Source organism: Scatophagus argus, chromosome 11 (assembly GCF_020382885.2).
Source record: "Scatophagus argus isolate fScaArg1 chromosome 11, fScaArg1.pri, whole genome shotgun sequence".
NCBI lineage: Eukaryota > Metazoa > Chordata > Actinopteri > Scatophagidae > Scatophagus > Scatophagus argus.
The window spans coordinates 344,103-463,439 of record NC_058503.1 but is presented as its reverse complement, the minus strand read 5'-3'; the positions used below and the strand labels follow the sequence as shown (position 1 = coordinate 463,439).

The following is a 119,337-nucleotide window of genomic DNA, read 5'->3' as shown; positions in this document are numbered from 1 at the left end:
ATTGATGGAGTTTTGAATATTATGGTAGTGCCTGCCTTTGGGGTCTGTATCCCATTTCTTCTGCCACAGTTTTTTTTTTTTTACCGATTTCCTTATCATTGATTTTGTGTCTCCTTTTACAAAAGGGATTTGCAGGATATAGGTATTATTTGGTCTCAGTGCTCTTTTAGATGTCTCATCTGCTTTGCTCTGCAAGTCTCTGTATCCTCATCAGTAGCATTAATATCTCCATCTTCAAATCCTCTCTGTTCATTACTTTTGAATTTAAACTTAAAACAACTGAGCAAATAACTGCTCGCTCTGGTCTCACCTCTTCTATCCACTGTAAGCCAAGAATTATGGCAGTGAGCTCTGCCGTGAACACAGACAGTTTATTATTCAATCTTTTGCATATTGATATGTCAAATTCTGGTATGAACCCTGCCGCTCCTACATGCTCACTTTCTGGCTCTTTAGATCCATCAGTATAGATCGGAATATAGTCATAAAAATTATTCCTTAGATATTCTTCTACCAACTGTCCAATGTTCTCCATCCCTTTTTCCAGTCATTCACACTTTCTGTTGAATTTCATATCTACTGCTGGTTCTGGAAGGATCCATGGAGGAACATTACCCCAGACAACATCTGGGCCACATTTTAAGCTGTCTGACCCGTGTTCTTTTGCCTCTGCATTAATATGCCATTCAAATCCTTTCCCTTTGTGTTGTTTTGAATATTCCCAACATTCATGTAGCACAGATGTTGCTGGTTGTCTCTCCCCGGAACCTTTCAACTTCACCCAGTAAGTCAGGGATAGTTGTATTTGTCTGAGACTCAGCGGCAGTTCGTTAGCTTCTATCAATAAGACAATCAATCAATCAATAAGAGTTGTTTTAACTGCACCTATACTCAGTCTCACCACTCTGAACTGGACTCTGTCCAATTTCTCCAGGTTATTTTTAGCAGCCACACCATAAGTAATACATCCATAATCTATACATGAGCAGATTAAAGCTCTATATATATCTAAAAGTGATTGTTTGTCTGCTCCCCACTGATCTCATGAGGTTTAGTACTTTTTTACATTTAGTCTCTGTCTGTTTAATATGGTTCCTCCATGTGTATTTTTCATTAAACCACAGTCACAGATATTTAAATTTCCTGTTGTAGCTGTACATTATTTATCTTTTTCCTCTTGGTGAAGACCATCTAGCAGGATTTTGATACAGGCATTTTAAAGCAACACTTACTCATATGTGCAATATTTTTTCTATATAGTTAATCTTTGAACAATTATTTTCTCCATCCATTTGCAAGGATGTGAAGTTAACCCTATAAGTCTGTAATTTCCTGCATTTGCTTGGTCTTTATCTGGTTTAGCGAAAGGAAGCACCTTTCCTCCAGCTACTAGGCATTTTACCATCTCTCCGAATCTTGTTGAACAGGCTTAGTATTATTACCAATACTTCATCAGGTAGTTGTCTAAACATAGTATAGCATAATCTATCTTGGCCTGGTGCTGTGTGCCCGCTTCCCTCCAAAGCATTTTTTAACTCCTTGAGAGTTATCTCCATTGCTATAGGTGATTCATTATTATCTTTTCTTGTAACACTAACATTTTCCTTTAAAATTTCTTCTTTGCATTTCTTGTGGTTTTCATCTAAATGATTTCCACTATGTACGCTTGCAAATGTTTTGCCCAGTAGATCAGCTTTTGATGTTAATTGCTAGGTATTCCCCATCGACCAGGACTGGAATTTTAACAGATATCCTTTTCCCACTCATCTTCTTAACCACTGACCATACTTCATGTAAGTTGAAGTATGTCATATATGTGTGTCACTTTATTTCTCTAGCCATGGAGGAGCAGGACTGTCTCCAAGCTGTCTTTTTGGATAACTTTATTGTTTTCAGAATCAGAATCAGCTTTATTGGCCAAGTTTGCGTATACGAACAAGGAATTTGACTCCGGTGAGCAATAGCTCTCTTTCTTTGATAGTCCATCAGATTGTCTTCACTATAATGTTTTCTTAATACTCTCAATGCAGAACCTCTTTCCTTGATTGCAGTACTACAGTTATTGTTCCACCGTGGTACAATTTTCTTTTTGCCGCTAACTGTGCTCTTAGGAATGCTTGTTGTTGCAGCGTTCAGGATTAATGAATTTACATTTGCTTCACAACTATCAATATCTTCCATCCATCTATCCATCCATTTTCTATACCACTTATCTGTCAGGGTCATGGGAGCAAGCAAACAGGCAAAGCACCATCTTACAAGAGCCACTGCATTCTGCCTGGTACTGTTGCATGTTTAAGATGAATTTCATTATGGGTTCTTTCTTGTTCTTCTTTTATTATGTCTCAGCACTAGCCATAGTGGTGCACCACTGGTGTAATCTAGTTTATTGTACTGGGATACCTGTCCCAGGACAACACCCCTAGGCACCACCACACCCACTAACACGAACAGCACATTCATCACCTGTGCAAAGAACACTAACCATAATTTGGAAACCTTCCTCAAAAGGTTGCAATTCTGCTCCACAAGCACGGGGCTGTGATGAGCATGTGCTACCTGCTCATGGCCACATGACAGGACACTAGGAAGCAGGGGGAAAACACTGACATCCCAACACAGAGCAATTTTCCTGTATTGCCCAAGATAACAAAGCAAAATACACTAGTCTATGTAGTTTAGTAACATTAGCCTTGTTATGATGCTTTGTCTGATGAGCATGAGTTAGGAGGAATTATTGCTATACATATCTAAATGGTCTTACATTTTTCTGTTGCAGATAGTGTTTTCAAATTCACCTTCTTTTTTACTGTCAGACACCACCTCCACTTTTAAGACTAAACTTAAAACCTTTCTGTTTAGTAAAGCATATAGTTAGCACCAAATAAAGTGTGTAGGGCTGGTAGGCATAGTTACACTCACCTCATGATATATAGCCACAGGTAGAATAGGTCTGACTGTTAATCTTTAAATCTCTATCATAGCTAAGCTGCTATAGGCCTATGCTGCCGGGGGACACAAACATGATCCACCAAGCAGTTTCCCCTCCTCCTTCTCCTCTTCTATCCTCTCCCCTCGTCAGATTAACATGCAGTTCATTATTTTATGTCACTAACTGTGTGTCCAGTTCTCCTCGTAGTCTTGTGTCTCTCCCTCCCTTTCCCTCTCTCTCTCTCTCTCTCTGTATCTTTCTGCAGGTATCTCTCCATCCAGATCTTCAAGTTGAACTGTAGGCTCTATGACCAACCCAATGTGTATTGTTGACATCTGCCTGTCATTCCTCTGTGTACCGACTATCGGCGGGGTGGTTCTCCCTACGGGCCGAAATCGAACTGATAGGATAGTGATTCTCAACATCACATAAAAAAAGAATACATGAATGTTACAGCAGTTCATTATAATTTTCATTACTATGTCATTTCTCATGTTGTAAATTGCTTTCCTGCCTGTACAACATCCATTGCACGTCTGCCCGTCCTGGGTGAGGGATCCCTCCTCTGTTGCTCACCCTGAGGTTTCTTCCATTTTTTCCTGTTAAAGGTTTTTCTGGGAGTTTTTCCTTAGTCAATGTGAGGGTCGAAGGGCAGAGGATGTTGCTGATGTTATGTTAAGCCCTTTGAGACAAACTGCTTGTAAAAATGGGCTATACAAATAAAGTTGACTTGACTTGACTTGACTTTTAAGAAGGGGGACCGGAGAGTGTGCTCCAATTACAGAGGGATCACACTCCTCAGCCTCCCCAGGAAAGTCTATGCCAGGGTACTGGAGAGGAGAATCCGGCCGATAGTCGAACCTCGGATCCAAGAGGAACAATGCGGTTTTCGTCCTGGTCGTGGAACACTGGACCAGCTCTATACCCTCCGCAGGGTGCTTGAGGGTTCATGGGAGTTTGTCCAACCGGTCCACATGTGTTTTGTGGACTTGGAGAAGGCATTCGACCGTGTTCCCCATGGCATCCTGTGGGAGGTGCTCTGGGAGTATGGGGTCCGGGGTCCTTTGCTAAGGGCTGTGCGGTCTCTGTACTCTCGGAGCAGGAGTTTGGTCCGCATTGCCGGCAGTAAATCGGACCTGTTCCCAGTGCATGTTGGCCTCTGGCAGGGCTGGCCTTTGTCACTGGTCCTGTTCATTATTTTTATGGACAGGATTTGAGATTGACAGACGGATTGGTGCAGCAACAGCAGTAATGCGGTCATTGTATCGGTCCGTCGTGGTAAAGAGAGAGCTGAGCCGTAAGGTGAAAATCAACGTCAATCTATGTTCCTACCCTTACCTATGGTCATGAACTTTGGGTCATGACCGAAAGAACGAGATCTCAGATACAAGCGGCTGAAATTAGCTTTCTTCGCAGGGTGGCAGGGCGCTCCCTTAGGGATAGGGTGAGGAGCTCTGTCACCCGGGAGGAGCTTGGAGTAGAGCTGCTGCTCCTCCACATCGACAGGAGCCAGTTGAGGTGGCTCGGGCATTTGTTTCGGATGCCCCCTGGACGCCTTCCTGGGGAGGTGTTCCGGGCATGCCCCACCGGGAGGAGGCCCCGAGGAAGACCCAGGGCACGCTGGAGGGACTATGTCACTCGGCTGGCCTGGAAACGCCTTGGGGTCTGCCCGGAAGAGCTGGAAAATGTGTCTGGGGAGAGGGAAGTCTGGGCATCCCTGCTCAAGCTGCTGCCCCCGTGACCTGGTCCCAGATGAAGCGGAAGAAGATGGATGTATGGATGGATGAATTTATATTACCTGATTACATGCCACTAGGAAAAAAATTCGTACAGTAAATATCCAATAGTGCTGTGGCAAAATTTAAGGAGGTACCATTAGAATTTATTTAGATAGATAGATAGATATACTTTATTGATCCCAGGCTGCGAAATTGCATTTCAGTATCATATCTCAATATAACCAAACACTCCAATGTTAAGGAAGAGTCTCATGCCAACTAAAGTCGCTCTCAAATGGAAAAAGGAAATGGCGTTCCAACAAGTTAGAATAATCTGGCCTGGCACAAGAGCATTCAAATCATACAGAAAGGGCCTACGGAAGGCCAGAGCAGCCTGTTACTCAGCATCAATTGAAAAAATAAGAACAACCTCAGGTTCTTCTTCAGCCTTGTCTTTTGGTTTTTGAGTCCATGTGCCATGTTTCATGTTTGTCTTATCATGTGTATTTGTTTCCGTGTGTTATGTTCAAGGTTTTTGTCATTTCAATTCAATTCAATTTAATTTTATTTAAAGTGCCAATTCATAACAGAGTTATCTCAAGACACTTTACAGGTGTGTAAACAACAACAACAACCAAAAAGAACAGAATCAGAGAAAAACAGGTTCCAGGGCAAAACCCCACACTGAGTAAGCATATGGCGACAGTAGTGAGGAAAAACTTCCTTTTAACAGGCAGAAACTTCGAGCAGAACCAGACTCAGTGTAGATGGCCTTCTGCTGTGACCGCCTGGGAGGGAGAGGGGGGAGAGGAGAGATAGGGAGATGAAGGGAGACAGGAGAGGGGGAGATAGAGAGAAAAAGGGGAGATAGAGAGAGACAGGGAGGATAGAGAGAACAGTGCAGAGCAGGAGCAGCAGGATCCGGGCAGGGCCATGGAGAGGGTTCTGGATCCAGCACCACTATCAGTGCAGTAGGAAGGGCCACAGAGGGCTCAGGATCCAGCAGCGGTACCAGGCCTCAGGAGGGCGGGGTAGGAGATTCTGGATCCAGCAACATGCTCCGGAAGTGCTAAGGAAAGATGGAGCACACCCACTCTGAATGGGGGGAGAGGGCGAGTTAGTACTGTACCGGTGATGGGACATGATGAGTGAGTCACCCTGCTCTGAAAGCTTGGTGTCTAAGGATCTCCCCCAGCAATCTAAACCTATAGCAGCATAACTAGGGGTTGGTCTAACTATAGGCTTTGTCAAAAAGGAGGGTTGGCTCCATATTTACATTTGGAGATTTGTGGTATTTACCAGTAAGTCTGAATCTAAGGAACGCAGCACACTAGAGGGCTGATATAGATAGATAGATAGATAGATATACTTTATTGATCCCAGGCTGGGAAATTGCAGTGAAATTGCATATGGTTCAATGAGATCAGTGATATATGATGGTGCCAGACCATGTACGGCTTTGTAGGTTAGGAGGAGGATCTTAAATTCTACTCTAAATTTTACTGGAAGCCAATGTAGAGAGGCCAGCACAGGAGAAATGTGGTCACGCCTCTTAGTTTTAGTCAGGACACGAGCTGCAGAGTTCAGAATGAGCTGCAGAGTCCTGAGGGACTTTTTAGGGCATCCTGACGAAAGAGAGTTACAGTAATCCAGCCTAGAGGTAACAAAAGCATGGATGAGCTTCTCAGCAGCATCTAAGGAAAGGACATGCCTGATTTTTGCAATGTTACGAAGGAGGAAGTATGCAGTCCTCGAGATTTGCTTTATGTGAATGTTGTCCTGATCAAAGCTAACACCCAGGTTCTTTACAATAGTGCTAGAGGCAGGAGCTAGTCCGTTATGAAAGGCTATATCATTAGCTAAAGATTGTCTAAGATGTTTTGGACCAACAAGTAGAACCTCAGTTTTGTCTGAGTTCAACAGAAGAAAGTTGTGGGTCATCCAGGTCTTAATATCTGCAGCACAGGATTGCAGTTGTGTTAGCTGATTGCTTTCATCTGGCTTCATTGATAAATACAGTTGGGTGTCATCAGCATAACAGTGAAAATTTATAGAGTGCTTTCTGATCATATTGCCTAGTGGGAGCATATAGATTGTGAATAGGATCGGCCCAAGCACAGAACCTTGTAGAACACCATGGCTAACCTTAGTGTGCATGGACAAATATCTTGTTTTATTTTGAAAGCGTCACTTGCCCTGTGTGTCTGTTTCATGTAACTTTGCCTTGGTGATCCTGATTGCTTTGTCCTCCCTAATGTGTTTCACCTGTGTCTTGTTATGTTGTCTATTTAGTCCTCATCTTCCCTGTTGTCAGTGTATTGTATTGTCTTCATGTCTGGAATTGCTTTTGCCATGCTGTTTTCATGCTAGGATTTTCCTTGTCTTGTCTTGCCATGATTTTTGCCACAGTTTTGTTTGTTGATCCTTGTGCCACAGTTTTTGGGATGAGCCTTTTTGAATTTTCATTTCATTAAAGATATTATTATTTCGATCTCCTGCCTGCCTGCCTCCTCTGTGAGTCTCTGTGTCGGGGTTCAGCTTTCTCTGCATCAGCGATGCCGTACTTCCTGATACTAAAGTAACTGTAATCAAATCTCTCCTTAAAAAGCCTACTCTTGATCCAGAGGTTTGGGGCAACTATAGAATGATATCTAACCTTACCTTTCTCTCTAGGATCCTTGAGAAAGCAGTTGCTAATTAGCTGTGTGACTTTGTACATAATAGTTTATTTGAGGATTTTAGAGCTCATCACAAACCAGCACTTTTAGTTATCAAGCTCCTTTCTGATGGAATCATCTTCTGGTTTCAGTCCAGGAGGCAGACACCCACTCTACGTTCAAGAGCAGACTTCCTTTTTGATAAAGCTCATCGTTAGGGCTGGCCTAGACTGACCCCTAGTTATGCTGCTATAGGTATAGACTGCTGGTATCTCCTATGATGCACTGAGCTTCACTCTCCTCCGCTACTTCTCCTTCCATATACATTCATGTCCAATATTTAATCCATAAATATATTTTAATCATGTTAATGAATCATGTCAAGTAAATAAAAATCACGTTCCAAGGTCTAGTTAGAATTTTGATACATTTGTCATCTTAGAGCTGTGCTGTAGGAAGCCATGGCTAGACAGAAAGTACATCCTATTGTCTCATTTTTCAAGGAAGGAAATAGTTTATATGGTCTTAACACTAAAAACAAAGGTAGAAAATACCAGAATTTAGGAACTGGGGATTTCAGAGTAGTGTGAAATCAGAACCAAAGTTTCTATATTGCATTTTATTACATATCAGAGTAACTGAACATTATTATTAGATCAGTGGTTCTTAACCTTGTGGAGGTACCGAACCCCACCAGTTTCATATGCGCATTCACCGAACCCTTCTTTAGTGAAAAATAAAATCTGATTTTTTTCAAATTCAAGACATAGGCATATGTTTTTTTTCTACTGAGCGCGCTAAATTCCCCGCAGCACTGATTGGCCAAGCAATGTAACGTGATCATCTGCAGCCAGTGATGGCCAAGCGGGGCGTGTCATCACGAATTGACACAATGAGTCGGGTGTGTCTTGACCTCCGCGGCGGACGCTCCGCCGAACAGCTGAGACCGACTCATCGAACCCCTAGGGTTCGATAGAACCCAGGTTAAGAACCACTGTATTAGATACTTAAGAACTTTAAATTCTTGTTGTCCTGAACAAATTCAAATAGCATATGTTTTAGTGTGTCTGATGGAGCCGACACAATTGAGTTATGAGGCGAATGATGCTTATTTTTAGAAATGGTGTTTTATAAAACAAAAAACTGTTCCTTTATATGGTTTGATAACTGATACAAATATATCGACTTCAAATTAATGTAAAATACATTTTTAAATAAATTTGAGTTCTATATCTATCTATCTATCTATCTATCTATCTATCTCTATCTTAGCACCATGGTGTGTGGCCAACTCTGTGACACTGTTCTCTTGAACACACTCGTGGTTGCATCAAACTTCCTGTCATCTTGGTGAAGTCTCTCCACCCAGCCAGCGTTCAGCACAAACTGTAAACCACAGAGCAGAACGAGATCTTCCTGTTACTGGTAAGTTTGCTCTTCACTTTTTATTTTTGATACATGAACAGCTGGTAATGTGTCTCAAACAAATAGAATGAAAGACACAATAAACTATGTTTTATGTCAAATACTAAGTGTAGAACCATATAGTGTCTTAAAACGAAAACTCTATAAAAGTAATATGAAAAGCGTCTGTGACAATGTGGGGATTCATATGACACCAAATAAGGTAGACAAGTTTCTTGCTCTTTGAGAGGAAGTTTAAGGCAGCTGAATTATCAATTGATTTATCTACTGACACATTCTCATAAAAAGAGAACAAGATTTGTGTTTAAATTTGATCTCTGAATCCCAGAACTGTTCATTTTTAAATACATTAGGGTATACATAAATAATTATGTATACTGTAATTTAATATACTTTAAAAATAATGTTATACATAATTATTTAAATTGTCTAACATATCATCACTTTAACTAAGTGAATTTAAGCTCAACAGTTAACAGTTGGTTTTAATGAACCTCACACATCATCTCTTTCAAATTCAGATAGTGAGTGATGAAACATAGAAGTACCTGAATATATTTGTATTTTTACTAACCCTGCTACTGCTTCTTCATTTAATAAGGCTGCATGTTGTTTTATTGAGTGGTTTTTCATTTTTATTAAAAAAGTATCCTGTTAACTGAACTGATGAATCATCATGAAGTTGGTTTTATCCGTGTGCAGCATTGCAGCTAAAAGGAGCTTTATTGTGTCATCTTATGACTAAAGTAAGGCTAGATTACCAACCAGGCAAAGCGGGTATCTGGCCATACTCCGATTGTCTGAACTGGTTTGTGAAAATGTCATTGAATATTTGTTTTGAAAATCACAATATCAACTGACTTGATCAGTTGAAGGCATTGAGGATTCTGATCTATAATTGAGATGGGTCCTGTTTTGTAAACTAATCTTCAGGTCTTAATACATTAGTTGGTTGGAATAGAATTAACAAAGAAACAAAATAAAAAAGAGAGATGTCTGTATGTTCTGCTTTCTCATGAGTCACAAAGAGGAAATGTATTGATGACACAACATTTCAACGTTCCCTTTTGCCTTTTATGGTGCTAACAGCCTCTGTGTCCCGGAAATTATATTATATTTATATTCAGTGTTACATTTAACGGTTTCACACATATCATACTCACATGCAATTCTCTGACTGTATGATGTTCCCAGGACATAGGTAAAAAATAAAAATAGAAAAATAAACAATAAAACAGAGAAATATAGAATAAATAATAAATATAAGAAATATGCACAAACATACAAAAGTATATACACAGTTCAACATAAGGAGGACAGACAAGACAATGCAATACAACAAGACATTCAAGTGTGGTTGTTAATACAGGTGTTTTGGGTTTTGGGTTTGTGTTTGTCTTGAGTGTAAGTGTATGTTTTTGCATGTGTATGTGTATAACTGACTGTGTCAGCCCTTTCATTGGGAGTTTAGTCTGATGGCTTGAGGAAAGAAGCTATTTCAGAGTCTGGTAGTGTTGGGCCAAATGCTCCAGTACCCGACAGCAGGAGTGTGAAGAGTGTGTGTGAGGGATGAGTGGTGTCATCTGCAATGCTGATTGCTTTGTGGATGCACCATGTGGAATTGTTTTCAATTGAATATGTGAAAGAGCTTTCGTAAATTATAAAGTTGTGTTTTATCTATGTTGGCACAGTGGTGCAGTGGTCAGGACTGTCACCTCACAGCAAGAAGTTTGCCATGCCAGAAAACGTGCAAGTTCGGATAATTGATGACTCTTGCCCATAGGTGTGATTGTGGTCATATGTCGGCCCTGTGATGACCTTTCAAGGGTGTAACCTGCCTCAGCAGGAACAGGCTCCAGGAACCCCACACCCACCCAGTCCCCTCAACTGTGGAAAGGATAAACAGTGATAGAAAATAGATGGATGTTTTATTTATGCTTTACAAACTGTCCCAACTTTCTGAAATTATGGTTGTAACTAATGATCACGCTGTTGGTCTTTAGATTGGCCAAGCCTTTCATTTGGTATTTCTGACATAACATTGTGTAACAATTGTTTTGCCTTATGTAACATTACAAAGGCTAAAAGGGTAATAAAGTTGATCTAAAGAATATTATTTGTCCAATTAAAGGCACAGGTACACCCCAGATTGTTGTAGTGTCCATGTGGATCACCAGTTCTAGGCACTGTTAGTAAGTGGGAAGCCAGTGAATTATGATGTCCTGGTGATTGCAGTTAAATCAGTTCAGGGAAGGGGTATAGGCAGAGCTAAATTCTGGACCTAAATTAATGGCATCAAATTCTAAATACATAGTCAGCTTTCCAGCTATAACAGTGTCCACGCTTGCTTTAAGAAGAAGAAGAAGAAGAAGAATCAGCTTTATTGACAGTGTATATATTTTTACATACAGACACTGAATTCGTCCTCTGCATTTGACCCATCCTTAGATGAACACACACATGCAACACCCAGCAAATTACATGCAGTGAAACACACACAGGAGCAGTGGGCAGCATCAAGTGCCCGGGGAGCATATTGGGGGGTTAAGTGCCTTGCTCAAGGGCACATCAGCTTGCTAATGGTGGAGGGGGGCATTTTTCGCATTAATCACTCCACCACACCCAAATTTTTCCTGCCTGTCCGGTGGGGGAATCGAACCGGTGACCCTCCGACCACAAGCCACTTCTCCAACCTCTAGTGTTTCCTAGAGCAATACTGCAGTCAGGCACTGATGTTGGATGAAAAAGCCCGTCTCACAATCTCTGTTCCAGTTCATCCTAAAGATGGTCGATGGGATTGAGGTCCAGCCTCTGTGAGGGCCAGTCGAGTTCTTCCACACCAACTCATCCAATCATGTCTTTATGGACCTTGCTTTGTGTACTGGGGCACAGTCATGATGGACCAGAAAAGGGCCTTCCCCAAACTGTTGACAGTTTTGGATGAACTGCAACAGAGGTTGTGAGCAACAGTAATCTTTGAGATGCTTGGCTACAAGGTTAACACCCTAAGAAAGAAACAGCACTATCTTCCATGGAACCTGGAGGTTCCTCCAGGTATATATATATGTATATATATGTATAAGCTCCAGTGTCTGCACTGTCACAGGTATCCACAGTATCCTTTATACTCATTTCAACAAGGATTTGGATTAACCATTTGCAGACTATGGAACTATTTGCTTTTAATAAGAAATTGTACTGTGACTGTAGGGACTGTAGAATTTTTTTGATTCTCATATCTGGTTAGAATTATTTTGTATATATTGTTAATATATGCTTTCAGACAGTTTTGCATTGTACTTGTACTGGGAATATTTGATATATTTAATACTGGACTAAGAGAAAAATTGGAATGTTGTGTTTTTTGTCATCAGGACATGGATCTGTGTTTACTGTTCTTTCTGCTCTTGCTGATGGGTAGAAATGGTAAGTTTTAAAAAGTTACCACTAAATTAATTTTTACAAATCTTAAAGCCAGGGAGGTCACTTGTAGTTAAAAACACACAAAATATAGACAGTTGTAATAGTTATGCTAGTAAAGGGAAGAATTAACAACATGTGCTTTCTGACCTCCACCTTACCCACAAGCACTTTGATTTCTGTCCAGAAAAATTTGCTTTCTTCATCTTTGGCTTGGTTGTTACCATGAATTACCATTAAGAACAGTTCTTCATTAGGCTCATTTCTATGCATCAACATTCAAGCAGTGCTTTGCTTTGCCCATTTATGGTTAAATGTGGGCATGTAGAGGACCAGATAAGGGGCTGAGCCACTTCCAGGTAAACAGTGATTTGAAAATGGAACACTGTCACCAAGTTTGCCTATATAGAGTTTTATATGTTTTTTGCACGTTATTTTCACTTTTTGCACACATACACTTTTAGTGTGGATTGTATCCACTGTTTTTTAAATGAGACCCCTGATGGGGAACCTAGTTGCATTAATTTTTTTTAAACCACCATGTTTAACTAGATAAAATCTTTTAATCATCTATAATCTATCTGCTTGAAGAACATTTTCTTTAATGAAAAAGTGAAATTGCTTGGCAAAATATAACAAGCTAACAATTCCACAAAATTTGTTTTCAGTCCGTTACCAATAGTACCAGAGTAGGCTAAATCAGTACTAATAGCTTTTATTACTAAAAGTATGTGGGGGACAGCCATCTGTCTTGATTTATGAGGTTAATTAAAAGCCAAAAGAAAACAGTCTCAGTCATAATCTGTGAAGATATAGGATAGAATGATGAATACAAATTGTTTGTGTCTATTACTATTTTTAATTGTATATTTTGTGCTGATTTAACCATTTTTTATAAGACTGTATTGCATAGAGTTTGTGTTTTTCTTTACAGGATTTTGTCAACAAGAAGAAGTTTGTTCCAAGTCTGTGATCAACTCCTGCAGTGACTGTATCAGATCTGGGCCATACTGTGTGTGGTGCAAACAGCTGGTGAGAAAGAAAGAAAGGTTCTCAATTAAGTTAATGCAGCTAATGTCCTGCTGCAGTGCAACACACTGTTCAGTATGACCACACCTCATCATAGTTGTTTAAAATGAACTTTAACTAATTCAGTGTCGGCCATCTGTGAGCTACTGTAAGTTACCAGAGTAACTTCATGAATAGTGTGTTTACATTTTCTTCTACTGTCAAATGTCAGAAGTTAGCTTTCAAAAAACTGAACTCATTATTTATAACTTGATCACGCCAAAGTTTACATTTTTAAAACTTTGCAGTGAATTGTGTGATGTTCATGTTTTATGCTGAAATGTAATGAATTCTGGTGTGAAACAAGCTACCTCAGCAGTCATTATTACTGCATTTACATGCAAGCAAGGAATGAGAATATGAGATCCTGACAATACTGTTAGAAGGTCTGACATCAACTGTAGGGTCTCAGAAAATTATGTCATTAATTCATTTATCATGAACGCCACTGCGTCCTAGTAAATGAACCTCAACAAGTCTCAAGTCAAGCTCTAAGTCTTTTGGGTGTAGGTCTAAATGTTTTATCAACTGCTGACAGGTTGCAACATATGGTGAATTGACAGATCTGAATCCTGGTGGGCTTGACCTACTATCAGCAGTTGCTCCACTTTTCCCCAGCAGTATTGCTCACTTCCCTGGATAGTTGGTGGCTGGATCTGGTGTTGTTTTTGTGGTCACACCATGTGTTCATTGTTGATTTTAGTTCATTTAGGTCAGCAAATAGATGCACACAGGAATGAAGGTTATCAGCTGGTAAGGGAGCTCTCCAGGCTCTGGATAAATGAAACATCAATCTAAACATCAATCTGTTTTTCAGACAAGAAACCACATTTCCTGTCATGATACCAGATCAATCAGTCATCTCAGTGAAGTGGTCTTGACCCAAGCAAATTCAGGAGGCGAGACAGTTGATGTCCTGCCCTTGACATTTTATCTACCCTGCATAGATTGTGGATGGATAGTACATGTTGGTCAGATGTGTAAATAAATAAAACGAAGAATTTCTTCATTACTTTTACAACAAAATTGTACCAATTCATCTGCATATTAACAGAGAATTCAGACAGCTTGATGTTTACTCTTGCTCACTTCAACATCAGCTCACTTCACCAAAATTTCTTTGTCAACCCTGGAATTGTTGCACTTACTAAATCATCTACCTGTCCCTCAGACAGGAGGCACTTTGCCAGGTTTGGCAATGTGGAGCTTTATATCTAAGACATTCTCTCTAAGACCAGTTACTTCTGGTTGTGTTTTCTCAAACATTTCCACAGAATTTCCATTAACACCGTGGAGTCGACAGACGCGCGTCCTTATCACAAGACCACTTTAAGATGACGTAGCTACAAGACGCAGCCTAGCTGAATCTCAGTTTTTGTGTCGAAAGTGGGCACTTCAAACTATATACAAGTTTTTAAATTTTGTTAATATGTCAAGTAAAACCTGAGTTATGATAAAAAAATATACGCACTGTTTTTTTCCTGGACATTGCCATCACGTTTGGTGCGCGTTTGGTGCGCGTTTGGGGCGAGTTTTATGCAAGAAGACGCAGTAAACACCAGCGCATTGAGCGCACTTCATTCAGCGCACTTCAGCGCATTTTCCCCAGTCGGATTTTAGAGTTTTTGTGTGATTTTAGGTCCAGTGTGTTAATACAGTATGTCAAAATGAAAAAAATAACAGTAAATCACACTTGTGAGGTTGTGCTGAACAAAAATGATACCAAAATGGCAAGATAAAAAAAATTCTAAGTTGAAATATAAAATTAGAATCAAAAATAGTCAACAACTGACAATTATACAAGACTCCATAGGGTTAAAGTAGATGAACATGTTGTAATAGAACATGTTGCACCTGCTTAAAATCAAAATGTGGCTTGTTATTAGCTGATGCACAATACGTGACCTGGGCTCTAATGATACACAAAGAACACACCACTCTCAGCAATGTGTATTTACAGTGAGCTACAGTCAGCTTTCAGTTCAGTTGAGAAAGACCAATAAGTGATAATTCCCTGAAACTATCCCTCAGTCCCACACAGAGTTAATATGCTAATCTAAAGCTAAAGCAAATAATAATAATGGCTGCTGTAACAATGGCTTTTGTGAATACAGCTGCAGTACAAGCTCCATCCTGCTTCGTTTCTCCGATATGTTTCTGTGCAGCTCATACAGAAAAACCTGCAGCTTTGTACGACAGAGAGCAGAGGAGAGAGGCGGTGGAGAAACAGAGACAACTATAACCTGGTGCCTCCATTTTCATACCTTGCACTTTTATTGGCTGGGGACCACAGAGCTGCACAAAGGCTAACACCTAGAAATGTCCCAACACAGCAAAGTACTAAGTTTAACTGTGGTTGCTCCACTCATTTGACTAGTTAGTGCATGGCTTGCATCAGAACTTTGCACTGAGCCTGGAATTTAACAAACAAACAGATGGAGACAGAAACTAATCCAAAATACTAATGAGTTCCAGAGTTCTTGTCTGAGTTTTCAGACTTCTTATCTAGTTTAGTGCTCAGTACAGATAAAGTCATTATAGTAGGTGACTTTCATATGGATTTCGAATCTGACAGTCCTAAGTCAGCCTTTAACTCACTCTTAGATTCAGTAGGTTTCTTTCAGATAGTAAATTAACCAATGACACTGTCATAATCACACCCTCAATCTGGTTCTCACCTATGGCCTAGAAAGTAAGAACATGTTAGTTGCCCCTCAAAACCCTCTCCTTTCAGACCACTGACTTATAACTTTTGAACTAACTTCAACAGACTCAACAAAAAGGTTTACTATAGCAGATGCCTCTCTGAGAATACTGTAGACAGATTTAGGGATGCAATCCCATCACAGCTCCCTTCAGCACCATGTGCCAGTACAACAGACCACACTGATTTAAATATTACTCCTGCAGAAATTGACTGCTTTGTAAACAACACTGCAGTCACTTTACACACAGTTTTAGATATGGTTGCCCCACTAAATGTCACGCTGTATTAGTTTAAGTTATGTTTTGTCTTTTGGTTTTTCAGTCCTGTTTCATTTTTGTTTTGTCATGTGTATTATTTTCCAGGTTTTTTCTGTTTTCCAGAGTCACTTCCCCTCTGTGTCCCTGTTTCATGTATCTTCATTTTAGTTTAACTCGATTGCTTGCTCCTCCCTAATGTGTTTCACCTTTGTCTCATTGTATTGTCTATTTAGTCCTTGTTCCCCCGATCACTCTTCGTGAGTTCGTTGTTTGTCTGCATGCCATGTTTGTCTCTGTGTCAAGTATTGATCATTACCATGCCAGGAACTTTTTTCACCATAAATTTCACCATAGATCCCAACTAAGCTCCTTAAGGACGTCTTTCCTCTGATTTCATTGTTATGCTGATGATACCCAGCTGTACTTATCCATAAAGCCTGAAGAAATAGAGCCATTAGTCAGAAGTCAGGCATGTCTTGAGGTCATAAAGGACTGGGTGACCTCCAATTTTTTACTATTAAACTCAGACAAAACTGAGGTCATTGTTTTTGGCCCCAGACATCTCAGAACTAGAATAGCTGATCATATTCTCTCTCTGGATGGCATTACTTTGGCCTCCAATACGACTGTGAAGAACCTCGGCTTTGTTCAATTAAATTCAATTCAATTCAATTTTATTTGAAGTGCCAATTCATAACAGAGTTATCTCAAGACACTTTACAGGTGAGTAAACACCACAAATCCATAAAAAGAACAGAATCAGATAGAAACAGGTCCCTGTGCAAAACCCCACACTGAGTAAGCATTTGACGACAGTGGCCAGGAAAAACTTCCTTTTAACAGACAGAAAACTCGAGCAGAACCAGACTCAGTTTAGACAGGCTTCTGCTGCAAGGGAGGGAGAGATGGGAGAGGACAGACAGGGAGATGGAGAGAGAAAGGATAGGGGGACATAGAGAGAAAAGGGAGGGGGAGAGAGGAGAGACAGGGAGGATAGAGAGAACAGTGCAGAGCAGGAGCAGGGTAGGAGATTCTGGATCCAGCAACATGATCCAGAAGTGCTGAGAAAAGATGGAGCACAAGAGCTCGGGAGAGAGGGCGAGTTAGTGCTGTACTGGTGATGGGACATGATGAGTGAGTCCCCTTGCTCTGAAAGCTCAGTGTCTAATGATCTCCCCCAGCAATCTAAACCTATAGCAGCATAACCAGGGGTTGGTCCAGGCAGAATCTGAACAGTCCTAACTATAGGCTTTGTCCAAAAGGAGGGTTTTAAGTCTACTCTTGAACATAGAGAGGGTGTCTGCAGCCCAAACTGAGGCCGATAATTGGTTCCACAGAAGAGTAGCTTGAAGGCCTTGGCTCTATATCTACATTTGGTGATTTGTGGTATTACCAGTATGTCTGAATCTAAGGAACGCAGCATCCTAGAGGGCTGATACGGTTCAATGAGATCAGTGATATATGATGGTGCCAGACCATGCACATCTTTGTAGGTTAGGAGGAGGATCTTAAATTCTACCCTAAATTTTACTGGAAGCCAATGTAGAGAGGCCAGCACAGGAGAAATGTGGTCACGCCTCTTAGTCTTAGTCAGAACATGAGCTGCAGAGTTCTGAGGGACTTTTTAGGGCATCCTGACGAAAGAGAGTTACAGTAATCCAGTCTAGAGGTAACAAAAGCATGGATGAGCTTCTCAGTGGCATCTAAGGAAAGGACATGCCTGATTTTTGCAATGTTACGAAGGTGGACGTATGCAGTCCTCAAGATTTGTTTTATGTATGTGTTGAAAAACAAGTCCTGATCAAAGCTAACACCCAGGTTCTTTACAATAGTGCTAGAGGCAGGAGCTAGTCCGTTATGAAAGGCTATATCATTAGCTAAAGATTGTCTAAGATGTTTTGGACCAACTAGTAGAACCTCAGTTTTGTCTGAGTTCGACAGAAGAAAGTTGTGGGTCATCCAGGACTTAATATCTGCAACAAGGCATTGCAGTTGTGTTAGCTGATTGCTTTCATCTGGCTTTATTGATGAATACAATTGGGTGTCGTCAGCATAACAGTGAAAATTTATGGTGTGCTTTCTGATCATATTGCCTAGTGGGAGCATATAGATTGTGAATAGGATCGGGCCAAGCACAGAACCTTGTGGAGCACCATGGCTAACCTTAGTGTGCATGGACAAGTTGTGATTTACATGTACAAAGAGATGTCTGTCTGATAGATAGGACTTGAACCAGCTTAAAGCAGTTCCATTTATACCAATTTGATTTTCTAGCCTCTGTAAAGGAATCTGGTGGTCAGCAGTATCAAATGCAGCACCGAGATCCAGAAGGACAAGTACTGAAACACAGCCCTGGTCAGAGGGCATAAGCAGGTCGTTGGTGACTTTTACCAGTGCGGTCTCTGTGCTGTGATGTTCCCTAAAACCTGACTGAAAGACTTTAAATAGGCTGTTATTATGGAGATACTTGCACAGCTGACTGGCAACGACTTTCTCCAAAATTTTCGAAATGAAGACCAGGTTCGAGATAGGCCTATGGTTTGCTCAAACTCCTGGATCAAGAGGGGGCTTTTTTAGCAGGGGTTTGATTACAGCAACTTTAAAAGTCTGTGGGACATAGCCTGATGTCAGGGACAAATTAATGTCTAGTAAGGAGGTGCCAAGTAAAAGGAACACTTCCTTAAGTAACCTAGTAGGAATCTAAGAGACAGGTTGTGGATTTAGAGGAGGAAATGATAGAAGCCAATTGTTGAGGGCTGATAGGAAGAAATGAGTCTAGGTACGTATCTGGCTTAGTGGTTATCTCCAATGCGGCTGCATTGAAGGACAAATTTGTGATAGGTGATGCTAGGAGTCTTGAATGTTATCTCTAATAGTTACATTTTTTTCATTAAAGAAGTTCATGAAATCACTACTACTGAGATGTGGAGGAATGGATTGCTCGATAGAGTGATGAGTAATAACTGGCTCTGGCTGTACGGAGTACTGCCCTGTATGTTTTTAGACTATCTTGCCTGGCCTGATAGAATTCATCCTTTTTTTTGTTGAATGCCATTTCTTCTCCATGTGTCGTGATCTTTGCTTTAACTCACGTGTTTTCTGGGTGTACCATGGAGCAGAGCTTCTTTTAGTTATATTCTTTTTAGATAGAGGTGCAATTAGGTTAAGTGTGCTGTGCAATGAGCATGCAGTGCTATCAACTAAATTATCAATGTCATGGCAACTAGGGGTGGTGCATGAGTCCCCTGACACACTGAGACAGACATGATTGTCAATAGGAGAAAAGCAGTCAAGATGATTATCTGTTTCTACTGTTGTTTCTAAGGTTCCAGTGTTTGGATGTTGATCGGTACCAGCTGAGGTCAGTAGGTGTTGAATTTTGTCTCTAATGTTTAAAATCTTGTCATTAAAAAAGATTATAAAGTCATTGCTGCTGAGGGTCAGAGCGATACAAGGCTCGATAGCACTATGGCTCTCTGTCAGCCTGGCTACAGTGCTGAAGATAAACTTGGGATTATGCTTGTTATCCTCAATTAATTTCGTAATAGTAATAAGCTGCTCTGGCAGTCCGTAGGGCCTTCTGTTATATTCTAAGATTGTCTTGCCAGATTGAGTGAGATTCAGTAAGTTTGGAGGAAGGCCATTTCCTTTCAAGTTTTTGCGCATTTTACTTTAATTTGCAAACCTGTGTATTATACCAGGGTGCAAGTCTCTTTTGCTTTATGCGTTTCATTTTTAGTGGGGCAACAGTCCACAAAATGGTCAGTTTGAGAGGGATTATTGTATTGTTCACTAGTATCGGGACATGATACTAAAGTAAATCACAATAGAACTGCTTCTTCAAATTTAGCCACAGCATTATCAGACAGGTATCTAGTGTAGGATTTTATTCTTGGTGGTATGAAATCAAATAGTACAAACTCAAAAGTTATTAAACAATGGTCAGATAGAAGAGGATTTTGTTCAAAGACTATTAAATGTTCTACTTCAATGCCATATGTCAGAACTAGGTCAAGAGTGTGACTGATGCAGTGAGTGGGTTTATGTACACACTGATAGAAGCTGATTGAATCTAATAGAGAGATTTATCTCTCTATTTTTGCTGCGCAAAGGTTATCATTACCATCGTCCACGTGGATGTTGAAATCGCCCATAATAATTACTTTATTAGTTTTAAGGACGAGACTCAATAGGAACTCTGAAAATTCCAGTAGAAATTCAGAGCATGGGCCAGGAGCGCGGTACACTACAGCAATAAAAATTGGTTGTACTGTTTTCCAGGTATGGTGTGAGAGACTAAGAATAAGGCAAATGAGTGGTAGTTGACTTTGGGTTTTGGATTGAATGATAGGTTTTGGTCAAAAATGACTGCAACTCCTCGACTGGTGTCCCGAGGAATGTGAGTGTTAATATGATTGATGTGATATGATATGATTGTGGGGAGTGGATTCATTTAAGCTGACATTTTCTTCTGGCCGAAGCCAGGTTTCAGTTAAACAAAATAAACCTATATTACAGTCCAATATTAACTCATTTACTAGTACAGCTTTAGATGAGAGATCTAACGTTTAACAGTTTTAACAGTTCAACACAGCTCCAGATTTGGTGTGGGCTTATACAGCCTCAAGGCAGACACAGTTTCTATGGGGCGTGAAGAGGGTGGTCGGGGGTGACAGTAGAAAGGAGCTTGCAGAGGGGTGTGTAAGACAGCAGCTCTGCCTCCTGGTCTGGACTCTGGGTGGCTGTCATGGTTTTGGGTGGCGTACAGAATTTACTATGTTCATAGACAAGAGAGCTGCCCCATCCAAATTAGAATGGATGCCATCTCTCCGAACCAGACCAGGTTTTCCCTAGAAAGTTTTCCAGTTGTATATATCGGCCACGTTGTTTTCTGAACACCACCTTGACATCCAGCTTAAATGTCGCCCGCTCTGGCCCCAGGGAGGCACCTAACTATGTTCGCAGGAGTCTCTAACTTCATGTTCCGAAGAACAGAGTCACCAATGATTTACTATCTATGGTGCGGAGCACTAAGCACTAAGCTTTGCCTCCAGGGCTGCAAAAAGCTGCACTTATTACAAGTACCATTATCAGTAAACGAGGCAGAGGAGTAGTTAACAATCAGGCATATGGAGCAAGAAAGAGGTGAGGAAGTGGAGGGAGAGAGAAGTTTTGTGTCTCTCCCTTCCTCTCTCTCTGTATCTTTCTGCAGGTCTCTCTTCATCCAAATTTACATGCCGACCTGCGTCTGGCCCTCTGACAAACCCTGCTCAAGGTTTCTTCCTGTTAAAAGAGAGTTTTTCCTTGCCAGTCCTCGCTCTGGGTTTCTGTAAAGCACCTAGAGACAATTTTGATTGTAAAAGGTGCTATATTGAATATATACTGAATTGAATTGAATTGAAATGAATTGAATTGAATTGAATTGAAGGGATCATTCAGTGTTCATCACAGTCATAGTCACATCAAAAGTTGTTCTTGCATTTGTATTTAATATCTGTGAATGTGACAACAAACAAATTCTGAAAAAAAAGTTTGAGTGGCAAAGACTGGAAATGTCTAATAACAGTATTTGTTTTGAAAAAAATATTTTCAGCAGAGTGGTGTGCTGTACCCTGTGTGAGCCATTATAATACTGACAGTTGTCATTCTAACATTATGTTAATACTGGTTTAACAACACTAAATGCCGACAGATAAGTAAACTTACGTGCTTATTGTAAAAGGCAATTCCTGTGTGTTTTTTCTGTTTTTGCCTCCATTTTGTTCAGAACTTTACCAAACCAGGTGAGCAGGAAGCAGCACGATGTGACACCCAAGCTAATTTAAGAGAGAGAGGCTGCAAGTTGGATCAAATTATCTCTCCTCAGAACCATCAAAGCAATATCAAAGAAGATCCTTTGTCGGTGTCATTCAACCAGCAGGAGCCTGTGCAGCTAAGTCCACAGAAAATTAGTCTGAGACTGCGACCTGGTGAGTAGAATAGGTTCATACTCACCTTTAATAACAGAAAAATGAAGTTTTTCCAGGGCAGAGTAAAACCAGGGCAGTTATCTGTGTGCCCCAAGGTCATTATCTAGAGTTTGGCTGAAAATCGTACAATGTTTGAATGTTTTTCAAGTTTTTTTTATCATCACATTAGACTTCAAACTTTTAGACTTTATTTTGAAAATGATCGTGGCAGTATTTCTGTATTTCATTTGTTTCCCTTTTGTGTTTACAGGGCTTTCTATCACATTTCCTGTCTATTTTAAAAGAGTTCAGGGTTATCCAGTTGATCTCTATTACCTGATGGACCTGTCTTACTCCATGAAAGATGATTTGGAAAATGTCAAAGATCTGGGACAAGATCTTTTCGCAGAACTGAATAAAATCACTGAACACGCTAGAATAGGTAATAAAATTTCATTTCCAACCAATAATCTTTTAACATACCAATATTTATTATTTGTTTAGATTTTAGAATACAGCCACCATTAACTAACCATGAAAGAAGAGGTTTATTTATAAGAGGGACTTCAAATAAGACAAACTGAATCTTTTTTATGATAATGACTGGTAGGAGTTGTATCTGCTGCCAGGAGAAGCATTTTGCACATTTTGTTATGTTACAGTCTCATTCCATGGATGAGATTAAATGGATTAAATTAATTTTTCCCCTCAAAATTCTACACAAAATAACCCATAAAAACCAAGTTTGCTAGAATTTTTTTGCAAATTTATTAAATAAATAAATAATATATATAACATGTACATAAGTATTCACACCTTGTGATCAATACTTTGCTGAAGCCCCTTTGGTAGCAATTACAGCCTCAAATCTTTTTGAGTATGATCCTATATGCTTGGCACACTTATTTCTGGGCAGTTTCTTCCACTCTTCAGTGCAGAACTTCTCAAGCCCCATCAGGTTGGATGGGGAGCATCGGTGCATAGCCATTTTCAGATCTCTCCAGAGATGCTCAATAGGGTTCAAGTCTGGGTTCTGGCTGGGCCACTCAAAGACATTCACAGGGTTGTCCCGAAGACACTCTTTTGTGATGGTGGCTGTATGCTTAGGGTCCTGTTGGAAGATAAACCTTCACTCTTGTCTGAGGTCCAGTGCACTCTGGAGCAGGTTGTCAGCAAGGATGTCTCTGTATATTGCTGCAGTCATCTTTCCCTCAACCCTTACTAGTCTCACAGTTCCTGCTGCCACAAAACATCCCCACAGCATGATGCTACCACCAACATGCATGCCTGAGCTCAATTTTGAGTGTCATGGCAAGGGTGTGAATACTTATGTACATGTTACATTTTTTGTTTTTCATTTTTAATGAATTTGTAAAAAAAAAAAAAATCATGCAAACTTGTTTCTCTTTGTCATTATGAGGTATTTTGTGTAGAATTTTGAGGAAGAAATTTAATTTAATCCATTTTGGAATCAGACTGTAACATAACAAAATGTGGAAAAAGCGAAGCGGTCTTAATATTTTCTGGATGTACAGTATATATATCTATATATATATATATCTATATATATATAAAACAATAAAGTAAAGATAGATAGATAAATAAATAATGACTTTTCCTATATAACTATAGGGTTTGGTGCCTTTGTTGACAAGACAGTCCTTCCATATACTAATACCAATGAGAAGAAACTGCAGAAGCCATGTGATGAGAACGACCAGCAGTGTCAGGCTGCTTTTGGCTACAGACACGTGCTTAATATGACACCAAGTAAGGATGATTTCAAAAGAAAAGTGACAGAGCAGCTCATTTCTGGGAACTTGGATTCTCCTGAAGGGAGTCTTGATGCCATGATGCAGGCTGCTGTATGTGGGGTAAGAACTCCCTTCACCAAAGAATAAACAATATACTGTGAGTAACATTTGAAAATTATGTATAGGTGTTTTGATTATTAGAAAATGATAAACCTAGAAAAAACCTTTGTTTAGCCCATTCATCAACAATACCATCAACAATATCATCAACCCTTCAACTCCTGACTTGTATGTTGTGAAATCCGTTTTTTGGACGTTGTAACCCTGGCCTTCCACAGTAAATAAATGAGGGAGAGAATCAGGATGTCCATTATACTTATAATGTCCCTCCACTCAAACGTCCATCCTTTCATCATTTTCTATACCACTTATCTGTCTGGGTTCACTTCAATGTAAAGTCTACAATGTCTTTCTCTGCTTGTGAATGAAAATATTCCCCTTTTCTGCTTACAGTGTTTAATATGTGTATAAAACACAACTTATTTGCATTGCCAAAATTATTTTGTAAAATATTGTAATTCTGCTTACATTATGTTCTACCTACAAACCTATGGAGGAAATATTTATTTCACATATCTGCAAAATATTCTTTTGGCAGCTGAAGTATTTTTATGGTTCTGTTTGCATAATTCAGGGCGTGGATAAGATTAGGGGTAGGTGGTGGTCATGGTTAAATATCAAAAGAGTCAATGCTGACTTGAAATGCAAAAAGAGGGCCTTTTTTTTTTCAAACCAAAAAACACAATCGAGCCTTAAGCAAGTTTCCTAGTTGTTTAAACCTAACAGGACATAAACACTGATCTCTGCGTTTTATACTGTTAACTTGTAAACATTTTTCATTACAGAAAAATATGAACACAGTGTTTTTTAAACAACAAGTTCCTTTTAACTTGGTCTTTGAAGTTTTCTTGCTCAAATGGCCCTGAGCATATATTATTGTTTAGGACAAAATAGGTTGGAGGAACAGCAGCACTCGGCTCATTGTGCTGACCACTGATGCTGGATTCCACATGGCTGGGGATGGAAAATTGGCTGGCATACTGGAACCCAATGATGAACTTTGCCACTTGGAAAACAGCCTTTACACCGAGAGCACTGCAATGGTATGTGTGGAATCACATAAGGCTACCAATAAATAAAAGTTTAAGTTCTGTGCTATATTATCATAAATTAAAGAGTATGGTCGTAACCTGTATTTGTGTCATGAGAAAACTTTTGTTGTGAACTGGGGCTACATAAATAAAGTTGAACTGAATTACAAATGATGCAAAAAAATTATAAAAAATAAAGCCCAGGTTGTAATGGAATGGAAGCATTGATCCTGAATTATTATTGCTGCTTTGATTCAGAAATAGCTTTTCTTGAAAACCTGCCGAGTTTTTGTTCACCTCAAAGGCACCTCAATGGAACTACCACAAGGGCATGAAGTTTTACTAATTTCACTGACTGCTGTATGCAGGACTACCCATCTGTTGGACAGCTAGCTATGCAGTTGGAAAAAAACAACATTCAGCCAATCTTTGCAGTGACAAAAAATGTAGAGACTGTGTACAAGGTAAATGATCTCTATTTCTTATTATTTATTTATTTATTTATAGAGGTCACGTTATATTCTTGCTCTGACTGGCTTTTCATTTTATCTTGTTTTAGCAACTCTCTAAAATGATTCCAAAATCAGAGGTGGAAGTTCTGTCATCAGATTCTAAAAATGTCGTTGAACTGATTAAAAGGGCCTATGATGTAAGTTGTCAATTCACTACTGACAAATTTAGCTATTTTTCTCCTATTCTGTGTGCACATGTATTTGTAAAACTGTGACCACAACATTTTTTCTCATTAGTTTGTGCTGTTTTTGTATATTTCTCATGCCAGAAATTGTCTTCAAAAGTAACTGTGACCCATGACAGCCTCCCTGACAATGTAAGGGTTGTCTACACCCCGAAATGTGCTCATGCAGGACCACCAGGGGGCAGTGAAGGGGTTTGTGATGAAGTACGAACGGGAGAGAAGGTCGGTTCTTTTTCAAACTTTTAATCACACAGTTCTTGTTACATCAATTTCAGGTTTTAACATTGGGTGTTCCATATGTTTGTGTTGTGATTCCCAGTAAAAAGTCATCAATCAATCATCAGTTTGCTTATCCTATGCTTATCCTTTTTCTGGCTGCACCAGTCTAAGTAAGGCTGTCCCCATAGTTTCCTGCCATTTTTTTCAGTATTTTATTTAGTTATTAAGTTTGTTAGTTGTTTGTAAATTGCTTTGCCATTATTGTGTTATAACTCATTTTGTGTCTTGTGCTCCTTTCTTTTCCAGTTATTTTAGGGGTGTTTTTTTGGGACCCCCTTGAAAATGAGAACATGCATCTTGAGGGGTTTATTTGTAATTTATGACATACCTAAAGTGCCTGCAAAAGGAGATGGCTTGAAAGCATACTAAATGCTAATCAATTAAATTCCTTGAACTACCTTTTGTCAATGCTACGGATTTGCCACCTCATCCCTTAGTCATTATTCAAAGGTCATGATCATGAGAGAGGGCTGGAATGTAGATTTACTGGTAAATCAAGGCTTAACAACCTCCACAACAGTCTGGTACAATTCAGGTGTTAATGCTAACTCATCAGCACAGCACAGATTCATCCAAGCCATTCAACTCAAAACCCTGCCAGTTCATGGTTCATGTTAGAGATTGTGGCCTGATGAAGCTAATAGAACCCCATCATCATCTCCAACAAGAAGAGAGTGCACTTTCCTTACTTTGATTGTGCCTTGAGTTTTTGTCAAAGGCAGAAAAAGTGATAAGGCACAACCTTGGCAGATCCCAGTACCAACTGAGGATGCTCTTTCCTTCCTGCTAATGCACAGGGAGCTCCCATACTCCCCCAATACACTGCAGAAGATACATGGATACATGATCGTTTTAAGACTTCTACATTGTCAAGAAGCAAGAGATTGAGATACTAAAATCAAGAACACAAACCTCTTCTTTGTTTCATGGTGATCAAGGACAATGCCTATACAAACTGGGCTGGTGGTTCTATTTTTATTTTTATTTGTTTATTTATTTTAAAGATGACTAGAGCAGTGACATGCAGTCAGGGTAGGTAGGCCTCACCATCATGAAGAAAAATATAATAAAATAGAATAAGTATTAATATTTTTCCACTGCCCTGCGCTATAATGCAATTTCGATGCGGTTCCGACAAGATTTGATCATTGTTACAGCCAGAATTGCAGAACTCCTGTATTTCCTGTTCAAATACAACGGAGTCAGGCAGCGCGGAGCCGTGCCCCCCTGGGCACGTCTTAATTGCCATAGTGTTCAGTGATGTATAGTGGTGCAGTGGTTAGCACTGTCGCCTCACAGCAAGAGGGTTCCAGGTTCAAATCCCGGTCTGGGCCTTCTATGTGGAGTTTGCATGTTCTCGCTGTGCCTGTGTGGGTTTTCTCCGGGTACTCCGGCTTCCTCCCACAATACCAAAAACATGCACATTAGGTTAACTGGCTACTCTAAATTGCCCCTAGGTGTGAGTGTGTGGTTGTTTGTCTTTGTGTGTTGGCCCTGCAATTGACTGGCGACCAGTCCAGGGTGTACCCTGCCTCTCGCCCGTAGTCAGCTGGGATAGGCTCCAGTTCCCCCGTGACCCTGACGGATAAGCGGTACAGTGAACCCTCGTTTATCGCGGGGGTTATGTTCCAAAAAGAACCCGCGATAGGCGAAATCCGTGAAGTAGTCAGCTTTATTTTTTCCAATTATTATACAATACAATACTGTACTATAGAATGAAACCAAAGATCAAAACCTGTTTTCAGGCCCAAGCATTTGTTTAAGACACAAAAATATAAATGTTTTCTTACAAATAACTACGATAGTTTTTAGAAATACTGTAAAATAATAATTTTAATAATCAATACGAGGTTGGACACATTGTGACTCACACGTATTTCACAGTCCCTCTGACTGTGCCTCTTCGTCCTGACTCCGCTATAGCGTCTTTTTCTACTGAAGGCTGTGGTGCAGGTGTCTTTTTCCGAGAGAAGAACATAGTTATGGGTAGTTGTTGGCGCTCTTTTTTCTTCTGGGCAAGAAGATTCTTATAAACAGACATGCCACCTTCGATTATATTATCAAAGAGTCCCATTCTTGTGCCGCTCGCTGAAGTTCAGTGGCGATTTTCACCGCTGCACGCGGTTGCCCACTGCCCCGGGTTTGCTGTGTGTGTGTGCATGTCACTTGGGTGGGTTAAACGCAGAGAACAAATTTTGTTGGAGTGAGTTCCCTCCAATGACAAAATATGTCACTTTAATCTTTCTGAAAACGAGGATTCATTAGGATTATATTCAGTCTGTAAAGAACGGAATACTGAATGTTAATACAAGAGAAATTAATGAATCAGGGTATTTAGTTTATATGTTTAAATCACTGTAAATGTCTTACACTTCTGTCTGACCACCCAACACTAACTGTCCACTCTAGATTGCCTTTGATGTCACTGTGACGGCGGACTCATGTATGAAGAACACGTCTTTCACTATCAGACCACTTGGCATTAAAGATACACTGACTGTGTCTTTATCTACAAACTGTGAGTGTGAATGTGATGACCCACAGGACAGTAGCCATCCACACTGCAAGGACAAGGGGAGAGTTAGCTGTGGTATTTGCAGGTAAGCCTTAAACCTTCCACATAATGAATGTGAGGCTTGAGCTTCTGTTGAGTTACAGTATCTTTTGGGTTCAAGGATTCAAGGAGCTTTATTGTCATTTCACACATGTAGAAACATGAGTTGGAACGAAATTAGTTTCCCTGGTCCCGGTATAAGCCCAATTACCTAACAAATGCAAATAAATATAAACAACGCTATATAAATATAAAAAGCAATCAGAATAAAAGATATAAACATCAGAATAAAGCTATCTAAACAGTACTGCGGTATTGTGCAAATGACAGAGTAGTGCAAATGACCGACAGAGTAGTGCAAATGACAGTAGTGCAATGAGATGAGTAGTTCAGAGTTCTGTGCAAATGTTCATGGGTGGTTGTCGGGAGGTGTGTGTGTGTGTGTGGCGGGGGTGTTGAGGTATGAGGTTGGCAGCAGGGGCTACAGATGTCCTCCAGAGTTCAACAGTCTCACAGCTTCTGGGAAGAAGCTGTTCCTCAGTCTGGTGATCCTGCTCTTAATGCTCCGCAGCTTCCTGCCTGAGGGGAGAGGGGCAAACAGTTTGTGTGAGGGGTGGGTGGGGTCCTTCATGATGCAGGAGGCCCTTTTCCTGCACCTGGAGGTGTAAATGTCTGTGGTGGTGGATAGACTGCGTCCCACAGTCTTCTGTGCAGCTTCTTCTCTGCTGCAGAGCAGCTGCCGTGCCACACGGTGATGCAGGAGCGCTGTCCCTCTGATGTACAGGGGAGGAAGGGGGAGATGTCTGCCCCTTCTGAAGTCCACGATCATCTCTTTGGTCTTTTTCACGTTGATGCAGAGGTTGTTCTCTCTGCACCAACCCTCCAGGCGTTCCACCTCCTGCCTGTAGTCGGCCTCGTCGCTGTTGGCGATGCGTCCAACCAAAGCTGTATCATCCGCAAACTTCACGATCAGGCAGCTCGGATGTTGTGCTGAGCAGTCGTGTGTTAGCAGGGTGAACAGGAGGGAGCTCAGCACACAGCCCTGGAGAGAGTCGGTGCTGAGGGTGATGGGGGAGGAGGAGATATCATGGATCTTCACTGTTTGCGGAAGTCCAGGACCCAATTGCAGAGGGTGGAGCTCAGACCGAGTGCACTGAGCTTGTGGATCAGTGTCTGTGGAATGATCGTATTGAAGGCAGATGTAAAATCCACGAAGAGAAGGCGGACATAGGAGTCTTGTGGGGATGATTGTAGCGGTCTTCAGACAGGTGGGGACCGCCGCCTGTTGGAGAGAGGTGTTGAAGATGTCCGTCAGTACCTCTGTGAGCTGATGTGCACAGCCCTTCAGCGCCCGCCCCAGGATATTATCAGGACCTGCAGCTTTGTGTGGGTTTATCCTCTGGAGGGTCCTCCTCACTTCTGCTGAGGTCACGCTGAGGGGCTCTTCATCAGGTGAGGGGGTGAGTCTGGTGCTGAGGGGGGTGTCCGGGTCCTCAAAGCGGGCGAAGAAGTTGTTGAGAGCTTCAGGCAGAGAGGGGTCCCTGGGGCATTGTGCATCTTTGGTGTTATAGTCTGTGATGCACTTAATGCCCCTCCACATGCTCCGTGGATCGTTGGATGCAAAGTGTCCCTGGATCTTCTGGGCATATGCGGTCTTGGCCCTCTTCACTCCTGCTGTCAGCTCTCGCCGCCCTGAGTGCCATTCTGTCACCTGACCTAAACGGTTTATTCAGTGTATTCAGTAATATATGTTTGGTATCCTTATGTGTATGTCTAAAATAAACAATGTTATTTATAGCTGCAGGTAGGAGGTTTCCGGCATAATTTGTTCAATTGTATAAAATGTTTATGTTTTCCTGACAAGCAAACTCAACTATATAGCACTTCAACAGATGGGGAAAGGCCATTTATAGCGGTTAGTGTTTGCCCTACACAATGTAACTGTAATGAGCTTCTGGGATGTGACTAAGTACCAGAGGTGTGTGTGTAAATTTTGTGCTTATTGTTAAACACAACCAGAAATGCTGGCCCATGAGAGACAAGAGAGGCGGCGCATGTAAACAAGGTGTTAGATAAGATAGATAGATAGATAGATACTTTATTGATCCCGAGGGAAATTCAAGAACAAGCTACAGTGCACAATCCATGTCTTAACAACATGTAGTGTTGGTTTCTTTGAAACATGGTTTTGAGCTTTTAATCATCATAACTAAGTCGCTTCAGTCACCCACACTTAATAATAATATATTGTAATACTATGTAAAAACAGTATTATAATAATAATAATATAAAAATGGGATGTTGTAAAAAAAATTATTGAAATACATTTTTGAGTATATTATACTGTTGCCTAACAGTAAGAGGCTCCCAGGTTTGAATCCTGGTCTGGAGATCCTTCTGTGCGGAGTTTGCATATTCTCCCTGTGCCTGTGTGGGCCTTTTCTGGGTACTAAGGCTACTGTAGCCTAGTCAGCTGGAATAGGAATAATTACAGCATGACTGTACAATGAGAGAGAACAAGATCTTAAACCTCCTCTATACAAAGGTGAAGGAGGCCTACAGATCTTCATACCTGCCGCCCACTTGGAGAGTAAGACTACAGCCTGATTCACCTTGTAGCCACCTACAAGCCACTGGTGATACAAATGTGTCTTGCACAAGGCCTGTGAAGGTTTGGTCTAAGGACACAGAGGAGATTCTCCAGCACTTTAAACACCACAGGCGGGGAGTCATTCCAGGAGGAGTATGGGGAGGACATTGAAGGACTCTTTTGTTGACTCCCCGCTCTTTTCTTTGTGGTGGTGTGCTGGGGTGGTGGCACAAAAGCTGGATAGGGCAACAGGCAAAACAAGTTAGTGAAGAAAACAAGCTCAGTGGTTGGTCTAGAGCTGGAGTCAGTGGCAGAGAGGAGGATCAGAGATAAGATCAGAGTCATTCTGGATCACCAACCTCACCCTGTGCATGACAAGCTGTGGTGGCTGGGTAGCTCCTTCAGCTACAGATTAATACCACCCCAGAGCAGGATAGAGCATTATATATACTAATTTGTGCCCACTGTAAGCAGACTGTTTAACAGCGGTGGATACCCCCCCACACTTATTTTGTCCTGAGATGCGATTGCAGGGGATTGCAAATTTCAAAAGAACTCAAAAGAGTGATTAAGATGTCTTACAGAAATTACTCAAGTCCAGTAAAAGTCTACAGCAACAACAAAGCGTCTATCATGCTATTTTTTTCTCTTTTTCACTTTTTCAGCTGCAAAGAAGGCTTTGTTGGTCAGTTCTGTGAGTGTTCCACTGGTGATAGAGATGAACGTGCCCTGAGAGCATCCTGTCAGAGAGAGAATGGTACAGAGTGTGAGGGTCGAGGAGACTGTGTGTGTGGCAGGTGCCAGTGCCACACCACTGAGAGTGGAAACAGCTACCATGGTGACTTCTGTGAATGTGATGATGAACACTGTGAGAAGTTTCAGAATAAACTATGTGGAGGTAAAGTTTCAGTCATTTTCAAAATGTTAAAGTGTTTTAGCAAAAGAAATAACTTTATCCATTACGGTTAGTACTTCCCACCAAAATACACTGTAAGACCTAACTAACTAACTGTATTTCTTCATAAAATATTTGCAAAGCCTTTCCTTAAATTTAAGTTCTATTCAAGTCAGTTTAATTCTTATACTGCCAAAAGACTCCAGGGTAATGGCAAGTTAGTAACATGCAATTAATGGGACATTAATGTGTACAGAAGTAAAGGGAGAGGAGAAATGAAATAAACCATCCGTGGGGCAGCCGTGGCCTAGAACGAAAAATTTGAGTGTGGTGGAGTGATAATGTCCCCACCTCCCATTAGCTGATGTGTCCTTGAGTAAAGCACTTAACCCCCAATATATGCTCCCCGGGCGCTCCTGTGTGTTTCACTGCATGTTGCATGTGTGTGTGTGTTCCAATCAGTGATGGGTTAAATGCAGAGAAGTAATTTTCCAGCTTGGGATTAAGAAAGTAACTTAAATTTAAATAATTATACAGTATATATATATGAAACAATGGAACATTCTTAAAAAGAAGGAATTAACTGGAAAGGTCAGCAGCACCAAAAGGTCTGAAAGACAACTAAAGTGAATGACTTTCAGAAGAATTCTGACATTGGTGAACAAAAACTCTTTCACAATGTCTAGCCAAGTCAAGAACACTCTTGAGGAGGTATGCCACTGTCAAAGTCTACAGCCAAGAGGCAGCTTCATGAATGTAAGCAGAGAGGCTTCACAACAAGGTGCAAACCACTGGTAACGCTCAAGAACAGAAAGGCCAGAAAACACCTAAAATAGTCTGCCCAGTTCTGGAATAAGATTCTTTGGACAGATGAAACCAGATTAAGCTGTACCAGAATGATGGGAAGAGAAAAGTATGGAGAATGAAAGAAACAGCTCATGATTCGTCAGACATGGTGGAGGCAGTGTTGTGGCATGGTATGGCTGGAACTAGGTTACTGGCTTATTGATGACCTGGCTGCTGATAAAAGTAGTAGGATAAATTCTTCAGGGCTATACTCTCTGTATACTCTCTGCTCAGATTCTGTCAAATGCTGAAGACTGATAGGACGTCGCTTCATATTGCAGATAGATAATGACCCAAAACATGCAGCAATAGCAACCCAAGACTTTCTCAAGGCAAAGTGGAAATGGACATACATAGGTGTATAGTATAGGTCCAATCACAGAACCTTGTGGAACTCCAACACTGACTTTGGCGTGTATGCAGGATTCATTGTTAACATGTACAAACTGAGATTGATCTGATAAATATGACCCTTTATGCAGTTCTGTTAATGCTAAGTAAATGTTCTGGTACTTGTAATAGAATATGATGGTAAATGGTATCAAATGCAGCACTGAGATCTAGGTCAAATAGGAATAAAGTTCATTGGGTTAGGTATTGGGTTGGGTTAGGGCACCTCAGCCTCTACTAATGGTAGGACAGAGTGTTGATTATCACTCCAACCCCCTCCCAAGTTTTTTCCTGCAGGTCAGGGAACAAACTGGCAACCCTCCGGTCACAAGCCACTTCTCCAACTTCTAGGCCATGGCTGCCCCCAAGACGTCAGCTAGCCCCTTTAACTATAAATCAGTCTTATTAGCTTAGCTCTGTTGGCTCTCTGCCATTCAGGCATTAATTCAAGAAGTTGCAAACCATCAGCTCAGAAGGAATGCAGGCTATGTAATGGTAGCCTGTACACTCATATGTGTAATTAAAAGCAAATATATGAGTACTCTAATTCTCTCCTTTCTCACCACTTGTAGGAAATGGCAAGTGCAACTGTGGCAGATGTGAATGCAATAATGGCTACGAGGGTTCAGCCTGTCAGTGCAAGGTGTCCGAGGAGGGCTGTCGTACACTTAACAACACTGTGTGCTATGGCAGGGGTACCTGCAAGTGTAACCGTTGTGACTGTAAGGAAGGATACCAACGTCCACGTTGCCAATTATGTGTGGGATGCCCTGACCCTTGTCAGACCAAACTGTAAGGAACCCCAATTTTTTCCTTCAAATTATTATTAAAGGTTTGCTTCACTAAAATACAAAAAGCATAATTTCCAGCATAAACTAATAAAGTATCTCCATTAATGAGTTTTAACTGTTTTCAGAAACTGCATTGAATGCCTTGGCTTTGAGTCAGGTCCCTTTAAAAAAAACTGTAGCGTGGCTTGTGGGAGCATTAATCACGCAATGGTAGATCAGTTCACCATATCAAGCAAGCAGTGCCAGCAGAAGGACACGGAGGGGTGCTGGATAAAATTCAAGCTGGACCAGTTAGTTGGAGAGGATAACTACAAGGCTGAAATTCTGCAAGCGAGAGGTAAGCTGCTGATGAAATACTGAAAGTTCTTCAGGGGTGGCAAACTTTTAAATCTGACAACAGCTTGATTGTTTCAGTGCAGTTTATAGTGATTAAGGTATTAGGAAACATTAAACAAGATGTTTTGAGGTTGTACAGAACAACAGTACTTTTAGCGAAATGCTAACATCAGTATGTTAACATGCTGACATTGACAATGCCAACATGCTAATGTTAAGCTAATGTTAAATTAGTGAACACTTCACAAAACGTGAAGCTCAATCTGATAGGAATGTTTTCAGTTTTGTGTGTATTTGAATGCTGGAGTGTTGGTGAGAAAGTTCGTGTTTGGAAAGTGTGCATCCTGGAGGAGTGATAATGCTGCTGTGTAAGCTGAACATTAGTACGTTGTAGTTTGGGGTTTAAAATGCAATGTAGGATTCACCCACTAGCACTACCACAACACGAGAAAGCTGTATCATCCATGATCAATTTATAAGGTGCTTTAATGATGTTGTAATGTTTACTTGACGATTCCTTATGAAAACCCCTTCTATATGAAAACAAGCTCCATTAAATTAGGAGTTTTGTAGAAATGTGCGGTTTCTTTGCATATAGTCTGATGTTTAGCTATACAACATAGCTGAACATCAGACTTATTATTGATGTTTAGAGGTTATGGTAGAGAAAGTGAGTTGATAGTGTAGGTGTTTATATGGCTGGTTGTTTATGGTTGGGTATCCATTTCTTGGGATTACTCCTGGAACAAGGCAGATGTGGTAGAGCAAGTGAACACACACACACACACACTAACTCATACACTGTGACACAGAGATACACATGCGCACAGATGAGTGTGATTTTCCTATCCACAACCGTGTAGATGCGCACACAGACGCACACTCGCACACATCTGCCAGACAGGAGTGTGCACATTCAGAATAATGCTTTTTCTGTTTAAAAGGTGTGTGTCAGTGTGTTCAGACAAATTCCTCCCAGTATTAAATTTCTGCTCAGGTGTTTTTAAGCTGTTGTCTGTGTGGCATTCCAGAATCTTATGAAAAAACTCTGGAATAAAAGGTTTATTAGGACAAAAAGTGCTAAAAACACGCAAAAACATAGCTTTTATTTACAGTTGATGCTCTGGGCAGCCATCTTGGTTTGTGAACTTGATGTCCTCTGACAACTGAGTTTACAAGTTGGAATTCCAAATCTGGGGGCTTTGTATTTGTCACTTCCTGCTTCGGAAGTCAGAAAACAACTCGGAAAACCACTTACTAGTACAAATCTAATGCTGTAAAAGTAATGCAAAACTTTTGATCGAAAAGGCCTTAAAAGTCTCAGCTTAAAACACATTCCATTATGTAGATTTATTACATGATCAATTAAAAAGTTGTGATAATATAAAAATTAAATCTAATGGGATTGTGCAGGAAACCCTAAACAGGTATTTAAGAATTTATTTGTTTTTGTGGCAAAAACATACTGAAAATGAATTTGAAGTCAAGGGATGTTGTAAGAATATCCAATCTAAGAGGAGTGTTAAAAAATATCAGAATCAGAATCAGAAAAGACTTTATTGCCCTGTAAGTGAAGAGGTTTCACATTACTAGGAATTTGTCTTGGTGATTGGTGCATACATAGAACATAACAGTAACATATAATTGAAGAATAAAATAAAATAAAAAATAAAAATAAAAATAAAATAGAGTAAGGTAACACAAAATAAAATAAGTGAAATAAAGTAGTTCAAAAGTAAGGTGCAGGGTGGAGTATAGTGCAAGTGGGTGAGGCAGATAGTGCAAATGAACAGCAGGTGAACAGTGAATGAGCAAAAAAAAAATATATATATATATGTATATATGGTTATGTTTACACGGATGAGCTGTTTGTCACTTCAGAATGCATTCCGCTTCTGTCTCCTGTGTACAAATTAAAAGATTATAATGTAGCTTTCATGAGGACCAGTAACAAAAAGCGACAATCAGCAAAAATAAACACTATCAGGTGGAAGAGGTCCTGGAGGAGCGCATTAGATGCAGTAAAAAGTATGTCCTGGTGCACTAGACAAATTGGCCTGAGAATTGACCTGGGTAGAGGCCGGTCAGCTGACAGACGTATGAGGCTCAGCGCAGCAGCTTTGTTCACACTGTCACAAAGCATCATGGATTCACCATCTGAGAATGGGTTTTATGTGACTCTGCCTTCCAACGCCTGTCCCATAAACCTCCACCTACATTCGCGATATAAAAGCAGGATTTTGTCACTTGTTCTGTTACACCAAGACGAGCAGACCAGAAGCTACTGCTAGCTTGTCTGGTTCTCCCCCAGTGGAAGAGGAGCAAGAACCACTAATAGCTAACACAGAGGATGCACTTAACCCGGCTTTTTGTCAAACTATTAAGGAAATAACGGCAAACATAACCAGGATACTTGATGAAAAGCTGGGACCATTATCCCAAACGCTACAGATTCATGCTCAGCAGCTGAAAAAATTTGAGGAGAACCAGGCAAGGGAACTGGGTGTTGTGATAACTGAGGAGATGTGGGAGGACATCTAGGATAATGCAAGGAAATAACAGTTTGTAACCGGACAAGAGCGATGCAACTTAAGACATAGTCTTAAGTTGACAAACTATGACAAACATAGTCAAATGTATCCTACAAAGAGTGAGTGGCACCAGCAATCAGGCTTTGGACCCAAATGCTCAGGAAGGAAACAGGCTTATGCTTCTCGCTCAAAGACCCAGTAAGAGACCACCGGAGTTCTGTGTAAGGGACCATAAAAAGCACAAACCCTCCGGAGACATATTCTCTTGATTTTTATTTTTAAACATGGCTCTTTTACATCATCATCATAATTCTCCAGAGTGCAGCATGACCGAGATAGACTTGTTTTTTAGCTCCAGCCATGCAGCTGTCTATTGAACAAAACCAGTATACAGAGGTTATGCCCTTATCAGCCCTCACTGACACAGGCCCCATTGGCCCATAGGCCCTTTTGTTGTCCCTGTTCCAATTTGTTTGAAAAACATTGCTGGCATCAAATTCAAAATAAGCATACTTGTGAATGATGTGGCAAAAGTACAAATGTCAAGGTGGTGTGGATGTAGGACGAATCTGAGAATCACTAACGTTACTAGGCTTCATTCTCGTACAATGATGTCAAATATGTCAAATTCCATGGTAATGTGTTGAGACTTTGCAGGCAGGACTAAATTGGTCAACTAATCATGAAGAAATCAAATCAAACTTGGGCCGCTGGGTGTCTACTGCTCTGCTGTTTTTGTTGTTGTTTTGTTGTTGTTGTTTTAAATTTGTCCCTCTTCCTCCAGAGTGTCCTGAACCACCCAATGTCAAAGCTATCATCGGAGGTTCCGTTGTAGCTGTTGCTCTCATTGGCATTGTGCTGCTGATGCTCATCAAGTTGTTGATCTACATGAAGGACCTGAAAGAGTTCAGGAAATTTGAAAATGAAAAGAAGAAATCCAAGTGGGCAGATGTGAGATGATTTAATTACATTTTTCATTGTCGTTGCTTACAAAAACAAATATAATTAGAAATAATCACAATCAACATTTTAAGAACTAAAGCTTTTGAGTTATTTTTCTTAGGTTCTATGTTCTTTGTTGCTAAATGCTGTGCAGAGAGGTGTGCAAATATAAAAATATAAAATATAAAATGTAATGTTTTTGTACTGTTTAGTTTCCCAGCTTAGTATAAGCAGCTTCCCAACATTGTTGTAATTACAACTGTAGGTGGAAGACTGATGTTCAGGGCTATTACAGGCTTCTAGCATGCGGTTTATGTGACATGATGAGATAACTGAGGCTGTGGAGGACAGGGTGGTGCACGGAATCAATTTCACCACAATGCTTAGGCAATGCAATCATATCAATTTAATACACACACAAAACCCTACACCGATTAAAATTAATGAATCACATAACTACAAACATAACTGTGTTTTTCTGCCACTTGAGGCAGGAGTGCTCCTCCAACCTGGAGGGGGCAGACCACCTTTTTCCGGTTGAGAACCATGGCCTCAGATTTGGAGGTGCTGATTCTCATCCCAGCCACTTCACACTTGGCTGCAAACCTCCCCAGCGCATGCTGAAGGTTATGGCTCAAGGAAGCCAACAGGACAACATTGTCCGCAAAAAGCAGAGATGGAATCCTGTGGTTCCCAAACCGGACACCCTCCGTCCCCTGGCAGCGCCTAGAAATCCTGTCCATGAACAGGACCGGTGACAAAGGGCAGCCCTGCCGGAGGCCAACATGCACTGGGAACAGGTCTGACTTACTGCTGGTGATGTGAACCAGACTCCTGCTCCAAGAGTACAGTGACCGCATGGCCCTTAGCAAAGAGACCCAGACCCCATACTCCCTGAGCACCTCCCACAGGACCCCACAGGGAACACGGTCGAATGTCTCCTCCAAGTCCACAAAAACACATGTGGACCAGTTAGACAAACTCCCATGAACCCTCAGGCACCCTGCGGAGGTTATAGAGCTGGTCCAGTGTTCCATGACCAGGGCCCAAACCATATTGTTCCTCCTGGATCCGAGGTTCGACTTTCGGACGAATTCTCCTCTTCAGTACCCTGGAATAAATTACAAATCCCCACTGCATTAATTAATTCAACCACTGGCCTAAGTCAATCCCACAAACAGTTTAGCTAAAATATACAATCATTAATTGCCTGGCTGGGCATAATATTTTATGTTATATTTTTATTGAAAACAATTTTAAAAAAGTTATTTTATATATCTTTGAACTTTGAGAATTTATTTGTAATGACAGTATGTCTGTTAAAAAGAAAAGTGTATAGTCGGCACTCATAACACAGGTATTTCACTTCCCAGCCTTGATTAGAGACCGGTCTTTGTTTGTGCCAGTCATCAAATGCAATTATGTGAGACTAACTAATCATGAGGCTTTCTCTGTTGCCAGGCTGACAACCCACTGTTCCAAAATGCCACCACCACTGTGACCAACCCGACCTTCACTGGAGAGTGAGAACTATTACGGCAGCACAGCATGTTCAGTAAATCAGTGTTGTATCACTTCTACATGTTAGAAGTTGTAATGCTTATGTAAAATGTGCGCAAGTCCATATCACAGATATATTTCTCAGCTCTAATTTTGTCATACTTTCTTTGTTACCATAGCTGCATTGTAATTGTTCACTTATTATTGCAATATATATCTATATATATCTATATATATAGATATATATATATAATATGGGACTTATAGAGGTGCAGCACGTATAGAATGTGCAGAATATAATTACTGGATGTTTGTACTGTTTTTAGTTATTACTATTTTCTGTTGATGTGGCACATACTCCTCCATTTGATTGCTAAAATGATTCCTTCTGGCCACTTTTAGAATTAATAGATTTACTTTATCATCTTTAAAGCACTTCTTTAGTTCAGTATCCAGTTACACTGCTGAATTGCTGTTCACATATGAAATAGGACACAGCATCTGATCCTCAGCCAGGGCTCTGCTGGCTGTCCCAGAGTTCTGGCTCAAGACCAAAGGTGACTAAGCTTTTGTAGTCATTTAATTACATCTCTGACACTCCCCGCCCTACAAGCTGAGGGCTGCAGAATCAGTCACATCTCCTAAAATACCTGTCTTTTCCCAAAAGCCTCTTATTAAAGTTAGCTATCATCATATTGCCAACATTTCTTTTATGTTAGTAGTACCTTTATTCCTGAGTTTTTGTTTATTGTTTATTTTTTCTATTTTAGTTGGTTGTTATTTGATGAAGCCCATATGTTTTAATACTTTTCAATCTTGTGAAGTACTTTATAGCTTTTCTGTATGACAGTTATTTTCTTCTCATCTTTGAAGTAGGCTAAAATTTCAAAGGACAAAAAATTACTGGCTTGAGGAAGGGGGCTATGCAAGGTTTTTTCAAGAATTTCCCTCCAGGGATTAATAAAGGAATTCTGATTCTGATTCTGATTCTGATTCTGATTCAGCAGGATCCTAATGGACAGCCTTCTAAACCTTTAGCAGGATTGCTAGGATTGTTTTGATTTGTATTTATGAGACCAGAGAAACTCCATATACACTCAGCTTCAACAGTTTCTTTTAGATTCTTTAACAGTTTACATGGTTTAAGTTTTTCTGTTTTAGTGGTACGAGGTCACAACAAGAGGTCTGGAATTTTGTATTTTTCCAGGGACTCAACAGATGACAGCGGAGAGATGTTCATGATATATTCACAATATGCTCATATGCATAATAAAATTTTCAGCCACTTCAGATATTAAGTTTTTTTCTTTAGTGAGTTCAGCATAAAACTGGGGTATGTGCTGAAGCCTGTCCCAGCTGACTACAGACGAGACCCTGGACTGCTTGCTAGTCAGTTGCAGGGCAGACAACCACACACACACCTAAGGACAATGTAGCTATGTGGGCATGCTTTTGGGATTGTGGGAGGAAGCCAGAGTACCCAGGGAAAACCCAGGCAGAGGAAGAACATGCAAACTCCACACAGAAGAGCCCAGACAGGGATTTGAACCTGTAACCCTCTTGCAATGAGACGACAGTGCTAACCACTGCACCAACGTGGTGCTGGATCACAATGATTCTGACTAGAATGTCCATTGGTGTGAGAGGTTTAGGACAAATAGAAACAGAAAGATGATTCTGATCAGATATAAATGACAGGGGGAAACAGTGTGGTATGGTCATGATTTAGAGGAAGAGGAAAGACGGAGGTCTGGTGTGTGTCTATGTGTGTGTGACACATAAACAGCCGTAGGGGTACTCAGAGATTCCTTCCTTGATACTACCTTAAAGTTCTGTGTGATGAAGCTAATTCCAAAGCTGTATGTCGTTATTCTGGATTCTGATATGATATTTATTATACATATTAGTAACCCAGAAGTATTACCCTCTAGCCCACCCTCCTACCCTCAACACAATCATGTGTCATATAGTTCATGGTCACCCTCAAATATTATGCTGAATATTTTTATTTAATATTTCCCTCACACTGAACTCAGGCCTGACTGACATAATGTTGTCAGCACAATATGTACAAATGCAATTGAATTCAAGAAATCTGGAAATTATTTTTGATCAAGATATGTCCTTAAACTCACACATAGCTCAAATCTCAAGGACTGCCTTTTTTCATCTTCGCAACATTGCAAAAATTAGGCACATTCTGTCTCAAAAAGATGCACAAAAACTAGTCCACGCATTTATTACCTCCAGGCTGGACTATTGCAACTCCCTGTTATCAGGCTGCCCCAGTGAGTCTTTAGGGACTCACTGGGGCAGAATCCAGAATCCTTCTGCACGTATACTGACAAAAACTCATATAAGACAGCATATTTCTTCTGTATTGGCTTCTCTACACTGGCTGCCTGTAAAATTCAGAATAGACTTTAAAATTCTCCTCCTCACATACAAAGCCCTACATGGTCAAGCGCCATCTTTGTGTAAAGAGCTCATAGAGCCTTATCCAACTAGTATTCTATGCTCCCAGGATGCAGGGTTACTTGTGGTTGCTTGAGTCAGCAAAAGTAGAACGGGAAGCAGATCATTTAGTTATCAAGCTCCCTTCCTATGGAATCATCTTCCAGCTTCGGTCCAGTAGGAAGACAAACTCTCTACGTTCAAGAGAAGACTTAAAACTTTCCTTTTTGTTAAAGCTTATAGTTAAGGCTGGCCCCTAGTTATGCTTCCATAGGTCTAGACTGCATGTCTCCCATGATGCACTGAGCTTCTTTCTCCTCCTCTAGCTCTCCTTCCACACATATTCATGTAAATAACTTGACTTCTTCCCCAGAGTCTTTGTGCTTTCTCATCTCTCAGGTCTGACCTCCTGCTGTGGTCTCTTGACTCTGGCGACTGTTATTACCATAGGTTATATTTCTGCATTATTATTACTACTATCAAAATCATTACTGTTAATACTGTCATTGTGTCAGGGACCGGAGCAGTCTCCTGTAATAAAGGGATCTAGGTGAGTTCGGATTCAGGCGAGAAAGGTTTAAAACAGGAGGCAGTGAAGTTTCAGGCTTTTATTTTCCAAAAACACCAATACTCTAAACACATTGTCTGAGGGTAGACAAAATGCAAGAATAAATGGCAATAACATAACTTCACAACAGGTCAGTACTTCTGACCTGTTGTAACTGTACAAAAACCCCATAACCAACACAATATTAAAATACAAAGTGAGCGCAGTGGGACGCGCCCCCTTGCCCCGTGCTCGATAAAGTCCGCCCCTGCAGAGGCGCGCGCTTTCGCATAGGAGCCGGACCGGGAGTGCAGGTGAGTGTACGCGAGTCTGTGAAGAATCAGCGTCTTTACAAACGAACAGATGAAGAGTGTACCCCACTACACGTCTGGATGCTAGAACGGAGTGAAAACTGTCACGGGTGAGTTGTGGTTGTGGTGAGTGAGAGACGCGGCGGACCGCGTTTCCGACGCCGGAGCGTCCATGGCGCACGCCACGCCAAACATGTCACAAAGCACTAAAATATATACACGCTGTTCAAAAGTCCGTCTTTCAGTATATGTATATGTTTGCTCACCCGTGTGTATATGTGCAGAGTCCAAATAGTCTTTTCTCCAACGACGCTACCACGTCATCAAGAAGTGGAAGTGTCCCTCGCGGGAGACCGTGGGGGGGGGTGCTCACACATTGTCATTGGATTCCAATACTCTGTTATGCATCTTTGTCTATGCCCCTCCCCCAGACACACTCGTCAAGTGCTTGCACATGGGGGTTTTGTAGGGTCCTCCCTAAAAATCAAATTTAAGAGTTTGGTCTAGACCTGCTCTAATTGGAAAGTGTCATGAGACAACTTACTGTTGTGATTTGGTAATATATAAAGTGAACTGAAGCGAAAATGAATTCAAGTATAAGTAACCATTGGATACTTGAGCGAGTTGAATTGACAACACTGAATTAGTTATTTCTTCAAAGCTGTTATAATGTTGATCTGTCACAGCAATAAGTTCTGTCTGTGGCCCAAACCTCCACAAGTTCAACTTGTTGATATTTATAGGTGGATCATGACCAAAACTGGGGGTTATTATAAATAAAAGAAATACAGAGTGGGATTTAAAAGTTTGATACAGTATAAGGATTAAATGGAGTTTCTGGCTTAACATATGAATGAATGAATGAATATGATGTAAACTGGAACAACACTCTTTAATAAATAGCATAATAATAGTAACTCCTATCCAATCTCCAAAACTGGCCCTTCTGAAAATAATGTGTGAATTTAGTGTGTGTGTTGTCAAAAAATGTGAGAGCAGTAGTTAAGAAAGCTAAGTAAGAGTCAACACAGCAGTTTGTTTTTCTTCAGGTGCTGAGAGATTCTTGGGGCCTGAAATATCAGTCAGTTTACTTCCCTAGTAACATGCTTGCATTAAATTCAGTATAATTTTAGACAAACTATTTAATGCAGTGAAAATTGTGGGAGCAAGAGCCAAAGTTTTAGACTATTTTACAGTTCATCTGCACTCTGTCACCCAATCTAGCTTTGAACCTTCCATCCAATACAGACTAATGTAAAAATCTGAGAATGGTTGAAAATTATGATGCTTAAACTGCAATTGCAATTGATGGCCATTGAATATTTTAAAAGGTTTTAACAGAATTTGAAAACTAAGTAATACAAAAAAGATGAGGAAAACATGAAAGTCTGGGCTTTCTTTATTAATGATAGAATTATTTGGGTAAAACAGATCTGCTTTATCAGTGATTTTCACAAGGTTGGCAACAAATAAAAATGAGGTGGTATGGGACTAACATGATCAGCTGATCATGGGTTCCATTCTCTGATCAGGTTACCTTTATTTTAGTTCTTGTTAACACCCAACCAAAACAACTCAAAGGTTTTTTGAAAGTAAGAAGAAAAAAACCCAAAACAGGCTGCTTTCATTGTTAGATGAGGAGCACAACAGTGCTCATTCACTGTCAACTAGAAGAAACACATTTAAGGTGTGAGTTTGGTTTAACTTCCCCAAAAATCAGTGACTGACAACATCAATGTAAATCCAGGCTCAGATCAGCTGTTTAATGTCCCAGACATAGTCCGATCCATTGGGGTCATTTGAGAATAAACAACAAACAAAGGAAAGGGTGCTAAAGTAGCCTTTCACAGTCTAAGATCTTCAACCTGCTGAACCTAGGTTAGGAGACAAGTCATAATTGACAAGAGCAAAATAATCTTAAGCCAAAAGGAAGTTTTGTTTATTGATACTGATCTATTCAAGATGCAGGAATCTGGAACACAGTAAGAGAAAGAGAAAGGAAAAAAAAGATCAGCCTTGAGGGCAGCAACAGCCTTACAACCAGTCAGACTAACTAACACCAGGAGAGTCAGAGGAAGGGAGAGCTGCTGTCACTGCACTACATCTGCTGGGTAGAGTTCCCATTCCAGGTGTTGTTGTCCTCTTCGCTGTCCTCCTGAGTCCGGAGCCGGCAGATTTTACCATCTTTCTTGAAGTCCTTGGGTCGCTTCTCCTGAGTGTGCTTGGAGAGAGTTTCTCTGTGTGGACACATAGAAAAAAAGACAAGATATGCAATGAATTAGTAGTAGCAATAAATCCGTAATAAAATCTCCTTTTCTCCATTACAGAGCATTGATTGTGCTCATGTAACTCAGCCCTAATCTAATAAATTAGAAGCATGATAAATTGTAGAGTAACAGTAGTCCAAATCCAGAATAGTAAAAATCAGCAAAGTGACTCAATAATAAACTGTCACCCAACAATATCTACCTTGCTTTTAGCCACCACAAGATACTTTTCTTACTAGGCCAAGTGAGAAAACAGCCTCTGAATGAATTCAGTTGAACCGTGGTGTGCCATCAGTTCTTTCAGAAGTTACATATATACAGTCCTTGAAGAATGTTTCAAAGTCTTGTCATACACACACACAATAAAGAATGAAAATGTTGTGCATAGAAATCAACAAAAAGGGTTCTGTTTGCTTTGCTTTCTTTGCCTGAGAGCCAAGATGGTGATGTGGCAGCATGGAGCATGCAAAAAAAAAAAGTTTCTGTCTTGCGACAACTTCCTCGACCGCTTTACTGTTATGCTTAGTCCAGCATACATCTTCCAGAGCAGTGCCATTATTCCTACATGCTTCAAAACCACTACCATCATCCCCACTGTCAACCCAAGAAGTCTTCCATATCTTGCTTCATTGACTACCATCCCTTCACATTCACACCCATCATCATGAAGTGCTTTGAGAGGCTCATCTGATCCACCAAGCAGTTTCCCCTCCTCCTTTTCCTCTTCTATCCTCTCCCCTCGTCAGATTAACATGCAGTTCATTATTTTATGTCACTAACTGTGTCCAGTTCTCCTCGTAGTCTTGTGTCTCTCCCTCCCTTTCTCTCTCTCTCTCTCTCTGTATCTTTCTGCAGGTATCTCTCCATCCAGATCTTCAAGTTGAACTGTAGCCGGCTCTATGACCAACCCAATGTGTATTGTTGACATCTGCCTGTCATTCCTCTATGTACCGACTATGGGCGGGGTGGTTCTCCCTACGGGCCGAAATCGAACTGATAGGATAGTGTTTCTCAACATCACATAAAAAAAAGAATACATGAATGTTACAGCAGTTCATTATAATTTTCATTACTATAATTTTCTTATAACTTGTGAAATGTTAAAATCATATTGAGGTGGTAGCAAAAAGTGAAACTAAACAGTTGAGATTTTGTTTTACTTATCTTTTTAGTAATGTCATTTCTCATGTTGTTAATTGCTTTCCTGCCTGTACAACATCCATTGCACGTCTGCCCGTCCTGGGTGAGGGATCCCTCCTCTGTTGCTCACCCTGAGGGTTCTTCCATTTTTTCCTGTTAAAGGTTTTTCTGGGAGTTTTTCCTTAGCCGATGTGAGGGTTGCTGATGTTATGTTAAGCCCTTTGAGACAAACTGCTTGTAAAAATGGGCTATACAAATAAAGTTGACTTGACTTGACTTGACTCATCTTCAGGCACATTAAGACCCTGCTGCTGCCCTCACTGGATCCCCTGTGGTTCGCATATCGTCCAAACTGCTCCACAGAAGATGCCATTGACATCATCCTCCATCTGGCCCTTACCCACCTGGACAATAAACAGTACTATGCAAAAGTTTGAGGCAGGTGTGAAAAAATGCTGCAAACTAAGAATGCTTTCAAAAATGGAAGTGAAGTGAAGTTTATTTTCATCAATTAACAAAATGCAGTGAATGAACAGAAGAGAAATCTAAAATCAAATCAATATTTGGTGTGACCACCAAATACTATGTGCCTTCAAAATAGCATCAATTTTTCTAGGTACACTTGCACACAGTTTTTGAAGGAACTCAGCTGGTAGGTTGTTACAAAGATCTTGGAGAACTAACCACAGATCTTTCGTGGATGTAGGCTTCCTCAAATCCTTGTCTCTCTTCATCTAATCCCAGAAACACTCGATGCTGAGATCAGGGCTCTGTGGGGGCCATACCATCACTTCCAGGACTTCTTGTTCTTCTTTACACTGAAGATATTTCTTAATAACATTGGCTGTATGTTTGGGGTCGTTGTCCTGCTGCAGAATAAATTTGGTGGTAATCATAAGCCTTCCTGATGGCATTGCGTGATGGATAAGTATCAGCCTGTATTTCTCAGCATTGAGGACACCATGAATCCTGACCAAATCCCCAACTCCATTTGCAGAAATGCAGCCCCAAACTTGCAAGGAACCTCCACCATGTTTCACTGTTGCCTGCAGACATTCATTATTGTACTGCTCTCCAACCTTTCGGTGAGCAAAACTGCCTTCTGCTACAGCCAAATATTTCAAATTTTGACTCATCAGTCCACAGCACCTGCCAGTATTTTTTCTGCACCCCAGTTCCCGTTTTCATGCATAGTTGAGTCGCTTGGCCTTGTTTATATGCCAGAGGTATGCTTTTTGGCTGCAACTCTTCCATGAAGACCACTTCTAGCCAAACTTCTCTAGACAGTTGATGGGTGTACCTGGATCCCACCAGTTTCTGTCAGTTCTGAGCTGATGGCACTGCTGGACCTCTTCTGATTTTAAAGGGAAGTAAACTTGGTGTGTTTTTCATCTGCTGCATGAAGTTTTCTTGGCCAACCACTGTGTCTATGATCCTCAATGTTGCCAGTTTCTTTGTGCTTCTTCAAAAGAGCTTGAACAGCACATCTTGAAACCTCAGTCTGCTTTGAAATCTTTGTCTTGGAGAGACCTTAATGATGCAGTATAACAACCTTGTGTCTTGTTGCTGTGCTAAGTCTTGCCATGGTGTATGGTAGCAGAGTTTGGCAGTTCCTCACCCAGTTTTATGCCTCCTACACAGCTGTTAATGACTGTGCTTCATCCTCCATGTGAATTTTGTTTGGTGTAAATGGTTGATCATACACCTGACTATAATCCAACAAAATTCTTGACTTTGTGCAATTGTACCTATAAAACCTGATGCTGGTTGGAAGGCAAGGGGTAAAGGGTAAAATATTGATTTGATTTAGATTTTTCTTTTGTTCACTCTGCATTTTGTAAATTGATAAAAAAATAAAAAGAATTATTTTTATTTTTGATACAATTCTTAGTTTATATAATAAAGGAGTTCTGATTCTGATTCTTCACAGCATTTTTTCACACCTGCCTAAAACTTTTGCACAGTACTGTTTGTGCGAATGCTATTCACAGACTTCAGTTCAGAATTCAACACAATCACTCCTTAACACCTTATTGGAAAGCTGAGCTGGCTGGGCTTGACCACATCCTTCTGCAACTGGATCCTGGATCCCTGACTGGAGACCTCAGGCAGTCTGGATCAGGAACTGCATCTCCAGCACCACCACACTGAGCAATGGGACCCCACAGGGCTGTATGCTCAGTCCACTACTGTTCACGCTGCTAAACTTGAGCTTGAACATCATCATTATGTCTGCTGATGACACAACCGTGGTGCATCTCATCAGCAATAAAGATGAGTCTTACAGCTTACAGACAAGAGGTGAAACTGCTAAGAGCCTGGTGCAGAGCCAACAACCTGCCTCTGAACATAGACTAAACTAAAGAAATGGTTGTTGATTTCAGAAGAGAATGGGAGACCATGGTCCAATGACCATCGACAGATTTTTCGTGAAGATAGTTAAGAGCACCATGTTCATGTTGGTGTTCACCTGACGAAGAACCTCACTTTGTCCTTCAATACCAGCTCCATCTCCAGGAAAGCCCTACAGCATCTCTACTTTCCCATCTTCCACTCCCATAATGACCACCTTTAAAAGAGGGACTACTGAGAGTGTCCTCAACTCCCTGCAGCAGATAGTGAGGACAGCTGAGAAGATCATTGGAGTCTCTCTCCTCTCCATGATGGACATTTACACCACAATGAAATGGAGCAAGGATTTCACTCACCTCTTTGTTTTGTCCGAAGGGGAGTTTGTGAAAGACTTGGACTGGTTGGTAGGACCTCTGGATGCTTCTCCATGAGAAGGGGGGGCTGCAAACAGGATCGAGCTAAGGAATCTCCATACAGCCAGCAAAGGGTAAAGGAGTGTACCCAGGACTGCCCAGATACCACCCCGAGAAGACTGGACCACTGTATTACCTGGCCTGCCTGACTGCTGAGAGAAAGAACATAACGTTGATACAAGAGGCACATTTAAAGGATGGTTCAGGATTTTGGGACATACATGTACATATTTGTTGAGAGCCAGTCTGCCTATCCCACCAACCTCCAACTAAGCTAAGCTAACCGTAACCAAACTTGAACGTTGTACTTAACAAACGAGACTGATATTCATCTGGGTGTAAATTAAATTCCCAAAATGTTCAACTGTGTAGCCAGTGTGAATGAAAATTGACAGTATTAGAGAATGTCACAGCAACACCCTAAAAGATCAGGTAACTCTATTGAGCAACACAGCAAACAAAGCATACTAGTCTATTTGTATTATTTAGGGATGGCTTAGTTTAGGTGGTTGATGTGACACATAGAAGGTAGACTCTGGTAAACTCACTGGCAGAAGCACAATGGAAGCACTTGGAGCCAGTTCGAGCTCCAGAAGAGTTTTGTTCAGGTCTTCACTAGTGAACTCCCGCCGAGGGAACATTGTGGCAAGGGAGAAGTTACCATAGCGATTTCCCACTTCCTGAGAAAAGACAAAAAGCACAATACATTTCAAAGGTGACCCTGTATGAAGAGACTACTATGACAATATTTATAGATGTGAGTGTCTGACATGGAGCCACTTGGAAGACTCTGCCACAAAGTAAGATTAGTGGGTTATCCAGGTGTGACATTGATGATGGTGCCAACTTTAAAATGGGTACCCACTGATGCAGGCTTCACTCCTCCCGGTCTCATCATGTCTTGTTGTTTTGAACCTGACTGTGTCGTGCTGATTAGTGATAGCTGGTTTTGAGATAGTTTTCTGTTTTGCATACTGTAAAATCTAAAACAACAGCCCAAGTAGCTGCAGAGGTGAGGAGCAATTTTGTTGATTTTATTTTCTTCCTTTTATTTTCTTTTTCAACCATATGTTACTGAGTAAGGTAAACTGGCAGTATTCCTTTGTTGAAGTTTAATTAAGTTTCTTTGAAATGTCAAACTTTCTTAATTGAATAAACTATTAACATTTATAATGCATCTGTCCATCATCCCTCCTCTGTGGTTTCTTTTATTTTTTCGTTTTAAAGGGTTCATGTGATAGCTTTTCCTCTTTGTCTCAGGACAAAGGGTGCCATATATTGTGCTGATTGTTAAGTCTATTCAGGCATTCTGATTTTTAATTTTAGGCTACATAAATGAAGAAGATTTGAATATCTCAATTCTGCTTGGACTACACTTGCTGTGGCACTGCTCATCCTATGGGGAAAGACGGGAGTAATTTTTATGCTATGCTCAGGTTTCCCCTTGACTGGGCATAACATATGCAATAACCCACACATGTATAGCCATATAACTTATACTTAAATATTTGAATATTGGTGATATTGATATATTGTTATTGGTGACTCATGCTCTTGCTTTAACCGAAGTTTCCCACAGATATGATTTCATATTAAGTACTTCATTCAAGGTTCTGATGATGCTCCTTGTAATTAACAACTCTGCCTTTTTCACATGAACACTCTTGTTCCTGAATTAACCAACTCAGAACTAAGTAAGACTAACTTAATGTTATCAGTTAGCAGGATCGCCACTGTTAGGGTCAGTGAAGAAGTGCAGCTTAGTGACTCTGTCATGTTTGTTTCTTTCTTGAGATGATTGCTAGTTAAATATTTTTGTTCTACTTTGAGTGGAATCAGTAAAAAACTTGATTGATTTTTTTAAAACCTGATTTTTTACAAAATTCTTGCTGAGGTTTGAGCAAGCTGTAATCTGAAGTAAACAAAACAAGTTACCACATTTTTGAATCTGTTTGAATCTGTTAAATACCTGAATGAAGGTCAATGTAGGAACTTTATGCACAATTCTGAAAATATGAGTTCAGATAGCAACACACTGAAATAACTGTCATGGCACAAAACTACAAAACCCAACAGAGAGAAAACTGGCCCAACTTTTCAGCATTGGCATTTGACATTTGTTTCAGTTATTTTTCATGCTTAGGTTCACATCTATGGCAAAGTATTTTGCAGTTGATTAAATCAACTCAGCAGTTGATTAAACATAAGTAATCTTTTATTTTTTTACATTGAAATACTCATCTTAGGGGCTAGATGATATTGCAAAAACTATGATCAGAAGAATGTTTTTCCATATTGATCAACACTGCCAGTTTTAAGAATATCCTGATAATGAAGCCTGAAGCAACTGCCGTACTCCCCAGGTAAACTTTAGATTATAGTGCAACTGAGACATCTCACTGATGTGTCTAAATTGCACCTCAAAGTATGCGTTTAAAAAAAAAAGGCAAAGTCTGCAAAAACCAGCATGGCCTGAAGATCCACCAGGCCAAAATGAAATGCCTGATGAGCAAGCAAGTGATGCAACGTATAGGTCCAGTACCTGGCGAGACGTAGAAGGAACCAGGCCTGGAGCCACCCCACAGTGCCCAGACCTTGAAACTCCACTGCTCCACTGGTTTCACCCAAGTCAGACATTCAGAACAACACGTGATAAGTGGCCTGCAGACATCAGGAAACCAACCCTGAAAGAGGCTGAGGAAATGGCCAGAGCCGCTTGAATCAGCTCAGCATCCAGCCCCAGTAGTGTGCCATCTGTTGTCTACAAGAAATGCCCCAGACTCTTGCAGTGACTAGATCATCAAGGTCATTTCGAGGAGGGGGAAGATGGCCCAACAGTGGTGATATGCAGAAGGGATTTAGATTCCAAGGGAGGAGAGCTCAAGCAAAATCGAGTATCAGTATATCAGTATAATCAGTATTGTTGTCTGATGCATGTCGGAGTTCCTACTGAGGAATGTATATATTGACACCGCTGTGCAAAAGGGTAGAGTACCTAAAGTGGCAAGTTGCATCAAACACACAGGGGCAGTCACCCAGCTGATGGCAAAGGAGATCTGGCAGTGGCTTAATCTTGCCAATGCCTATGGATCTATCCCATACAAACTGGTGGAAACCTCACTCAATTTGTCCCATGTTCCAGGTAAGATCAGGGACTTTATTCTGGGTTATTACAGAGACTTCACATTGACAGTTACCTCTGGAGCAGTAAGATCTGCATTTCAATATCTGAAGAAGGGCATTATCACCGGATGTACCATTTCTTTGATCAGGTTCGCGGAGTGTGGGACAGAGGGTGATGGATACTGTTGGGCTGGAGGTGTACCGTGGAAGCTAATACAGGCATGCCTAGACATGCATGGGTTTAGAAAAAGTCAATTTCTCCAAGAGATGAGGACTTTCTATCAAGAGTGAGATTAGGATAGGAAGGGACACACAGCCATTTTGTCTTCAGTTTGGCTTCAAATCCAGCTTGGGAAGGGAGAGTTGCACATAAGAGCAAGTGTTGGAGAGGGGGTTTTGGCCTCGACCTGGATATCTCATCTCCGACTCCAGCAGTGAACTGGATACCTGGCTGACATCTGTGGACAAGTTAGGACTGTCTGTTAAGGTCAAAGCATTTTTCTACCAGCACAGCATTCTGCTATGGCTTCTCTGGTCATTGCTAGCCTACAATCATCATCGAGGGCTTAATCAAGAGGAAGGTCAGCCACTTCCTGCACAGATGGGTGGGGCTACCACAAAGCCTCAGCAGCAGTGCTTTATATGGTAAGTAAGAAGAAACCGCAACCTCCCTTTCAGTAGTCTGCCAGGCAAAAGAGGTATTGTTGTGTGAAAGTGGGTGAGAACCCGTCTTAGTTACTTCACACATTACACCAGTGCTTCTCAAATAGTGGGGCGCGCCCCCCTGGGGGGGCGCGGTGCGATGCCAGGGGGGGCGCGTGTGACCCTGGGGAACATGCTTTTTTTGTCGTACTAGAATAAAGTGTAATTGCACATCCACTACAGTAGTTGGCAGTGGCGCTCTCATTGTCAGAGTGTGCGCAGGGAGTATTAGCTCTATGGTGTAGCGGCTTTTTTGCACCGAGCAGGCGATATGAAGTGCAGTAAGCGAACCCTTAAGAGACAACATGAAGAAATTTTTAACAGGGATGAAAAGAAATGCGGAGAGAGACGAAGATAATGAGACAAAAGTAACTCACCCGAAAGCTAAGACGAGGAAATATGACGAAGCATATGTAGCGCTTGGCTTCACTGTGACTACAGTGGGAGACGAAAGACCGGTGTGTTTACTGTCTAAAAATGTTGGCAGCGGACAGCATGAAGCCAAATAAATTAAGGCCCCACTTGAAGACATTACATCCCAATCATGCTGATAAGCCGCTGGAGATTTTTCAGCCAAAACGTGCCGAATATTGCCAACAATCATCCCGCTTTCTGAAAGCTACTTCAGTAAACCAGCGAGAATTGTTAGCATCCTATTATTACATATTATTAAATATTATTACATATTATTATTACTATTATTTATAGTCGCGGCAGAGAGTGGGGGGGGGGGGGGGGGGGCGCGAATTGTTTTCTACTTGCTGGGGGGGGGCGCAACAGAAAATAATTGAGAAGCACTGCATTACACTATGTTTTTCAGTTTATTTAATTTTCCATTGCTTAAGTAACCTTCATTTACTATCTCGGGTTTGTTTGTGTTTTTGTCCTTTTTTGCAGACCTACCATGCTGGAGAAGTGGTTTGCAAAGAGAGCATTGCATTTCCTGGTTTCATAAAATAAAATATGGTACTGGATGAGGCAATATAGGTGTGCATTGTCACTCTATATAAGCAGGGGAGCTGTTGCTGCTTGAAGAATAAAGGTGAGGCCATGCTGCCATTATCACGTGCCTTAATTTCCTGTAAATATTAGTTAATTTTTCTGAGAGTATTTTAATTTGTATATATAAATATATATATGAATTATGCCCGAGTAACACGGGTTATGGAGAGCACCATGAATAACACTCGTGCCAGGCTATCCCACATGATGTACAGACGATCCAACAATATCAAAGTCTCAGGTATAGAGGAGAGAACTCACAGGAAGTGTGGGGAATATGAGGCAGTTGCCTAGATTGAGTCTCGGCTGCAGCACAATGAGCGAGTGGGAGCATCAGGACAGGCAGGACACGGTAGGAACCCAAAGACACCAGCTGGTCTGAGCAGGTGTGGAAGAGGAGTGGAAAATGCGGCAGAAGAGGGTGTGGACACAGTCGGAGCAGTGGACCAAAAGATCTCGTGGTCAGAGCTCTGGAAGGCTGAGCCACAGAGGATTAAATTCCTCATTCACTTGGTCTGTGATATCCTCCCCAGCCCATCTAACCTCTTTTGCTGGTGCCTGGCAGAAAATCCAATTTTCCATCTGCGCAAGAGCAGCAGATTGCTACAGTACATCTTGAGCAAGGAGGATGATCGCAGGCTCATTCAGCAGGCAACAGCAAATGGCAAGACGCTCTATCACCTTTGTCAGGGCGTGAAGCCACAATAATATCCAGGTCAGACAGGAGGGCTTCTGGCGACAGCTCAGGACTGGCAGCTGCAGGTTGATCTAGGGAGAAAGCTCAAGTTCATCCATTCGACCAGACATTATTCTGGTTTCGGAAACAACAAGGCAAGTTATCCTTCTGGAGTTGACTGCCCTCTGGAAAGAACATATGGAAGAGGTATTTAAAAGGAAGAGGGCTAAGTATGAAGAGATGGCAGATGAATCCTGAAGAAGGGGATGGAGGACCTGGTGCAACCCCACTTAGGTTAGCGGTACAGGATTTGCAGGACAGGTACTCATCAGGACAGTCAAGACGCTGGGAATCAAGGGTCTACACAGCGGGAGAGTCCTGAAGAAGATCACAGATGCAATAAAGAAGGCATCCAGATGGCTGTGGATCAAACCATCCTATCCAAAAGTCTATTCCCCAAGTTTCATTCTTTCCTCTGTGCAATTGGATCTAAGCTGCTGCCCACCGTCTGCTATGCAAGGCAGGAAGCATGCAGTTTTAAAGAGATTTATGTCTGCTGTGACAGGCTTTCAGAATCAAAGAAAAATGTCTAAAACTTATCTACAGTACATATTTATCAAATACTCTACTGCGATAGTGTGATTGTTCAGCCTTACTTATTTACAACACATTTTCCAAAAATGTAACATAAATAAAGAAACAATAAAAACAAATCAAACAGAATGTGATAATTTGCTTATCTTTTTTGACACATATTCAACTGAAAACAGTACAATGACAATACATTTTATGTTTTACCTCAGGAATCTAATTGATTTTTGTAAATATATGCTCATTCTGAATTTGATGACAGCAACACATTTCAAACAAGTTGGGGTAGGGGCAACAAAAGACTAAAAACTTGTGGAACATTCCACAGGTAAACAGGTTCATAGTATCATGACTGAGTATGAAAGTGTCCTCGCAGGCTTAGTCATTCACAAGCAAGAACAGAGCAAGTTTTACTATTTTGTGGATACATGACTTTTTCCAGAATATTGCAACATGGGCTCTGGAACACTTAGTCAATCCAATGTCAGTGAACACAGTTCATTTGTAATTGACTGCATTCTGTTTTTATTCATTTTTTTACAGTGTTACAACTTTTTTGCAGTACAGATTGTAAGTAAAAGCATGCAATGCAAGGAGATGATGCACTTGCTTTCTGAGTCACAAGTATTGGGGCACCTGACCATTGCCAGTTGGGACTTTAATGACATTGCATTCTAAATATTTAGACAGCTTTGTAGCTATAACAGCTTCCACTCTTCTGGGAAGGCTTTCCACAAGATGTTGGAGTGTTTCTGTAGTAATTCTTGCCCATTCATGTAGTAGAGCAATAGTGAGGTCAGGCACTAATGTTGGACAAGAAGATCTTTATTCCAGTTTCATCCCAAAAGCTGAGGACAGGGCTCTGAGGGGCTTTGCCTGAAAAACAGCCCCATAACAGCTGTGTCTGGTTACTTTATATCCTATATAGTGTTGCATTATTGTTTATTCAGTTAAGTGTGGCATAACTGATGATATGAACAACTGACATGCTGCGTTAGTCAAGAAAAAAAAAGGATATGGCTTACATGTCCAGTCTCATGAGAGCTGATAAGCTCTGATTGATTCAGAAATTCAAGCTCAAGAAGGGCCTGATCAAAGGTGAGAATATGTTTAAAGAAGCAGCAGCCAATAATTATTCCCAGGGAAGAAAAAAAAACATCCCAAAAAGAGCAAGAGCAGTGACTGTATGAAAACACAACGGTTAGACAGACCTGAACAACAAAGTGTCGAGCCTCCTGCAGTCTGCTCTGTGAGGGGAACTGGTTGGTGAAGGATGAGCCATCTGGGAGGCGGAACTGTATCCTTGCTATGGTACTGAACACATTCAAACACACAAACAAACAGGTAAATATTCAACAGAAACCTCTGTGGAGAGATTAATTTTAGTTACACTTGAGCCCTTTCTTCATGTGGCCTCATATTGTTCAAACTAAGCAACTATTCTGTACTTGTTACACTTGTCATAATAGTTACCACAATAATATAAAGGCTTCCTAAACAGCATTCAGATACAAAATCGTTGAGGAAAATATATTTTTACAGCAGACTTTTGCATTGCTTACCAATGCAAGAAAAGTTCTGTTCGATTGTACCATTAAGCTAGTCAGGTGAGTCAGTATTTATGATAGCAACACCATGGATCTGGACCAATGTTGTAACAATTTTAAGGTCAATTTCTAAAATTTCATTTATATGCAAAGATTTAGGAAAAGCATTTTCAATCCAACTCTTAGCTTTTATGTGACATTACATCGTTGACATCGTTCTGTCTAGTCCACATGAGCAATGCCCCATTCTCTCTCTTAACCAGGGAGTACAGTAGGTTTAAACACTAAATTACTCTTCCAAACCTTCAGATATATGTCATAATAAGAGATTTAACCCAATTACACATCTTATGGGACAAATTGCCCACAACTGTCAACTTCATTTAGAATGCCTCAACTTATCTGTGCAAGTCAGCATCTAAAGGAATCTAATAATTGATCAATACATATGGCGATATAGAGAGCAAAAATAAATCTACCAATACTTGTACACAACTTTAAAAAAAAATCCTCAATAAGTTATCAGAGTTTGTCAAGCACTTTGAACATCAGCACCTTTTAAAACAATTGAGGTTATCGTCATTTCTTGAGTGCTATTAGCTCAAGAAAATCATTTATCTGCCGTTTTATGCTTGTTTACAATCATACTGTTTCAAGAAGTTAAATCAACATTTTTATGTGCCCGAATTATATGCTGGTGTATCCAAATACACTATACTGCGAAAAGTATTTGCTCATCTGCCTTTACACGCATATGAACTTAAGTGACATCCCATTCTTAATCCATAGGGTTTAATATGATGTCGGCCCACTCCCTTTGCAGCTATAACAGTTTCAACTCTTCTGGGAAGGCTTTTAACAAGGTTTAGGAATGTATTTATGTGAATTTATGACCATTCTTCCAGAAGCGCATTTGTGAAGTCAGACACTGAGACACACAAGACAGCCTGGCTCGCAGTCTTTGCTCTAATTCCTTGCCTTGTGCACTGGTGCACAGTCATGTTGGAATAGGAAGGGGCCATCCCCAAACTGTTCCCCCGAAGTTTGGAGCATGGAATTATCCAAAATCTCTTGGTATGCTGAAGCATTCAGAGTTCCTTTCACTGGAACTCAGGGGCCAAGCCCAGCTCCCGAAGAACAACCCCACAACACAAGCCCTCCTCTACCAAACTTCACACTTGGCACAATGCGGTCAGACAGGTAACGTTCTCCTGGCATCCCGCCAAACCCAGACTCGTCCATCAGATTGCTAGATGGAGAAGCATGATTCATCATTCCAGAGAACGCGTCTCCATGGCTCTAGAGTCCAGTGGTGATGTGCTTTACATGCATCCAGCGCTTTGCATTGCACCCTTTCCATGAAAAAGCTCTATGCACGGTTTTTGAGCTAATCTGAAGACCACATGAAGTTTGGGGGTCTGTAGCGATTGACTCTGCAGAAAGTAGGCCACCTCTGTGCACCATGTGCCTCAGCATCCACTGACAATGCTCTGTGATTTTACGTGGCCTACCACTTTGTGGCTGAGTTTATGTCGTTCCCAATTGCTTAAAGTTTGTTATAATACCACTGACAGTTGACTGTGGAATATTTAGTAGTGAGGAAATTTCACGACTGGACTTGTTGCACCGGTGGCATCCTATCACAGTACCACGCTGAAATTCACTGAGCTCCTCAGAGCAGCCAATTCTTTCACAAATGTTTGTAGAAGCAGTCTGCATACCTAGGTGCTTTAGGTGCTTGATTTTATACACCTGTGGCCATGGAAGTAATTGTAACACCTGAATTCAATTATTTGGATGGGTGAGTGAATACTTATAAGTTATTTTGAAGCCCTGTCTTGTTTTCTCCTACTTAAATTGTCTCAGTATTTCATCTGTTTGAAATGTTTCATCTCCAAAATGTGAGCAGGGGGCATATGAATTTTCTTGGGCAAACTGAACCTTTTCTGATTACAATTTTTTGTGACATATTGACGCGATTTTGATAATGCAACATAACAAATGATTGTACATTTTCTTCTGCACTGCTGGCAGATGGAACATGTACGGTTTATATCACTCCTTGGTCTACATGAACTCTTTACCTCGTTCCCCTGACTACTGCTCTCTTCCTGACCTCCTGCTCTGCCAGACTGGAGTGCAGTAGCGCCTGCTTGGCAACCTTTTCCTCGTCCTCCATTTTGGCATAGCGTGCTGCTCTGTCAGCTCGGTCCTGCAGGAAAGAGGGGACAAAGTTATAAAAAGGCCACATGTCTTCACTGTTTCTCACAGGTACAACAGTTCAAGTTAATTCTGTGCAACTGGGTAGGGCGATTGTGGTCAACCTTGAAAGTATCCACAATCTACTTTTCAGGTGAATCATGATATTTAATATCCTCTTAGTTCTGTATCCAAACTTCACATAACCTCATTGACTCGCAGATCTGCACTACATGAACAAACCAACAGGGTGATGCAACCACACACATTTGGGTCCACTCCACCAATGCAGTTACAAAAGAAGAAAATGACAAGTCAGGTCAGTAGCTAACCTAGCTAAACCCAATGTGCTACATACCAGCTTGGGTGAAAGAATAGTTGACTTCTCAATTCCCACTGCCTCTCAGTTAACAGTACTAGCTTATTGTTGCTCAAATTAGCAAAGATACAGCCTTCTCCAACTTTTCTGCACATGCACATTGCATTGAATTGCATGTTCAATATCCTGGCAACTTTCTCTGATATATTTGTGCGCTCATCTTGCCATGATCTGCTTCTCACGTCACCATTACAGTTTGGCTGCAATGATAACAATGAATGTAGTACTATGAAAGTCACATTTAACAATGGGCCACACACAGACAATATGATGTTGAATATTAGACAGAAAAGTGTCTTCACTGAATATTATGACATTGCAGTGAAGTTGATCACTGACCTTTTAGATTTAAAATGTCATCACCATTTGCCATTTGTTGTCATTAGTGCATTAATTCCTGAGCCATGGCTAAAAATGTATTTTGTGAGGTCACAGTGACCTTTGGCCACCAAATTCTATTCACTTTATCCTTAAGTACAATTGGACTGCTATGCCAAATTTGAATTAAGTGTTTCTGAGATTCTGAGTTCATGAGAATGGGACGGATGAAGGGCTGGATGGACAAACAACCTGCAAATATAATGCTCTGCTCACAGCCACTACCTGCACAGGGACTTGAAACAATGAGAGGAGAGAGAAAGATAAGCTTACCAAGGCGATCTGCTGTTTGACCCGCTCTCTAGCAGCCCTCTCCTCTGCCTTCTCTCGACTCCTTTCCTCTAAGAGTCTCTTGGTCTTCTCCTCTTCTTGTTTCCTTTTAAAGTCCTGCAAGTTCTTCCCCACCTTCCTACGCTCGATTTCCTTCTGGATCTCATTCTGAATCACAGCCAATACACAGATAGGTCAAGGGTGGAGCGGGACACATTAATTATGTATTAAAATCAATGTACAAGGAGATGCTTGTGTCAACAAAACAAAGCATCTTTTGTATTTCAGAATTAAGTTGAAACTATATGTGTTCATAGCTGCAATAGCTGCTGCAATAGCAGCTTCTGCTGCAATAAGTGGTAATTGCAGGGTGCTGGTGCATTAAGTTTAGTGCCTTACTGGTGAAGTGTACATGTAAAAGCTACATATTGTCACTTTAACCACAAGCTATACATAACATCGTACATACACTGGAGATCAGAATTAAAGATCAACCTACAATTTCCTAAACGTCAAAGTCAGTTTTGGGTTTATCCTATTTGGGTTTAGTAATTAGAGAACCCTTTCAGATACCTCCCAGCTATTGGTGTTAATCTGACACCTGGTGCTAATTTCCTTAATTATCTGACAAACCCTATTTAACTGTCAGTCTAATTGTCCAGTTTTCACTGACTTTGCAAGGTGGTGAGACATTCCAAAGTGACAAGATACAAGATAGGTTTATTTGTCACACACACAATCATACACGGTACAATGTGCAGTGAAATTCTTTATGTCCCTGCTACCAATAAATAGATAAGTAAAATATTGCAAAATAGATATAAAAATAGAATATTACAACATCACAAATTCATTCATGTCCCCCACGAAGGCTGGTCGTCCACAAAAGGCAAATGCAAGAGAGGACAGGATAATGTGGAGAATCTCAATGGACAATCGGTTCAACACTGCAGCTGGAATTGCTCATCAGTTCAGTGCTGAACAGGGTAAGGATCTGTCTCGTCATACAGTATCTCAATGTTCAAGAGCATTTGGACTGAAAGCCCACTCTGCAGTGACCAAACCTCTCATTAGAAGAAAGAACCAAATGGCTAGACTAACCTTTGCTGAGGAGCATGTGTGGACAGAGGAGAACTGGTCCAAAGTTCACTTTAGTGATGAAAGCAAGTTTAATTTATTTGGGTCCGATCGGAAACACTATGTTCGGCGTAAAACTGGGGAAAGACTGAACCCACCTGGAAGTAGAGTAGACCAAAATCACACGGGAGCAGTGTGAGAGACTACTGATGTGGCCACAGATGTACTGAAGTACACTTCCTACTAATTCTTCAGATAATTTAGTTGTAATCCTTCTCCGTGCTGTCATCGCTGTTCTCTAATTTTAATCATGTGTTTTCTGCAAAATACAGGGTTTCTGTTGAAGTGCCTTGGTTATTTAGTAAAACACTGTTGTAGTAGCATGGTATAGCCACAACAAAAAATCCTTCAAATGTTGAGCAATAAAGATTAAGATAAGATAATCCTTTATTAGTCCCATAACTGGGTAACTACAATGTTACAGCAGCAAATAGGATATAGAGGGTGCAAAGCACGCAAGGATAACTACACAGGAAGTAAGGAAGTACCTGCAGCTGTACACAGTACAGAAGAGAAAAATACTATTTACACTAGAGTCCCTCAAGTTATGATTAGTGGATGGATTAATTATTGCACAGGTTTGTTTCAGGGACTAAGTATGTAGGTACTGATCCTTGTAGTAGTGTTACATGAATAAGGATTATTGCACAATTATTACTATACATGTATTACTGCACAGGTCTGGCGTGACCATTTTGTCCCATTATTGCATGTTTTATTGTCCAGTTAACACATTCATCAGTTTAAATGTCCAGTCCATCAGCTGTGAATGTTGTGGAGTCTGACACCAGTGGGCAGGAAGGAGCGGCGGAGGTGTAGCAGTCTGTCACTGAAGGAGCTGTCCAGTGCTGTCAGAGTGTCCTGCATGGGGTGGGAGGGGGTCTCCAGCATGGACGACAGCTTGGCTATCGTCCTCCTGTCACCCACCTCATCCACTGAGTCCATGGAGCAACCCAGGACTGAGGTGGCTCTCCTCACCAGTCTGTCCAGCCTCTTTTTGTCCCGGGTATAGATGCTGCCTGCCCAACAGACCACACCATAAAAAAATGGGTGATGCCACCACAGAGTCATAAAAACTCCTGAGGAGTGTTTATGACTCTGTGGTGGCATCACCCATCAGTGTTGTCAGTCCAGTCCAGTTTATTGTTGAGGTGAACGCCCAGGTACTTGTGGGAAGTGACTCTCTCAATGTCTGTTCCCTGGATGTTCACCAGTGTGGGTGGGGTGTGCTGGCACCTACTGAAGTCCACCATCAGCTCCTTGGTTTTACCAGTGTTGATTTGGAGTTGGTTCTCTGGCACCAGTCCACGAATCCTTGAATGAGTTCTCAGTACTCTCTGTCGTCTCCGTCTATGATGAGGCTGACGATCGCAGAGTCGTCTGAAAACTTCTGTAGGCGGCAGATTGGAGTGTTGCACAAAAAAATCAGAGGTGTACAGAGTGAACAGAAAGGGAGCCAGAACTGTTCCCTGTGATGCACCTGTGTTACAGAGAAGCATGTCAGACTCACAGCTCACAGACTCATGTGTCCTCACATAATGTGGCCTGGCCGTCAAGTAGCCCACGGTCCCGCACACTCCAGTTTGTCTCCCAGCAGGGTGGGCTGGATGGTGTTGAAGGATCTCAGGAGCCTGGGACTGATGCCATCTGGACCTGCTGCCTTCCTTGCCTTCAGCTTCCTCAGCTGGTTCCTCACCTGCATCACTGTGACAGACATATTTGAGCAGAGAGGAGAGGTGCTGGGGACTGAGGAGGGGGAGCCCATGTCTGCTGATGGGGTGTGAAGTGGCTGAGGGCTGAATGTTGTGGGGGGTGGGGGTGAAGGGGTGGGGGGGGAGCAATTCACAACAGAAGTGGGGGGCAGCAGCAGGGACTGAGCGGGGAAAGGTGCAGGTGTCTCATCAAACCTGTTGAAAAACAGGTTCAGCTCGTTTGCTCAGGCCTGGTCCCCCCCAGTCTGAGTCTTGGGTTCTTTGTGGCCTGAGATGGTCTTCAGGCCCTGCCAGACATTGCTGATGTTCTTGTTCTGCAGCTGCATCTTCTTCCTGTAGCACCTTTTCCCCTCTGTGATCCTCGTCCTCAGCTGGCGCTGCACAGACTTCAGCTCTTCTCTATTCCCTGACACGAAGGCCCTCTTCTTCTCCTTCAGGAGAACCTTGATGTCAGGGGTAATCCAGGGTTTGTTGTTGGAGAAGCACCATATGGTCCTGGTGGGTACAGTGTTCTCCACTCAGAAGTTAATGTCGTCTGTAATTGTGTGAGACAGGCTGTCGATGTCCTCCTCGTGGGCATCCCTGAAGACTTCCCACACAGTGGAGCTAAAACAGCATCCTCAGCTTCATCAGACCATTTCTTCATTGTGTGGGTCACAGCTGCCTGTGTACCAGGGGTTTGTACACAGGCTGGAGGAGCACCAGGTTGTGGTCAGCTCTGCCCGGGGGGTGGGGGGTGTAGTGATGTATATGCCTCCTCGGTGTTGGCATAGAAAAGGTCCAGTATTTTATTGTCTCTGGTGTGGCAGGTAACATACTGGGTGAATGAAATTAAAGAGGATGAAGGAGCGGCATGATTGAAGTCTCCAGAGATGAGGAGCAGGGCGTTGGGGTGCTGTGTCTGCAGCCTGCTCACAGCTAAGAGCTGGAGAGGGAGAGATCTTACAATCCCCATTATGACGGAAGGGAGGACAGGCCGATATTGTCTCCTCCTGACAAGCCACGCGGCCCCTGCACAGCACCTCCGTCTCATCCGCCACGTCTCTCCATACAGTAGCCAGGTGTTAGCCCAGATTGCTAATAGCTGATCTCTAGTGTAAACAGTGGAGCCATGGCTCCACGAAGAATCCCCGTACGCGGTTGTAAGTGCAACAGCAAAAAGGAAAATGAGTGCAAACTGCACAGACGTAGCGTTCTTGTTTACACAGTAAAAACAAAGAAGAGCAAACAAAAAGAAGATGTAATTACAAAAAAAAAAAAACACAAGAAAAGCTCAACAGTGTGCCAGAGCTGCTGCAAAAGGCTGCCACTCACGCAGCGCCGGAACTGGTTATATAATTTTGGAAAAAATCAAGTGTTCATAAATCGTTCTTTAATTTTGATCTCCAATGTAGACCAATAAGGACCATGTACCAGACACAACGTGCTCCTGGAGCACCCACGTGTCAGAACTGTGACCTACAAGGGTGTGTATGTCCTAAAAAAACACAACACAGTGATAACCTGGTTGGTTAACAGTTAACAGTTAAATTAACTACAATTTTTAAAGGACAAGTGGCTGAGGATAACTCGTCCCCCAGACTGTCATATGGTGTCGCCATTTTAGTCCAAGCACACTTTCTCCACAAACATTCAAACATTACGAGCTTCAGATGACAGCAAGCAGCCAAGAAAAAGATAATGAGGGAATTTACTGCACTCTCTGAAATAAACATTTCAGCAGTATACTGGGTATATCTTTTCAGTTACTTTTTGTAAAAACACTGCTCAAAGGTGCAGTAAAACAAGAAAATAATACAAGTGGTATAAAAGAACTTGGAAATGAGAGATAATAATTAACTATCTTTCTCCCAGAAAATGACCTGCATACTTGTGATTTACGCTCCTTGTGATTATAAACCTGTGTGCAGCCCCACAGAACTGAAGTAGCAATTAATATCATAAAAAAGTTCATCTCTCTACCTCTTCTTCTCCTAGCTTTCTCTGCTCACGTCTCTCCTCCAGTGTCCTGGTCAACCTGATAGGACAAAATAATTGTAAAACATCAAATTTACTTTGATAAGGATAAGTATAATATGCAAGGTATATGTAAGTTTTATTTCCTTCCTCATACTGGCTCATTTTTCTTTTCTTACTCATTTGTCGTAACTGGCTGAAGTTCATGTTAGATATGATTGGCTCATGGAGCTAAACAATTCTGACAAATTACTGAGAATTGAAATATGAGCAAATTTAGGTCAGTATTAGAGTTGGAATGTTATAATAATAAATTGTAATTTATTATTACTAGTTGTAATGGAATTCAGTCACCAGGCAAGTCTGCAAATCTCATTTTTGTAGAAATAATCAATTACATGTTTATGGTGTCAATTTTTTTTTTTTGCTTTTTATGAAAAGACTTTTACTTTGCTACAAGTACACTAAGGTAGGGCTGTTGAAAAACTGATGTTTATGAAGCTTGTAAAAGTTAAGTCTGATTGTGGAAAAATCATACACTATATAGACAAGAGTATTCAGAAACACCCCTTTATTACTGAATTCAGGTGTGGCATGGGGCTGTTTTTCAGGGATTGGGCAAGGCCCCTTACTTCCGCTGAAGGGCAATCTTTATGCTTCAGCATACCAAGACATTTTAGACAATGCTATGCTTCCAACTTCATGGCAACAGTTTGGGGAAGGCCCTTTTCTATTCCAGCAAGACTGTACGTCAGTGCACACAGCGAGATGAAAGATGATGAAGAAAGATGAAAGTGACATATTTTGTCATTGGAGGGAACTCACTCCAACGAAATTTGTGCTCTGCATTTAACCCACCCAAGTGACGTGCAGACACACAGCAAACCCGGGGCAGTGGGCGACCGCGTGCAGCGCCCGGGGAGCAGTGGGGGTTAGGTACCTTGCTCAAGGGTACCTCAGCCATGGACACCGGTACGGGGAATCGAACCAGCAATCCACCGGTTACGGGTCCGACACCCTAACCGCTGATCCACGACTGCCCCAATAGATCAATAAAGACATTGCTGGATGAGTTTGGTGCAGGAGAATTTGACTGGCCTGTACAGCCCTGACGTCAACCCCATCGAACACCTTTGGGATGAACTGGAACAGAGACTGTGAACTAGGCCTTTTTATCAGTGCCTTTCCTCACTATTGCTCTACTGCATGAAGCTGTTATAGCTGCAAAGGGAGGCCACCTCCATATTAATGTCAGTGTATTTAGAATACAATGTCATTACAGTCCCTGTTGATGTAAGGGTCAGGTGTCCTAATACTTGTCTATATAGTGTATCTAAGGTGAATAAAACTCTGATCTTGAGTGTATTTTAGATGGATTGTTATTGGATACCATTGTAGAAACAGGTATAAGGCTAATCTGTGGGGTGCCCCAACTGTCTCGCACCCCCACCGTGCTCAACTAACCTTGAACAAAGGAATCTTCCGAGGGACTGGATGGAGCCTGAATGTATTGAATGGCCCATTAGGTAAACTGAGTCAAGTCTGAACCCCCATGGTTGGGCCTGGCCACATGGTCACTTATCACCCTGTGAGGGACCTTTAACACCTCCTGCTTGGCCAGGCCCACTGAAGGGATAGGTCTTCATTCAATGTTGGATTTGAAATTTATCTTGTATATTATGAGAGAAATGCATCATTTTAATGGTCTCAGTGCGAGAAGTACAAAGTTCTAAGTGAAGAAATGCTAGAGACAATTTATATGTGATATTTCTGAACTTTGGGAGAAATGTCCCTGCTCTGGAGAGACACTCCCCTTCCTGCTGCTATTGTCTTTAGATATGCACCGTGGTGACCAAAAGGTATCCAAGCAGAAAGAGTGCCATTTTCCATTTAATATGCTTTGTTCTGGTTGGATATTTAAGGGAAGCACAAAGACATGGTCTTTGAGTTGTTCTGCTATCTTCAGACCTCCCATGCTCTGCATGTAGCCATATCTATTTCAGGTATGCTATGTGGTACTCTTGCCTATTATCTTGTTTGACTGATCTACTGACAGTTGTGGTTACAATAACTGTTAACTGTTAACCTGTAGCATTGCCTTGCTGAGGTACCTTATCTAATAGGCCTAAATGTCTATAGAGATCTGGAGTTTTGAGATTCTTTGAGTTTCTAGACTTTATAGTTTATAGTGAGCATCAATGGGTGCTATACCACGCTCTGAACCACTGAGGAAAATAGAAAAGATTGAGTGTTATGTTCTGTAACTGCTAGCATAGGCTCAGTTCTGGATCGCTGAACATCTCAATCCAGGGCCCGGGCTATTTCCCATGTTTCGTAGCTTGTCGGATAGCTTTATGCCTAAATCTCTTACCCCTGAAATATTTAACCAGACTTAGTTCTGCTGGATAGAACCTGTTTCTTAGGAGGTGTGGTACTGATAGTCCACCTAATAGAAATTTTATGAATCACAGTCAGAATGGTTAAAATTATTATCTCACCTATGTCTCATTCAAGCACTGGAAAGACAGAACTCATATTGGGGGAACATGGTACAAGTACTAGTTTCTCCCCTTTCACAGGCATTTCTAATGTTTAGTACTTGATGAGAAATATCGTTACATGCATTTCTTGTAATGATTATTTACTGTTGTTTCCCTTCAGCTGTCATTTGACTTATACAGTGATGACAAACACCTCAATACAAAGAGCATTGTCTATCTAGCATACACAGAGCCTAACGTGTGTGTGTGTGTGTGTGTGTCCATACCTTTCAACCTTAGCATCCAGGTTTTCTTCATCCTGAGAACACTGAGCTGCATTATCAAAAGATGCACTCTCTGCAAGAGTCTCTGTGGCTGAAATGCTACTATCATCTCCTGTGCTTGAGAGGGATACTATGCAAAACAAAAACATACAAACAAGAAGCAATTGGTAACTTGTTTATTGACACCTTGTCAGCACAAAGCAAACAAAGTCTATCCATCCTCTGAGCTTTACATCCCTACTCAGTTTCTGTGTGCAATCCTGTTTCATCCATTGTAGTCATGCCATGACTGTATAACATCTTTAAACCCATTTAAGACTGTCTGCTCTTACTTTCCAAAATGAAAATTGCAAGGTAAAAAGGGTTAAGAACACTGGCAGCAGGAATTGTTCAATTTGTGCATAACCACAAAAAAACCCTACTTGCAGAGAAAATCTTCAGAAAGTATCATTAAGACCTCTGCAACCGGATAGTTTCTCAATGACTTGCAACTCCATCATTTTAGAGAACACAGAATGCCATTTGAACATGGATGCATTTTACATGGAGCACTGTCTAACATCACCGTGGCCTATAATACAATTGCCAGTGCTGAATGATTAGACTATTGAAAGTGAATATTAACGACACCATCTGTCAGGACTATATGTCAGACTATGGAAGATGTTTGAATTCATTACTTTTTTCACCCATACATTTCAGAATTTGAAAGACAGAAGAAGATAAGAACAAAACATAAAAATACATTTTCATACATCTTCAGCAACCCAATAACTGGAGTCAGACTCTTTATAATTAAAGGTCTAAATTTAGCAAGTTGGAAGAGAGTTAAAGTATTTGCAAATTCTCAAATTTGAACATGCACTGTAAAAATGATAACTTGATTGATGCTGAATTAATAAATTTTGTATTGTTGGATCAACTTTTATTTATAACTGAATTAGTTGAGACAACACATTACATTGAGCTCTTAAATTCTTGGAAAATACAAAGTGAATAAACATAGATTCAAGTTGAGCAAACTACCTACAGGAAGGCGTGTTTGCCTTTATATGTAAACAAACAAGAAGAACATATAGCAATATGAATGATGTTCTTAATTACAACATAAATTTTCACTATTTTTGAATAGTAGTTACTGCCAAAATATGAAGTTGTGGCAGACTGAAGAAAAAAAACTATAACTTAATGTGCAGAAATTTGATAACAATTTATTAACAGCAACAGTTATTTCAGCACAGAACCGTGTTTTTAACACTGCAGCATAATTCTTTAATTGTTCAATATTTTTTCCACTACTGTTGACCTTTACACTGCGCAGCAGCACCGCATTGCCCTCCTCTCATGGAGCGGATTCAAGTAAACTGCAGTGCAACGACTTAAGACAAACAGTGTAGTACTAAATGGCAATGTGAAATATTAGACTTAGCCAGAATTTGTTTTAAAAGTTGAATAAACTCAAAAAAGCTGTGCATCAAGTTACTAAACATTTTTACACTGTACCACCTTAGATATTTTTACAGTGTGCTTTTGTTTGGTACTTTTGATTGGTTAATGCACTTCAGTGTTTTTGTGCCATTAAAATTGCCATTGTGCCATTGAAAACAACTCCAAAAAAACCAACAAAATGCCTTGGTGGAAAATGAGTATGCATGATACAGGCTCACTCACCTTTCCCTCTTCCTTGCACTGCTGCAGGCTCTGCAGCTGCTGACTTAACAGGCAATTGTGAAGTTGAAGCTGGAGCAGGTTCTATAGTGTCACGTGGACTGGCCTCGACGGGAGCACTTGCCTCTGATAACACTGCCCCACTTCTACCATGTTGAGCATGCATCTGTCAGAAAACAGACAAAAATCATTGCCAGAAAGAACACCATGTAGCTTCATCTTAGTTCATATGTTAGATGGTTGTCTTCACATTTGGGGTTGCGGAATACTTGCTTTAAACATCATTGTGCACACTATAGCTATGCCAATTGGCCAAGTGCTTTTGTTAAGTTACTCAGGCATGTCCTTCAAATTAATAGTGTGATCTTACAGCACACAACTAAGCAAATGTGGGCAGTAAATTAACATGAACAAAGGAAAGCAGCAAAGTCTGACTGTTCTGAAGTTCCCCACACACACACACGCCCCAGCCTCGAGTGATCTTGTACTGAGTGCCTGTTCTTGAATTTTTCCTGGTGTTAGTGCTTGTGTGCCGTCCTTTAATCGAGCCTTTGCCAACAATTGGTAGGATTTCTTGATATAAGTCACTTCATCTATGTCCTGGTTGTATGTCATGCATCATCATTATCAGGTTTTTGCTGCTTGAGGTATTCAGTTAGCAGTTCATCTTTGGGGGCCATTTCTAGGGGCCAAAAGTAGATCCTTTGGGTCCTGTGCATTAAGGGTGGGGCCCCCAAGTGGAAGGATGGATTCATCTTATTGTGGTGCAACGCATAGGTGTGTATATATATATATATATATATATGTGTATATATATATATAGATAGATAGATATATATAGGGAGAGAGAGAGAGAGAGAGATGTATACACACATACATTATTACACACATACAATATTTAGGAAAGCACCAATAACAATACTACGTTAATATACTCATACTTGTTAAAAGTTCACTGACACCAATTAAGAACTTGATAACCTGTTGTACACACTGCTGATCACCACTGCTGGTCTGCTGGTGTCAGTGTCAGAATCACATCACAGCATTCACATATTAGACATAGTTTCATTTAATATATTCAGGGTTCATTCCATATATTCACGGTTCATTCCATATATTCAGTTTCATTCAATATATTCAGTTTCATTCCATATATTCAAGGTTCATTCCATATATTCAAGGTTCATTCCATATATTCAGAGTTTCATTCCATATATTCAGTTTCATTCCATATATTCAAGGTTCATTCCATATATTCAAGGTTCATTCCATATATTCAGAGTTTCATTCCATATATTCAGTTTTATTCCATATATTCAAGGTTCATTCAATATATTTAAAGTTTCGTTGCATATATTCAAATATTAATTTTCTGAACGGCATGCCATAATATATGTGTATATATATACATATATCCCTTGTTGATTTTGTAGGTTTGCCCACTTACAATGAATGAAACTGTGTATAATTTTAATCATAAGTAGATTTTAATATTGAGAGACAAAATATCACATAAAAACCAAAACAACAATATATAAATTTTATTAATTTATTAGCATATTTTAGCATGAAATAAGTATTTGATCCCCTATCAACCAGCAATAATTCTGGCTCCCACAGACCGGTTAGTTTTCCATTAAGAACCAATCCTAATCTCAACTCATTACCCAAAACGCCTGTGTCAATTTACATCATTATGTATACATCACAACGTTATATTCTAACGTTTCCACCATGGCCAAGACAAAGGAGCTGTCTAAGGACATCCGGGACAAAATTGTAGACCTGCAAAAGGCTGGGATGAGCTACAAGTAAATAAGCAAGCAGCTTGGGAAGTTGAGAAGTTAACAGCTGCTGGAGCAATTATTAGAAAATGGAAGAAACACAAAGTCACCACTATTCTCCCTCGGTCTGGGGCTCCACGCAAGATCTTGCCTCATGGGATATCAATGATCATGAGAAAGGTCAGGGATCAGCCCTGTACTACACAGGAGGAGCTTGTAAATGACCCGAAGGCAGTTGGGACCACAGTCATGAAGAGAACCATCAGTAACACACTACACCGTGAAGAATTAAAATCCTGGTGCGTGTGCAAGGTTCCTCTGCTGAAAAAGGCACATGTAGTGCCTCTGAAGTTTGCCAAAGAACACCTGGATGATCCAGAGGAGGCTAGGGAGAAGGTGATGTGGTCAGGTGAGACCAAAATAGAGCTATTTGGCATCAACTCGACTCGCTGAGTACAAAATGCTGAGTACAACCCCAAGAACACCATCTCCACTGTGAAGCATGGAGGCAGAAACCTTATGCTTTGGGGGTGTTTCTCAGCTAAGGGGACAGGACGACTTCACCGTATCAAGGGGAGGATGAATGGGGCCATGTACTGGGACATTTTGGGCAACAAACTCCTTCCCACAATGTACCTATGATTAAAATTATACAGTTCATTCTTTGTAAGTGGGCAAACCATCCATTCATCCATTTTCTATACCGCTTATCCGTCAGCGTCGCGGGGAGTGGGCAAACCTAAAACCCAAAATCAACAAAGGATCAAACAATTATTGCTCTCACTGTATGTATTGCCAAAAGTATTTGCTCATCTGCCTTTACACGCATATGAACTTAAGTGACATACAATGCAGTCAGACAAGTAACGTTCTGCTGGCAACTGCCAAATCCAGACTCATCTTTTTCCAAGATGGCGCTGTCTCAGATGGCAGCCTGCAGCCGCAGCTCTCATTGTGTTTTTTAATATTTATATATTGTTGGTTTATTCCTGCTCGGTTGTTTTCTCTGATTATCCACAACCAGTCAGATAAGTTGTGGCGATGGCTGGATTAAGTTTTATTACTCTTCTCTGCGTTTTCCTGTTACTTTTACTACTCTTTGCAACAGAGAACATTGCCAATAGCGGTGGGGACATTGTTTACACCCGCAAACAGCTGAACAGGTCCCGCAGGAGTTACAGAGGAGACGCCGGGGTTGCAGGTCCGGAGTCAAACGGAGGGAGAGGAGGACATAAACCAGCGGTCCCATTGATCATAATGGGAAACGTTAGGTCTTTGGGGACGAACTGGCAGCGCTAGTGAAGACCGAGAGGGAATACCATGAGTGTAGCATATTTTGCTTCAGCGAAACATGGCTGCACTCACACATCCCGGACAACAGCGTTGTGCTCCCAAGTTACAGTTTGATACGAGGTGACAGAGACTGTTCCAAGAGTTGGAAGAAGAAGGGTGGCGGGCTTGCACTTTATGTGAGTGAGAGGTGGTGCAATCCCGGACATGTGAGCGTGAAGGAGCGGATCTGCACCCCAGACACTGAACTGCTAGCGGTGGGAATGCGCCCGTATTATTTACCGAGAGAGTTCACGTCCACCATTGTTATTGCTGCTTACACCCCCCCGTCAGCTGATACAGCGGTGGCCTGCGAAATCATCAGCTCCACCACGGCAAAACTACAGACTGAACACCCGGATGCATTCATGGTGCAGCAAGATGTTGGAGATCTTCTACCAGTCTGTTGTTGTCAGCGCCATTTTCTTTGCTGTGATGCATGGAGCCAGCGACACCAACAGATTGATAAGATCATCAAGAAGGCTGGCTCTGTGCTCGGTCTCAGGCTGGAGTCTTTTGAGACCGTGGTGGAGAGGAGGACGCTGAACAAACTGTTATCCATCATGGACAATGAACAGCACCCTCTCCACCACACAGTAGACAGACAGCGGAGCACCTCCTCCCACAGGCTGTTACAGCTCTGCTGTCGAAGGGACCGATACAGGAAATCTTTCCTGTGACATGCCATCACACTGTATAATAACAGCTAAAACTCATAACTCATGTCATAACATACAGTCACTATGCACTTTATATGTTTTACTCACTCACCTTACATTCTACTGGCACCTTACACTCTACCTATACTTTATTTTGCACTACATTACACTGTTTACTGTTGTATATATACTGTTTTTTATATTGCCTGTATATGTATTTTATATATACCACTTTTTATTTGGCTATTTTTAACATTTTGTTTAGCTTGTTGTGTGTATTGCTGCTGCTGCACTGCAATTTCCCAGCCTGGGATCAATAAAGTATATTTATCTATCTATCTATCATCCATCAGATTGCTAGATGGAGAAGCGCGATTCATCACTCCAGAGAATGCGTCTCCACTGCTCTAGAGTACAGTGGTGGTGTGCTTCACATCACTGTATCTGACGCTTGTACTTGGTGATGTATGGCTTGGATGCAGCTGCTCTGCAATGCAAACCCATTCCATGAAGCTCTCTACGCACTCTTGAGCTAATCTGAAGGCCACATGTAGTTTAGAGGTCTGTAGCAATTGACTCTGCAGAAAGTAGGCCACCTCTGTGCACTGTGCACCTCAGCATCCATTGATACCGTTCTGTCTTTACATGGCCTACCACTTCGTGGCTGAGTTGCTGTCATTCCCAATCACTTCCACTTTGTTATAATACCACTGACAGTTGGAATATTTAGTAGCAAGGAATTTCACAACTGGACTTGTTGCATAGGTGGCATCCTATCAGAGTACCATGCTGGAGTTCATTAAGCCCCTGAGAGCAGCCCATTATTTCACAAATGTTTGTAGAAGCAGTCTGCAAGCCTCGGTGCTTGATTTTATACACCTGGCCATGGAAGTGACTGGAACACCTGAATTCAATTATTTGGATGGGTGAGTACTTTTGGCAATATAGTGTGTGTATATATGTATGCATATCCATGCATTGTGAGAAGTTTCCTTGTCTTGATGTCAATGGCCTCTATATCTGCTCCTTTGGTCAACTTATTATCTCAGCGGGGTACCTGATAACTGGCAGGGCATATGTGCTGATGGCCCGTACCTTGTTCTTACCATTCTGCTGACTTCTTAGGACCTGCTTCATTCTATGTAGGTATTTTACTGCAGCTAATTTACTTTCAGTGTCCTCAGGGGTTCCATTTGCCTGCTGGATCCAAAAGTATTTGTAGCTCTCATGAACATCTGTAATGTTGCCTTCCGGTAGTTCAACCCTCTCCATTTTGATCTGATCTTTATTACCATCCATTTTCTATACCGCTTATCTGGGGTCGCGGGGGCTGGAGCCTGCCCCAGCTAACTACGGGCAAGAGGCGGGGTACACCCTGGACTGGTCGCCACTCAATTACAGGACCAACACACAAAGACAGACAACCACACACTCTCACACTCACACCTAGGGGCAATGTAGAGTAGCCAATTAACCTAATGTGCATGTTTTTGGGATTGTGGAAGGAAGCTGGAGTACCCGGAGAAAACCCACACAGGCACAGGGAGAACATGCAAACTCCACACAGAAGGGTCCAGACTGGGATGCAAACCTGGAACTCTCATCATCACCATGGAACCCTCTTGCTATGAGGCCACAGTGCTAACCACTGCACCAATTCCCTTCTGAGCCCCACTCATGTATGGATCCATGTGTCTACTTATCTTAGCAGCTCTGATGCCCGACAGAAGCCTCCATGTTGTGCAGAGGTAGGTTATTGGCCGGTAGTTTGATGGAATTGCACCCTTCCAAGGATCCTTCATGATGAAGACTGTCCTTCCTTGGGGTTAGCCACTGGGTGAATCCTATCCATCATCAGCCGGTTCACATTCATGCAGTTAGCTTCTTTAGCCAGTAGGCATGGACCATATCAGGGCCTGGCGCTGTCCAGCTCTTCATACCTGGCACTCTTTGTTGGATGTCTGCCGTTATGATGGTTACTGGGTCTAGCTCTCTTAGATCCACAAGGCACTGAGCATTGATGTTATAATGCCTCCCTCTCCCATACGTTCCACAATTACTGTTCAGTCTCAGCCCTGGGTGGATCTACTCTACTGTTATTGCCCTGTCTCAGGGAGTATGGTGGAGAACATCTTGTTTTTTTCTCCCAGTTTCTGCAGCTCATGCGTATCTCGTCAAGCAGGCAGCAAGAGCTTTGAGTCTTGATTTCTTCAGTAGCTGGTGCTTGGCTGCCCTGGTATTGCTACCAATTCCCTTCTGAGTCCCACTCACAGACTTCGTTGGTAGCCCTTTCTTCATCACACCTCTCTGCAGTTCTGAGAACTGGCTGACTTCTGTTTTTCCCTGATCTTGGCTTATAGCTTCATCTTCCATAGGGGACAGTGTTCCTTGCCTTTTGTTATGGTGCTAACTTGCAGATTATCGTTGCTGTGGTGTATATCAGTTCATTCATCTCAGTTATCAAGTCTGTAGTAGATAATCTGTAACGCTGCATTCACATCTACTAGCAGACTTTCAGATGGTACTTTGTCACTTAGCTGTGGTAATCGGGGCTGTCCGGTATCCAGCTTTGTCATTATCTTCATTCTCAAGTCAGCCGCTCTTGTGTCCAGGGACTGTGTCTGTTATTGGGCCTTTGTACCAAATCTCGGAGTGACCTGTCGTCCTGGCTCCCCCTTGCCGTAGCATCGTTGTTGTACCTCATCTCTAGCTGTGATAGTAGTTGCCGTCTGCAAATGTTGGAACACTGTGCTAGTAGTTGCCTCTTTGTTAGCATAGATGTTGGTTTTCGCAGCATCCATATTTCCCAGAGCCTCTGCATGTATCCTCTCTCTCTCTCTCTGGGACTGCTTGTGTAGTACCAATCCAACATTTCTCTATTCTCCACTCTCAAATGTGTTGTTCCAGTAGCGCATTTCTCATCAGGTTGCCCTGGTCCCCCAACATCTGATATCGACCATGTTTACCCGGGCGATGTCAGTGCCAGTGAGAGTCTTATATGGTTATATGAGTCTTATTTGTTACATGCACATACACACACATGCATACAACTACATATTTCTTGTAGTTGGTCACCCGGTGTGCGCACATCTCAGGAGGGATTTTGGTCTACTCCTCTTTACAGAACTCAAAGTTTCACCTCCCTCCATAGATTTTCTGAGACACTAAGGCACATATGTCAAACTGGTCCACAGGAGGGCCGGTGTGGCTGCAGGGTTTTGTGCCAACCAACCAAGAGCACACCGTTTGACCAATCAACTGCATCCTCGGTGGAAGGCCTGAGAGCACTTTATACTCATCACTCATCGATTACACGTGTTTTTGGGACTGCATTCATACTAACATAGGCTGAAAAAGAACAATTTGTAAGAAAGTGAAAATATTAAACAATGTTTGGCTAATTAGGCCTGAATATTTTTATCATTATTATTTAAAAGTCTACCTCCCTTACTAATTGCTTTAAATAATGTGGCAGTGGGAAAAATATCGATGACCCCCATCTTACATCATCAATTATTTTTTTAAGCGATACTGAGACTACTGTCAAGTAAACAAATTTAAGTAACTGTACTTGGTCTGAAAAAAGTGGTGTCAGTGCATCTCTATTATCTACGCTTTGGCTTATTTGGCTGTCTTTATCTGCCTTCTAGTGGAAGTATTGCTCAATCCTAAAAGTACACAAAAAGTATGCAAGTACATATGTGACAAGTTACACTCACAGCACTTATCTCAAGTCTACAGCCATGCTATCAACTCTGTAAGGCTTTATGGGAATGATAAAACAAAATGCTCAAGTCAGCATGCTAACATCCTCACAATTTGCTATTTAGTAATAAAATGAACAAAGCGGGGATGACAGTTTTGCAGGTATCTGGTCATAAACCTACCTACCTAAATGTAAATTTTGACACGATAATGGCATTCAAGTCAGAAAATCACTGAAGATCACAAATTAAAATTCATCCTGCAAGAGGACCCACATTGCCAATTATTCAGTAACATTCCATTTAATAGCTGGTGAGATATTTCTTTCAGGACAATGGTTAAAAACATGCACAGATTATTAAGGGATACTTTGGACGGTCAGATAAAATACAAGGACACAGTCATGAGCTCATTGCAAATTAGTCTTTGCACCCATACCTGCTTAACTCTGTTGATTCTTTTCATCAGTTCTTCAGCAGACACACTGCCACCAATGACCTCCAGTGGAATTCCATTCGCTCCGATAAAGAAGCTAGAGGGTATGCACACCACTGGATCTACACGCAGAATGGGTTAAGGAGCAAGTTCCCAGCAACAGGCATTTCATAGTATTTAGAGTTTACACAGGTATAAATAATAATCTTATCACTTACATATGGAAAACCATTACAACTAGTCATAGAAAACTATTAAAAGAATTAAAAAAAAAGATAATTATGGTAAGACAAAATGATGTGATGCCCTGTCAAAAGACTGAAGTTGTCCTGTTTTGATCTGATCATATACAGTATTATTGGATTGTTATCAGCTAAACTTAAGTCATACCTACATTATTCTTCTGAACTATGTTGTTTAACTACGATATTGTACACTCAGCCCACCTCAGCTGCTAGTGTGCCATCACTGTGCTTCTTTATCCTAGTATACAGTGCAGCATTTAACTGCACGAGTGAAAATTACAGCACACAAATGTAAAATATATAAATAAAATATTTGGCCCATACAAGTTTTGACTGTGAGGTAAAATACACATATTACCTGAACACTGAAAATAATTATCACTACCAAACATCAGTGCAGAAAACATTTTTGTCCAGCATTAAGTATGATACAAAAAACATGAAATAACATTAGCAAGAGTAACAGACTCAGCACTGAATTAATCAACAAGTATAAACTGTCAATTTTATACTTCTAAACTCAGATGAAACTTAAGTTATTGTGCTGGGCCCTACACATCTTAGAAGCTAATTATCTAGTGATATAACTACCCTGGATGGCATTACCTTCGTGTCCAGCCCCAGTATAAAAGTGGGAGTTATTTTTGATCAGGATATGTCCTTAAAGTCACACATAGCTCAAATTTCATGGACTGGCTTCTTTCACATTCGCAACATTGCAAAAGTTAGGCACATTATGTCTCAGAAAGATGCAGAAAAACTATTCCATGCATTGATTACCTCGTGGTTGGACTATTGCAATTTCCTGTTATCCCAGTGGACGCCCCAGTTCTCCATGGAGATATATTATTATATATTATAATCCCAGCGTGAAGGCAACGAAAGCAACGCAGGGAAAGAAAGCAGAAGTAACGCTGCAGAGCTGGTGTGCTGGAGTGACTACAGAGGTAGCCACACAAACTAACGCTTCCCAGTGTCCTTCTCACCAATGCAAGATCCCTCACTAAAGAGAGTGATGAACTGAAACGAACAACATCGTGAGGGACAGCTGTATTCTGCTCTTCACAGAGACCTGGCTTCATTCATCCATTCTGGATACAGCTACTCATCACGAGGTGGGGTTCATCATGAGGAGGATGAGTCCACATACCGTGACGAGGTGGAGTAGCTCCACTCTAACAAAAAAAAGGATACAGATCTGGGAGAACTGCACACATGTCTCGCTGTAAAAAAAAAAAAAAAATACATAACATAGTCAAACTCCAAACACAAATATCTGGTATGTATTATATCAAACTGTCTTATGAATTAAAAAAATAAGTTAATCGTTAAATGAAGATGCAGAAGTCATTTGCATTTTTTGGAATGAGAGAAGACTTGTGTAGTGTGCATGGTACAAAAGAAATTACAATCCATGGTATACGGAGTCCTTTCTATTTCAAAGAACAAAATGGATTTCAACACATCAACGCACATCAAATCTGGCTTGGTGCCATATCGTTGACAGGGGCTTGCTTCTGTAAAAGTTATCCTTGCAACCTTGCGGTTCAAATGCAAAACTTCACAAGTTGCAAGGGCAGTTGTGCACGGATTAATCAAGTCATCACACTTTGGTAGGTGAATTTGCATTGCTACTTCATTTAGCCTACTGATAATTTAATTACGTATGAGATATAGTTGAATTTGGCCAACTGGTTTGCAATCCCTGTTTTAGGTAGGCTATCCCATTTCAGAGAAGCAACTTTAGCCTATGGAAAGTGCCCCCTCAAAAAATGCCAATTTATCCCTCTTTTAAGAGTCAAAGAATCCAAGCATCTCCATGTCAAAAGTAGCCTAGTAATAGCCTACATGAAGCCTGTTTTCCGCTAAAAAGGGCTCCAGGCCGCGACCAAATCAGGAGACGGGAGTAATTTCCTGAGGTACTTGTGCATGTGTAAATTTCAGGCAGTGTGCCAGTAAAATCCACACCCACTCGCGCACGATTGGTAGCCTTTCTTTTTTAAGTGGAAGGGGCAAATATTCTGAAATCTGAGGCTGCAGGTGGCTGGCCAATGTTAGTGAGGGAATGGAAGCAGCATAGATATTGATGGCTGTAAGTAGCTAATGAGAGAGAGGGGAAGGGTACTGGACTGGAGTTTATCTATAGGCCTACTTCGCAAGCAGGGGAAGGGGGTGTGTCAGTTTGACTCAGTTAACTCAGTTATCCCTTGATTGGCGTTTCCCTCTTAGATCAGATCAACTTATCCTTAACAACAGGTTATGTACCACAGGCGTTTAAAGCTGCTGTCATTAGACCTTTGCTTAAAAAACCTTCACTTGACCCAGACATCTTAGCAAACTATAGGCCGATATCCAACCTCCCGTTCTTATCTAAAATACTCGAAAGAGTGGTTGCAAATCAGTTGATTGATCACCTACACAGGTACAGTCTCTTTGAGATGTTTCAGTCTGGTTTTAGAGCCCATCACAGCACAGAAACAGCACTGGTTAAAGTCACAAATGACCTCCTCATGGCATCAGACCGGGGGCTTGTCTCCATACTTGTTTTGCTAGATCTCAGTGCTGCTTTCGACACTGTAGATCACAGCATTTTATTACACAGATTAGAACATGAGACTAGGATCACAGGGACTGCACTACGCTGGTTCAAATCATATTTAACAGATAGATTTCACTTTGCTCAAGTTAATAATGTTTCCTCTTCATATATAAGGGTTAGCCTCGGTGTTCCACAAGGTTCAGTGCTTGGGCCGATCCTGTTCACCTTATACATGCTCCCTCTAGGAAATATTATTCAGAAACATGGCATAAACTTTCATTGTTATGCTGATGACACTCAGCTGTACTTATCCTTAAAGCCTGAAGAAACAGAGCCGTTAGCCAGACTCCAGGCATGTCTTAAGGACATAAAGGACTGGATGACCTCCAATTTTTTATTATTAAACTCAGACAAAACTGAGATCATTGTTCTAGGCCCCAAACACCTTAGAAATAGAATAGCTGATAATATTCTCTCTCTGGATGGCATTACTTTGGCCTCCAGTACGACTGCAAGGAACCTCGGCGTTATCTTTGATCAAGACGTGTCATTTATTCATCACATTAAACAGACCTCTAAGACCGCCTTCTTTCACCTCCGTAATATCGCCAAGATTAGGAGCGTCCTCTCTCAGAGTGATGCTGAAAAACTTGTTCATGCTTTTGTTACTTCTAGGCTGGACTACTGCAACTCACTATTGTCAGGATGTCCAAATTATTCTATTAATAACCTGCAGCTGATCCAAAATGCAGCAGCTAGAGTTTTAACAGGAATCAGTAAAAGGGATCATATCTCCCCCATCTTAGCTTCTCTTCACTGGCTTCCGGTAAAATTCAGAATAGACTTTAAAATTCTCCTACTTACATATAAGGCCCTAAATGGACTAGCCCCATCATACCTGCAGGATCTAATAGTCCCATATATTCCCAATAGATCACTCAGATCACAGAGTGCAGGTTTACTTACAGTTCCCAGAATTTATAAAAGTAGAACGGGAGGACGAGCCTTTAGCTATCAGGCACCCCTACTGTGGAACCAGTTGCCAATCTGGGTTCGACAGGCAGACACCACCTCCACTTTTAAGACTAAACTTAAAACCTTTCTGTTTAGTAAAGCATATAGTTAGCACCAAATACAGTGTGTAGGGCTGGTAGGCATAGTTTCACTCACCTCATGATATATAGCCACAGGTAGAATAGGTCTGACTAACTGTTAATCTTTAAATCTCTATCATAGCTAAGCTGCTATAGGCCTATGCTGCCGGGGGACACAAACATGATCCACCAAGCAGTTTCCCCTCCTCCTTCTCCTCTTCTATCCTCTCCCCTCGTCAGATTAACATGCAGTTCATTATTTTATGTCACTAACTGTGTGTCCAGTGCTCCTCGTAGTCTTGTGTCTCTCCCTCCCTCTCTCTCTCTCTCTCTCTCTCTCTGTATCTTTCTGCAGGTATCTCTCCATCCAGATCTTCAAGTTGAACTGTAGCCGGCTCTATGACCAACCCAGTGTGTATTGTTGACATCTGCCTGTCATTCCTCTGTGTACCGACTATCGGCGGGGTGGTTCTCCCTACGGGCCGAAATCGAACTGATAGGATAGTGATTCTCAACATCACATAAAAAAAAAAAAAAAAAAAAAAGAATACATGAATGTTACAGCAGTTCATTATAATTTTCATTACTATAATTTTCTTATAACCTGTGAAATGTTAAAATCATATTGAGGTGGTAGCAAAAAGTGAAACTAAACAGTTGAGATTTTGTTTTGCTTATTTTTTTAGTAATGTCATTTCTCATGTTGCAAATTGCTTTCCTGCCTGTACAACATCCATTGCACGTCTGCCCGTCCTGGGTGAGGGATCCCTCCTCTGTTGCTCACCCTGAGGTTTCTTCCATTTTTTCCTGTTAAAGGTTTTTCTGGGAGTTTTTCCTTAGTCGATGTGAGGGTCGAAGGGCAGAGGATGTTGCTGATGTTATGTTAAGCCCTTTGAGACAAACTGCTTGTAAAAATGGGCTGTACAAATAAAGTTGACTTGACTTGACTTGACTTGACTTAACAATGGTGGCGGATGAATGAACGGTACACTGGTTAAGCGAACAATTAATCAGTTCTTTCTCCCTATCCTGTCTTGCGGGTTAGGCCCATTACAGCCAGAGACTAGCCTACTAGAGGACAAGGCATGTCCTGACTCAGCTATAGCGAAAAAACCCTGAAAAAGTAGCTTTCTTGACAACTGGCTACATGAATTTACCTGGCTTCAGTACTGCAAAGACAACAATTCAATGAACTGTAAGTTCTGTTGTCGTTATCCACAACATGCCGGGAACACAAAATTTGCAGAAGATACAGGCATAACTCAGATGAAACACGACACACTGGTAAAACATAACGCTAGTGTAAAACATAAATATGCTGTGACTTGTTCACAGAGGCAGCGCCTCTCAAAGAAGCCTTTAGAAGGCAAGAGACTGCTAATCACAGCGCAGGGGGGCCGAAGTAATACTGGAGTTTAACATGGGGTTTTTCACTGCAAAAGAGGAACTGCCGATATTTAAAGGTCAACTCGGGCTTCAAAGAAAAAATGGACGGAAAACGACACTGAACGTGCACAGTTCATTGAGATAATAGCAGATACACTAAAACGGAGGACACACGAGAAGATGAAGGACGCTTGTTATATGTCAATATAATATGTAATATAAAATGTCAATTTTTAAGGAGTTTATGAGACCACCAACGAGGCCTTCAAGCTACTAGGGACAGAAACAGGGTGGTTAGAGAAGACAGATGCCATGGGAGCTGATGGTGCAGCTGTCAATCTTGGGCATAAAGGAGGCATAATCCAACTCCTCCAAGCTGAGGCAGGGGCTTTTGTTGTTCCATTTCATTGCATGCCTCACCGGTAGGTTATATACAAAGTTAGGCTACTTAAAAAATATCTTTTGAATGTTAACTCATTTGAGTTGTAGGCTGGAGCTAGCAATGCTTTCTGTGCAAAGAAAAATCCCTGTGGTGGATCAGGTCTACAATCTCCTCAATACGGTGCGGAAGACATACCACTTCAGCAGCAAGTCTAATAGAGAACTGAGAGCACTCGGAGAGGAGCTGGGTGTGCATGTCAATGTTCCAGGTAGCATCAGTGGGACACGCTGGCTTCCACAAACAGGAGGAAAGGACCAAACCCTGCAGAATCCTGGCCAATTTACTTCCACATGGAACATCTGACTGCATCATCAACATCATCAACCAATGCTGATATCAGTGGGAGAGCAAGAAAGGTCCACATTTAATTTCAAAATAAGTACATCTTTTGGATATGTAAAAATTACTGATAATGGTTTGTGGTTGGTTATTGATGGTAAGTGGTTACTGATTGGGACTTGTGTTTTGGAGGTCAAGAAGATGATTGAAGATGGGAGCTTTGCTGGATTTTGTCACTTTTGAGCTGACTTGTTTGAGGCCATCAGCAAATTCAGCCTCCTCCTTCAGAGGACTGATGTAATTCTGCCTCAGGTAATATTGACATGTACATTGACTGGTTAGAAGAATGTTGAAGTTTATTAAATCAGAGTACAAATAATTTTATTCTGACCATATGAAGTTCCCCTTGACTGTTTCCATACAGGCTATAAATGGGATTGAGAATGTCATTGCAACTGTTGAGGCCATGTCTGTGAGATGCAAGCCAGGTGAGAAGCTCGCAGAATTAGTGGCAGACCTTCAGGCTCAGAGAAGACGACAGGAGGAAGACAGTGAGCTTCACCCTTTGTATCAGGTGAGCAGTTATTTGATCCATTTTTGTTTCTGAGTTGTTTTTTAGGAAAAAAGGCACAACATTATAAATATTAAATAAATATACTGTAATTATAAAGCTACAATAATGATACTTTCATCTTTGTCTATTATCTCTTAACTCTTCCTTTCTCTTTTTAGACGAAGATTCCACATCAGCAACAGCAAAGGCAGTGAGGTCGTTCAAGATCTTCAGTCATGATTCCCGGCCAGAGCAGAAAGACCAGCTGACAGCCTATGGTGCACAGGAGCTGGACCACTTCTCCACTGTTTTAACTTTTTGACCGATCATAACAAAACATAAAAGAAAGTATAAAAAAAGAACATTTCAAACACCTACTTTTATCCTACAGAAACATAGATTGTTTGATTGGCTTTTTCCTTTACACTTTTCAGAAGTAGTTGTGATGTCAATCTTGCTAGAGAGGAGTATCAGTTCATGAAGATGTCTATCTTTCGAAACTACATGGACAAATCCTACCTTGCCCTGTGGGAGATGATGTTAATAAAGTTGCCATTCTGTGCGGAGTACAAGGTACGTATGTCCTTGTTAATCTTTTTTTCCAAGTACAGTGAACCCTCGCTATATCGCGCTTCACTTATCGCAGCTTCGCGTTTTTTTTTTTTTACAGTGCTTATATTTTACGCGCTTTTTTTTTTTTTTACAGTGCATTGTGCTCTGAATCCTAATTGGCTTCGGGGCTTTACTGTATAGAAGTGAAAAAGTTGATATTGTTGATATTGACAACTACCCATAACGATGTTCTTCTCTCGGGGAAAGACTCCTGCGCAGCCTTCAGTGGAAAAAGACGCTACAGAGCAGCGGAGTCAGGACGAAGAGGCACAGCTGGACGGACTGTGAAATACGCGTGCGAGAATAAATCCTGTTTTATATCATAGTTTTTGTTTAAAAAATGTTAATATTTGTATTTCTTAAACACATTTTAGGCCTGAAAACAAGTTTTGATGTTTTGTTTCATTCTATAGTACAATATTGCATTGTAAAATAATAGTAAAAATAAAGATATCTACTTCGCGGATTTCACTTATCGCGGGTTATTTTTGGAACGCAACCCCCGCGATAAACGAGGGTTCACTGTATGACTTTTCGATTTAATCCAACCTAAGCTAATATTTTTTCCTTGTAGAATATCCTACATCTTGTGCACATCATGCTGGTCCTTCCAGTGTCCAAGATGGCGGCGCCCGTGTCGGCTGCGGCTGCAGTGGCTCCGACAGCGCTAACAGATTTACCGACAGATATATTGGCGAACAACTCATCAAATTCACGAAGCTTAAATAGGAACTGGCAGCGAACTTATCTAAACAGAGAGGAAGTGTTAGATCTGGCAGAAAACAGTGGTTATGGGCACGTAGACGCGTCCACATTGGAGCTCCTTAACAGCCTCGGACTGCTGCGCCAGCTACATCCAGCGGCCTGTGGTGCAGCGGAGCCTCGTACCAGCGGTGTCCGACAACGGGGGAGGCGGAGGCGGTGCGACAGGAAGAGGAAGCGGGGGTGTCGAGCGGGGCTACAAGCCAAGCTAAAGGCTAACCCGTTCAGGTCGCCGCTACCCTCCGTCCTGCTCTCCAATGTCCGTTCCCTAGAGAACAAACTGGATCACCTAAAGCTAGAGATGACCACCAGGCGGGAAACGAGAGACTGCTGCGCCATCATTCTCACAGAGACCTGGCTGACTCCATCTGTACCGGATGACGCCGTTAGCATGGAGGGGCTAACAACATTCAGGTTAGACAGAGACAGCTCTCTCACTGGCAAATCACGGGGCGGTGGGGTCTGCATATACATAAACAACAACTGGTGTAGCAATGCAGAGAAGATCACATGTCACTGTTCTCCTGATGTGGAACTACTGACGGTGAAATGCAGACCTTTTTATCTGCCTCGGGAATTCACTGCTATCATCATCACAGCAGTGTACATTCCACCCAGTGCAAACACCAGAGATGCCATGAATGTCCTCTACCGCTCCATCAGTGACCTGCAAGCTGCACATCCAGAGGGGGTGTTTATGGTGGCAGGGGACTTTAATCAGGCCAATATGAAAACTGTATTTCCTCACTTCCACCAGTATGTGGATTTTGCCACGAGAGGCGAGAATACGCTGGACCTGATCTACAGCAACATCAAAGGGGCTTTCAAGGCAACACCCCGCCCCCACCTCGGCTCCTCAGACCACCTCTCTGTGATGCTAATTCCTGCATATAAGCCCCTATTGATCAGGGATAAGCCCACTGTGAAACAGGTGAGGATTTGGCCTGCAGGAGCCATGGATGCCCTACAAGACTGTTTCGAGTCTACTGACTGGGACATGTTTAAGTCAGCTGCCGTGGACATTGAGGAGTATGCTGAATCTGTGTCAGGATACATCCAGAAATGTTCGGAGGATGTTAGCGTGGTAAAAACTATCACCACCCGGGCAAATGAGAAACCCTGGATGACCAGTGAGGTACGTGCAAGGCTGAAAGCAAGAAATGAGGCTTTCAAGTCGGGTGACATGGTGGCTCTGAAAACAGCTAGAGCCAACCTGAACCGGGCTATAAGACTGGCCAAGCGCGCTCATGGACAAAAAATACAGGACCTTTTCAATGACCCCACTAACACCAGACGGATGTGGCAGGGCATCCAATCTATTACTGACTACAAGGCTCCTACCCCTTCCTGTGAGAACAACACTAGCTTCCTCAACCAACTGAACAAACACTTTGGGAGGTTCGAGGCACTGAACACCACCTCAGCAGTAAAATCCATTCCTCGCCCAGGTGAGCAGATACTCCGCCTGGATTCAGCTGATGTCCGGAGAACCCTGAGGAAGGTGAATGCCCGGAAAGCAGCTGGCCCTGACAACATACCAGGAAGAGTGCTCAAGGAATGTGCTGACCAGCTGGCTGGGGTTCTCACAGACATTTTCAATACATCACTTCACCAGGCTGTGGTACCATCCTGTTTCAAAACTGCCATCATCGTACCGGTACCCAAAAACAACACAACCTCCTCCCTCAACGACTACCGCCCAGTTGCACTTACACCAATCATGATGAAGTGCTTTGAGAGGCTGGTAAAGGACCATATGGTTTCTGGACTCCCCTCAATATTCGACCCGTACCAGTTTGCTTATCGCCGCAACCGCTCCACAGAGGATGCCATCTCCTCCACAGTCCATCGGAGCCTGGAGCATCTGGAAGGGGAAAACACACACGTGCGGATGCTGTTTCTGGATTTCAGCTCCGCATTCAATACCATCATTCCACAACACCTGATAAATAAACTGGCCCCCCTTGGATATAACACCCACCTCTGCAACTGGCTGCTTGATTTCCTCACCAACAGACCTCAGCGTGTGCGGGTGGGAAACAGCGTCTCCAGTGTCATCTCTCTGAGCACCGGCTCCCCTCAGGGCTGTGTCCTGAGTCCGCTGCTGTTCACACTTATGACACATGACTGCTACGCCAGGTCCACTACCAACCACATTGTGAAGTTCGCAGACGACACAACAGTAGTGGGCCTCATCACGAACAACGATGAGCAGGCCTACAGAGAGGAGGTGAAACACCTGGCAGTCTGGTGTGACACCAACAACCTGATCCTGAATGTCTCTAAAACAAAAGAGATCATTGTGGACTTCAGGAGGAACCGGCCCAGCCACACCCCTCTCACCATCAACAATGCAGCAGTGGAGATTGTCAGCAGCACCAGGTTCCTGGGGGTGCAGATAACTGACTCTTTAACCTGGTCCAATCACACTGGCACTCTGGTAAAGAGGGCCCAGCAGCGCATGCACTTTCTTCGCCGGATGAGGAGAGTACAACTACCCGCTCCCATCCTCACCACCTTCTACAGAGGAACTATAGAGAGCATCCTGACCAGCTGCATCTCAGTCTGGTCAGCGGCCTGTAGTGCCTCTGACTGGAAATCACTACAGAGGGTGGTGAGGACAGCGGAGAAAATCATTGGGACTCCACTCCCTCCTCTCCAGGACATTGCAAGGAAACGCTGCCTGACCAGGGCCCACAACATCACCAGTGACCCCTCCCACCCTCACCACGGTCTGTTCTCACTGCTGAAGTCTGGCAGAAGATTCCGCAGCATGCGGTGCAGAACAGCCAGACTCGCAAACAGCTTCTTTCCATATGCCATAAGACTACTTAACTCTACTTGATCACTTCCCCTCCTCAACCACACAAACACCACTCAGGACTACAGCCCATTCATTTACTGTGCAATATATTTATATTCTGTACATCCACAAAAGTACTATTTATTACAAATACTCACTGTGCAATAATAATTACATATGTATATATGCTGACTGACTTTTTTTATACAAACTACCTCACTTTCAAGTACTTTTTACTGCATATTTATTTGTGTATATATTATATTTTTTACTTTTTCTTTTATAAAGAATATGTCGGTAATTCCTGCTATGCTTGAGCCACTGTACCGAAATTTCGTTTGTGATGAAAATCCAAATGACAAATAAAGAAAGTCTAAGTCTAAGTCTAAGTCTAAAAGTCTTCTGCTGTGTGTGAAAGGGGATTTTCTGCACAGAAGAGGATACAGTCTGATGTCAGGGGGTCCCTGCATGTAGTAGAGGATTTGATTAGAACAAGTATGGAGGGACCTAGCTAAGAAGAGTTTGATGCAAAGGAGGCTGTGCAAATGTGGTTTAGTCAGGGTAAATCAGGCATGTCAAACTGGTCCACAGGAGGGCCGGTGTGGCTGCAGGTTTTCTTTCCAACCAAGTAGCAGCACACCAGACTTGACTCATTTAATCAACTGATCTCCGTCTTCAGACAGTTGATTGGTCAAACGGTGTGCTCTTGGTTGGTTGGCACAAAAACCTGCAGCCACACTGGCCCTCCTGTGGACCAGTTTGACATATGTGGGGTAAATGGTCTAGGAGGCCAAAATACAAGGGCTGGCCATCAGAGTGTCCTTATAGATACCAGACAGATGTGCTTTGAGGGAAAGTCAAAGGTTGGTCTAGAGTGCCTTAAAGTTACTGACCAGTGCCACTGGTTTATGTTCATAGGCCCAACAGCTGCACTCAGAGTGGAGGGAGAAAGGCAGATAGAAGAGGGGCAGAGGGTGGGTGTGAACTGAACCCTGAGCTGAGAAACAGACAAAAACCAAACTGTATTGATAGGCCAACCCTATTTTGTAAAACGGGGATTGTAACATCATGCGGTTTATGGAGACACCTCCTTCCAATCTCACCTTTCAGGAAAGGTAGGTCATAACATCCCTGAGCAAAGACCAGAACATCACAATATTGCTGGCACACAAGGGAAGACGCACCGTAGTCCTCAACAGAGCTGACTACCAAGCAAAAATAACCTCACTCCTCAGCAACCGCAGTACCTACAAAATCTTGATAGTCGTAGATTTTCTACAACAACTGGTAAAGGATGAAACCATCAACCGCCCATTCTACTACCGACTTTACCCAGGGGAAACCACACCTTGTGTGTGTGTGTGTATATATATATATATATACACAAGGAAGGAGCCCCACTCAGAGACATTGTTAGCAGTATAAACTCTGTCACCTACAATATCTGTAAATGCCATTTTCGGTCCAGTGGTGGTAAATACTCCCCATCACATTCATAATTCTAGAAACTTCACTGACAAAGTCCAGGAACTCAGACTAGACCCAGACGAAATCATGGTATCCTTTGATGTCCCCTCACTTTTCACCTGCATACCCAAAACCAAGGCAGTGGAAACAGTCAAAAAAAAACAAAACAACTACAGCAGGACAATTCTAATTTCCCTGGACCAGATCTGCACCCTGCTTGGCCTTACTACCAATTTCAAGCTCCACAGATAAAAGCACGGATGTGCCATGGGCTCACTGTTGTCACCCAACCTCTACATGGAGGAGTTTGAAAGCAAAGCACTGAACTCCTTCAGAGGAACAAAACCTAGCCACTTGTTTAAGTATGTGGACGACACCTGGGTCAAAATCAAAACGCGAGAAGTAGAGGCCTTCACTGAACACATCAACTCAAATTCACAAGTTCACGAGGGAAGATCCTAAGGGGAATAAGATACCATTCCTGGACTGTATGGTGCTCATTGAAGACGATGGATGATGTGGCTATCCAAACTGGGCCTTTGTCAAATCAAACAGGAAACACAGAAAACAACACAAATTTCAACCACTGACGAACAGAATAGACAGAAAAACATTGTTGTTCCCTATGTGGCGGGGTTGTCTTAGAAACTCTGAAGGATGACCTCAAAGCACAGCATCTCAACACTCTTCAAACCCTGCAAAACCCTCTATCCCAAAGACAAAATACCTACATACAAATGCAGTGAGTAGTGTTCAGACCTTTACATAGCGGAAACAAAAACAACCACTGCACAGACTCTGCATCTCAAGGATAACGAACACACCTCTGAGGACTCTAATGTTCACATTTTGGACAAAGAGGATTGATGGTGAGGTGTGAAAGAGTCCATCTATGTCCGAACAGAACATTCATCACTGAACAGAGGTGGTGGCTTACGACACCAACTTTCAGCCAACTATAGTGCACTTTGAGATCCCTCCTCTTACAGTTTAACCTCCATTTACACCATCCCTCATGAGTGAGACAGCAACTTGCTAATGAGCCACTCCTTGGCTCATGTGACCATAACAACTCACATGATGGCAGTGTTAACGACCCTCAAGATCACCCCCAAGGTGGGTTAAATAGCTAGATTTTCCCCTTCAATCTCAGAAAAAGAAGTCTTTCGGATGTGAGGTGAGATGTCTTCAACGACCTAAAGATATCCAGTTGCCTTCACTTCTAGCATTTCAACTACCATGACCCGGATGACTGGAAAAGGAAAGGAAGGAAAGTGACATATCTTGTCATTGGAGGGAACTCACTCCAATGAAATTTGTTCTCTGCATTTAACCCACCCAAGTGACGTGCACACACACACAGCAAACCCGGGGCAGTGGGCGACCGCGTGCAGCGCCCGGGGAGCAGTGGGGGGGTTAGGTACCTTGCTCAAGGGTACCTCAGCCATGGACACCGGGACGGGGAATCGAACCAGCGATCCACCGGTTACGGGTCCGACACCCTAACCGCTGATCCACGACTGCCCCAAAAAAAAATCAGAATGGATCTCGTGGGGTGTTGCTGTTCCCCACAAGACGGAGATACTCCATGAATGGAGTAACAGGTAAGGATATACCTTACTGACGATACTGACGATGACTGAGAACCTACATCGACACCTGAAACTATTCAGTCAGCTACCCTTCCCCTACCCAACCATATCTGCTGCTAGTCCCCCACTCCTGTACTCCCAGCAAACTGTTCCACCCCCACCCCCCTCTCCACAACTTTTAGCTCACAACCACCCCCTCCTACTTCATCTGCCATAAACCCATTCCCCACTCCCTTCAGTACACAGCGCCCCTGCTCCAATATATCCCTCACTACAGACCAGATGAGAGCCGAGCTTAGAAGAATAAAGATGAGGAAGGCTGCAGGTCCAAGCTCCTCAAGTCTTGTGCAGACCAGCTATGCAGTATAATGGAATACATCTTCATGAGTCTGAAGCTGGGGAAAGTGCCACAGCTGTGGAAAACAACATGTGTGGTACCAGTGCCGAAGGTACCATAACCCAAGGACCTTAACAGCTACAGGACGGTGGCAATGCCATCCCACCTCATGAACACTCTGAGGCTGGTCCTCATACACCTTTGCAATTTGGTGACTCTATCAACAGAGCCACAGCCTGTTTGCCTACAGACTGGCATTGGAGTGGATGACACAATCATGTTCCTCCTGCACAGGGGCCTCTCTTACCTGGACAAGTCCGGGAGCACTGTGAAGATCATGTTTTTTGATTTCTCCAGTGCTTTAAACACCATGCAGCCTGTGTTGCTGAGGGACAAGTTGGAGCACTCAGGGGTTGACCAACACCTTACAACATGGCGACTAGACCACTTCACCAACCATCCACAGCACATGAGGGCTTCAACTGTGTGTCTGATACTGCTGCCCCAGTGGACCACTCCAGAATAGGGCCGATGCCACCACAGATTCAAGGACCTTTTTGAATCTGTGACAGGAACAGGCTGGGCAAAATCATCAGGAAAGCCAGCTCCATCCCAGGGAAACTCCCCAGTGCAGGTAATGGGAAAGAGAAGGGTGACAGTCAAGCTATCCTCTCTGCATCTTTATCTTGCTATCCTTGTGCAGCTGTGGCATTGAGAATCTCCCCACTGTGGGACCATCAAACAGTGAACTTTAGCTCACATTGGGATGGTTTGTAGCCAAGTGTGAAGAGGCTGGGATGAAGATGAGCACCTCCATTCTTTCCAAGATGGTGGCGCGGGTGCATGCAGTGGCTCGAGGCTTGAGGCTTTATGTGTTTGTATTCGTGTTGTTTTTCTTTTTTGTTGTTGTTGTGTTTTCACCACTTGAAGCCTTAATCCAGTACGAAAGGGCTGAATTGTGGGAATTGGGGAAAAACTCCAAACTGCTTGCACCTCCAAAGCTGGATTTTATCCCACCCGAACTGCAGCAGACCATAGAGGCTCTTGCCATTGCCCCTCGGAGGTTTGGCGCTGTACATTCACAACTCGTGGTGTACAGAAACGGACATAATAGGAACCTTCTGCTCCCCCGATTTGGAATATCTGGCAGTGAAGTGTTCGTTTAAACTGGTTAGGTTTGGACTGAGGAGGCTTCCTCAGCCTTACAGGACTGCTTTGAGCACACAGACCTGGAGGAATATAAGTCAGCTGTGTTGTCCTATGTTCACTTCTGTACTGATGCTGTCCTACCCACAAAGACAATCATGGTTCTTCCTAACCAAAAGCCATGGGTGGACAACACCTGACACCTTAAACAGCTTCTTTGCACGCGTCGACTCTCCAAACAGCAGAAGAACTGCACATCCTCCTCAGCCAGAGGTGCAGCATCAGCCTCTCGTCCTGCAGCTGCACCAAGTGACCTCCACCTTGAGGAGGATCAACATCAACAAGGCTGCAGGTCCAGACAAGGTGTCAGGATGCACTCTGAAGTCATGCGCTGACCAACTGGCAGAAGTCTTTCTGGACATCTTCAACCTGTCTATGCAACTGTCCCTGTGTGCCTGAAGTCCTCTATCATTGTGCCTGTGCCCAAGAAATCAACCATCACCTGCCTCAACGACTACTGACCTGTCGCTCTGACCCCAGTTATCATGAAGTGCTTTGACAGGATCCTCCTAAGATACATCAAGGACGCCATCCCCGCTGGCCTGGACAGTCTGCAGTTTGCCTACACGGAGAACCGTTTTACAGAGGATGCTGTCTCGTTAGCGCTTCACACGGCCCTGACTCACCTAAAGCATCTGAACACCTATGTTAGGATGCTATTTGTGGACTTCAGCACAGCCTTCAACACTGTTCCCCCATATATGCTGGCCCTGAAGCTCCACAACCTGGGTTTGTCAGCTTCGCTCTGCTCCTGGATCAGGGATTTCCTTACCAACAGGCCTCAGGTGATGAGGATAGGGAAGTCTACATCTGCCCCACTTATCCTATCAAGGTTGTGCGCTCAGCCCTGCCCTATTCACCCTCCTCACGCATGACTGAAGAGGGTGAGTTTGCGGACGACACCACCGTGGTGGCTCTCATCACTACAGAGACAAAGTCCAGAACCTGACACAGTGGTGTTCCAGGAACAACCTCGTCCTGAACATTTGCAAGACCAAGGAGGTCATAGTGGATTACAGGAGGTCCAGGGAGACTGAACACCCTCCCGTCTGTTTGAGGAGGCGGTGGAGCGGGTGGACAGCCTTAAGAATGGAGTTCTCCATTCCCTGAGGAATGGAGTTGATGTTTTAGCCATGTCCATCCAGGAGAAGACAGGACACAAAGGAGAGACGTATGACAAGCTGGGGGAGGGGAAGGTCTGGGCTTCACTGCTGAAACTGCTGTCCTCACAAGTACATAAGGGGACAACGAAACAAAACGAAGCAAAGCAAAAGGAGTGATACAAAGCTTTGGAAAGAATCTCAGTAATCTAAATTAGCAATATGTTCATTCCAATCAGAAACGAGGTAGCATTTCCTGTTGACATGTATGAAGCACATTCTGACATTGAATACGTTTGTGTCTTCTTTTGTTAGCATTTAGATGTTTCAGGACCTGCATCAGGAACATCAGTTTTCTACAGAAAAAAATGCAAAGATGGTGTCTACGCTGTCATGGTAAACAAAACCTATGACTATATTCATGCTCTCCAAGCCCACTTTCTCTAGGAGAGAAAGACTGTACATGTAGGGCTGTCACAAGGCCATGACAAATAGACAACCCAGGGACACTTGGTTTTGTCCTTCAAAACAATAAATAAGAAAACATACAATGTAGACAGAATAAATATTTGGCCAGTTATACTTTATAGTGTTACTGTAACAACAAGCAACCTTCTTAACTCAGCTTTGTCAGAATCTAAACAAAAACAGTTGTGCTCCTTTTCTTCACAACTGAATGGCAGGCACAGCACATTGGACAAATGTAATTAAACTTCTGGACTTTTTCCATTTCATTCACCTGAATATATCCTACTTTTTTAAATGTCTTTACAGGCATCATCAAGTGGGCAGAGTATGCGACCAATATTATGAATATAAATTAAGAAAATCAATCACATGAAATAGTCTAACCAAGCACAATCTAGCACTGCAGCTCAATATTACTCTCCCACATCTGCTGGCAATAGGAGCTCTGTGGGAACCCAGAAGGCGAGACATCCTCATATGTAACAGATTCTTGACTCACTGGACTTAGGAGACGTATGTGTGTGCGTGTGTATGTTGTTCTGACTATTAAGCTAAGCTAGCCTCATTTAAAAGTCTGAACAACAATCCATAAAATTACAATCTCTCATATATAAACAAAATCAACAACTACCAACAGTCATAGTTCTTACAACCTTAACTAATGCGTTGTCACTGGTTAGGTTGTCAAAAACTGAAAGACATCAACATCTTTCCTTTAGAAGCTTCATTTGTGGAGGGCACTAGAGAGATGGCTACTGAGAAGACGTGTTTATCGGAGTTCCTTGTGGCACGACCACATTCACTTTATAAAAAATCATCTTGACCAAAATGTATGCCTCCTGTCGTATTCTAACACAAGCGTCGTTCGTCTGTCTACATTATCTCGTTAATTTAAACAACATAATGGCTGGTAAACGTGAGGGAAAAGGACGGCAGCTAGCTGAGGCTATGGCTAACAACACTAAAACGGCCACCAACACCAGACTCTCAGCAGACCACCAGCCCCTCACCCTCACCTCCACAGACGTCTGTGCCGCACTGAGTAGGACCAACGCACACAAGGCTGCTGACCCGGAGGGCATCGCTGGTCGTGTGCTAAAAGCATGCGCAGAGTAGCTCGCTGGGGTCTTTACGAACATCTTCAACCTGTCCCTTGCCCAAGCAGCTGTGCCAACATGCCTCAAAACCACCTCCATTGTACCAGTCCCAAAACACTCCAGCCCAACATGCCTGAATGACTACCGCCCAGTTGCACTCACACACATTGTCATGAAGTGCTTCGAGCGGCTAGTTCTGTCACACCTCTGTCACAGTTTGCCTACAGAGGAGTACAGAGGATGTTTCCACAGCACTGCACTCTGTGCTCACACACCTGGACAATAACAACACATATGCACGGATGCTGTTTGTGGACTTCAGCTCAGCATTCAACACCGTCAGACCCTCCAAGTTAATCACCAAACTTGGAGACCTGGGTATCAACACCTCCCTCTGCTACTGGATCAGAGACTTCTTGACCAACAGACCGCAACATGTTAGGTCAGGCAACATCTGTTCCTCCACCATCACACTCAACACAGGGGTACCACAGGGCTGTGTGCTGAGCCCATTCCTCTACTCCCTCTTCACCCATGACTGTAGGCCTGCACATGGATCCAATTCCATCATCAAATTTGCTGATGACACCACAGTTATTGGCCTCATCAGCAACGACGATGAGACAGCCTACAGGGAGGAGGCACAGCCCCTGGCCACGTGGTGTGCAGACAACAACCTGCTCCTTAACACCAGCAAGACAAAGGAGCTCATTGCGGACTTCAGGAGGGAGAGAGGAGGCACGCATGCCCCCATACACATCAACGGGATGACGGTTGAACGTGTCTCCAGCTTCAAGTTCCTGGGGACCTGCATCTCAGAGGACCTGACCTGGACCACCAACACCTCCAGCCTTGTGAAGAAGGCTAACCAGCGCCTCTTTTTCCTGAGGACACTGAAGAAACACCATCTGTCTTCAGCCATCCTGGTGAACTTTTACTGCTGTGCAATTGAAAGTATCCTGACCAGCTGTGTCACAGTATGGTATGGGAACTGCTTGGTTGCAGACCGCAAGGCGCTACAGCGAGTGGTGAAAACCGCCCAGCGCATCACAGGGACTCCACTTCCAGCCCTTGAAGACACCCAGAGGAAACGCTGTCTGCGTCGAGCTCGCAGCATCCTCAAGGACTCCTCCCACCCTGCTCGTGGTCTATTTACACTCTTGCCGTCTGGCAGGCACTTCAGTAGCCTCAAGACCAGGACCAGCAGGCTGAGCAACAGCTTCTTCCCCAGGGCTGTCTCCTTACTGAACTCAGCCCCCCACTAACACCCTCACCCTACACCACACTCCACTACACCACCCTATCCTAACTGAGTACTACGTACTGAGTGTTGCACTAGTTCCTCTATCTCACTGTTAATATAGTTAGCCTACTGCCTATCGCTGTACACACCATATTGTCCATTGCACTAGTGATTTATAGTTAATTTAACATCTGTAAATATCATTTGTAAATTGTGTTATAGTTTCCGCCTACACTGGATGCACATTTAAGCACATATCCATCTGTATAGTATGTTCATAGTACTTAGAATCTCTGTATATTATGACAACTACCTGTGTATCATGTTTATATTATATCTGTAGCATAGACACCTGTACATACCCTGTACATACTGTAAATTATTGTATATCTGGCACTTACTGCTTACTGCACTTCTGGTTAGATGCCAAACTGCGTTTCGTTGCATTGTACTTGTACATGTGTAATGATAATAATAATAAAGTTGAATCTAATCTAATCTAATCAAAAGCTAGCCACACTTAAACAAACCTGGGAAGAAGCCCAGTGACGAAGAGGACAAGTTGCCGCTAATTTGGCAGAAAATTTCAAAGTTTCAGTCAATTAATGATCGGTTTGATAAGTTTGAGCAAAGTTTTCAAAGTCTTATAGCTGACCAGCAAGCACTAATTGAGAGAGTGTGTGAGGTGGAAAATCAAGCAGTGGACCACACTCTCTGGAATACAGGGGAAAACAGATCTTCGTTTTCCCCGACTACACCGTGGAGGTGATGGAGAAACGGCGGAGCTTCAGGGAAGTGCTGAAGTTGCTCCGAGAGAAGAACATCCAGCACTCTCTTCGCTTCCCACACTCAGGGGCTAAATGTAAATGCCAAGCCCAGCTAGTACTGAGACAAATCAACCTCCTCTGCTAGCTTATATGAACCAGGAAAAAAGTAAAGGCTTAACTAGAAAAATATTGGAGTTTATTGCACTTGATGACCAACATTTTCCGAAGTTGAAAATCTGGCATTCAGAAATCTTACTAACTACCCGACCCCAAAATATGCCATACCTAGTCGATGGCATTTCTTAGATGTTGCACTTAAAGAAATGTTCACCAACATGTCAAGCCCCACTTGCAGCACCTTACATGCCATTCCCAACTCAGCGATCAGTTTTACAACCGACATTTGATGACTGTGACATCAGTCCATGCTCAGCCTAACTGCACAGTGGGTGGATGATGATTAATTCTCCACACCATAATTTATATATTATTATTATTATATATTATTTTTTTTCCGGTGTATCTGTTCAAAAAATGTCACATTACTGTTAATTTAGTTTTCCAAATATTAAACTTGTGTTGTTCCAGGGCAGTATGTTCAAATGTTTCACGGCAACTTTTTTTGTATTTTCAGTTGTATATTTGATGTGAACTGAGGAAAATGGCTGTTCCACAACACTGCACTTTTACGATGTGTGTGAATTTCTTATGTCTATTTTATAACGATTACAGTAGTTTTAGTAGTGTGTGAATGTCCCACACAGTTAGACTTGAAGAATTTGTCTGTTCACCTGTTCCACTTCTTTTAACAGACATTACATTACTGAAAAGTTGATTGTATTTCTATATTAGAATTTTAGGAAGAATTAAAGAAAAGATACAAAATAAATCTCTCTGTGTGCTGTAGTAGTGAAAAATTAAATCAAATTAAACGGAAATCGGAACTGGCCCAAAAAATGGCAACCACTGCACCCCCATCATATACATGTGTTCTGGGTGGAAGGGGATCATATGTCTAAATTTTGGGCCAGATTGGACTCTGCATGATGGAGTTATGCAAATCTTCCTGTTTTTAGGCAAAAAATGGTGGATGTCAAATTTTGAGACCTTGTAACAGCCACAACTTGAGACAACAACTGAAATTTCACATAATTTTAGATCCCGAAGATGTTATGAACAATCTGACCAAGTTTCACAAAGAACGGATCAACCGCCTTGGAGGAGTTCAAAAACATATAAGACCCCCGATTTACACCAATTTTCGCAGAAATCCAAAACAGCTGACTTCCTGTACATCATAGAAAAGTCAACCCATGACGTCATTGTAGGTGGAGGTGATTTATGCCTACCAAATTGCATACATCAGTCAAGCGGTGTATGCAATTTTTCTTCAACAAATTTCAAGGGGGCATGACTTAGCCAATTTTTGGAGCCTGTTTCTGAAACCAATATCAGATCGCAAATTCTGCCAATCCCCACGGGTCGGCCAATTTTCGTGAGTTTTCAATCATGGGAAAGGCCTTGTTTTTGGCTCCAAGTATCACAAATAACAAGAATAATAATAATAATAATAACAACAAAGAAATAACCATAATAATAACAGTAGTTAGTAGTGACAATGAAGAAAAATCCTGTGAATAACAAAAGGGTCCTCCCTCTTTTAATGCTCGTGCCCTAATATTAATAATAATAATAAAACATCCTGTGTATAACAATAGGGTGCTTGCACCCTAATTACGACACTAAAGGTTAAGGTCCACTGCACAAACCAGGGTATCTCCAGGAAACTGCTTGACTTATAGAGCACATAATTCAAGCCGTGGGACATCAAATTTTGTTAATGGGAAACAATGGTGAATGCTCAGTTATGGAAATAACTTTAAGACAGGTCCAGTAAAATTATAGCAGATTGGCATTTAACTCAACAGATGAGTACCTCCTGGCATCAATTTTGATTGCCACACAACAGTTCTGCGCTGCATCTGAAACTTTGTCATCCTCCCAGCTGGATTTCAGCTGTGCTGACTGTTCATCTTCCCCTGAGAAAGAAGAAAGTGAAAGAAATTATTTTTTTTTTCTTTTGCACTATATACAGCCAACACATTTAAGTGTTCTGTCAGACACTGAACACTTCTAGAAAGCAGCAATGGGAAAACCGTCCCTGCTGATTTGAATACCTATAATACAATCATGGTGCATCTCAATCTGGTGACATTTTCATTTGCTTGGCTTAGAGTAATGTTTACTGAGAAACAACTGTATCCACCACATCAGCAGGGGATACACTGCCCGGATCCCTCTCATCATAATCTGACTAATGTCACACCAATGACCTACTTGTGAAACTGCTTAGTTGGACTACCAAAATGAACATGCATGAACTCGTTCCAGCATTAATTTAATTAATGCGATTAGGCTATTATGCTAGCTTCTTAGAATAACGTTACATAGGCCGGTAACCAACACGAAGTTACTAGTTAGTTTATCATTGTACATCATATTTACGTTACTCCTTTCTGTCTTGCTTCCGGTGGGTCATTTATCTCAAACATGCGAAACGACACTATACAGCTGTTTGGTTGTGCTACCTTCTAATGGTTAAAACTGTCACCGGTAACTGGCTGTCATGCAATTGCTCTTGCTTCGTTATTACTGGCTTCCCGTGTACGCCAGCGTCGGCTAGCTAGCTAATCGAAACAAACACAGATACCTGTAATAACGACGACAAAGACGCAACTTCGCTGTTTAGCCGAATTAATGGCATCAGAAATTGAGCCCTCAAACCAAAGCATCATTAGAAAGCTGTGTTTTGTGTCTGATTTGGTGACACTGTTGACCAGCTGAGCTACATAAATCCGTGAAGCGACGTCAGCTGTCCGTCGTTAGCCCCTCCTCCTTCTTCTTCTTCTTCTTCTTCTTCTTCTTCTTCTTCTTCTTCTTCTTCTTCTTCTTCTTCTTCTTCTGCAATGGCGGGCGATACTTAACGTTTAAGGTGCATTACTGCCACCCACTATGCTAGAGAGTGTACCAGACTGCTGTATCAGTAGACGTACAGAGGAAAAAAACACCAAATCCTCTTCATCAAACCAGTTTCTTTTACAAACTCAAACAAAGCTTTATATTTCCGTTAATCCATACTGAATAAATTCTTTAGGCTTAACGTTAACAGCCCACATTTCTGCTGAATAGTTCCGGCAGTGACATGTCCACTGTTTCTTGGGAGTTTCCCTATTTGATGCATTGTTTTGTTTACTATTCTGTGTCCTTGCTGTGGGATGACATGGTCTGTAATTATATCAGTTCTGATAGATAGTCTGAACATACTACGACCTTTTCAATCCTGTTTTGTCTTGTCAACTGTGATGCCATTGCTATTGCCAACATCTGTAACATCTGCCAACTGTATATACTGCCAGGTGGTCTGGTGTTCCTTCCTTGTCTTGTCACACCTCGTCTTCTATTGCTTATCTGGGTCCGGGTTGCAGGGGCAGCAGTCTCAGCAGGGAACCCCAGACTATCCTCTCCCTGGCTACTTCCACCAGCTCTGGGGGGACACTGAAGTGTTCCCTGGCTAGGTGAGAGACATAGTTCCCTCACTATGTCCTGGGCCTGCCCTGGGGCCTCCTCCCAGATGGATATGCCTGAAACAACTTCCCAGGACAAAGGATGAAAGAGAGAGAGAGAAACATACATGCAATAAACATCATTCATTACAAAGGACAAACATGACAGGTTGTTTTAATTGGAATGCTAAAGAACTATGTATTGTATTTTTGTTTTTTAGCTGATACGTTGTTCAAGTTAATAATAGCACTACATAGAAGAACAAGATAGGCAGGTGTTGAAAGTAGACACTGGGTCTGTCAGAAGGCCGGATGCAGGTCAGCATTCAAATCTGGACAGAGAGAGACCTGCTAAAAGATACAGAGAAAGAGAGGGAGGGAGGGAGGGAGAGACACAAAACTACGAGGAGAACTGGACACACAGTTAGTGACATAAAATAATGGATCATATGTCAACCTGATGAGGAGAGGAAGAAGAGGAGAGGAGGTGGGGGAATAGTAATGGTGGTGGTGTTGACCAGGTGGGGACCCAGGTGGGGGAACTGCTCGGTGGATCATGTTTGTGTCCCCCCAGCAGCATAGGCCTATAGCAGCATTATGTTTGTACTGCTTTTTAAACTGGGTCATGCTTGGACATTACTTTAACTCCACACCCAATCTGTTCCACAACCTCACTCCACATACAGAAACACAAAAACTTTTTAATGTTGTACGGACCCTCTGATGTTTTAAATTGAACTCTCCCCTCAGATTATAACTCCCATCTGTGTTAAAAAAACGTTTTTGTATATTTCCAGGAAGTAGACTATGTATTGCTTTGTACATGATTTGTACTGTTTGAAAATGAACCAGGTCAGTGAATTTTAATAATCCTGATTGTAAAAATAATGAATTGGCGTGATCCCTAACCAGCATTATGAATTATTCTCATGGCTCTTTTTTGCAGTATGGATAGTGGTTGTATTGTACATTTGTAAGTATTTCCCCAAACCACAGCACAGTAATGTAAATACGGTAAAATCATTGAACAGTAGAGCATGTGGAGTGACATGTGGTCCAGAATGTGTTTTACTTTGCTCAGAACTGAAATGCTCCTTAACAGTTTGCTTTGTACATGCTTTATTTGAGACTTCCAGTTTATTTTGTCATCCATTATTACCCCAAGAAACTTGCTATTATGTACTCTTTCGATATCCACCCCATCTACTTGTATTTGTACTTGTGTATTTTTGTTGCAGTTACTGAATAACATGAATTTGGTTTTACCTAGGTTTATTGATAATTTGTTTCTGTCAAACCACCTTTTCAGTTTGCACATTTCAATAGTGACCCTCCCCAGAAGTTCTTGTAAATCCTTGTAAATCCTCCTAAAAACTTTTGACACTTTGCATATGTCATTTATATAAAGTATAAACAGTTTCGGACCTAATACTGACCCCTAGGGGACACCACAAACAATATTCCCCCAACTTCACAAATTGTTTTCTGTGGCTTAAATAACTTCTCACCCACTGCAAAACTAAACCCCTGATCCCATACTGTTCAAATTTATCGATTAATATCTTACTGATTGTATCAAATGCTATGAATATTCCTACTGAATGCAGTTTTTGATCTAAAGCATTAGTGATCTCCTCAATTGGTTCTATCAATGCCAGTGATATTGAACTATTGGCTCTAAATCCAATCTGTTATTGAATAACTGTTCTAACATTTTGGAGAAATTGTGAGCAGGGAAACAGGCCTGTAATTTGTGAAGTCATGTCTATCCCCAGTTTTATACAGTGGCACAAAATAGCTATTTTCATTTTGTTCGGAAATTTACCAGTTTGGAATGATAAATCACAGATCTATGTTAATGGTTTTGAAATCCCCTCAATGACCTTTTTAACAACGTTCATATCAATATCATTTGAATCAGCAGATACTTTGCTTTTACACTTATTTACAACATCGATTATTTCAAGGATTCAAGGAGCTTTATTGTCATTTCACACATGAATGGATGTGTATGTGTTTGTGTATGTGTGTGTGTGGGGGGGGGGGTTGTTAGCAGCAGCAGGGGCTACGGAGGTACTTCAACAGTCTCACAGCTTCTGGAAAGAAGCTGTTCCTCAGTCTGGTGGTCCTGCCTCAGCCTCCTGAGGAAGTAGAGGCGCTGGTGTGCTTCCCTGATGAGGCAGGAAGTGTTGTTGCTCCAGGTGAGGTCGTTCGTTATGTGGACGTTAATTGTCGTGGATCTTCACGGTCTGCGGCCTGTCCGTCAGGAAGCAGAGAGCGAACATTGGACAGGAACAGGGACGGGATCGGCGGTCTCCCGACGTTAGCCTTTAGCCTAGCTAACAGGCCGCCCCGCTTGCCCCTCTTCTGCTTCCGCGCACACCGCTTCCTCTTGCCTTCCGTCCAGCGTAGCCTGCTACGCCAGTCCGGTGTTCTTTCTCTTCTACTGCTGTGAGGAACATCGAACTGGGATTTCTCTTTATGAGGTTATCATCCCAGTCCTCAGCTAACAATGGATCAGGAATTTTTCCCACCAAGTTTGGTCCAACATTTACAAAAAAATTGTTAAAGCTGTTGACCACATCATCCATATTGTCATTTTTAATATTGTTACTAATAAAATAGTGTGGATAACTCTGTTGTTTAGCACCTTTTTTAATAATACTGTTTAATATGTCCCATATTCCTTTATTATTGTTTTTGTTATTGTATAATATTTTACTGTAGTATTCCTTCCTACATTCCCTGATAATATTGGTTGACTTATTTTAAAAAATTTTTGTATCGTTTTATTGGACAATTTTGATCATATAATGATGTAAATATACTTAAAAAAGTTTCGTGTGCACTATCGATGTCACTTTAATTGTTTACCCTTTCCCAATTTTGTGCTAGTAAATTGTTCTTTAATGTGTTCAAAGTTTCCTCTGTCCTTACCTGTCTGTATTTCACTTTTTTCTCCCGCTGTTTTTTCTGGTGATTGCTGTCATAAACTGTGAAAACTGGTAATCACTGATGTCTTTAATTAATAGTCCCCTCACTGTATTATTCTCAATATCGTTGGTGAATATGTTGTTGAGCACAATGTGATGTAATTCTACTAGGTGTATTGATTTTTGGGCATAAACTCATACTGTACATCATATTGATAAATTCATCAATAATTTTATGGTTATTTGGATTGAGCAGAACAATATTTAAGTCACCACAAATGAAAACAAGTTTTTGATTAAATTTTGAAAACATTTCTCCAGTCCAGTCCTTAAATACTTCAACACTAGAGCCTGGTGCCCTGTATATACAGCTGATTATGATATTTTAGCTTTTTTCCTCACATACTTCAGTTGTTATACATTCTAATAAGTTGTCAATCACAGTTGTCATATGTTCTCCCATTTTGTAACTCAATTTGTTATCTATATACACACTTTTCCTCCACTCTTGTTCTTTCTGTTTACACAGTTAAAATCATATCCAACCATTTTAAATGTTTTTTTTAAATTGGCTTAAATATTCCTTTATGTTATTAAAGTATGCATACAGACTCCTACAACTGAAATGGATTATTGATATATTTACTCTTATCTCTCGCCAGCAGCTTTAAATTGCCCTCTATGTCGCCCGCTCTGGCCCCCGGGATGCATTTGACTATGGTCACTGGTGTTGGTTTCACGTATCGCAAAACAGAATCGCCAATAACCAGGGTTGGTTTCTCAGCGGGTGTGTCGCTGAGTGGGGAAAAGCGATTAGACACATGAAGCAGTTGGTGGTGAACCACGGGCCTTTGTTTTGGACTACGCTTCTTTCGAACCGCCACCCAACCTCCCTGACTTCCCGGCTGCTCGGGGGCTGCCGGGGGGCGGCTGACATCAGCTAAAGTAGCTAAAGTAGGCTGGTCCGCACAGGCTAACTGCTGCTGGCTAGCTGTCGGGACTAATGGACTGTGATCTACAGTGCGGAGCCGGGCCTCTAACTCAGTTAGCCTCGCCTTCAAGGCTATGAATAAGCTACACTTTCTACACATCTCACTCTCACTAAAGGAGGCAGAGGAATAGTTAACTGAGTCTGTGTCATGGGTGTATGTTGTATTTGAGTCATCATACCTTAGTCCGGATTGGAATGATCATTCCTATTTGTCCAGTTCGTCGATATTCCTGATGACCACAACTTTAGCTTGCTCTGGTGTCCCGTTTAGTTTGATGAATTACTTTACAGTTTGATGTCCAAGTATGTTGAATTTTTCCATGTTTTTTAATGAGGTGTGCTTTTCTGGTGATGTCAGCATTACGTTTGGTCAGATGCTCATTGACAAACATGCTTAATCCTTGTAGTTTCCTTCCTTGTTTTAACAGTGCGGTCTTGTGTTTTCTGTTGGCAAACCTCATGATGACGGCTTGTTTGTCGTTGTCATCTTTTCGGGAGGGTGACATGCCTCAATGTTGTTACGGTCCATATGAATTCCTTTGGATTGTAGGAACACAACCATCTGTTGCTCCACGGAGCTTACGTCCTGCTCACCGGACTCCCCCCCGTTGTCATCGGCCGCCGACCGGGGTTTAATATGGAGCCTGGTCACAATCACATCATTGATCCTGGTGTACTGCTCCAGTTCCACCACTCGGTTCTCCAGGTGCAGCACACGCCGGTCCTTCTTGGCATTCTGGATCCGGAGAGGCTTTACTTCCTCCACCAGGTCCATGATGGTTTTCTGCTGCTTTTTCACAACAGAAATCTCCTCAGACAAAAAGTCCAGAGACTTTTTGATGTCGTCGCCCTCCTCGGCTGTCAGTGCTTTCTTCCGCCCCATATTGCACAAATTTACACAACTTTTTACAAGCAGCTCAAGCTAACGTTAGCTTAATGTAATCGGATTAACGAAACTGAATATATACATTGAAAAATATACATTCAGAGAGTGGAGCTGCAGAGGGAAAACATCCTCTTGTGGTAATCTTGGCTTATTTCGATATCGGTGACACTTGTGTCACTTGTCACTGCCACTTGAGCTCTCACAACACACCAGCTTGCTTGTTCCAACTAGTATAGTGAGACTAGGCCATTTATATGCAAGTAGGAGAATTTTAAAGTTTATTCTAAAATTTACCTGAAGGCAGTGAAGAGAACCTAACATGGGGGAGATATGATCCCTTTCACTGATTCCTGTCAAAACTCCAGCTGCTGCATTATGGATCAGCTGCAGGCTATTAACAGAGTAATTTGGACATCCTGAGATTAGTGAGTTGCAGTAGTCCAGCCTAGAAGTAACAAAAGCATGAACAAGTTTTTCAGCATCACTCTGAGATAGGATGCTCCTAATCTTAGCAATATTATGGAGGTGAAATAAGGCAGTCTTAGAGATCTGTTTAATATGACGGATAAATGACACGTCCTGATAATTAATTATTCTAAAGTCCAAGTTTGACTTCAGCCATGTTTCTTGAATACTGGACAATTGATCATTTTTTAAGTTCCTGACCACCTGCTATCAGAGTCCTTGTATTCCATTGTAATATTAACACCATTTATCCCATCCACGCCGTCTCTTGAAATGAGGGTCATTATACATGCTCTTTCTCTCTGCTTTTCATTTTTACAAATAATCAACAGATTTCCATCTCTCAAAACTTTGGCCATTTTTATTTCACTTAGTTGATTTTCTAATATTGTGGTTAGTTTAACAGGGCTCAGGGAGTGGACTCCATTCTCCTCACTAAATTTCAGTATTACCCTAACCTCACTCATATCCGACTCACTACGTCCTGCCTCAGAACTGGCCATCATTCTCACCTGCTTCCTTGCTTCTACTCCGCCGGAAGAATTTCCCCATTTCTCTCTTCTCCTCTCACTCTTCTGACTGATTTACAAACTTTCTTCACTCTCCAACCCCTCTGAATCTCCCCATACTGGTCCATTCACAGCATAGTTGTGCATACCCACCCTTGATTTCACTTCTCTGAAGGATCTCCCCATATTGTCCAGAGCAATAGTATCAAGAAATTTCCCCACTGCGGGATCAATAAAGTTCATCTTATCTTATCTTATCTTATCTTAAATGGTTTGTTTCCTAATCTTCCCCCTAAGAACACAATGTTATTGAGGTCAAGCATTAACCTTATTAGAACAACTTTCTCGCTAATATTTGTAAGCCCCTGAATAAGGATTTCTGAACTTTGTGAAATGCCCTTCGTTGTCCCCCTCCCTTCTCTTTTTGTGGCATTTTTGACTCTTTGTCAGACCACTCCAGAATACCACTCTCTCTGACTTCCTTAATCTGTTGTATTCTTATTTTCACTGCTATCTTCTCAGCTGTATAACATAAAAAGTGGTTTGATATCCTTTCTCCAATCTTAATCATAGTTCAATCAGTCCATGAGTTTCTGTTCTGCTAGAAATCCCCTTTCATTTTTTCCTACAAGAATAGCCATGGGGGAAATACCATTTGTAGGGGTAGAATTCTTAAAACTGAATGTCTTCCAGCCACATTATTCTGCTTTAATCTTAACTGTCAAAAGTCAGATTGGTAAATTCAGGCCTTAAAACTTCCTAGTAGACCTGACTGGTTTCTCTTCACGAGCTGCTCTTCAAGGTCTTTTATGATCACATGATGGTCTGTGGACACCAACTGCAGAACCAGAGTGGAGAGAGAGTGGAGCAATGACATCTGTAGTCATTTTGAGCATTTGTATACATGACTGCAGCTGTCCGAACCACTCAGATAGACCTGTAAAGACAGCATGGTAGACAAGCTTACTGAAGATAAACACACTTGACTCAAAGATTGTATGGGAACTGATGAGTTAAAAATCTGTTAAAAATCTCATTTGATAGCCATTTCTGTAATCTCTGATATTTTGTTCAGTAGTAGAGCATGTGATCTCCCTGAGCGTTATTTAAATAAAATCATGTGAGTTCAATGCAGAAAAGTCTCTATGACAGAAATATCTCTATGTCTCAAACATTATAAGATGCCCCAACTAGACACTGCTTTCTGTAATGGGACACATGCCAAAAAGGCTGGGAACTAATGTGCTCATTATGTAGATGTGACCCTTGCCAGTTGTCATGACTTTTAACAATGAATTAGTGTCAATATCGTGTGAAACTTGTGAAGGTTGAGCTAACACTAACTACTTTCTTAAAGTGAGAAAGTGAAATGGATCCTGGGATGTGGTATACTGTGTCTAACCACAAGGTGATAATGTAATGATTAGAGGTTATTTTCTCTTCCTTATATCCATGTTTACACTTGAAAAGCGCTCTGTACTCCTATTGGTCAATGATAAAAAATACAGTGTGTTCATGCTCAGCAAGAGAAAATAAAAAGAAAAAAAATGATGGCATGCTGGTCTCTGGATGACAAAGTTGTGAGGCATTCCAAATGTAGTGTCTGTTGTCTTTTGCACTGTTCAACTTGTTTCTTTGAAAGTTTTTTGAAGTAAAATAAATAATGAGCTGCAATAAATAAATTAACCTAATTTAAGGAATGTCACTTGTTCACTTAGTAATACTGGAGCTTTCAAGGGATATAAAACATAATAGTATTGACATGCAGAAACATTACTGAGGACAGGTGGATGGTTAATGATCCCTGTATACACGACACACACAAAAAAGTACAACAAACTCAAATTCACATCCCAACATTTCATACACATAAACTATACATACAGAATGCTTCTTAACATGTTAGTAATTCAAAGGAAATGTCCCTTGTAAGTAAATTGAAGGAGATGCATTTCTGCTACTCTAGTACAACCCTGTTACTCTATTTACAGTGACTGGGTTGCAGGTAGATTTAAAATAAATGCTTGTCAGTATTCTCTTGATGCTAGCTGTGGAATGTATTGTCAAGGTCAAGGACAGACTTTAAGAAGTAATACTTTGACATGAACTTGTCTTATTCTGATATGAATACTGGAGTGGCAATGATCAGACGGACGCACTCAGTCAAGCCAGAAAAAAGGAAAAATATGAAAAATACGAAAGAGGACTTATCTCTAGTCTACCCATGTTATCTGAAGGCTTTACTATGTCATTTCCTCTTTCTGCTGTCTTGGTTTTCACTGCCTTTTTGCCAGGCTAAATGGGTTTCAGTAACAGGGTTGCACGCATGCTGTGGGATACAACTTCAGTGCGTAATTGTGATTATATTAAATATGTTGATGACCAAAAATCTTTTTAACAATAAAGAGATATTAACACAATCACACAAAAAACAGATTTAAAACCAGTTTTATTAGAAAGGGGTACTTAAAAGTTTCGTATTTTAAATGATATTTTAAACTAATATTTCTCTAAAACTTACATATGTTTACATATGTCTCAGGAGACGTATAATTGAGAAAAAGGGCTTATTTTAGTATTTTGTGCATGGATAATTGAAAATAGCATGGGTGTTCCACTCAGAAAATGTCCTTCAAACCTGGAATATCCCTGAGGGTTTCAGTGAAAGTCTGTAGAGTTGTACACCTATGGCTCAGAAAGTCAACCAGAGTGTTCAGACATGCACATGTCAAAATGTGCAAGCAACTTTGTGAAAGGATCTGGAAGGAAACTATAAGCTAGGAAATTTTAGTTACAGTAAGTCAGTGTGCTAATACTGCTCCTGATTAAAACTGTGAAATACAGTGTAAGACAACCACCCAGCTAACATTCAGTCCACCATGAATCATTTTCGGTCTCAGTTTCACACATATTGTATTTATTACGTGTACATAATGTATGTATTACGTGTGAAATAAGAACACATCACAAAATCAGAGTAGAGCACTTAGAGAAGAATCATTTCATCGTGAAATGACAGGACTCAGTAAACAGAAAATACGATGGTACTCTGGTAAAGGAATGTTTCTGATCATACATCAGTGGTTATTCAAGTCAACAGATCAGCAGTGATCCACCAGGCATTCACGTGTTGTTAAACCACACTCGTTGCGTTTGAAGGCTTTTCACAGCGATGGGAGCTATCTTGGCTGATGTTCTCAGGCCATCCAGCAGTTTGTGTTTGTCATGTAGTGTTAGAATCCATACTTCTGCTTCAACTGCTCCACCAGATTGATGTACTCGTTCGTGGCATCCTCTTTGCTCTTGCCTGATAGGTAATGAAAAGTATTGTAAACCCATGAGCAAACTGGCACAATGACAGTGCAGTGGTTATTGCTACAGCAAAGTGCGACAGAGTGTCATTACTCGTTACCAGATATTAACAAGTTTAACAACATGATCCAACGTAAAACTTTTACACAGAATATCATCATTTATATCTCACTTCAGATAATGTTTTTATTCTTTCCATTTTAAACTGCTCGTCTTGAAGCTAAAAGAACAGCTATTAGAAAATTGATTAGTCGATTGGTATTGATCACAAATAAAATTCCATCAATAAAATCTGAATGTGACATGTTGCTGCTGCTATAAAAGAGAGGCAACCAAACCTTATTTGCTATAACATTATTGTTTTCTGCACTAATACATACATACTTCATATAAACACACATATATACACTACTCACAAAAAGCTAGGGATATTCGACTTTCGAGTGAAAACCTTTGGAATCAGTTGAGTCGTCATGTAGAGGATAGTAACCCTGCACCCCAGAACCTCAATGATCTGAGGGTCATTTGACCCTTCAACAAGAGCGGAATGCCATGCCTCAGGAGACAATAAGTCAACTTGTGAACAGCATGAGACGTTGTTGTCAAGCTGTAATTGATGCTCAAGGACACATGACAAGTTATGGAGACATGGACATTTTTTGTTGTGGTATACCCACCACTGTTGTTAGCTTTTTTCAATAAATTATTTGAGATGAAGGAATTACCACTGCATGCTTCTACTTAAATGCCCTACTTTCATGATATAATATCAATGTGGCAAGAACTTTTTTACATTTTCTATGAATTTCACCTGAAAGTCGAATATCCCTAACTTTTTGTGAGTAGTGTGTACACTCACACAAGCACACATACGCACGTGCATGTGAATAGAACAAGAACAAAGATAGGTCCGGGCCATCAACACATACCCTGCCAGTCATTGGATACCCTGCTGGTGTGATGTCAACACAAGGAAGTTTCTTACAATGTATGGAGGGTCCTCAAGTCCAGCACCCCCAGACTGTGCACGAAGCAGAACAAGGGTGGCTGCATCAAAACCACCAACAACAAAGATCCAGGAATACATCAGGAAGATGGACTGAATGATGAACTGCTGAGTGAATACCTCAGCCAGCAGAACCCTGATGATGAGGAGGAGGAGGCGGATGAACCATCATGGAGGAACAAGCCGCTGCACAACATGTACCACTGAGGCTGACATCAAGAAATCCTACCAATGACTGGAAAAGGTTGGACTGAAGGACAGCACAGAAGCACTAATCATGGAAGAACAGATACTTAGTACAAGATCAATAGAGGCTGAAGTCTACCACACCAGACAGGACCCACAACAGCAGGTTGCAAGATGCCTCTGAGACAATTCAGCACACAACAGAAGGGTGAAAGATGCAGGCAGGAACAGCAGAAATGGAACACCATGGCCAAGTGGCTGGCATTGTATACATGAAAATCTGCACTCAGTATTGGCTGAAAGGTCAGAATTGAAGATGTCTCCCAAGGTGGCTAGAAATGACCAAGCTAAGATCATCTGGGACTTTCAGATCCAGAATGACAAATGGTGATGGCAAACCAGCTAGACATTGTGGTGGTCGGCAAATAACACAAAAACGCAGTGGTGATAGATGTAGCAATCCCAAGTGATGGCAACATCAAGGAGAAGGAAGACAAGAAGCTTTGACAAAGGACTGAATAAGAGCTAGAAAAGATACGGTGAGTAAAAGCAACAGTGGTGCCAATGGTAATCAGGGCACTGGGAGCTGTGAACCCCCAACTCGAAGAGTGGCTCTAACAGATATCATTTACCACTCTGGTGTCCATATCACTATGTGTATCTGTGGTCCCAACAACTTCAACAAACTGATATTTGATTTTGTTCAGTCACATTCTTTCATAGCATAAACAACCATAACATAATTTAACCTCATCAATTTAACTGACAGTCAGTGTTTGGTTCAAGTAGCATGCGATAAAGAAGTTGATATGATAAATAAGGTATGAATAAGATATGAAGATGAATCTAACTGAAAAGACCCAAAATCCTTTAAGTACAACCAGTTCATTCTATGCACACAAAAGTACTAAATATTTCTTCAAAGAACATTTGCCTGGGAAAAAGAAAACAAATTTAAATATAAACACTTTAAAGAGCAGCACTATCTATAAGACTGAACATGTACCTTTCTGCTTATTCCAGGCATCCCATTTAGCTTTCCCAGTAAAATCAAACATCCCTGGACGATCTGCAGATATAAGAAAGACAAAGTCAGGTGGAGGTGAAGAGGCTTGAGTCAGTGAAATGTGCGTACTAAAAGTAAAATGTATTTAAGTTTGTTGCTTTGGTTTTACATAAATTTCTAATTTCAAAATAAAGAAATTTATGGATAGTTTGCTTTGTTTTTGGGAGTAAAAACAGTTCTGTGCTTCAATGAATAATTAGAATAAATAACAGTAACTGCTGAGTGTGTTTGTGACAAGAGTCTGTCTCACCTGTGTTGACATTGCCTACAGAAGCCTGCTTGAACAGGGAGTAGACCTGCAGCATTTCTTCATCTGTCGGCTTTGCCTTCAGCTGCTTCACCTCGGCTGCTGCTGTATCAAACTTAGCCTAAAGAGGAGAAGACACCTTCAGAACAATACTAATCTCAGACTGTTGATTTCCAGGGACTAAAACAGGTCAAACGGAACACTAGACACACTTACCCTGCCTCCCAATACACATACTACTTTACTAATAGTGTACCAGAAAAAGACTGACTCCAGAGTCAACCACCAGGGTTATAGTTTGGTGTGTCAAACTTTAAACTCGTAAAACTGATTTTAGGAATAGTTGCAGTACAGCTTAAGATAAGATAAGATGATCCCACAGTGGGGAAATTCTCTTGTCAAGGCAGCTCATAAGAACAGAAAAGAGTGCAAAATGAAAAAAGTGTGTAAGAACAGTTTCAAAAATATAATAAATAGAGATAATAGAGATTATAAATTAACAATTTTCAAGTAAACACAGTACAATATACAGCTATATACAGTACAAGTCAAACACAAAATTTCGCTATGCTTACATAATGACAATAAAGACTCTTGATCTTAAGTCTGCATAAGGTAGGAAAATAGGATTAGACCATTGAGTTGCACAGTCTAACAGCAGCGAGAATGGAGGACCTGCGTTAGCGCTCCTTCCTACACTGAGGGTGTAGCAGTCTGTTGCTGAAGGAGCTGCTCAGAGCCTCCACTGTCTGATGCAGAAAGTGAGAGGTGTTGTCCATGATGGATGTCAGCTGGGCTAACTCTCACCAACCTCCTCCATGGAGTCCAGTGCGCAGCCCAGGACAGAGCTGGCCCTCCTGACTAGCTTGTTCAATTCAATTCAATTCAGTTTATTTATATAGCGCCAATTCACAACAAAAGTTATCTCATGACACTTTCCAATTAGAGCAGGTCTAGACCAAACTCTTTAATTAAATTGTAAAATAGAGAGAGCCCAACATTCCCCCTTGAGCAAGCACTTGGCGACAGTGGCGAGGAAAAAACTGCCTTTTAGAAGGCAGAAACCTCGGAGCAGACCCCGGCTCAAGATGGGCGGCCATCTGCCTTGACCGGTTGGGTTGAGAGAGAGAGAGAGAGAGAGAGAGAGAGAGAGAGAGAGAGAGCAGGAGAGCGACAGAGAGAGCAAGGGAGAGAGGCAGAGGGGGTGGGGCGTGAGAGAAGGAGCACACAAGCAGAGATGCATAGCAGCAGTAATAATACCAGAAGTATCGAAATGTAGATAATGATAATGACAATGAAGTATACAGAAGGTATTATGGTGATTTTGATAACAATGGTAGTGACAATAATGGTAGTAGCTGTACTGAGTCTTAACAGATTTAAATCAGATTATGACTAAACAGTAGTAATTGCAGTAGGTTTTGAGCAGGACGACAGCAGGACCGCAGCAGGAGGTCCAGTCATGATCGCTAGGAATCTGCGGGACAAGAAAGCACAGGGACTCCAGGGAAGAAGTTGAGTTAGTAATATGCATTAATGGGACATGAATGTGTGCAGAAGGAGAGGGAGAGGAAGAAAGAGCTCAGTGCGTCATGGGAGGGCCCCCGGCAGTCTAAGCCTATAGCAGCATAACTAGGGGCCGGCCTAGGCCAGCCCTAACTATAAGCTTTATCAAAGAGGAAAGTTTTTAGTCTAGTCTAGAGTTGTCCTTAGTAAACTTGCAGCACTGTTCACGAAATGGTCGATTTCAGAGGGATTATTATATTGTTCACTCATATGGGGACATGATACTGAAGTTAATGACAATAGAACTGTTTCTTTAAATTTAGCCACAGCACTATCAGACAGGTATCTAGTGTAGGAGTTTTTTCTTGGTGGTATGAAGTCAAATAGTATAAATTCAAAAGTTATTAAACAATGGTCAGACAGAAGAGGATTTTGTTCAGAGACAGTTAAATGTTCTACATCTATACCATATGTCAAAACAAGGTCAAGAGTGTGATTGAAGCAATGAGTGGGTTCATGTACACACTGACAGAAGCCAATTGAATCTAAGAGAGAGATAAATGCTGCGTGAAGGCTATCATTACTATCGTCCACGTGGATGTTGAAATCACCCATAATAATAACTTTATTAGTTTTAAGGACCAGACTCGATAGGAACTCTGGAAATTCCAGTAAAAATTCAGAGTATGGGCCAGGAGCGCGGTACACTACAACAATAAAAATTGGTTGTATTGTTTTCCAGGTAGGGTGTGAGAGAGTAAGAATAAGGCTTTCAAATGAATGGTAGTTGACTTTGGGCTTTGGACTAAATGATAGATTTGGGTCAAAAATGGCGGCAACTCCACCTCCTCGGCCGGTGTCTCGAGGAATGTGAGTATTAATATGACTTTGGGGAGTGGATTCATTTAAACTGGCATATTCTTCTGGCCGAAGCCAGGTTTCGGTTAAGCAAAATAAATCTATATTATTGTCCAATATTAACTCATTCACTAGTACAGCTTTAGATGAGAGAGATCTAATATTTAACAGTCCACATTTAATTCTCCTATCAGTTGTAGCTGTGGAGGTGTTGGTGTTGATCTTTATTAGATTTTTATGTATAACTCCTCTTTTTGAATTTGGTTCAATTAATTTAAGTGGTCGGGGGACAGACACAGTCTCTATGGGATATTGGGTGGGTAACTGTAATGGAAGCGCAGAGAGGCGTGTAGGACTGCAACTCTGCCTCCTGGTCTCAACTCTGGGTTGTCAGGGTTTTGGTTTAATAAGAAACTCAGTCAGATTTCTAGATAAGAGAGCTGCTCCATCCAAAGTGGGATGAATGCCGTCTCTCCTAATGAGACCAGGTCTTCCCCAAAATGTCTGCCAATTATCTACAAAGCCCACATTGTTTGCTGGACACCACCTCGACAGCCAGCGATTGAATGATGACATGCGGCTAAACATATCATCACTGGTCAGATTGGGTAGGGGTCCAGAGAAAACTACGGAGTCCGACATAGTTTTTGCGAATGTACAAACTGATTCTACATTAATTTTAGTGACCTCCGACTGGCGCAGTCGAGTGTCATTACCGCCGACATGTATTACTATTTTACTGTATTTACGCTTATCCTTAGTCAGCAGTTTTAGATAAGATTCAATGTCGCCCGCTCTGGCCCCAGGAATGCATTTGACTATGGTCGCTGGTGTCGCTAACTTCACGTTTCTGACTACAGAGCTGCCAATCACCAGAGTTGGTTTCTCAGCGGGTGTGTCGCTGAGTGGGGAGAACTTGTTGGAAACGTGAAGAGGTTGGGGGTGAACCGTGGGCTTGTGCTTAGGACTATGCTTCCTCCGTACAGTCACCCAGCCTCCCTGGTTTCCCGGCTGCTCGGGAGCTACCGGGGGCAGGCTACGAGCTACACTAGATCGGTCCGCACCGGCTAATGGGGGCTGACTAACAACAGTAGCTAGAGACTTTGTTTCCATGGTGCGGAGCCGTGCTTCTAATTCACTAAGCCTCGCCTCCAGCGCTACAAGTAAACTACACTTATTACATTTACCACTTTCACTAAAGGAGGCAGAGGAATAACTAAACATTTGACACACCAAGCAGGAGAGAGCAGGAGAGCGAGAGGGAGACAGAGAAGCCATCGCTAATGAACAGGCTAAGCTAGTTTAGCGGAATTTGGCAAATGCTAATCGGTTATAAGATTAGCGTCGAATTAATAAAGTGAGTGATGAAGTCTATGACTAGAACAGGCGATCAGGGTAACAGTGTGAAATTACTCGCTACAGCGAATATTAGAACAACTTAAGCGATCTTAAATTAAAGCGCAGACGGAGCTGCTCGTACCACCACTAACACACAACAACAGGAAATGACGCTTACCGCAGCAGGAAGTCCGTCAAGCAGAGAAAAAAAAAAGAAAAAAAAAAAAAAAAAAAAAAAAAAAAAAGGTCAGTTCAGTCTCTTCTTGTCCCAGTCTGTGCTGGCCGGTCCTCAACAGACCACAGTGTAGTGAATAGCAGAGACTACCAAAGTCATAAAATGTCCGCAGCAGGGGCCTGCACACTCCAAAGAAGCTCAGTCTCCTCAAAAGGTGGAGGCGATTTTGGCCCTTCTTGTACAGGGCATCAGTGTTATGATATCAGTCAAATTTATGGTTGAGGCAGACACCCAGATACTTAAAACTGTCTACCATCTCAATGTCCGAGCCCTGGAAGTTCATCGGTGTATGTGGTAATGTCCTTCTCTGGAAGTCAATCACCATCTCCTTCGTTATACTGGTGTTTAAGCACAGGTGGTTGCGCTCACACCAGTTCACAAAGTCCACAATGACTGACCTGCACTCCGTCTCATTCCCCTCAGGCACGCAGCCAACAATGGCTGAGATGTCAGGGAACTTCTGGAGATGACATCTGCTGGTATTGTAGGTGAAATCCAAAGTGTAAAGGGTGAAGAGGAAAGGTGAGTGTAACTGAAAGCAGGCAAAATCCTTTGAGTACAATAAGGTCATTCATTCACTTGAACCCTCGACACAAAACACCCAACTAGCTGTGCCACTCTGTACCAACTGGGCCAGAAACAAGAACCAGGTCAGTTACTACAAAGTATAATGAAGTATTTGGTATTTGCATCAATGCCAGAGATAATTCTGTTTATCTGCTTATTGCCAGTGCAGCACTGATGCATGAAACTGATCTGTAAAACAAAAATTGTCATAGCATATTAGACAGTGCAGCTGGTGTGTGCAATCAAATGTTGCAAAAAAAGTCAAGATATTAGCCAATATGTTGCAACAGGACACTAAATTTGCAAGGGAAACAGAACAGTAAATGTGATCACACAGTACAGCAAAGACTGGGTGTAGCACTACTGTTAGCACTATGGATATCAGTCATTCCTGCCCTCAGGCTGTTGCTTGCTAGGTCAAATGTCAGACAGAAGCAAGGGTCTGAATACCAACACCATTAAACACTGTTCTACTCTGTTGCAATGGTCAGTCGCCAGATGTGACCGTTAATTAGCTTTCCAGTGAATCTTTAAACTTTGTGTTTAAACTTGCGCACGCATGCAGACCTACGTATCAACGGCCACATTTGTTTCTTCTGAAATCTGATTTATCGGTTTTATGCTTCAAATCTAAAAAACTTATGGTCTCTAGTTTTACACGACAATCCACGTGCCAACACTGTAGGCCAGCTGGACTGTGACTCTATTGTCAATAGATATTACCGACCACACATAAAACTGTTCACATTAAAGCTTAGCATTAACTGTTGTATGTAGTGAAAACATAACAACAGAAGGATAACGGTGATTTTTTTTCCCACCACAATCACATCTCGGTTAACGGTCACTAACAACACAATTTGTCCATCATACTATCGTTAAGAATCAATACTCTTCTGCTGCCATTGTTCTCTCGCGGCTCCTTATATGGTTGCGTTAGCTAAACATTTAATACCATTTCACGGATTCCTCCATCGTCCATTTCAAGGGACGCAGCGGTAGCTAACCGTTATCTCTGATGAGTCTAAATGTTGCTAAGTCATTCCATACACACCTGGAGATCAGCCATGTTTAGTAACGTATCCGACAAAACAGCCAGCGTTCCTCACACAACCGACTCGATAACTAGAAGCGGAGAGTCCACCGTCTCTCGCGTCATGCAGCTACAGGGACCCTCGAACACGCCCTCCTCTTTTCCTAATGGCTGAATCAAAGATTGACATATTACCAAGGTCTTTCATTGGATGGCGTGAAAGTTTTAACCAGTCACTTCTGAAGAAGTAAGGCATAATAATAATAAAAAAAGAATTAGAATTAGAATTAAGAATCACTTTATTGGCAGTATATATATTTTTACATACACACACTGAATTCGTCTTCTGCATTTGACCCATCCTTAGTTGAACACACACATGCAACACCCAGCAAATTACATGCAGTGAAACACACACAGGAGCAGTGGGCAGCATCAAGCGCCCGGGGAGCAAACTGGGGGTTGTGTGCCTTGCTCAAGGGCACATCAGCCGGCTAATGGGGGGGGGCATTTGTTGCATTAATCACTCCACCACACCCAAATTCTTCCTGCCCGCCTGGTGGGGTAATCAAACCATTGACGATCCGATCACAAGCCGGTTCTCCAACCTCTAGGCCACAGCTGCCCTAATTATCACTGAGATACACATACACAAACAAAACATAAAACAAAAAGAAAATGCTTTCATGACAAGTTATTTTAGCTTAAATAACAAGCTAATAATAATTTGCTTTCCTGGCGCCTGAAATGGCAGCCCACTGCTCTTGTGTATTTCACTGCATGTTGTATGTGTGTGTTCCATCGGTGATGGGTTAAATTCCTCCTCCTATTCCTTTATAGAGATGATGGCACTATTCTTGTTTGCTTGTTGCTCCAGGCATGCTTCACCTTGGATCTCTGTTGCAGTCTGTTAAGCTGTACCTGGAACCATGCAGAAGTCGGAGAAGTAAAAGACCTGAACCCAAACCAAACTCATCTATTATTCGAAAGCTGGCACCCTGGCTCATGAAGAAGAAAGAAACCAGACCCAGGAGGAGCTGAAGATCGGCAGCACAGGAGTTGGCATAAATCTGATGGCCATTTACCCCACCAGTGGAAGCAGGACTCATAGGAGTCAAGAGCATTGGTGAAACAAAGAAAATGTAGGGTATTATAACTATAACTTATATATTTATTATAAAAAGGAACTGCAGCAATAAAACTGTATTTCACAGTATTTATTTGTGATGGTTAAATTTGCAGTTAATCCACCATCAAATGTCTGTTGAACTGTATGCATGGGGGGGCTGTATGGGGGGATGAGGTATGTACAGATCATAGCTCAACTATTTTTCAGCGTTTTTCTACAATGCTCTAATGTGGAGATATTGGTCAAAATGTGAATACCAAGATGAATGAGTTAAATGAATTTGGGCAGCACAGGCCTTAAGCAAGCTTTATTGAAATCCCCTGCCATGATATGTACTCCCTCTACGTTGGGGATTTCTTCCTGAAGCCATGTCTCCGGCGCAACAGTCACAGATGAATGGGTCTCCGTTGAGTAGCACATCCAGTTCATTGATTTTGTTGAGGATCAATCATGCATTGTTCAGGAAGATGCTGGGGAGTGGAGATTTGAATGGCTGTGTCATGACTGGTGTTTTGGTTATGCTTTGTGTTTTGATTTTGGTAGTTCACGGGTCCGTTTCATGAAGCAGGTTCAACAAACTCTGAGTATGAATGTTAACTCTGAGTTGACAAACCCTGAGATGAA

At 41.8% G+C, this 119,337-nt stretch overlaps 3 protein-coding genes and 1 non-coding gene across 6 annotated transcripts; 1 reads left to right on the top strand and 3 right to left on the bottom strand.

Moving 5' to 3' along the window:
* The first annotated feature begins 8,592 nt into the window (after window positions 1–8,592).
* On the top strand, window positions 8,593–40,321 carry itgb2 (integrin, beta 2). Its single transcript, XM_046404139.1, has 16 exons — window positions 8,593–8,732; window positions 12,107–12,158; window positions 13,087–13,184; window positions 21,952–22,153; window positions 22,404–22,574; window positions 23,765–24,006; window positions 24,891–25,049; window positions 25,406–25,501; window positions 25,597–25,686; window positions 25,819–25,956; window positions 28,423–28,613; window positions 31,823–32,055; window positions 33,861–34,080; window positions 34,205–34,416; window positions 37,731–37,897; window positions 39,350–40,321. The coding sequence occupies exons 2-16, from the start codon at window positions 12,110–12,112 to the stop codon at window positions 39,413–39,415; spliced, it is 2,334 nt and encodes a 777-aa protein (XP_046260095.1). The 5' UTR covers window positions 8,593–8,732; window positions 12,107–12,109; the 3' UTR covers window positions 39,416–40,321.
* Window positions 40,322–44,436: 4,115 nt separating this feature from the next.
* ubxn4 (UBX domain protein 4) lies at window positions 44,437–99,816 on the bottom strand. 2 transcript variants are annotated; one of them, XM_046404141.1, is made up of 13 exons: window positions 99,594–99,816; window positions 98,820–98,922; window positions 78,331–78,359; window positions 76,895–77,013; window positions 68,980–69,142; window positions 67,312–67,438; window positions 64,551–64,605; window positions 59,743–59,907; window positions 58,598–58,725; window positions 56,178–56,280; window positions 49,421–49,552; window positions 48,816–49,021; window positions 44,437–44,937 (listed from the first exon to the last, which is right to left on the bottom strand). In XM_046404141.1, the coding sequence occupies exons 1-13, from the start codon at window positions 99,676–99,678 to the stop codon at window positions 44,799–44,801; spliced, it is 1,554 nt and encodes a 517-aa protein (XP_046260097.1). In that variant the 5' UTR covers window positions 99,679–99,816; the 3' UTR covers window positions 44,437–44,798. The 2 variants fall into 2 exon arrangements, with proteins under 2 accessions (XP_046260097.1, XP_046260096.1); XM_046404140.1 differs by having other exon boundaries at window positions 48,816–49,024; window positions 99,594–99,815.
* LOC124067693 lies at window positions 90,609–90,700 on the bottom strand. Its single transcript, XR_006844799.1, has one exon. It is a non-coding gene; the product is annotated as a U8 small nucleolar RNA (small nucleolar RNA).
* A 9,310-nt stretch (window positions 99,817–109,126) lies between the features above and the next one.
* On the bottom strand, window positions 109,127–117,763 carry LOC124067316 (acyl-CoA-binding protein-like). Of its 2 annotated transcripts, none has more exons than XM_046404586.1 (4): window positions 117,606–117,763; window positions 112,051–112,168; window positions 111,741–111,803; window positions 109,127–109,537 (listed from the first exon to the last, which is right to left on the bottom strand). In XM_046404586.1, exons 1-4 carry the CDS (start codon window positions 117,618–117,620, stop codon window positions 109,464–109,466), a joined length of 270 nt encoding a protein of 89 aa, XP_046260542.1. In that variant the 5' UTR covers window positions 117,621–117,763; the 3' UTR covers window positions 109,127–109,463. The 2 variants fall into 2 exon arrangements, with proteins under 2 accessions (XP_046260542.1, XP_046260541.1); XM_046404585.1 differs by having other exon boundaries at window positions 117,507–117,634.
* Between the last annotated feature and the right edge of the window lie 1,574 nt (window positions 117,764–119,337).

Bases quoted from the DNA above. Each gene is read 5' to 3' on its own strand.
- itgb2 (XM_046404139.1), top strand. From the start codon at position 12,110: ATGGATCTGTGTTTACTGTTCTTTCTGCTCTTGCTGATGGGTAGAAAT. The intron at 24,007-24,890 runs GTAAGAACTCCC...ATTATTGTTTAG, and splicing joins TGCAGGCTGCTGTATGTGGG to GACAAAATAGGTTGGAGGAA. The intron at 34,081-34,204 runs GTAAGGAACCCC...AACTGTTTTCAG, and splicing joins GACCCTTGTCAGACCAAACT to AAACTGCATTGAATGCCTTG.
- ubxn4 (XM_046404140.1), bottom strand. From the start codon at position 99,678: ATGATGCTTTGGTTTGAGGGCTCAATTTCTGATGCCATTAATTCGGCT. The intron at 77,014-78,330 runs GTATCCTTTTTT...TTCTGCGTGTAG, and splicing joins TGTGCAGTTCTCCCAGATCT to ATCCAGTGGTGTGCATACCC. The intron at 67,439-68,979 runs GTGAGTGAGCCT...TGTTTTGCATAG, and splicing joins AGTGCAAGGAAGAGGGAAAG to TATCCCTCTCAAGCACAGGA.
- LOC124067316 (XM_046404585.1), bottom strand. From the start codon at position 117,533: ATGGACGATGGAGGAATCCGTGAAATG. The intron at 112,169-117,506 runs GTATTAAATGTT...TCTCCTCTTTAG, and splicing joins ATGGAGGAATCCGTGAAATG to GCTAAGTTTGATACAGCAGC. The intron at 111,804-112,050 runs GTGAGACAGACT...TTATATCTGCAG, and splicing joins TGTAGGCAATGTCAACACAG to ATCGTCCAGGGATGTTTGAT.